This window comes from Carcharhinus amblyrhynchos, chromosome 15, assembly GCF_965287045.1.
Source record: "Carcharhinus amblyrhynchos chromosome 15, sCarAmb.v2.hapA, whole genome shotgun sequence".
NCBI lineage: Eukaryota > Metazoa > Chordata > Chondrichthyes > Carcharhiniformes > Carcharhinidae > Carcharhinus > Carcharhinus amblyrhynchos.
The window spans coordinates 13,304,718-13,446,253 of NC_137338.1; the positions used below are offsets into that span (position 1 = coordinate 13,304,718).

The 141,536-nt window shown below is 45.3% G+C and overlaps 1 protein-coding gene across 1 annotated transcript; it reads right to left on the reverse strand.

Annotated features, from left to right (window-relative positions):
* Window positions 1–45,249: 45,249 nt before the first annotated feature.
* On the reverse strand, window positions 45,250–121,691 carry LOC145352911 (immunoglobulin superfamily member 5-like). The gene is made up of 9 exons (XM_080203211.1): window positions 121,526–121,691; window positions 112,615–112,690; window positions 106,166–106,471; window positions 95,402–95,713; window positions 89,289–89,423; window positions 84,884–84,908; window positions 82,153–82,265; window positions 71,488–71,546; window positions 45,250–46,868 (listed from the first exon to the last, which is right to left on the reverse strand). Exons 2-9 carry the CDS (start codon window positions 112,658–112,660, stop codon window positions 46,761–46,763), a joined length of 1,104 nt encoding a protein of 367 aa, XP_080059337.1. The 5' UTR covers window positions 112,661–112,690; window positions 121,526–121,691; the 3' UTR covers window positions 45,250–46,760.
* Between the last annotated feature and the right edge of the window lie 19,845 nt (window positions 121,692–141,536).

Sequence of the window (141,536 nt, forward strand, 5' to 3'; positions counted from 1 at the left end):
CTTAGCAAGCCATTCAGTTCAAGGGGCAATTAGATTTCGGCAATAAATACTGGCCCAGCGACACCCACGTCTCGTGATCGATGGAAAAACATTTAGCTTTTCCTAACGATCATTCCTTGTGAGGCAGAGTTCCGTACAGTCTCTAGATGAAGACATTACTCTTAGATTTATTGGTGTTGGGCTTTACAGGGGCATAAAGTACAAAAGCAAGGAAATTATGTTCAACTTGCATGGAACACTGGTTGGGGTCTGTCACGCCCAGTTCTGGCACCACACTTTAGGAAGAATGTGAAGGCGTTAGAGAAGGTGCAGACAAGATAGAACAGAGTGATTCCAGGGATGAGAAAGTTGAGTTACGGAGATAGATTGAAGATGTTGAGACTTGCAGAAGGGAAGGTTAAGAGGAGTTTTGAAAAAGGTAATCAAAATTATGAGGGGTCTGGACAGGGTAGGTGGGGAGAAAAGGTTCCCATTGGTAGAAGGATCGAGTTCCAGAGGATTTTTTTTTTATTCATCTGTGAGACATGGGCATCACTGGCTGGCCAGCATTTATTGCCCATCTGTAATTGCACAAGAGCAGTTGAGAGTTAACCACATTGTTGTGGCTCTGGAATCGCATGTGGGCCAGACCAATAAGGATGACAGATTTCCTTTCCTATAGGACAATAGTGAACCAAATGGGTTTTTCAGACAATCGACAATGGTTTCAAGGTCATCAGGAGATTCTTAATTCTGGATTTTTTTATTGAATTCAAATTCCACTATCTGCTGTGGTGGGATTCGAACATGGATCCCCAGAGCATTAGAGGAGTTTCTGGATTAATTGTCGAGCGATAAACTACTAGGGTGCCGCCTCCTGGTTGGATTAACCTTTACAAAGGAGTGAGTGGCTAGGACCTGGAATGAACTCCCCAAGAGTATTTTTTTCCTGTATTTTTTCACGGGATGTAGGTGTCACTGACAAAGCCAGCGTTAGTTGCCCATCTCTAATTGCTCTTGAATGGTGAGACTTGTTTGGCCATTTCAGAGGGGCAGTTAAGAGTGAACCACATTGCAGTGGATCTGGCGTCACATGCAGCTCAGACCAGGTAAGAATTGCAGATTTCCTTCTCTAAAGGACGTTGGTGAAACAGATGGGTTTTTACAACAATTGGTGATAATTTCATGGCCACCATTACTGAGGCTATTGATATTACAAATTGAATCAATTGAATTTAAATCCCACCAGCTGCCGTGGTGGGATTTAAACCTGAGTCCCAAAATCATTACTAATTTGGTGACATTCTCTTTGTTTCATGTTGTTTGTCTGTATTATTGAGGGTTTGGCAATATCCTGATTTGTATCAACATTGGATCTATCATTTTGATTGGATATAACACTCTGTGTGGTGCTAAATAGTCAAATTAAACATATTCTAATCCAGTCAAAAATAAATAAATAAATAACAGGGTGTCACGATGGCACAGTGACAGTGGTTAGCACTGCTGCCTCACAATGCCAAGGATCTGGGTTTGATTCCAGCCTTGGGCAACTATCTGTGAGGCGTTTGCACTTTTTCCCCCTGTCTGTGTGGGTTGCCTCTGGGTGCTCTGGTTTTCTGCCACGTCCAAAGATGTGTAGGTTAGGTGAATTGGCCAGGGTAAATTGTCCCAGAGTGTCCAAAGGTGTGCAGTTAGTTGGATTAGCCATGGTAATTTGCCCTTCAGCGTAGAAATATTTGTAGGTTAGTTGGATTGGCCATGGTAAATTGCCCCTTAGCTTCCAACAATGTGTAGTTAGGCGGATTAACCACGGTAAATTGCCTCTCAGTGTCCAGAGAAGGGCAGGTTAGGTGAATTAACCATGGTAAATGTATGAGGTTACGGGGATAGGGCGAAAGGGAGGGTCTGAACAGGATGTTCTTTCGGAGAGTTGGTGTAGGCTTGATGGGTTGAATGGCCACTTTCTGCAATGTAGGAATTCCATGGTTTCATTAGATGCCTAATACAGATATTATCGCTACATCACCAACTCCCAGATAGTACAGTGGGGCAAGTTCAATCGAAGATTTCAAGAGGGGATTGGATTATATTTGAAGGGGTAGATTATGCCGGGCCAGGGGGAGAAAGCACGAGGTGAATTTGTCCTTCGAGGAGCTAGCATTGACATGGGAGGCCAGAAAGGCTCCTTCTGCGCTGTAACCCTGCTACCATTCTGTGGTAACTGTTTTATATTTATAACCCCTAGTTCTGGTCTCCAACACAGTTAAGAGGTGAAGGCAAGGGACTGGAGGTGCAGTGCTGAATACAGTAGTTAGTGCTGTGCATAAACAAGGGCAAGGATGCATAACGATGCAGTCAGCCAGTTAGCTGAGACACTTTTATTTGCTGCATGTCAGACTGTAGTAATGCCCATCGACAAGAGTGAAGCCTCCGGTGCGATTTGTTGGCTGGAAAACAACCCGCAAACAAATTAAAATTCAACACAAGCTGTGCAAAGCTCACCCAACAGAGCCATCAATGACTGAGGGAGCAAAGGAGCACAGTCTTTCCCAAAGCAGCCAAGAATGGATGTGTGTTGGTTAAGATGTTGTTTATGCTGAATGAAGCTCATCTGAAGATGAAAGTGGAAAGATGAGGAGCTGGTGCATTATTCTGTCCAACAACAACAACATGGTGCCAAGGCAGACCTAACCAGCCTGTTTTTAGATACTTGCAATCGTACAGCACAGAAGGATGTCATTCGGCCCATCGCGCTTGTGCTTGCTCAGTTACCCAATTAGTTCCATACCTTTCCTTCCAGATACCTCGATATTTCTTTTTTACCTTTACAAACATATAGGTCGGGATTCTCCCAAATAAATGCCAAATAAAAAAAGTACCTTTTTTTTAGCAGGGTTTTCAAACTGAATCTCCCACACTGTGCATTGCAGAGTGCCCCAGAGAAATTCACACTGAAATCCCAGGTGTGGGGCCGATTCCTGCCCGAGAGGCGGGCAGCATAGTGCTGAGCACGTCACTGCGCACACACCGACCTGTCAGAGCCCCGCACTGCTGGCCTCTGAGTACTGGCCAGCTCCATTGCTGGCCACTTGACCATTCCCCTTACCCCACCTGCCGTTCGCTGGCCTCCTGATATCCCCCCAACCTCCTGCCAGCCCCGATTTCCACGGCCCCTCCTGGCAGTCCCAATCTCCCCAAATAGCCCCGCCCCCTTGGCAGTGCCACTCTTTCCTCCCCGCAGCAGCCCCCCCAATGGCCAGCCCCGATCAGCCCATTCACTCCCTCTGCTACTGATCATGACTACAGAGTGCCAGCGGGACCCCGCACGCCCACCAATCTCTCCCCACCGTAGGCCCCATCCCCCAATAGGCCCTGCGTCCTCTGGCCCTGGCCTTTGGCACTACCCGATGCCCGGTGAGCAGTGCCAAGGTGCCACTAGGGCAGAACCCGTGGGCCAAGCTGGCACTGCCATGCTGGCAATGCCCAAGAGTCATCCCCATCTTACCCCTGACCTCCTGGGGGAGTTGGGGGGTGGGGCGGGGTGGTCCATGGCCTTCCTTCACTCCAGTGGGGTCGGGCCACCAGCTCCCTGTTAGTGAGGAGCTGTTGTAAACCCCGCAGGAGTGAGCCACTCTTGGCAGGAGCGGAGGCAGGGAGAGGTTAGCAGGCAGGAGATTTCAGTCCTGGGCCACTAATCAGATGTGGCTCATGATATCAATATTTAAATCAGCTCCGGTTTCCCGAGCGGAGAGGATGATGCTAGAAATCCTGGCCCCGGAGACATGCGGAGGTCATAGTGCCCAGCAGGGAGTCCACTAAATGGCCCCCATGGCCTGGATGTGTCCTGACCCACTCAAGCAAGGCGAATCACCCCCATAATTTCCATTTGGCAGTTACTATTTAATCTGGAGTGGCACGGTGGTTAGCGCTGCTGCCTCACAGCACCAGGAAGCTGGGCTCGATTCCCGGCTTGGGTCACTGTCCGTGTGGAGTCTGCACATTCTCCCCGTGTCTGCGTGGGTTTCCTCCAAGTGCTCTGGTTTCCTCCCACAGTCCGAAAGACATGCTGGTTTGATGCATTGGCTATGCCAAATTCTCCCTCAGTGTACCCAAACAGGCGCGGAAGTGTGGCGATTAGGAGATTTTCACAGTAACTTCATTGCAGTGTTAATGTAAGACTACTTGTGGCAATAATAAATAAACTTTAACCTGCTTCCCTTTTAGGCAAGTGTAGTGCAGTTTATCATGTCTCGGTGTATTACAAAGATCCCTTATCTCCCCTTGTTTTTTTGAGAATTATCTTAAGTCTGTACCATCTGGTTATTGAACCTCATGTCAGAGGAAGCAGTTTTTACTTATCCAGTCTATCAGAACCCTTCAGAGAGATTAAATAAACACCATTGAATTGTGTCCATGTGATCTGAAATGCTGAAATGATAGAATCAGGAAATAAATCAAATGAAATACTTTTGAATTTATATTTTAACAACTTGTTGATGATAAGTCGACAGTAGCAATCTGACACAGAACTGATTAAGGGGCAGGAAACTGATCTGATCCTTATCCAGACTCCAGGACATAGGGAAAGATCCAGTTAAGGACCAATAACTCTTTGAATTTGAGATTCAAGTGGCTTACAAAGTGAATAAAGCTACATGGTTCTACAAGTTTGGAACAAACTAAAATAAGTTTTACTGAACAAGCTCAAAAAGATAAAATATCTATATTTGATCTAACGTTCAGGATAAGCATGAGGTGCACTTGAATTGACAGGTGAACTGAACTCAAACACACTACACAGGGAAGGTCCTGGATGACAATTAATGTGGTTCCGCTATTTAAGAAGGGTTGTAGAGATAAACACAGTAAGAAGCCTCACAACACCAGGTTAAGGTCCAACAGGTTTATTTGGTAGCACAAGCCATTAGCTTTCGGAGCGCTGCTCCTTCGTCAGGTAAGTGGGACTTATGGGCACTTCCACATTTGAAGAGATAAACCAGGGAACTACAGACCACCCAGTCTCATGTCAGTGACAGGGGAAACCATTGGAGAAGATTCTGAAGGACGGCATCTATCTCCACTTGGAGAGGCAAGGCTTGATCAGGGACAGTCAGCATAGTTTCATCACAGGGAAGTCATGCCTAACAAATTTGATTCAATTTTTTGAGGATGTGGCCAGTTGTGTTGATGAGGGTAATGCGGTTGATGTTGTTTATATGGATTTCAGCAAAGCCTTTGACAAGGTTCCACATGGGAGACTTTTAAAGAAGGTGAATACACCTGGAATACAGGGTAAATTGATAAAGTGGATTCAAAATTAGCTTAGTGGTAGGAGACAGAAGGTGATGACAGAAGGTAGCTTTAATGACTGGAAGCCAATGTGCAGTGGCGATAGGATTAGGTGCAAGTTCAAGTTTTTCTCACATGCTGGTGCAGACTAGATGGGCAGAAGGGCCTCATCTGTACTATATGATTCCATGCTTCTATGATTCCATCAATAGATGACAAATGCAACCAAAACAGATTCTATGGATTTCTGAACAACCGACACAAATGTGGTAGTAAGGTCCTGTGTACATAAACGAGTACAACACGGGCAAATATGAAATTGCCCATTTTGTCAAGAAGAATAAAAAAAGAAGCTTATCATATGTTGGTCTCGCTTTATGAAAAAAAGCTGCTAGAAGCAGTTATGAGAGGTTAGAAGCAGTTCGGGAAAGATTTAAGAGACTAATACCAGGAATGGGTGGAGATGGCTTATGAGGAAAGGTTGACGAAGTTTGGAGTGTTTAGGTTTGTATCCACTAGAGTTTAGAAGAGTAAGAGGCAAATTGCTCAAAACCTTTAAGATCCTGACAGGGTGGATGTAGGGCGGATGTCTCAGCCTGTCAGAGAGTCCAGAACTCGGGGTCACTGTTTAAAATTAAGGGGTCACTCACTTAAAATGGAGATGAGAAGAAATTCTTTCTCTCAGAGGGGGAGTTTTAACAGTTACATGGGTAAGATGGGTATAGAGGGATATGGGCCAAATGCGGGCAATTGGGACTAGCTTAATGATAAAAACTGGGTGGCATGGACAAGTTGGGCTGAAAGGCCCATTTCCATGCCGTAAATCTCTATGACTCTATGACGCTATGAGAGGGCTGTAAGTCTCTGGAATGCTCCTTCTCAAAAGGCAGTGGAAGCAAAATAATTGAATATTTGGGAGGCAGGCAAGATAGATTCTAGAATAACAAGGGGGAGGGGTTGAAAGATTATCATACGAAGATTGGAAGATGGTTCTGCATTGGCCACCAGTGGCATCTGCTGGCCCAGGTGGTATCCATGGCACTTTGCAGCACAATGGCACCATGGTTAGCACTGCTGTTTCACAGCGTCAGGGACACGGATTCAATTCCCAGTTTGGGGCACTCTCTGTGCAGAGTCTGCATGTTCACCCTGTGTCTGCGTGGGTTTCCTCTGGGTGCTCCGGTTTCCTCCCACAGTCCGAACGACATGCTGGTTAGATGCATTGACCTGAACAAATGCTGAAGTGTGGCGACTAGGGGAATTTCACAGTAACTTCATTGCAGCGTTAAAATAAGCCTTACTTGTGACTAACAAATACATTAATTAAAAATAAATAGCTTGCCCATCCCGCCACTCAGGAAGCTGCTACTGGGATGAGGGAAAGGGGCACCTTCGCTGGGATGGGAAGATCCCGCCATCGGGAAGGGCCAGAAAATCCCACCCTTAGTCTCAGTAATGGTGATGGCGATGTTTGAAATTAGTTGGTTCACTAATGCCTGTGAAGGAAAGAAATCTGTCTTTATCTGGCCTGGCCTCCATGCAAATCCAGACCCATGCTAATGTGGTTTACTCTTACCTACCCTCCGAAATGGTCTAACAAAGCAATTAGTTCAAGGGCAATTAGGGATAGACGTAAAAATGCTGACCTTGGCAGTGATGGCCACATCCCAATAAATCATTTTTAAATATTGCAGGTTATAGGAAAAGTTCAAGACGTCATAAAATCCAGCATATACTATGTACCTCAGTATAAGTCCCTTGCTTAAGCTGCAATTGATCTGTTAGATCTCAGAGTAAATTGGAATTAGCAAGCCATCTTGCCTGATCTGATGCCCAGCTTTATTTAATTAAAAAAAAATGTCAGCTCACCAGGGCTTCAAAAATACAATTGCAATATGAAAACTAAAATTATGCAAAAGGAATGAATCTGTCAGTCTTCATCAATTTTTAATATCAAGAGTTGCTGCAGTAGCTAATTAAAAATCGCCATGCGATTGAGATACAAGATGATTGTTAACAGTCTGTTGAACATGCATTATTTTAACTAATGTGCATAAAATCACAGACCATGTTGGCCTCCATTCGCCCAGTGGAGAAACCGAGACACAATGAACCAGGATGGCCCAGCTATACCGCTGTGCTCTTGCTGAGTTAGCTGATCAAAGTGGGGTAGCAAAAATGCTGCATATCATTTAAAGAAAGACATGCATTTATGTAGCCTCTTATCGCAGGGAGAGGCAACGACCTAGTGGTGCTATCGCTGGGTGGCACGGCAGCATAGTGGTTGGCAGTGCTGCCTCACCGGGTTCGATTCCCGGCCTCGGGTCACTGTCGATGTAGAGGTTGCACTTTCTCCCTGTGTCTGCGTGGGTTTCCTCCGGGTGCTCCGGTTTGTTCCCACAGCCTGAAAGACGCGCTGGTGAGGTGCATTGGCCAATTTATATTCTCCCTCAGTGTACCCAAACAGGCACCAGAGTATGGCGACTTGGAGATTTTCATAGTAACTTAGAATCATAGAATCCCTACAGTGCAAAAGGAGGCCATTTAGCCCATCGAGTCTACACCGACAGCAAATCTGCCCAGGCTCCATCCCCGTAACCCCACTTATTTACCTTGTTACTCCCCTGACACTAAGCAACAAATTATGATAGCCAATCCACCTAACCTGCACATCTTTGGGGTGTAGGGGGAAACCCACGCAGACACAGGAGAATGTGCAAACTCTACACAGTCACCCAAGGCTGGAATTGAACCCAGGACCCTGGTGCTGTGAGGCAGCAGCGTTAACCACTGTGCCATCATGCCACCTGTTTTTTTGCAGAACATAGAAAACCTTAGCACAAACAGGCCCTCTGGCCCACAAGTTGCACTGATCATATCCCTACCTACTAGGCCTTCCTATAACCCTCAATCCCATTAAATCCCACGTACACATCCAGAAGTTTCTTAAAAGACCCCAACGAGTTCGCCTCCACCACCACTGATGGCAGCCGATTCCACTCACCCACCACCCTCTGAGTGAAAAACTTACCCTTGACATCTCCTCTGTACCTACTCCCCAGCACCTTAAACCTGTGTCATCTCGTAGCGACCATTTCAGCCCTTGGAAAAAGCCTCAGAGAATCCATCCTATCTATACCTCTCAACATCTTATAAACCTCTATCAGGTCACCTCTCATCCTTCGCCTCTATCAGGTCATCTCACATACTTGACAGGTCATTTGACCCATCTTAGGCTATTAATCTAGAAACTCAGCCAATGTTCTGGAGACCTGGGTTCAAAGCCTGCCACAGCAGATGGTGGAATGTTAATTCAATAAAAATATTTGGAATTAAGAATCTACCGATGACCATGAAACCGTTGTCGATTATCGGAAAAAAGACTTCTGGTTCACTAATGTCCTTTAAGGAAGGAAATCTGCCATCCTTACACAGCCTGGCCTACATGTGACTCCAGAGCCACAGCAATATGATTGACTCTCAACTGCCCTCTGAACAAGGGCAACTCGGGATGGGCAATAAATTCTGGCAAGCCAGTGACGCCCATGTCCCATGAATGATTAAAAAGAAACGTCTGTAGTATCTCAATGTGCTCCAGGGACAGTGAATAACCTTGAAGTGCAGTAGTATTGATGCTAAGTGATCTCAATGCCCCTGAAAAGGGAGCAGTAAATTAACTCCTGAGTACTGTTCAGGAACCGCCTCTGAAACATTTGGGGACATGGACAACGTGGTGTCCTCTGTGAACTGATAATGACCCCCATGATCAAAATTGGCAAGTGGAAGAGGGAGATATGAAGGTCAGAATTGTTCTACATAGAAACTAGAAGCAGGAGTAGGCCATTCAGCCCTTCGCGCCTGCTCTGCCTTTTATCTTGATCATGGCTGATCATCGAATTCAGTATTCTGATCCCACCCCCGCTTCCTCCCACATCCCTTGATCCCTTTAGCCCCAAGAGCTATATCTAATTTCTTCTTGAAATCAGACAACGTTTTGGCCTCAGCTACATCTGATGGTGGTGAATACCACACATCTCTCTTGAAAGCTGATCTTCTGAAAGATAATCTTTCAGAAGAGGAATGAGGACAGTTGAAAAAAATTGCAAAACACGGTTTCTCATGTCTAATTGGATTCCTTTTCTAAACACATTTTTTAATGAAGTGTCGAACATGCCCAGACCTCAGTGAGAAATATACATTTCTCTCCACGAGATTCTGCCAAGGCCACTTGGCTGCAGACCTCATTAAATCCTTGGCTCAAACATGGAAAAAAGAGCTCAGTTCCAGGGTAAGGTCAGAGTAGGCACATGAGAATTCTCACAACACCAGGTTTATTTGGTAGCACATTGCTCCTTCATTAGGTGAGTGCTACCAAATAAACCTGTTGCACTTTAAACTGATGTTACAAAACTTCTTATTGTGCCTACCCCAGTCTAATGCCGGCATCTCCACAACAAGGTAAGAGTGACTGAACTTGGCATCAAGGTAACACTTGACCAACCATAGGATCAAGAAGCCCCAGCATATTTGAGGTCCAAGGAGTCATAGATTCATAATGGTTTACAGCATGGAAGCAGGCCCTTTGGCCCACTTTGTCAATACTGCCCGTTTTTTTAACTACTAAGCTAATCACAATTGCCCACATTTGGTCCATATCCCTCTATACCCATCTTATCCATGTAACTGTCTAAATGCTTTTTAAAAGACAAAATTGTACCCGCCTCTAGTACGAACTCTGGCAGCTCATTGCAGACACTCACCACCCTCTGTGTGAAAAAAATTGCCCCTCTGGACCCTGTTGTATCTCTCCCCTCTCACCTTAAACTTATTCCCTCGAGTTTTACACTCCCCTACCTTTGGGAAAAGATGTTGACTATCCAGTTGATCTATGCCCCTCATTATTTTATAGACTGCTACAAGATCACCTCTAAGTCTCCTACACTCCAGGGAAGAAAGTCTAATCTATCCAGCCTCTCTTTATAACTCAAACCATCAAGTCCCGGTAGCATTCCAGTAAATCTTTTCTGCACTGTTTCTAGTTTAGTAATATCCTTTCTATAATAGGGTGACCAGAATTGTACACAATACTCCAAGTGTGGTCTTTCCAATATCTCGTACAACTTTAACAAGGTATTCAATGTTTTGACGAATGAAACTAAACATGCCAAATGCCTTCTTCACCACTCTGTGCACCTATTTCTCCACTTTCAAGGAGCTGTGAACCTATACCCCTCGATCCCTTTGTTCTATAACTAAGAATTAGAAGAAAAACTCTCCACTGGTTGGAGTCATACTTAGCATAAAGGAAGATGGTTGTAGGTGTTGGAGGACAATCATCTCAGTTTCAGAGGATCACTGCAGGAGCGCCTCAGGAGAGTGTCTAAGGCCCTGCCATATTCAGCTGCTTCAACTTGACCATTCCTTCAGTGTTCAGTATCATTCTCACCTTCTCAGTCGCTGAAGCAGTCCATGCCTCCTGACAACAAGAGATTGACGATATTTTGACTTGGACTGATAGATGGCAAGTAAAATCTGTGCTACATAAGAGAATGTCATCATTTCCTGTTGGCATTCAAGGGGCATTACCATCGCTGAAACACCCACTATCAACATCCTGGGGTTACCATTGACCAGAAACCTAGCTGAAGCAGTCATATAAATACTGTGGCCACATGGGCCAGTTTGAGGCTTGGAATTCTACCTCATGTAACTCACCTCCTGACTTCCCAAAGCCTACCCACGATTCGGTACAAGTCTGGCGTATGGTGGAATATTCTTCACTTGCCTGAGCGAGAGCAAATTAATCAACGGTCAAAAAGTTTGACACCATCCAGGACAGAGCAACCTGTTTGATCAGCGCCTTACACTTTCATTCTCTCCACCACCAGTGTGCAATGGCAGCAGTGAGTTCCATCTGCAAGATGCACTCGAGCATCCCACCAAGTCTCCTTCAACAGAACCGTCCAAACCCATGACCTCTATCACCTTGAAGGACGAGGGTCACAGGGGTGCATGGGAACACAAATGAAGATCCTTCTCCAAGTCACATACCATCTTAACTGGGAACCATATCATTGTTCCTTCAATGTTACAGTGTCAAAGACCTGGAACTCTCATCCTAATAGCATTGTGGGTGTACCTACAACATGCAGAATGTACTGGTTCAAGATAACCAGCATTTTCTCAAGGGCAGTTATAGATGGGTAAATATTCCTGGCCTTACCAGCAACCCTCATATCTCACAATCATAGAATCATAGGGCAGAATTTTCCTGTTCGCCTGGCAAGGGAATTGTAGTGGGCAGGAATGGAACATGCAAAGATCTGTTTCCCCACCCTAAAGCCACACATTTACCATGGCCAATCCACCGAACCAGCACACCTTCCAACTCAAGAATAATTATTTTAATAAAGGTTTCTGATCTCAGTGATAGCAGCAACAATAAAACCTTGCATTCGTAACATGCCTTTAACAAACTGAAAAACCCACGTTGCTTCACAGAATCATTGTCAAACACAATTTGTTACCAAGCTAAACTGCAAATGACCAAAAGCTGAGTTGGAGAAATAGGTTTTATCCAGTGTTTATATTGAGGAAAGGAAAAAGAGCTGCGGAATGGTTCAGGTAGGGAACGCCAGTGTTTGGGGCTTTGTCAACACAGCCGCCAAATTTGATGCCAGTTAAAACACAGGCAATAGGCCTTTGGATCACCTCAAGTTTAGGAAGAGTAGAATGTGGAAATACAACAGAATAGTCAAGTCTCAAGGTAACAATGGATGAGGGTTTCAGCAGTAAATGCGTTGAGGCAGGGGTGGAATTAAGCAAGGTTACAATGGTGGAAATACGTGATCTCAATGACAACAACAAAATGCTTTCAGAAGCTCATCCTGGGGTCAAATATGTCACAGTAAGAAGTCTCACAACACCAGGTTAAAGTCCAACAAGTTTATTTGATAGTAAACCCACAAGCTTTCGGGGTTTGCCCCTTCGTCAAAGAACTCGCCACTCACCTGACCAAGGGACAACCCCCGAAAGCTTGTGGGTTTACTATCAAATAAACTTGTTGGACTTTAACCTGGCGTTGTGAGACTTCTTACTGTGTTTATCCCAGTCCAATGCCGGCATCTCCATGTTAAATATGTCACCAAGGTTGCAACCTCTCTGAATCAGTCCCTGACAGTTGCCAGGCAGAGGGTTGGTGTCAAAATGGGAAAATGTGAAATTGTCCCATTTTGGCAGGAAGAATAAAAACAAAGCTTATTGTCTAAATGGTGAGATTGCAGAACTCTTAGATGCAGAGGGATCTGGGTGTCCTAGAGCATGAATCATAATAGGCTAGTAAGCAGCTACAGCAAGTAATTAGGAAAGCTAACAGAATGTTATCAATTATTACAAAGGAGCTTTGATACAATAGAAGTACGACAAGGAGGCACAATGGTTAGGGGCATGGCTTCAATTCTGGTCTTGGGTGATTGCCTGTGTAGAGTTTGCATATTCTTCTTGTGTCTGCATGGGTTTGCTCTGGGTGCCCCAGTTTCCTCCCACAGTCCAAAGATATGCAGGTTAGATTGATCAGCCGTGATAAATTGTCCCTTAGTGTTGGGGGATTAGGATTGTAAATATGTGCGGTTATGGGGACGGGGTCTGAGTGGGATTGCTGTCGGTGCAGATTCAATGGGCCAAATGGCCTCCTTCTGCACTGCAGATTCTATGATTATTCTTCAGTGATACAGGACATTGGTGAGACCACATCTGGCATATTGCATACAGCATTGGTCTCCTTATTTAAGGAAAGATGTAAATGTCTTTTGTATAGTTCAGAGAAGGCTTACAAGACTACTGCGATGAATGGATGCCTTATGAGGAAAGGTTGGAATGGTTAGGCTTGTATCTGCTGGAGTTTGGATTTGAGGTGATTTGAAGATCGTGAGGAATTTTGATGGGATGGATGTGGAGAGGATGTTTTCTTGTGACAGTATCTAGAACTAGGAGGCCACTTTTTAAAAATAAGGGGCAGATCATTTAAGACAGAGATGAGGAGAATTTCTCTGCCTACAGCTGGCTAGATGCATATCCTCCAAGAATCAATATAGATCAGCATGTCTTTCCTAAAGAAAAGGAACGGGTGGCAAAGGGAAGGAACAGCCACAGCTTCTCAAACCTTTCCTGAGCCCAGCAATGGGATGGCATTGTGGAGATCCAGTCACTGGGCTGCAGCCTGATCCCTGGACTAAGGATAATGTGGGAATGGGGAGAGACTAAGAAAAAGAATAGGAAAAAAATGCGGTTGATGAGGAAAGTAAATCTTCCACCTACTAAACAGAACAAATGTTTTCTGTAGACTACCTCATTCCTCGCCTAATATATTTCCAATCCATACTATATGACCACCAATCCCCACTTCTGTAATTGCCCACCTCATTCATTTATCCTCCCAGTACACTGTTGTAAACTGAACATTATCTGATTCTTGGTTAAGAGGCCCTCTTGCTCCAAGCCCCACCCCAACCTGCCCCTGATATTCTTTTTATCAGCTTTCACCCAGTCCAAAGATTATAGAATCATAGAATCTCTACATTGCAGAAGGAGGCCATTTGGCCCATCAAGTCTGCACTGACCACAATCCCACCCAGGCCGTATTCCCTTAACCTCATCTATTTAGCGTGGTAGTCCCCTAACATTAAGGAGAAATTTAGCATGGCTAATCCACCTAACCTGCACATTTTTGGAGTGTTGCAAGAAACCACAGCACCCAGCAGAAGCCTACAGGGACATGGGGAGAATGTGCAGACTCCACAACGTTGCCCCACAAGGCTGTGTTCTCAGTCCCCTACTATACTCCTTGTATACCTATGACTGTGTGGCCAAATTCCCCTCCAATTCGATTGTCAAAACTGCTGACGACACCACCATAGTGGGTAGGATCTCAAACAATGACAAGACAGAGGACAAGAATGAGATACAGAATCTGGTGAACTGGTGCAGCGACAATAATCTGTCCCTCAATGTCAACAAAATGAAGGAGATTGTTATCGACTTCAGCAAGCGTAAAGGAGAACATGTCCCTGTTTACCTCAAAGAGGACATAGTAGGAAGTGTCAAGAGCTTCAAGTTTTTAGGTGTCCAGATCACCAACAACCTGTCCTCGTCCGCCCCAGCCGACACTATCATTAAGAAAGCCCACCAACGCCTCTACTTTCTCAGGAGACTAAGGAAATTTGGCATGTCAGTTATGACTCTCATCAACTTTTACAGATGCACCATAGAAAGTATTCTTTCTGGTTGTATCACAGCTTGGTATGGCTCCTGCTCTGCTCAAGACCGCAAGAATCTACGAAAGGTTGTGAATGTAGCCCAATCCATCACGCAAACCAGCCTCCCATCCATTGACTCTGTCTACACTTCCCACTGCCTCGGCATAATCAAGAATCCCACGCACCCCGGGCATTCTCTCTTCCATCTTCTTCCTTTGGGAAAAAAATACAAAAGTCTGAGGTCACATACCAACCGACTCAAGAACATCTTCTTTCTTGCTGCTGTCAGACTTCTGAAAGGACTTATCGTGCATTAAGTTGATCTTTCGCTACACCCTAGCTATGACTGTAACACTACATTCTGCACTCTCTCGTTTCCTTCTCTATGAACAGTATGTTTTGTCTGTATAACGTGCAAGAAACAATACTTTTCACTGTATGTTAGTTCGTGACAATAATAAATCAAATCAAATCAAATCAAAATCACTCAGACAGTGACCCAAGGCTGGAATTGAACCCGGGTCCCTGGCGCGGTGAGGATGTGTAGGTTAGGCGGAGCAGCCGTGTTAAATTGCCCCTTAGTGTCCAGGGACGTGCAGGTTAGGTGAATTGGTCATGCTAAATTGCCCCTTGGTGTCCAGGGATGTGTAGGTTAAGTGGATTGGCCATGGTAAATGCTCGGGATTATGGGGATAGGCTGCCAGAGGTGGGTCTGGGTAAGAAGTGACTCAGTGCTGACTCGATGGGCCAGTGATCTCCTTCTGCACTGTTGGGATTCTATTGTTACTTGCAGTTTTGTCTGTGGCTTGTGGGGAGGGTGTGGGGAAGCTGGGGGAGGGTGAGGGGGGGAGGGGTGCTCGGTGGAGGAAGAATTAACCTTTAAGTCCTGGAGCCTCCGGGTTAATCCTGCTGGGTTCGCAACCCCATGTGTGCGATTGAATGATCTTTGTGCCTCTGTCACCACAGCAACAGGTAAAGGTTAAATCTCAAAGTCAATGTTTCCCACGTGTGCCTCCTTTAGGAGCCTAGTGTTCACAATTGTAGTCATTGAAAACACCTCAAGAGTCAGTTGCATTTCATCTGACAGTTATTGTGCCAATTATAACGGAATTGTAGAATTCATTTATTGAAAAAGATAAGCAAATTCAGGCTGAGATTAATTTTCATTTAATCATAAAATCATACACCCCTCAGTCATACCGAAAATATGCATATACAATGCAGCAAAAACAACTGCCAAAATCCCACAAAGAAATGTTAACATCCCTGACTTACATACCAATCGATTGTATTGTAGATGTGAATTGTGTGAGAGAAATGAGAATAGAAAGGCCATTGCCAGTAGATGGGCAAAACATTTGCTGACTTACAATAGAAATATTTATCAGAGATTCATAGAATCCTATAGTGCAGAAGGAGGCCATTTGGCCCATTGAGTCTGTACCGACCACAATTCCACCCAGCCCCTATTCTCACAACTCCATACATTTACCCTAACTAGTCCCCCTGACACTAAGGAGCAATTTAGCATGACCAATCCACATCTGCACATCTTTGGACTGTGGGGGGAAACCTGAGCACCAGGAGGAAACCTACACAGGTATGGGGGAAAATATGCAAATGCCACACAGACAGTGAGCCAAACTGGGAATTGAATCCAGGTGCCTGGTGCCGTGAGGCAGCAGTGCTAACCACTGTACTACCGTGACACCCACATCAATTCTTGTTTATCACTATGATTAAAGTATTAAGAAAACTTACATTTACATAGTACCTATCATGTCCTCAGATGTTCCAACATGCTTTGCACCCAAGTGCTTTTGCAATGTAGGGAATGCAACAGCGCAAGGCAAGATCCCACAAACTGCACCGTGATAATGATCAGATAACCCATTATGATGATGTTGGTTGAGGGATAAGCATTGGTCAGGATCTCAGAGATAATTCTTTCCTATTTCTAAAAACATTCCATGAGAATATTTACATCCACCTGGGAGGGTGTCAGCTTAACACCTCTATCATTGCAGCACTATCTCAATGCAGAAGTGGATGCTTGGGTTTTGAAATGCAACACTACTGCGTGTCTTATCTGTGGACATGTGACCTCTGTCACCAGGGAATCTCTGTAAGCTTCCATTTTAGAATCAATTCAGGAATCTCACTGAGCCAGGTACCGAAGAAGAACTGTGGTCTTCAAACACAGAACAGGAGGAGTACCAGCCTAAGTCAAACCTCTGAGGGGGTGACAAGGTGACACAGTGGTTAGCACTGCTGCCTCACAATGTCAGGGACCCAGGTTCGATTCCCAGCTTGGGTCACTGTTTGTGTGGAGTTTGCATATTCTCCCCATGTCTGTGTGGGTTTCCCCTGGTCCCACAGTCCAAAGATGTGCAGGTTAGGCGGATTGGCCATGCTAAATTGCCCCTTAGTGTCAGGGGCACTGGCTAGGATAAATGGGGTTTTGGGGATAGGGCCTGGGTGGGATTGTAGTTGGTGCAGACTCAATCTCCACTGTAGGACCATTGTAGGATTCTATGATTCCCTGGGCTAAGCCTGTGAATTCAAAACCTCTGATTCACGAATTCTCCTACCGTTCACACCAGCGGGATTCTCTAGCAGCGCATCTCCACCATGGGTTTCCAGACAGCGTGAGGTGGATTCAGTGGGAATTCCCATTGACAATGGCGGGACCAGACTACTCCAACACCAGTGAAAGGCACGCCACCTCCCACGGCCGAGAAACGCGCGGGTGGGAGGCCAAGGATTCTCACCCAGAGGCAAGAGTTCCACCAGCCGAGTCACGCTGACAGCTCGGTATTCTATTGATTGGTTTTCTAAATTTAATGAACAAAGGAATTAACTTGTCCTGAGCACTCATGGATGAGATCACTGATATTGACCGTTCTTAATTATCACTCCTCAGGTCATGGCATTCTTCAAAGAACAATCCGCCAATAACCTTTACATCACTTTCCAAATTCTTGAAGAACAGAAATGTCAAGGACAAGATTCTAACTTTTCTTTCCTTTGATCCTCACCGAGTCTATAAATTACAGTGTGTCCGCCTCCTCAGGTCGGCCCCTCAATCTGAAGACTATAGGCTGGATTTTACAGCTTCAGTTGGCATGTTTGCTAGCAAGGGGGATGCTGTAAAATGCCATGGGTACTGTGCCCACTGCCTACTCACCTGGCCCCAACAGAAGACAGAAGTCACAACTCAAGGCAATTAGCACCCCTTTGAGTGTTTAAATATCTGCTTAATAAGCTACAGGAGTGGAGGTGAGCTCACCTCTGATTATTCCAGGGAAAGGGAGTGAGGAGGTTTGCGGGTAATTGTGACTTCAGCTGGATTTAACAGGGCACTGATGTTGTTGCCCATACACCCCCTTCGCCGCCCTCCTGACCCATCTCCAACATCCACCCCCTCAGGAAAAAGTCAGGGGCCAGCTCATCTGCTCCTGTGGTTTACCCCACAGGCATCTAACACTCGGAGGATGCTTCCAGCTGACCAAACAATGCCTAGCTCTCCGGTTCCAGCTGGCCACTGCTGGGACTGTATCCAAACTTTGACCACCCGGAGCCTGAACTGGAACGAGAGATAAGTAGGACGTGGGGCTGGCACCCAGGCCAGGCTGATGGGCCACAGGAAGGAGAAGTGAGGAGGATGGGGAACCAGGCTAGACAGACCAAGGGTGGTTGGGGGGGGGCGGATTTGAGAAACTGGGGTAGACATACTGGTGGTAGAGGTGGGACATGGGCTGATATTCGGAGGGGGGGGGGGGAGGGAACTCCCCCGGTGGGGTGGGGAGGGGGGGGGTGGGGGCTATCTGACTGGCGTAGGGGGCCTGTTAAGGAGGCCTATGACCCATGAAGTTACCACAGTGAACACTGCTGGTGTTGAGCGCTGGGTATGGGCCTAACCCTTCAGTGGGAATTAATTGGCCAATTAAGGGCCACATGAGCAGGACGGTCACCTGACAACCCCACTCCCACTGCTATTAAAATGATGGCCAGATCAATGGTACATCAGGTACATGGGGAGGCATGGCAGCGTGGCATTTTACAGAGCACCCCCCCCCCGCCTCACCCACCAACACCCGCCCCCTCCCCACCCCGCCCTGCCTGTAAACACATCCCCAGACAGCTGTAAACTCCAGCCCACTTCTCTCACCTTGGAAAGGATGTTTTTGCACTGTCTGAAGCTCAACTAATACCAACAGCCAATCTCCATAGAAACAGGAGTAGGTTAATCACCCCCCCTGAAGCCTGCCCTGCCATCCAATCAGCTCATGGCTGGTCTATGCCATAACTCCAATTACCTGCCTGCTTCCACATTCCTTGTGCTCGCATCTGACAAAAAATACTATCAATGTTATTTCTTGAAATGATTCATTGAGAATAGCTCTTTGAGGAAGAGAATTCCAGATTTCCGCTCACCGTCATGTAAAGATCGCTTTAATTTGAAGGTGATGCCTCTTTGTTCTGAGCTGCACAACATTTCCAGCTCATGACTTGACTCTGATAAACTAATCACAGGCATTAAGTACAGGGCGTGGAATAGGTCCATCAATCTGCCAACAGGGCGCTCATTGATTATTGTTAAACGGTGCGGCCAGGTTCACAGTTGGACTGGGAAGAATTGGTGTTGGTAATGATGCACGTTAATCACACACAATTCGCAGCCACAGCAGCACATTAATGACCCTTCCACGGGAGGGTTATTCAGACTCGAAACGTTGGAGCCGATTTTGATCCCGCGCTCTCCACCTTGCGGGAATGGCGCTGCGTGCCCCAAATACGGAGATCACCATTCGCGCCTCCGAGCTCCCAAGTTCCGATCTTACCGGCTCCTCGCCGGGGGAGTGGTGTGAAACACGCCGCAGGATTCCAGAAAACTCATGTTACTGTATTAGCATGTCATTAGCTAGCACCCTTTCCAGGACATTCCCCCTCCCACCCTCACTGAATATTCAGCCATGATGCGGAGATGCCAGTGTTGGACTGGGGTGGGCACAGTAAGGAGTCTCACAACACCAGGTTAAAGTCCAACAGGTTTATTTGGTAGCACGAGCTTTCAGGGTGCTGCTCCTTCATCAGGTCAGCATTTGCAACAAGTTCACCTGGACATGAACCTGTCATGGGGGTTTCCCTGGGGGTATAAAGTAAGTGTAGCCCCTTGGGGAGAGGGACACAGCCAGGCAGTGGCTTGGCACTGCCGCCCCCGGCACTGCTTCTTGGCACAGGTTGGCAGTGTCAATCTGTGCCAGGGAGCAGGGCCCATTGAGAGCCTCATGAGGTAGGGAGGGAATTCATTTAGATGTGTTGCTGCCTGAGAGCAGATGCAGAAACAGGGTTGCCAGTGTTGGGGAGGGATGTGGGTGGAGGTGGGTGCCAGCACAGACTTGTGGGTGAGGACGATGAAGGGGCCAATGATTAGATGGGAAGTGGGGGGCGTCGAGGAGTGCTGACTCCGGCCAGATTTACCCAGGTTCTGATTGGGTGCTGTTTAATGATGGCGCCCTGATCTCTGAGCAGCAGGATTTTTGCTGTCATTGGAGGCCACTCCCCCTTCAATGACAGCATGAAACGTGCCCCCTTGATTTTGTTTGGCAGATTGCCATAAGACCTGGAAAAAAATCCGTGAGGTTCTCTGGAGAGAAGAAATACCCTGCCATTGTTTGGATAGATTTCACCCTTTGATTCAGTTTCTCTCTCCATGGATGCTGCCAGATCTGCTGAGTTAATCCAGCATTTTCTGTTTTTATTTCAGATTTCCAACATCTGCAGTATTTTGCTTTTATTTGCTTTCATTTACATATCAATAATATTATTATGCTACAGCACATCTGTCCCACTGTACAAAGAACAAAGAAAATTACAGCATAGGAACGGGCCCTTCAGTCCTGCAAGCCTGCACCAACCATGCTGCCCAATTGAACTAAAACCCCCTACCCTTCTGGGGACCGTATCCCTCTATTCCCATCCTATTCATGTATTTGTCCAGACGCCCCTTAAAAGTCATTATCGTGTCTGCTTCCACTACGTCTCCATAACATTTGATGCAATCTGACAGATTCCTGTCTCAGCTTATTGGTCTGCAGCTCTTGCATCGCTGAGTGTAACTTGAATGTCTTGGTAGAATCTACTACCTTAATCTCTTCGCTGCCATCAGCCCATTGTCCGTCTAATAGGCCAACGATCCCTTGGGGCAAGAACATCAGAATCGATATTTGCACTTCAACGTTCCTCAGTGCTAAAAGTAATTCTCCCAGAACAATTCCCCAGAAGCTGTGTTCATTTGACCAGCAAAACAAAGAAAATTACAGCTCAGGAACAGGCCCTTCAGCCCTCCAAGCCTGCACTGACCATGCTGCCCATCTGAACAAAAACCCCTACCCTTCCGGGGACCGTATCCCTCCATTCCCATCCTATTCATGTATTTGTCAAGATGCCCCTTAAAAGCCACTTTTGTATCTGCTTCCATTACCTCCCCCGGTAGCGAATTCCAGCTACCCTCTGACAAAAACTTGCCTCGTACGTCTCCTTTAAACCTTGTCCCCCGCACCTTAAACCTGTGCCCCCTAGTAATTGACTCTTCCACCCTGGGAATAAGCTTCTGACTATCCACTCTGTCCATGCGTCTCATAATCTTGTAGACTTCTATCAGATCACCCCTCAACCTCTGTCACTCCAGTGAGAACAAATCAAGTTTCTCCAACCTCTCCTCACAGCTAATGCCCTCCGTACCAAGCAACATCCTGGTAAATCTTTTCTCCAAAGTCACCACATCTGGAGGAGGGAACCGAGTGCAGGGTGTCGAAATTTGCTGATGACACCAAGATTGGGGGAACGGCAAATTGTGCAGAGGGTGTGGAGAGTCTGCAGAAGGATCTAGATAGGCTGGGCGAATGGGCCAGGAAATGGCAAATGGAATTTAATGTTGGCAAGTGTGAGGTGGTCCACTTTGGTAGGAAGAATGGTAGGAAGGACTATTACTTACGTGGCGAAAAACTGTAGCAGGCGACGGTGCAGAGGGACCTCGGGGTCCTTGTGCATGAGTCGCAAAAACCCAGCTTGCAGGTGCAGCAGGTGGTCAGGAAGGCAAATGGGATGCTGGCCTTCATAGCGAGGGGGATTGAATATAAAAGTAGGGAGGTCTTGCTGCAGCTGTATAGGGCATTGGTGAGGCCGCAGCTGGAGTACTGTGTGCAGTTTTGGGCGCCGCACCTGCGCAAGGATATTTTGGCCCTGGAGGGAGTGCAGAGGAGGTTTACTAGGCTGATACCGGAGTTGAGGGGATTGAGCTATGAGGAGAGGCTGAATAAACTAGGCTTGTACTCGTTAGAGTTTAGAAGAATGAGGGGAGATCTCATTGAGACGTATAAGATGATGAATGGGATGGATAGGATAGAGGTGGAGAGACTCTTCCCGCTCAAAAAAGACAGTAGGACTAGGGGGCACAGCCTCAAGATAAAGGGGAGGCGGTTTAGAACGGAGTTGAGGAGGAACTTCTTCACTCAAAGGGTGGTGAATCTCTGGAATTCTCTGCCCGTTGAAGTGGTGGAGGCTGCCTCGCTAAATATTTTTAAGAAGCGGGTTGATGGGTTCTTGATAAGAGAGGGGATTAAGGGTTATGGGGAGAGGGCGGGAAAGTGGAACTGAGCCACAACAGATCAGCCATGATCTTATTGAATGGCGGGGCAGGCTCGAAGGGCTAGATGGCCTACTCCTGCTCCTATTTCTTATGTTCTTATGTTCTTATGTTCTTATCTTCTGGTAGTGTGGGGGCCAGAATTGAACCCTATGTTACAAGTGCAGCCTAATAAGGTTTTATAAAGCTGCAAACATGACTTACCAATTTTTAAACTCAATACCCCAGTCGATGAAGGCAAGCGCGCTACATGCATTCTTGGCTTCCTTCTCCGCCTGCATTGCCACTTTCAGCAACCTGTGTACCTGTACACTCAGCTCCCTCTGCTTATCAATACTCTTAAGGGTTCTGCCATTTACTGTATATTTCCAATCTGTTTTAGACCTCCCAAATTGCACAGTGGTTAGCACTGTTGCCTCACAGCGCTAGGGACCTGGGCTTGATTCCTGGCCTGGGTCATTGTCTGTGTGGAGTCTGTATGTTTGCCCCGTATCTGCGTGGGTTTCCTCCAGACGCTCTGGTTTCCTCCCAAAGTGTGAAAGACGGGCTGGTTAGCTGCATTGGCCATGTTAAATTCTCCCTCAGTGTATCCGAACAGGTGCTATAGTGTGACAACTAGAGGATTTTCACAGTAACTTCATTGCAGTGTTAATGTAAAATCTACTTCTGACAATAATAAATAAACATTAAACATTAAATGTTACCTTACATTTCTCCCCATTAAAGTCCATCTTTAATGGGGAGAAAATAGATAAGTCCCCTGGGCCGGACGGGACATAAGAACATAAGAACATAAGAACATAAGAAATAGGAGCAGGAGTAGGCCATCTAGCCCTTCGAGCCTGCCCCGCCATTCAATAAGATCATGGCTGATCTGTCGTGGCTCAGTTCCACTTTCCCGCCCTCTCCCCATAACCCTTAATCCCCTCTCTTATCAAGAACCCATCAACCTGCTTCTTAAAAATATTTAGCGAGGCAGCCTCCACCACTTCAACGGGCAGAGAATTCCAGAGATTCACCACCCTTTGAGTGAAGAAGTTCCTCCTCAACTCCGTTCTAAACCGCCTCCCCTTTATCTTGAGGCTGTGCCCCCTAGTCCTACTGTCTTTTTTGAGCGGGAAGAGTCTCTCCACCTCTATCCTATCCATCCCATTCATCATCTTATACGTCTCAATGAGATCTCCCCTCATTCTTCTAAACTCTAACGAGTACAAGCCTAGTTTATTCAGCCTCTCCTCATAGCTCAATCCCCTCAACTCCGGTATCAGCCTAGTAAACCTCCTTTGCACTCCCTCCAGGGCCAAAATATCCTTGCGTAAGTACGGCGCCCAAAACTGCACACAGTACTCCAGCTGCGGCCTCACCAATGCCCTATACAGCTGCAGCAAGACCTCCCTACTTTTATATTCAATCCCCCTCGCTATGAAGGCCAGCATCCCATTCGCCTTCCTGACCACCTGCTGCACCTGCAAGCTGGGTTTTTGCGACTCATGCACAAGGACCCCGAGGTCCCTCTGCACCGTCGCCTGCTGCAGTTTTTCGCCACGTAAGTAATAGTCCTTCCTACCATTCTTCCTACCAAAGTGGACCACCTCACACTTGCCAACATTAAATTCCATTTGCCATTTCCTGGCCCATTCGCCCAGCCTATCTAGATCCTTCTGCAGACTCTCCACACCCTCCGCACAATTTGCCTTTCCCCCAATCTTGGTGTCATCAGCAAATTTCGACACCCTGCACTCGGTTCCCTCCTCCAGATCATCTATATAAATGGTAAATAGCTGAGGCCCCAGCACCGACCCCTGGGGCACCCCACTAGTCACCAACCGCCAATCCGAATAGCACCCATTGACCCCCACTCTCTGCCTCCTATTTGATAACCAATCCTCTATCCATGCTAACACCCTACCCCCAACTCCATGTCCCCTGACCTTCTGCAATAACCTCTTGTGAGGTACCTTGTCAAACGCCTTCTGAAAATCCAGAAAGACCACATCCACCGGCTCTCCTCTATCCACTGCCCTAGACACATCCTCATAGAACTCCAGTAAATTTGTCAGACACGACTTCCCTTTAATGAAACCGTGTTGCGTCTGCCCTATCAAGCAATTCCCTTCAAGATGCCTCGCAATTTCCTCCTTAATGACGGATTCCAACATTTTACCTACCACAGACGTTAAACTAACCGGCCTATAATTCCCTGCCTTTTGCCTGGCACCCTTCTTAAACAACGGCGTAACATTAGCCGTTTTCCAATCTTCCGGCACTTCCCCGGAATCCAGCGACGTCTGGAAAATAACCACCAAGGCATCCACTATAACCTCCGCCATTTCTTTCAGAACCCTCGGATGCATTCCATCCGGTCCTGGGGACTTGTCCACAATCAGCCCCTCCAGTCTGTCGAGCACCACCTCTCTAGTAACAGTAATGTCATTAAGACCCTCCAGTCCTACCACCTTTCCATCGCTAACACCCGGCAAATTATTCACGTCCTCCTCCGTGAAGACAGAAACAAAAAAGTTATTCAATACCTTAGCCATATCCCCATCCCCTACCACTAGGTCCCCTTTCTCATCCTCTAAAGGACCAACGTTCACCCTAGCCAGCCTCTTCCTTTTTATATATTTATAAAAACTCTTGCTATCCTTTTTTATATTAAGCGCTAGCCCAGCTTCATAGCTTCTCCTACCCTCCTTTATCAACTTCTTTGTCAATCTTTGTTGACCTTTAAACCTTTCCCAATCCTCTTCTCGCCCACTGCTCTTAGCTACTCTAAATTCCTCCGCTTTTAATTTAACACTTTCCTTCACCTCCTTTGTTATCCACGGACTTACCCTAGGATTCTCTGGGAGGCAAGTGAGGCGATTGCAGAGCCTCTGGCTCTGATCTTCAGGTCGTCGTTGGTCACAGGTATCGTGCTAGAGGATTGGAGGATAGTGAATGTTGTCCCATTGTTTAAGAAGGGGAACAGAGACTTCCCCGGGAATTATAGACCAGTGAGTCTTACTTCTGTTGTGGGTAAAGTTTTAGAAAAAATTATTAGGGATAGGATTTATAGTTATTTAGAGAGTAATGTATTGATTGGAGATAGTCAGCATGGTTTTGTGAAGGGTAGGTCGTGCCTTACTAACCTTATTGAGTTTTTTGAGAAAGTGGCCAAAGAGGTGGATGGGGGTAAGGCAGTTGACGTGGTATATATGGACTTTAGTAAGGCGTTTGATAAGGTTCACCATGGTAGGCTTCTGCAGAAAATGCAGATGTATGGGATTGGGGGTGATTTAGTTAATTGGATCAGGAATTGGCTAGCAGATAGGAGACAGAGGGTGGTGGTTGATGGAAAGTACTCGTCTTGGAGTTCGGTTACAAGTGGTGTGCCTCAGGGATCTGTTTTGGGGCCACTGCTGTTTGTAATTTTTATAAATGATCTGGATGAGGGTATAGTTGGGTGGATCAGTAAATTTGCTGATGACACCAAAGTCGGAGGAGTGGTAGATAGTGAAGAGGGGTGTCATAGTTTACAGAGAGACTTGGACAAGTTGCAGAGCTGGGCCGAGAGGTGGCAGACGGAGTTTAATGTGGAAAAGTGTGAGGTAATTCACTTTGGCAGGAATAACAGATGTGTACAGTATAGGGCTAACGTTAGGACTCTGAATAGTGTTGATGAACAGAGGGATCTAGGTGTATGTGTACATAGATCCCTGAAAGTTGGGAATCAAGTAGATAAGGTAGTTAGGAAGGCATATGGTGTCTTGGCGTTTATTGGTAGGGGGATTGAATTTAGGAGCCGCAACGTCATGTTGCAACTGTACAAAACTCTGGTGCATCCGCACTTGGAGTATTGTGTGCAGTTCTGGTCCCCGCATTATAGGAAGGATGTGGAGGCATTGGAGAGGGTGCAGAGGAGGTTTACCAGGATGTTGCCTGGTATGGAAGGAAGGTCCTATGAGGAGAGACTGAGGGATTTGGGGTTGTTTTCGTTAGAAAGAAGGTGGCTAAGAGGGGACCTTATTGAAACATATAAGATGATTAGAGGTTTAGATAGGGTAGACAGTGATAGCCTTTTTCCTCGGATGGAGAAAGCTAGCACGAGGGGGCATAGCTTTAAATTAAGGGGTGGTTGATATGGGACAGATGTCAGGGGTAGGTTCTTTACCCAGAGGGTGGTGAGGGATTAGAATGCCCTGCCTGCTGCAGTTGTAGGTGCGCCTAGTTTGGGGGCGTTTAAGAGATCCGTGGATAGGTTTATGGATGGAAAGGGATTGGTTTAGGTTAGAGGGTCATTGCTTTTTTAATTGGTCGGCGCAACATCGTGGGCCGAAGGGCCTGCTCTGCGCTGTAATGTTCTATGTTCTATCTGCCATATCTCAGTCCAAGTCCCATTTCCATATTCCCATTTTAATGGGAATATCTCCATGCTTACTGGTGTCTCCCATCGCCAGTTTAAGCTCAGACCTCCTTTCAGACTTCAATACTGATGATCCTCTTCAGAATTGCCAAAGACAGTCCTTTAACCCTCCCAGACAAGCAGTCAACTAGAATACTTCAGTTATATTATCTGCAGTTGCTAACTGGATTTTGATTGCTCCTGTTCTCTCTGTTATTATGTATGGGGAACACAGTGTCCATCCTGAATCAAAATATTAAATAACTAATGTGAATCCAAAGATACCATGCACTGGCATTGTGTATCCGCATTAATGTAAACTTTTATATTTTTTTCATCTTGCATGGTACTTTTCCTTTGAGGGGTTGGAAACTAACTTAACAGTCATCCATTTTGGTAGGAATAACAGCAAAATAGACAATTATTTAAATGGTAAAAAAATTGCAGCATGCTGCTGTGCAGAGGGACCTGGGTGTCCTTGTGCAGGAATCACAAGGAATCGGTTTGCAGGTGCAGCAGGTAATTAAGAGGGCAAATGGAATTTTGTCCTTCATTGCTAGAGGGATGGAGTTTAAAAACAGAGAGGTTATGTTGCAGCTGTACAAGGTGCTGATGAGGCCACACCTGGAGTACTGTGTACAGTTTTGGTCTCCTTACTTGAGAAAGGATATACTGGCACTGAAGGGGGTGCAGAGGAGATTCACTAGGTTGATTCCGGAGTTGAGAGGGTTGGCTTATGAGGACAGACTGAGTAGACTGGGGCTATACTCAGTGGAATTCAGAAGAATGAGGCGAGATCTTATAGAAAGATATAAGATTATGAAGGGAATAAATAAGATAGAAGCAGGGAAGTTGTTTCCACTGGCAGATGAAACTAGAACTTGGGGGCATAGCCTCAACATAAGGGGAAGCAGATTTAGGACTGAGTTGAGAAGGAACTTCTTCGCATAAAGGGTTGTGAATCTGTGGAATTCCCTGCCTAGTGAAGCAGTTGAGGTTACCTTATTGAGTGTTTTTAAGGCAAGGATAGATACATTTTTGAGCAGTAAAGGAATTAAGGGTTATGGCGAGCGGGCGGATAAGTGGAGCTGAGTCCACAAAAAGATCAGCCATGATCTTATTGAATGGCGGAGCAGGCTCGAGGGGCCAGATGGCTTGTTCTTAGTTCTTATGTTCTTAACTGGCAATACCTTAACTTGGAATTCACTAAGTTCCTTTGGTTATAGTGCTGAACAGGAATGAAACTTCCTGTTGCCGTTAACAAGGTATTAGCTTTGCTGTAGCTGGAGGATTTAAATTGTCCTAGACAAGTCCTAAGTTTAAGTTTAAATGTATTTATTAATATCACAAGTAGGCTTACATTAATACTGCAATGAGGTTACTGTGAAAATCCCCAAGTCGCCACATTCAGGCGCCTGTTCGGGTACACTAAGGCACAGCCAATGCAAGTAACCAGCACGTCTTTCAGACTGTGGGAAGAAACCGGAACACCTGGAGGAAACCCACGCAGACATGGGGAGAATGTACAAACTCCGCAGACAGTGACCCAAGCCGGCAATCGAACCTGGATCGCTGGTACTACAAGTTAGCAGTGCTAACCATTGTGCCACCGTGCTGTTTTGGGCAAGATCGCTGATACATTCTCTTCTTGTGCCTCAATTCTTTGGAAATTCCGCACAAAATCCACCAAATTCCAATAGAGTACAAATTTCACAGAGCTGCATCTGGTCTTTATTGTCACCCTCTCAAATTAAAGTCTTGAATTAATCGATTGAAGGTGACTGAATCTTCATATGTTTGTTCTTAAGTGTTAAAGATGCACAAAATGTACTCCTGCTACTTGTTGGAACCTTCAAATTAATGCATGGTTGAAGGATGCAAAACATGAATATTTATTTGTATAACTATTGCCTGTGAGGCAGTTTCCTAGACTGTTTTGAAACAAATTCTATCTGAAAGTTCTTCACTCGGCAAAACCAAATGCAGTCAATAAGCAAAAGACTCAAAGTAGGTCGATGAGTCTGGCAATCAAGTACAGATTAGGTGGATTGGCCATGCTAATTATTTTTCATTCATTTGTGGCACATGGGCATCGTTGGCTGGGTCAGCATTTATTGTCCATCCCTAGTTGCCTGAGGGCAGTTCTGAGTCAACCACGTTGCCATGGCTCTGGGGTCACATTTGAGTGAACTTTTGAATGGACCTACTATATATTAAGCTGATCTCTCTCCATACCCTTTATATCCTTTCCTTCTCCGCTATGTACTCCATGAATGGTATGTTTTGTCTGTATAGCATGCAAGAAATTATACTTTTCACTGTATACCAATACATGTGACAATAATAAATCAAATCGAATCCAGGTAAGGACAACATATTTCCTTTCTTAAAAGACATGAGTGAACCTGATGGGTTTTTCAACAATTGACAATAGTTTCATGGTCTTCAGTAGATTCTTAATTCCAGATAAATTTTTGTTGAATTCTAATGCCACCATCTGGCATGATGGGACCATCTGTCATGATGGGATTTGAACGCAGGTCCCCAGAACATTAGCTGAAGTTCAAGATCAACAGTCTAGTGATAATAGTACCATCACCTCCCCATTACCCCTTAGTCTACCAAGACGTGTAGGTTGGGGGCTTAATTGCAATAAGTAGAGGTTACAGGTGAGGGAGGGGGCGAGGGCCTGGGTACAATATTCCGTCAGAGAGTGGGTGCAAAGTCAATGGGCCAAATGGCCTGCTTCTGCATTGGCAGGATTCTATGAACATTCTATTCTACGAAGGGAGTTTATTTGCTAACAGTGCAACTATATTCACAATTTACACCGAGATGGAAGGCACCAAGGTTAGATAACAAAACATGTTTACTATGCATATTAACTTCCAACTAAAGTCACAAATTTTATTTATTAGTCACAAGTAAGGCTTACATTAACTCTGCAATGAAGTTACTGTAGTACATTCATAGTTACTGTGAAATTCCCCTCGTCACCACATCTGATGCCTGTTCAGACCAATGCACCGAGCCAGCACATCTTTCAGACTGTGGGAGGAAAGCAGAGCAGTCAGAGGAAACACAAGCAAACACGGGGAGAATGTGCAAACTCCATTCAGACAGTGACCCAAGCCAGGAATCGAACCCAAGTCCCTGGCGCTGTGAGGCAGCAGTGCTAACCGTTGCACCACTGTGCCGCCCATCATACAAAAGAGTTACGAACATTAACTTAGAAATGGCATTTCTGCAGAATTGAATGGCAGCCATTTCAACTGATGCATTAACCCAGAATCCTGGTAAAATGGCATACAGAGTTATCAGAATACTTGAATTATTTTGTATGTTAATGCCACAAATTTAATGCTTAAACTTCAGCCCATTTCTTCCAATTCTTGTCCAACTCTGGTGGGTACGTTTTGGAAAGTGAGTCATTGTTTTCTGGAATCACTTTGCTTTTCAAATTTACACTCAACGCTTGTCAGATGGAATGCAAATGTTATTTATTATTTAGCTGCCATGTCAAACTCAAACTCTGAAGCGTAACACCCATCTCATCATTGTACAGATTAAACTTGTCATTCCATTATTGTTGGTCACGCACAAAGACCAATTTCTATGAAGGCACAGTTGTTACTATATAACTAGATTCTATTAGCCAGTCTACTCTGAAAATTCCACCAGGGGTCCATTAAAATGATATGGTTAAAGGCTCCTCTGTTAATAAAGGGACTTCTGTGCGTTCAGCTTAGCTATGAAGACTCACGAGAGCTTCAGGAGGGAGTTTACACATGCTTCTGGGGTCGGCACAGTGCTTAGCACTGAACAAAAAAATAAAGAAAATTAAAGTATAGGAACAGGCCCTTTGGCCATCCAAGCCTGCACTACCCAACTTAAATAAAACTCCCTACCCTTCCAGGGACCATATCCCAAAGCTAAAGATTTACACTGAACCAGCCAGGGGTCAAACCTGCAATTTTCTGATTTGTTGTCAGAAAATCCATTGCGCCACTGGCTCACAAAATTCAAATGCTACATCTGCCGTGGCTGAATTTGAACAGGGGTCCCCTTAACATTAGCTAAGTTTCTGGATGAATGGTTTAGCAATAATACTACTAGGCCATAATTTCTCCTTGTGCCAGGGATCCAGGTTCAATTCTGGCCTTGGGTAGCTGTCTGTGTGGAGTTTGCACATTATGCTAAGAATGCTAGCTCAAATTGTTTTTTCCTATTGGGAGCTGTGTGATGGTGAGTCATGAATCCTTTACCTCTGTCATGTACGCACTCAAGAAAGTTTTCAATCAGTCTCCATTGCATCTTCATGGTTCATTCCCAGGACTGTCTGCAAAGATTCAATCTATGGAACCAGCCAACATCACCAGCGTCAAGGTCAGCCTCCCACATTGGTCAAATTGCCTGGGTGGGGAATGGTCACGTACTGGTAAGCAGAACAGAGGGGCCTCACATAAATGTTCACAGACCCCCCCCCCGAAGAGGTTGGTCTCTGTGTGCCACGTTGGCCATCAGGAGTGGGTAATGCAGGCGATAATCGTGATGCCAAGAGAGGGATGTTACAGCCACCTTTCAAGACTGGACGAAGAACCAGCATGAAAGAGGAAAGGAGGAGAATGGTAGATCTAATTGCTCGCAGCAGCAACTATAGCTTCACTGGCAACCACTGCTGGGAAATCTGCCAATCACCGATGGGCTGAACTAGCCACCAGCGAACCTGCAACCGTTAAGAAGGAAACTACAACCTTCCAAAAATCCTCATCTGCGAAGAATCCAAAAATGAGAAGGATGAAGGGTAATGAGACTAACCTCAGACTGAGTTAATGAGCTGACCTGAGCTTAGGGTCACTCCTAGTCCATAAAAGTCTTTTTTTTATTCATTCGTGAGACAAGGGCATCGCTGGCTGGCCAGAATTTATTACCCATCCCTAATTCCCCAAGGGCAGTTGAGAGTCAACCACATTGCTGTGGCTCTGGAGTGACATGTAGGCCAGACCAGGTAAGGATGGCAGATTTCCTTCCCTAAAGGACATTACTGAACCAGAAGGGTTTTTCCAACAATCAACAATGGTTTCATGGTCACCAGAAGACTCTTAATTCCAGACATTCCTTTATTGAATTCAGATTCCACCATCTGCCGTGGCAGGATTTGAACCCAGGTCCCCAGAACATTAGTTGAGCTTCTCTTTTAATAGTCTCGCAATAATACCATGAGACCATCGCTTCTCCGTAAGTGGATGGACAGGTTTCCTCTTCCAGAGAATTGTTCATTAAATCTGGCAGGAAGCCATGCAGATTGTCAGGTGATGAAAGGTTGTGATGACTGTCCCCTTCACCTCCGTATCTGAAAAACTTTCCATCACACACAATTGAAGAGAATTCACGTTGGTGAACAGGAGGCACTGGATGGCAGCTGGAATCTGCTGGCTGCCCTGGCATGAGTCAGCATCTTCCAGTGAGGATTGGAGGGGAGAACATTTGAGTTGGCATGGAAGAAATCTTGGCCTCTTGGAGTGCAATGTTATACAAAATATAAACTCATCGCGGCTAGTTACAGATACCTTCCCACGTGAGGTAGAATGCCTAAAATAGCCATTAACTGGAGTAGGTACATGCTGTGAAATCTACACCGCCTCACACAGTTGGGATGACGTGGGTTTGGAATGGAATCTGGCTGCAATCAGTTCATTCCTTTTGCTATATGACATAAGAGAAAAGGTTAAAGATCCCAGCGCTGGGATGGATTGTTAACAGGCGACTTGCTAGTTTTCTTAATGTGGTTGATTTTTTTTGAGCTTCCCTTACCTTCAGCTAAGCCGTACATCCTGTCAGACTGTGCACTTTCTGACAAGCTGTTTCATTTGCATAAGTTCACGGGGCTCTATTTAATTAAAGCGGAATTCATTCTGAAGAAATGAATGTGCCTGGCAGAGTGATATAACCGCAATAAGGAGAATAAAGAATCTCCCTGTGAGCTGCGGTGGTCTTTGGGATGAGAGGGTCTTTTATCTACAGGCGGTGTTGCAATCCCGCCTGCTGGTTTCCACATCATTGGAAACGCAGGAACGGTAGGACATTCGGCCCGTCGATCTGCTCCTTCAATACGATCATGGCTGATCTTGGGCTTCAACATTTTCCCTTCCATTCTCCATATCCCTTGATTCCCTGGCAGACCAGAAATCTGTCTATCTCAGCTTTAGATATACCCTATGATGGACTGAGTGGTCTTCTTCTGCACTCTATCATGGAGCATCCCACAACTCTCTGGGCTAAAGAATTCCAAAGGGTTCATTTCGTTTCTTTACTAGGTGTTGACTGCTGTAATGCACCGTTAATGCAGCATATTTCAAACATTGCCAGCTCCCAAGAGTACTGAAGGAACTCCTAGAAACATTATTAATGTGTTGAAAAGACAAATCACAAAAAAAAAATTCCTTTTGCACAATTGGTACCTTAGATTCACAGAATCACAGAATACTACAGTGCGAAGAGGCCCTTTGGCCCATTGAGTCCGCACCAATACATGAAAGGCCCTGACTTGCCCACCTCACCCCACTTGCCAGCACTTGGCCCATAGCCTTGAATGTAATGACATGCCAAGTACTCATCCAGGTACTTTTTAAAGGATGTGAAGCGTCCCGCCTCCACCACCCTCCCAGGCACCACATTCCAGATTGTCACCACTCTCTGGGTAAAAAAGTTTTTCAACAAATCCCTCCTAAACCTCCCATCCCTCACTTTTAACTTGTGTCCCCTCGTAACTGACCCTTCAGCTAAGGGGAACAGCTGTTCCGTATCCACCCTGTCCATGCCCCTCATAATATTGTACAACTCAATCAGGTCACCCCTCAGTCTTCTCTGCACTAGAGAGAACAACCCAAGCCTATCCAATGTCTCTTCACAACTTAAAATGTTCCATCCCAGGCAACACCCTGGTAAATCTCCTCTGCACCCCTTCCAGTGCAATCACGTCCTTCCCATAACGTGTATGAGATAACAGGAGGCAGCATACCAATAACGAGAAAGGAATAGACCGAGTAATACAGGCCAGTCAACCTAACCCCAGGGGTGGGCAAGTAGTTGGAGAAATTCCTGTGGGACAGTATGAGTTGTTACTAGAGAGGTACGGGTTAATCTAGCGCAAGTGAGAGGCTGGGAACAACAACAAAACCGACTTAGCTGTGAAGCTTCAGGCAAAATACTAGCAGCTATAGTTAAGAAAGCTGTAGATATAATAGCTAAGAAAGCCCACCAACACCTCTACTTTCTCAGAAGACTAAGGAAATTATGCATGTAGCTACAACTCTCACCAGCTTTTACAGATACACCATAGAAAACATTCTTTCTGGCTGCATCACAGCTTGGTATAGCTCCTGCTCTGCCCAAGACCACATGGCTCTACAAAAGGCTGTGAATGTGGCCCAGGCCATCACGCAAACCAACCTCCCATCCACTGACTTTTCGCGCTGCCTCGGCAAAGCAACCAGCATAATTAAGAACCCCACATACCCCGGACGTTGTCTCTTTCACCTTCTTCTTTCGGGAAAAAGAGACAAAAGTCCGAGATCACGTATCAAACAACTCAAGAACAGCTTCTTCCCTGCTGCTGTCAGACTTTTGAAAGGACTTACCTTGCATTAAGCTGATCTTTCTCTACACCCTAGCTATGACTGTAATACTACATTCTGCACTCTCATGTTTCCTTCTCGATGAACGGTATGCTTTGTCTGTATAGCGCGCAAGAAACAATACTTTTCACTGTATGTTAATACATGTGACAATAATAAATCAAATCAAATCAGCAAATGGCTATCTTGTCCCTGTGACCCCCTGCGAGGCTCTGAGTCAGCAGTGTACCAGGCCATTCACCTTCTAACCAATTAGTGTCACAGTCAATGGAAGTCAGTCACACCCAGCTCACGTTCCTGAACATGGTGCTGGGACCTGCCCAATGCCAGTAAGAGCTGTTGGGTATAGATTGGGAGGCTAAGCAGGAGTTTGTGAAACACTGCATTTGGTGGCGCGGTAGCACAGGGGTTGGCGCTGCTGCCTCACAGCACCAGGGACCCAGGTTTAATTCCAGCCTTGGGTGACTGTGTAGAGTTTACACATTCTCTCCGTTCCTGCGTGGGTTTCCTCCGGGTGCTCTGGTTTCCTCCCATACTCCAAAGATGTGCTAGTTAGATTGATTGACCATGCTAAATTGCCCCTTAGTGTCAGGGGGAATAGCAGCGTTAATAAGTGAGGTGATGTGGATATCACCTGGGTCGGATTGTGGTTGTGCAGGTTTGATGGGCTGAATGGCCTCCTTCTGCACTATAGTGATCTACATCACTATAAAATCATGTGACTGGCTCTTAAAGCAATCATGCAACCACTTAAATATATGACACGCTCCGAGAAAAAAGTTTTTTGCAGCCTTCAAGATTTAACTGCAATATTAAGTTACTCAGACATCTCATTCAGTGCTGACTAATACAGCATGCCTCCAGGTCATGCAATGATTTCCCCGAAACTCTGATATAAAAATAATAAACATTTTTTTTGCTTCCAGTTGCAGAAAGAACACTGCACCTGCCTCTCGATGTGATAAAGTAGCCCAGGATAGTGTCCCCTAGTACAACAACTCTGCCTGCCCAGGTACGTACAGGGTTCAGTTCTCTCACTGGTTGTCAAACTGGACTGAAGGGTGCGGAATGCATGGAGGACAATAGGACGATTGAGAAGGTATTGATTTTCACAATGAAATTTGCATAGCTTTTGCTCAAACGTTTATTCAGAGTATTTTGTCTGGAGTCAGTTACAAGCAGTGCAGACAATGTCTGTATTTCAGTTATGTGAGTTGGCTCTCTTTATTTCCACATTAAAATTTGCATAGATTTTGCTCAAGTTTTTATTCTGAGTGTTTTGGCTAGATGTACATGGAGATGAAACCTCCAAATTCTGCTGAATTACACTTATTCATCCACATCACCTCCATTCACATACGCACACAACGCCCAACCCCCACCCCACACACCAACACACACGCACACACCAACACACACACACACCAACACACACACACACACTCACACAGACATACACATACACGCACATGCACACACACACAGACACACACACACACTCATACACACATCAACACACACACATACACTCACAAACACTCACACACACATACGCACAGACACAGACATACACACACGCACACGCACACACACACACACACACACACAGGCACACACATACACACACACAGACACACACACATATAGGCACACACACAAATACAGGCACACACAGATACACATAGACAAACACACACACACACACACACATAAGCACAGATACAAACATGTACACACATACATACACACGCACACGTGCGCACACACACACACACACACAGACACATACACATACACACAGATACTCACACACACACACAGACACAACTAATACAAAAACACATGTGCACTAATACACAAACACACACATACAAGCACACATGCACGCACAACAAATACACAAACACGCGCATGCATACACATGTGCATGTGTGCGCACGTACATACACAAACATATATTGGAAAGACACTGAGCACCTTCACTTGAATACTGACATCAGTTGATTCTCATGAAAGTCTGTATTATATACACACATGGACAATAAATGCATCTCATGGTTGGAGCAGAAATACTGACAATAACCAGCTCGGACCTGGCCTACAGGTAGTTTCACCAGTAAAACTGACACTATTGCCTGTATCACTGGCAGTAATATCACCAGTTCTGCCCTACTGAGCTGCCTCTGTCAGACCCTCAGAGTTGGGGATGATTTGCTTCCACACTGAAAATGAGTTCTCAGGTAACTGAGGAGTCCAATGCATGACCTACAGTCTCTGTCACAGGCTGGTAGATGGTTGTTGGAGAAGAAGGTGGGTGAGGGGTCCGGTTTGCTAAGCATTCCTTTCACTGCTGACGATTGGCTTCAGCTTGCTCTCGATGATAAAACTCAAAGTGTTCAGCTCCTCCTGGATGCTTTTCTTTCACTTTGGGTGGTCTTGGGCCAGATATTCCCAGGCGTCAGTGGGAACTTTGCACTTTTCCAATGAGGCTTTGAGGGTGTCCTTGAAGCATTTCTCCTGCCTTCCTGGGGCTCGCTTGCTGTGTCAATGCTTCAAGTAGAGCCCTTGTTTCCGGAGTCTCGTGTCAGGCGTGTGGACAATGTGGCCTGCCCAGCAGAGCTGACTGAGTGTGGTCAATGCTTCGACGCTGGGATGTTGGCCTGAGTGAGAACACTGATGTTGGCGTGCCCATCCTGGGTGGCATGGTGGCACAGTGTTTAGCAGTACTGCGTCACTGCATCAGGGGCATTGGTTCGATTCCTGGCTTGGATCACTGTCGGTGTGGAGTTTACACATTCTCCCCATGTCTGCGTGGGTTTCCTCTGGGTGCTCCTATTTCCACCCACTGTCCAAAGATGTGCAGGTTAGGTGGATTGGCCATGCTAGGTTCTCCGTCAATGTATCCGAACAGATGACGGTGGCGACCAGGGGATTTTCACAGTAACTTCATTGCAGTGATAATGTACGTTTACTTGTGACTAATAATAAACTTTAATTATCCTGCCAATGGATTTGAAGGGTCTAGTGGAGGCAACACTGTTACTGTTTGTCTGGGATCTTGAGGTGCCTGTTGTATATGGTCCATATCTCTGAACCATTTAGGAAGGTGGGTATCACTGCTGCTCTGTAGACCATGGGCTTGGTGCTGGGTCTGAGATCCTGGTCTTCAAACAGTATGACTTTGATAGTTCTCCTCCTTTTTAGAATTTGTAATATCTGTGGATGGTATTCTGTATTCACAGTTTAAAATTAAGTGGTTCAGCTTTGACTTGTTGTTGGGCAATTAGCAGTCAAGATGGTTTGGGAAATGGGAAAAACATATGTTTGTGAAGAAACATTCTGGTTTCAGTGCTTTATGACAGAGCTCATTTGAGCTAAGCTGAAACTGTCTTAATGACCAAACTATCAATGGCTAAAACCGTGTGAGCTTGGGTTGGCACTGGTTAAACAAGCCATGCATGACTTAAATGGATTTTTAAGAGAGAAAACCCTTTATTCTCTAATATTATCATAAGAAGTAGTCTTTTTTGTTGATTTTAATATCTATAGTGGGAGGCTTGGGTTAGGATATGTTGACAAGAGAATATGACTTTAGTTATGGTTTATTTGCATTTGGAAGGAGATGTACATGTGTTTGTGATGGAATGTAAATTTCTGGAGTTTAGGACACGTAGGTGGTATGGTGGCACAGTGGTTAGCACTTCTACCTCACAGCGCCAGGGACCTGGGTTTGATTCCTGGCTCGGGTTACTGTCTGTGCAGAGTCTGTACGTTCTCCCAGCGTGTGTTTCCTCTGGCTGCTCTGCTTGCTTCCCACAGTCCAGAAGACAGATTGGTTAGGTGTGTTGGCCATGCTAAATTCTCTCTCGGTGTATCCGAATAGGCGGCGAAGTGTGGCGACTAGAGGACTTTCACATTAACTTCATTGCAATATTAATGTAAGCCTGCTTTTGACACTAATAAGTAAACTTAAACTTTAAAGCATAGAGCAGGGTTTGTTGCGAAAGGTAGAGTAGCTTGAGATGATTTGTGTCCTACAGCCAATAGAAGGAATGAATTTGGACCATCGCCAAGAAAGGAAGGAGAAATGAGAGACTGGGGGATAAAAGTTGAGAAATCCTGATTTTTGTTGGCACAGTGTCACCATGGCTTCTGGGGTGTGACTCTTCTGGATAAAGTTCAACATCATTTCAAAGACAGAGACAAAAAAGAGTCTGGGCTGACAACGCCAAGATTTCCTGGGATCGTGAGAGACGAGAATCTGCAATATAGTCTTCACAGCTTTTTGTTAAGTATATGTAAAATCTTGCTGAACATATTCTATTTGCTTCATTAATGCTAGTTATTCATACCTTGGGCCTAGTGTTAAAAATTAAAAATTCAGGTCTTAGAGTTTTTTTATTTGGAAGGGTTTTATACTCTAAACCCTGAACCTGACAAAACGTCCTTTTCCTCAGGCGACCCAAGGCTGCGCTGGCACACTGAACCACATCATCCATGTATCTTCTTGCTGACAGGTCGCTCCTAAGGAATGGAAAGCGGTCCACACTGTCCAAGGCCTTGTCAAGGGTTTTGGCAGTTGGTGGTTGGCAGTGCTGTTTGGTGGGAGCAGGTTAGTAGAGAACCTTTACCTTATGGGTGTTTAGTGTATGGCCTATGCTCTCCGTGAAGGTGTTGACAATGGCTTAGAGCCTCCTTGGTGCAAACACGCAAATGCAGTCTGCATCCTGTAGTTCAGTGACAGGGATTACCTTGGACCTGGCCTGGAGGAGATGGAAGTTGAACAGGTTCACTGTTCTGTAGTTTAGTTCCTATTCAGTGGGGATCTTGCTGAAGGTGAGATAGAGCATTGCAGCAAGGAAGATTGAGAAGTGTGTTGGTGCGATGATACAACCTGGCTTAACCCCAATCCGAGCGTGAATTAGGTCTGTGGTAGATCCCACATGGTAGACTGGCCAGGATCATGGCTTGAATGACACTGTGGAGCAGGTGGAGGATGATGGTGATAAACCTTTGGGGCAACTGAAATGGAGGAAAACACTTCACAATCCCTCATGGTGACAGTGTCAAGAGCCTTTGTGAGGTCTTAGAATCCCTACAGTGCAGAAGGAGGCCATTTGGTCCATCGGGTCTGGGCGGAAAATAATCTCATCTGGGCCCTATCGCCTTAACACCACATAGTTACCCCACTAATTTAAACATCTCAGGACAATAAGGGGCGATGTAGCACGGCCAATGCAACTAACCCGCACATCTTTGGAGTGTGGGAGGAAACCTGAGCACCTGGAGGAAACCCACGCAGACACAGGGAGAAAATGCAAACGCCACACAGTGACCCAAGCCGGGAATCAAACCTGGGTCCCTGGAGCTGTGAGGCAGCAGTACTAACCATTGTACCACTGTTGCCTTCTTTGCCAAGGTCAAAGAAGGTCGTGTACAAGGCTTGGTGCAGTGCCCTGCATTTCCCTTGCAGTTGCTGCTGGTGAAGTTCATGTCCAGGGGGGTGGAATGTGCATTGGGGCTAAGGGAGGATCTCTTCAGTCAACAAGAGAACGCAATTGAGGAGGACCCTTCCCTGTGATCAACAGCAAGTAAATTGTCTGTAGTTACTGCAGTTAGAATTCTCAGCTTCAAGATGCTCACAATCAGGGCATCTCGGAGATGTCCTGGCATGTTCTCCATGTAAGGAGTCTCACAACACCAGGTTTTAAGTCCAACCAGTTTATTTGATAGTAAACCCACAAGCTTTCGGAAACGGTGTTCCTTCGTCGGGTGTGTGGAAGGTTCTGATGAGAGAAAGGCATAGAAGGACACACACAGTTTACAGAATACTGATTAGAATACAACTCTTTGCAGCTAACCTACTATACAAGTCTTAAAGATGCCTTAAAGTCTTAAAGTCTTAAAGATGCATCTTTAAGACTTGAATAGTAGGTTAGCTGCAAAGACTCACATTCTAATCAGTATTCTGTAAACCGTGTGTTCCTCTCGCCTTTCTATTACCATTTTGTAACTTGAGGATATATAATATTCAGTACCCTGCAGCTTAATGAAAAATTTGTTTAATGGCAATTGAACATATGGACACGACAAATTGATAGGCCAGAAGAGACCTCCTGATCCATCAAGCCAACACCAGCATGGTGGCTGGAGCATCACAAATCGATACGTCCTCCCCTTCCCCCACTCTCCACTTCCCTTGGTGGGGGGACAGGGGAAGGGAAGGAGTTGGATGAAGCCAGATTGTGACACATTAAGGCCCTAAGCTATGTCAGGCTATATCACCCCCTTTTCCTTGCAATAATTCTTTAGAGCTACAAAAAAGTTACAGCGCAGATGGAGGTTATTCAGTGTTTTAGACCATTCTCCCTGCTCTTATAATCTAGACCTTGGGAAATAAAGGCATGGTGGCACAGTGGTTAGCACTGCTGCCTCATAGCACCAGGGACCCAGGTCCAATTCTTGACTTGGGTCACTGTCTGTACGGAGTCTGCACGTTCTCCTGTGCCTGCGCAGGTTCCCACCGAATGCTCCGGTTTCCTCCCACAGTTTGAAAGACGTGCTGATTAGGTGCATTGGCCTTGCTAAATTCTCCCTTGTTGTACCCAAACAGGCCCCATACAATAGAAATAATCCTCTGTTATTGTCCCGGAAGGTACACTAAAAATATAAATATGACAGCTTTATATTTGCACATGTACAAACGACAAAGACACAATGACAAAAAACCCATTAAAACACGTCTTACCAAATACCTGTTTGCATTACATAACACTTTCAAATTAAAATACATTGGTGATTTCTTAATTATTATATATCAAAACTTTTTATCATCACCAACAGGAAAGCTGTAATACAAATCAACAGCTTACTAAGTGATATAACCGGCAGCCTGTCTGTACATCACATGAAGTTATTCATTTAAAACATGTTTTTTTTGTGATTTTTGGAGGATAAGGTGATTGATGATGTCCTCAGGTGATAAGCAATGAAGTTTATCTCTTTTGATGTGCACAGTGCTCAGGGCAGATTGCTTTCCCAGCAACATTGGTGTCCGCAGTTCATTCTTAATGTTTTTCAGTCACGAAAATGCTCAGTCCCCTGGGCAGTTTGTTACCATTAGACTGAACGAGCCACAATGTTATCTCCCCGAGAGGGAATGCCAATTCAATCTTATCTTGTATGACAACTTGATACAGGTCCTGGTGGCCTTAATATCCTTTATTTGCATAGTTTTCCTTAATATAAGCATCAAAGCACTTCATTTCACCAATGAGGCTAACCTTCAGGATCTTTTCATCAGATCTTTTACACTTTATTTAGCACAGTGGTTAGCACTGCTGCCTCACAGCGCCAGGGACCTGGGTTCGATTTCTGGCTTGGGCCTGTTTGGAGGTCGCACATTCTCCCTGTGCCTGCGTGGGTTTCCTCCAGGTGCTCCGGTTTCCTCCCACAGTCTGAAAGCTGTGCTGGTTAGGTGCATTGACCATACTAAATGCTCCCTCGGTATACCTGAACAGGTGCCAGAGTGTGGCAACTCAGGGATTTTTCACAGTAACTTCATTGCAATGTTAATGTCAGCCTGCTTGTGACACTAATAAATAAATAAACTTTAAGTTAGGGGAGGCAGTGACATAGCGGCTTTACCACTGGGCTAGTAATCTAGAGACCCAGGGTAACTCTCTGGAGACCCGAGTTCAAATCCAACCTGGAGCAAACGGTGAAATTTGAATTCAATAAAAATCAGGAATTAAGAATCTACTGATGACTATGAAACCATTGTCGATTGTCATAAAAGCCAGTCAGTCCGTGCTGGTGTTTATGTTTCATTCAAGCTTCCGCTATTCACTTCTCCCTCGTAGGTTTGTCTAGCTTTCCCTTAAATGTATCTACAATATTCGCTTCAACCTGTCCCCGTGCTGGGGAGTTCCATATCCGCACCACTCTTTGGGTTAAGACGCTTCTCCTGAATTAAATTAATAAGTGAATCCTGGTGAGCCTGGGTGAACACTTTATCCTCTGGGATATGAGAAAATATCCCAGTTCTTTCAACAAAGAAGTAAGTTTCCCATTATTGAAGTCTCCTCCTTCCCATGTCTTATTTGTTGACTTGCCCAAATTAAGGGTGTATTTGATTCCCATCTATTCTTCTTCTCTGCTATCTTCAGGCACCTTGTCTGTCCTTTCCTGCCATCTTGGGCTATCTGCTATTGCCATCATCCTCACAATCAGTATCACCACCACATGTCCCCACATTCCCTCATCTCTGACCCAGCAACACAGGCCGTTCAGTCTCTTGCTTGCTCCTCTCCGCCATCACTGTTGTTCTGGAGTAGTACTTTCATGTTTGAAGCCAGACACTGAGAATTTATTTCCTCTTTCTCCCATTTTGCCTGATGTTTCTCTCCACTGGATTGCAACCAACTTGGATCAAATGGTACTGTTTAACTTCCCCTTAATCTCCATTTCAGATCATCACTTAGGGTGCCATCGATTTCATCTTGTTTACAAAGACCTGCATCTCTGCTGTTCCGCGTGGACTCACTCATTATCTGTGCAATTATCTTCCCATCCCTCTCCCATTTGATTTGATTTAATTTATTATTGTCACATGTATTAGCGTACAATGAAAAGTACTGTTTCTTGCATGATATACAAAGCATACTGTTCATTGAGAAGGAAACTAGAGGTTGTAGAATGTAGTGTTGTAGTTACAGCTAGGGTGTAGAGAAAGATCAACTTAATGCAAGGTAAGTCCATTCAAAAGTTTGATGGCAGCAGGGAAAAAGCTGTCCTTGAGTTGGTTGGTGCATATCTTTTTCCGGAAGGAAGAAGGCGGAAGAGAGAATGTATGGGGAACGTGGGGTCCATAGTTATGCTGGCTGCTTTGCTGAGGCAGCAGGAAGTGTAGACGGAGTCAATGGGTGGGAAGTTGGTTTGCGTGATGGATTGGACTACATTCATGACCTTTCATAGTTTCTACTTCACACCTCCCTCCTCCTTAAGACAGCATGCCCTGAGGGGGTGTTGGTGGCCATGAGCTTCCATTAGATGGGGCCATGATAATATGCCTGGCAAAGTATTGCAGCAGTTTGTTGCCTTCTGCTGTGCGGCTGATACTGCCACCAGATACACTGGGAGGATTTACAGGCTGACAGCTAATGGTTGGCTACATCATGAACCCAGATTCTGTGGCCATCAACTATTGAAATGGGATGTGAACATTGAGCTTCTGTTCAGAGACAGGGACACTAGTACTGTGTCACAAGGCATCTCTTTCTATTTCATTATTAACTCCAATTCAAGAAAAGCCAACCTTTCTCAATGAGCTCCTTACTGCATTTTTCCTGCTTCCACCTTGCCTCTTTCCTTCACATCAATTATCCTATTTCAGTTTCATCCCATGTGTTCTGTGCTTAGCATGCCTTGTACAACATTCAGGGACAAGGAAGTTGCTCCTTCTGTGACAAAACAACAACCATAAGGCCCCTTTAAAGCACGAAAAATATCCCGAGGCGCGTCACTGAGGCAAATCAATAAAAAAAGACAATCCAAAGGAGGAGATGTTGTTGGAATGACCAATAATTGTGTCGAAGAAGTGGCTCTTAAGGAAATTCCTAAAGGAGGGGAGGAAAAATGGAGAAGAGAACGGAAGCTCAAAGCAGGAGGCCTAAAGGATGGCACAGTGGTTAGTGCTGCTGCCTCACAGTGCCAGGGACCCGGGTTCGATTCCTGGCTTGGGTCACTGTCTGTGCGGAGTCTGCACGTTCTGTAGCTGTGGTGCTCCAGTTTCCTCCCACAGTCCAAAGATGTGTAGGTTAGGCTGATTCGTCATCATAAATTGCCCTTCGGTGTCAGGGAAACTAGCAGGGTAAATACACGTGGTTACGGGGATAGGGCCTGACTGGGATTGTTGTCATTAAAGGCTCATTGGGCCCAATGGCCTCCTTCTGCACTGGAGAGATTCTATGATTCTAAGGTCTTTAGGGACCATGGGAAAAGATGTTTTCCCCTGTGTTCCCAGCAATTTTCATCCCTAACTAACACAGCTGATCATGTCATAGAGTTACAGAGCAATACATTATAGAAACAGGCCTTTCAGCCCAACCGATCCATGGTGCCTTCCCAGCTAGTCCCAGTTGCCCGCATTTGGCCCATATCCCTCTAATTCTTTTCCATCCATGTACTTATCCAAATGCTTTATAAATGTTACTGTTGTACCTGCCTCAAGCACTTCCTCTGGCCATTCATTCCATATACACACACCTTCTGCATGATGAAGTTGCCCCTCAGGTCCCTTTTAAATTTTCCCCCTCTCACCTTAAAATTATGTCCTCTTGGTTCCAATTCCCCTTCCCTGGGAAAAAAACTATGGGGCGAATTTTCCCATTTCGCCCGCCACAGGAATCGTAGCGGGCAAGGGGCAGACAATGAACAGGTCTGTTGAGGTAGCTGAAGGCAAGACAATTAATGTGGTTGGTGTGGGGGAGGTTTAAGGAGGGTCATAAGACTGCAGGAGGTTTAGAGACAGAGATTTCAAAACAAGAGTGATTAGTTTGGATCTGAGATTTTGGGGGAACCACCAAGGCCAACAGAGGTGTGATAGGTGAAAGGGATCTGGTGTAGGACATGATATGGGCAGCAGAACATGGAGGAAGTGAAATGAATAAAGGGTAGAAGATAGGAGGCCGGACAGGAGAGTATTGAAGTAGTCAAATCTGGAAGTGGCAAAGGTACAAATGTGAGGGAATTTCTTTTATGCTAAAATCATTCTTGGTAAAGGGTCAGGTGGATCAGCCATCTGGCTTAGCAAGTGCTCACAATTCACCACATTAACTCAGACTGTTCATTGGAAAAAGAATCCATCAGCACACTTAACATCTTTAATAACATATAACAAATTGAACTGATCAAACTCATGCCCTATCATTGAACATTCATGGGCTTACATTTTAGCGAGTGTGTAAAAGTTGTTTGTTGGCCACGTAGTAGTTTAGCAGAAAATATAAGTGCAACAATAAGGATAAGAGTAGACTGCCTGAGAGTTTTTCTCTATTCATTCGTGGAACATGGGTGTTACTGGCTGGGCCATCATTTATTGCCCATCCCTAGTTGCCCTTGAACTGAGTGGTTTGCTAGGCCATTTCAGAGAACAGTTGAGAGTCAACCACATTGCTGTGGCTCTGGAGTCACACGTAGACCAAACCAGGTCAGGACAGCAGATTTCCTTCCCTAAAGGACATTAGCGAACCAGATGAGTTTTTCTGACAATCGACAATGGTTTCATAGTCATTGGTAGATTCTTAATTCTAAATTGTTTTATTTTGTTGAATTCAAGTTCCACCATCTGCCATGGCGGGATTCCTCAGAACATTAGTGGAGTTTCTGGATTAATTGTCTAGCAATAATACCACTAGGCCATCACCTCTCCCAGGTACCGACCACCTAAACCTTTTTAGCTGATAGAAATCTTCATCGCCACCGTCTTGAGGGACAGGGTAATTTGACGGAGCGGATCATTTATCTTTACAAGCAGGGGAGTTTCTCCCCGGTGTCTTGGCCAATATTTATTTTTCATTCAAAATCACAGAAACAGATTATCTGGTCACGAGCACATTGCTACTTGTGGAGCTTGCTGTGCACAAATTGGCAGCCACATTTCCCATACTGCCACACTTCAGAAGCACTTCATTGGTTGGAAGGCACTTTGTGCTTTGCCCTGAGATTGTGAAGGGAGCAATTATAAAAGCCTTTCCTTCTTTATAAATCTGTATTAAACAGAATAAAAAATAGGCGGATTCTCGAAAGGGATGGCTATCTGATCCTCGAGCTTGCAGCCCTGAAGGGGGCACTGAAGGAAGGTAATGTTGCAGGCGTTGGCAAGTAGGTTGGCACGGTGCTAAACACGATATCTGGATTGTGCTTTAAAACTCCACGGCAGGTTGACAGCCCCGGAGGTGGGGTTGTGTGGTTGGGGTGCCGGTGGGAGGGTGAGGAAACAGGAGCGAGATTGGCGAATCATCAAGTAAAGCGGAATAAGATGGCTTATGTCCCCCCAGTGTTCACTTGGAGCAAGGTCTAGTTCAGCCAATACCACTAGGCACTCTGATAACACAGAGGGGACTGTGGAATTGCAGGTGGGGGGTGCCGAGAGAGCAGTGGTTCGCAAAAACTGACCACAGTCCCTATTGACACAGTGGCTCAAGGGCAATTTAAATAAATAACACTCCAAAGAACACAAAGTAATATGAAACAGCTTTCCTTTCATTTGGAACAAAACGCCCGTGGGATAGAATAGAAATCCCCAACCTTGTGTTTAATTTCATTTGTATCAAATTGCCTCAGTCCACGCAGCTTTGATCAATCACATGCAGCCTGCAACTCAAACCCCTTCCTACAATCAATCTTTTTCCCATTAAGGAATGACTCTTGCTGTCAGAGACTCTTCAAATGCAGAAGGCTTGCCAGGAGTTATGATTTCTAATGCAAGGAAACCAGAGTACAGAAACTAGATGGAACCATAAAATATACAAGGTCCTCCAGGGCATACACAGTCCATCTGGTCATACAGCAGTCACGTGTCTGGTTTTCCGTGGATAAGGCGGCATGTCCACGTATTGATTGATTACTGCGTTCTGGCTTCCATGGTTGCTGGCTGGAACCGTTGGCGTCTGTTCAAAGCGGAGAAAAGACATGGGTAAATCCAAGCCAGAGCTCGCACAGACTGATCAACATTCACAGGCTAATTTTCTCAAGCACAAACCTACTTGTCCTAGAGAAGGAGCGCTGAATTAATACTGGGTTGATAGGGCTGCTTGCTGGGACAGCACAATGATTCAGCGGTTAGCACTGCTGCCTGGCTGCACCAGGGACCCAGGTTCAATTCCCAGCTTGGGTCACTGTCTGTGTGGAGTCTGCATGCTCTCCCTGTGTCTGTGTGGGTTTCCTCCGAGTGCTCCAATTTTCTTACACAATCCAAAAGATGTGCTGGTTACGTGCACTGACCATGCTAAATTTTCCCTCAATATACCCGAACAGGCGCCGGAGTGTGGCAACTAGGGGAATTTCACAGTAACTTCATTGCAGTGTTAATATAAGCCTATTGTAACTAATAAATAAACTTAAACTAAGGAAAGATTAAATAGAATGGTCCCAAATTCAGAAGGATGAAAGTTAATCCCATGGCACAGTGCACCAATCTTGGAGGGCTTGACATGGAGAATGCTGAGAGACAGTCTCCCCTGCTTGGAGAGTCTTGGGGTCAGTTTAAGGGGTTGGCCATTAAGGGTTGAGATGAGGAGAAATGTCTTCACTAAGTGGATTGTAAATCTTTAGAATCCTTGGCCCCAAAGATTTGTGGATTGAATATATTCAAAAGAGATACCAATAGATAGTATAGCAGGCTATGATAAGGAGATAAAAAGTTTACGAATGGATATTGACAGGCTAGGGGAATGGGTGGAGTTTCATGTGAATAATTGAGAGGCAATCCATTTTGGCCAGAAAAATAAAAGGGCAAATTGCTATTTAAATGGGAAACAGATTCAAAAGGTGTCTGTGCAGAGGGATCTGAGTGTTTTTCTGCATGAGTCTCAAAGTGGGTACGCAGGTGCAGAACGTTGTAAGGAAGGCAAATGGAATTTTGGTATTTATTGCAAAGGGTCTAGAGTATAAAAGTAGAGAAGCGTTTTTACAATATTACAACAAGGCATTGGTGGGATCACATCTGGAGCACCGTGTTCAATTTTGGTCACTTTCTTTGAGGGAGGATGTTGTGTCACTGGACGTTCAGAAGAGGTTCACTAGATTGATTCCAGATTTGAGGGGCTGTCATATGTTGGAGCAGTTAAGAAACCTGGGCTTGTATTCGCTGGAGCACAGAAGAATGTTGGGGGATTCGATGTAGGTAAATAAAGTACTCAACGGAATTGATAAAAGTAAATGTGAACCAAATGTTCCCCCTCCTAGAACAGTCTAAGGCAGGAGGTCATAGACTGGTCCTCAGTCAGCCCCTGCTGCGCCCTTCTAACACAGGCTTTCCCTTGCCTCCGCCAGGCTGGAAATGGAGAGAAAGGTTAATGAGGTACTGTTGTCAAATTTGGAACTGCTGCCTTCCTGGTATTTCAGGCTTGCCCGCCCGTAGGCATATGTCCTGCTCCCTTCTACCACCCCGTAAATGTCAGGGTCATCAGCGCAGTAGTTTAACAGCACAAAGGCCAACAAAGGCGTTTGATAAGGCCCCCCATGCAAGACTTCTTGAGAAAGTGAGAGGGCATGGGGTCCAGGGGGCTTTGGCCTGGTGGATCCAGAACTGGCTTGCCTGCAGAAGGTAGAGAGTGGTTGTGGATGGGTCTTTTTCTGCATGGAGGTCGGTCACCAGTGGAGTGCCCCAGGGATCTGTTCTAGGACCCTTGCTGTTTGTCATTTTCATAAATGACCTGGATGAGGAAGTGGAGGGATGGGTTAGCAAGTTCACAGACGATACGAAGGTTGGTGGTGTTGTGGATGGTCTGGAGGGATGTCAGAAGTTGCAGCGTGACATAGATAGGATGCAAGACTGGGCGGAGAAGTGGCAGATGGACTTCAACGCAGATAAATGTGTAGTGGTCCATTTTGGCAGGACCAATGGGATGAGGGAATACAATATCAAGGGTAGGAGTCTTAGCTGTGTTGAAGAGCAGAGGGATCTTCGGGTCCGGGTCCATAGGACTCTTAAATCGGCCTCGCAGGTGGAAGATGTGGTCAAGAAGGCGTATGGTGTACTGGCCTTCATTAATCGAGGGATTGAGTTTAGGAGTCGGGAGGTAATGCTGCAACTTTATAGGACCCTTGTCAGACCCCACTTGGAGTACTATGCGCAGTTCTGGTCGCCTCACTATAGGAAGGACGTGGAAGCTATTGAAAGGGTGCAGAGGAGATTTACAAGGATGTTGCCTGGATTGGGAGGCATGCCTTATGAAGATAGGTTGAGGGAGCTGGGACTCTTCTCCCTGGAGAGACGAAGGTTGAAAGGCGACCTGATAGAGGTTTATAAGATGTTGAGAGGAATAGATAGGGTGAATTCTCGGAGGCTATTTCCCAGGGCTGAAATGGTTGCTACGAGAGGACACAGATTTAAGGTGCAGGGAAGCAAGTACAGAGGAGGGGTAAGTTTTTCACTCAGAGAGTGGTGAGTGAATGGAATCGGCTGCTGTCGGTGGTGGTGGAGGCACTCTCGCTGGGGTCTTTTAAAAGACTTCTGGATGAGTATATGGGATCTAATGGGATTGGGGGTTATAGATGGGTCTATGGCTTAGTAGGTATACAAGTGATCGGCGCAACTAGTGGGCCGAAGGGCCTGTTTGTGCTGTAGTGTTCTATGTTCTATTAAAAATGCAAGAACCATTATCGACTAGTCCATATTACAGCAAGAGCTACATTTAAGGTAATTGGCAAAACACCCAAGGGTGCCATTAGGAACAATATATTACACAAAATGCTTTATGATCAGGAGTGTACTGCCCGAAAGAATGGTGGAAATGTATTTAATAATTCAAAGAATAAAGAGCAAAGTACAGCACAGGAACAGGCCCTTCAGCCCTCCAAGTTTGCACCGATCATGATGCCCTAACTAAACTAAAAATTAGTTCTGTCCTTACATGGTCCACATCTCTCTATTCCCTCTCTATTCATGTACCCATCCAAATGCCTCTTAGATGTTACTAATGTGTCGGCTTCCACCACCACCTCTGGCAGCACGTTCCAGGCACACATTTTCTGCATGAAAACCTTCCCCCGCACATTTCCCTTAAATTTCCCCCCTCTCACCTTGAACCTGTGCCCCCTTGAATTTGATACTTCCACCCTGGGAAAAAGCCTCTGACGATCCATCCTGTTTATGTCTCTCATAATTTTGTAGACCTCTATCAGGTCTCCCCTCAGTCTCCGTCTTTCCAGTGAAGACAATCCTAGTTTATTCAATCTTTCCTCATAGCCAACGCACTGAAGACCAGGTGAACCTTCTTTGCACTTTCCCCACGTCCTTCTGGTTGTGTGGTGACCAGAATTGCACGCAATACTCCAAATGCAGCCTGGGTTTATATAGCTGCAACATGGTTTGCCAACTCTTGTACTCAATGCCCCGGCTGATGAAGGCAAGTGTGATACATGTCTTCTTAATCACCTTGGCCACCTGTGTTCCCTTTCCCTTTTGAAAAGGAATAGGGTATATGTTTGAAGGTGAATAACTTGCAGGGAAGTGGGACTAATTGCCTGGATCTTTCAAAGAGCCAGCACAGGGCATGATGGTTCAAATGGCCTCCTTCTGTGCTGTATCGTCCTATGATTCCAGCAGAGGGAAACCTGGGGTTACAAATGGAATTAGCGTACACTACTCACAGTTGTGCACCATGCAGAAGATCATCATTTTGAGGCAACTACAATAGGCATGATGGACATCACTTGCTATTGCTGTTGATCGCTGTGTTAAGCAGGTAACACTCACCCACCAGACACATACACGTTATGTAGACAATTTGCTTTAGTAGCCCTAGCTCTGGCTCAGATGTAGGAATGGTGTTTCATGCGCCACATGTTCCCGACAATGAGTGAAGGTGGCATCAATAGTTGTGAGCACGAAATCCGAGACCACACGTGGGTCATAATCTCGAGAGAGAACAATGATGATGAATCGGGAGAGATCGGCAAGCTGGACAAACTTCTGCACAGGAACTTTCCGGCTGTTCACGCCAGCGGGATTCTCCAGTCCCACTGCAGTGAACGGAGATTAGGTTGAGTGCCAAATCCTCCGTCCTCGCTGGCTACGGCGATGGGGCATGATTGGCCAGAGAATTCCAGTCCTGGTCTTTAATTCTCGTCAAAAAGGTAATAAGCTTGTTGGAATTGCAAAAGGGAAATGATTGCAAGTGTGGCGAGTCAGGTCAATTTCCAGTCACTCTGACTGAAGGAAATTTGTTAATACTGCTATTTTTAGTCAGTTTTAATGGGGCCACAGACACCTATTAAAACTGTTAAAAATAGCATTGTTAAGTTTACTTTCCTGAGAAAAATATTTCCTGCAATAGTTCAAATTCATAGATATCACTAAAAATGAGGAATGACTTTTTTTCTGAATATAAATACAGTCATACAAGTTCATGTTTAGTGTCACAAGCAGGCTTACACATTAACACTGCAATGAAGTTACTGTGAAAATCCCCTAGTCGCCACACCCCGTCGCTTGTTCGGGTACACTGAGGGAGAATTTAGCCAATGCATCTAACCAGATGTCTTTCAGAGTGTGGGAGGAAACCAGAGTGCCCGGAGGAAACCCACGCACACACGGGGAGAATGTGTAGACTCCTCACAGACAGTGACCCAAGCCGGGAATTAGAACCCAGGTCATTGGTGCTGTGAGGCAGCAGCGCTAACCACTGCGCCACTGTGCCACCCTATATTAACCCTGTAATATGGATCATCCCACCCTAAGCTGTGACACAAGGAGTCAACCTGCCGCTGTGAATACCACTAAAGATTGTATGGCATGGCTAAAATGAGGTGTTTAAGAGTTTGACAAACTTCAGGATAACAGCCCATGGTGGAATGGGCAGGGCCTCTAATAAATTCTGCTTCTGAGCCTTTTAAACCAGAGATGTTCAAGCTCTTTGCCTTCATGGGGTTTATTGATGCCGAACATTGAGCCACGGGGAAAAGTATTCATGAACTACATGGGACAGAAATTAAATGAGGCCCAAAAATGGGGGTGATGATAGAAACATAAAAATGTACAAGACAGGGGCAGGAGGAGGCCATTCGGCCCTTTGAACCTGCCCCACTATTCATCACGATCATGGCTGATCTTCCAAGGCAATAGCTTAATCCTGCTTTTTCCACATAACCTTTGATCCCATTCGCCCCAAGTGCTGCATTCAGCCGCCTCTTGAATACATTCAATGTTTTGGCATCAACTACTTCCTGTGGTAATGAATTCCACACGCTCACCATTCTTTGGGTGAAGAAATGTCTCCACCCCTGCCCCCCCCCCCCCCACCCACCCCCATCCTAAATGGTCTACCCTGAATCCTCAGATTGTGACCCCTGGCTCTGGACTCACCACCATCCGGAACATTCTCCCTGCATCTACCCTGTCTAATCCTGTTAGAATTTTATAAGTCTCTAAGAGCTCCCCCCTCATTCATCTGAACTGCAGCAAAAACAATCCTAACCCAGTCACTCTCTCCTCATATACCAGTTCCCACCATTAATAATGCATGATTAAACAATGCCTGCTGCTTTTTTTTAAAATTTGTTCATAGGGTGTGAACATCACTGGCAAGAGCAACATTTATTGCACATCCTTAGCTGCTCTTGAGAAGGTGCTTGTGAGCTGAACTGCTGCAGTCCGTGTGATGTAGGTACACCTACTGTGCTATTAGGGAGGGAGGCAAATTGCGCGGAGGGTGTGGAGAGTCTGCAGAAGGATCTAGATAAGCTGGGCGAATGGGCCAGGAACTGGCAAATGGAATTTAATGTTGGCAAGTGCGAGGTGGTCCACTTTGGTAGGAATAATGGTAGGAAGGATTGTTACTTATGTGGAGAAAATCTGCAGCAGGCGACGGTGCAGAAGGACCTCGGGGTCCTTGTGCATGAGTCGCAAAAACCCAGCTTGCAGGTGCAGCAGGTGGTCAGGAAGGCAAATGGGATGCTGGCCTTCATAGCGAGGGGGATTGAATATAAAAGTAGGGAGGTCTTGCTGCGGCTGTATAGGGCATTGGTGAGACCGCAGCTGGAGTACTGTGTGCAGTTTTGGGCGCTGTACTTACGCAAGGATATTTTGGCCTTGGAGGGAGTGCAGAGGAGGTTTACTAGGCTGATGCCGGAGTTGAGGGGGTTGAGCTATGAGGAGAGGCTGAATAAACTAGGCTTGTACTTGTTAGAGTTTAGAAGAATGAGGGGAGATCTCATTGAGGCGTATAAGATGATGAATGGGATGGATAGGATAGAGGTGGAGAGGCTCTTCCCGCTCAGAAAGGACAATAGGACTAGGGGGCACAGCCTCAAGATAAAGGGGGGGGGGCGGTTTAGAACAGAGTTGAGGAGGAACTTCTTCACTCAAAGGGTGGTGAATCTCTGGAATTCTCTGCTCGTTGAGGTGGTGGAGGCTGCCTCGCTAAATATTTTTAAGACGCAGGTTGATGGGTTTTTGATAAGAGAGGGGATTAAGGGTCATGGGGAGAGGGCGAGAATGTGGAACTGAGCCACGACAGATCAGCCATGATCTTATTGAATGGCGGGGCAGGCTCGAAGGGCCAGATGGCCTACTCCTGCTCCTATTTCTTATGTTCTTATGTTCTTATGAGTTCCAGAGTTTTGACTCAGCGACAGTGAAGGAACGGCTGATGTATTTCCAAGAAAGGGATGGTGTGTGACTTGGAGGGCAACCTACAGTTGGTGATGTTCCTATGTATCTGCTGCTCTTGTCCTATGAGAAGTTTGGAGACACTGCCAAAGGAGTCACAGTGAGTTGCTGCAATGTATCTTGGATGGCAGATACTGTGCGCTATTGTTGGAGGGGTAGAACATTTAAAGTGGTGGATGGATGCCTAGCAAGCAGTCTGCCTTATCCTGGACCATGTTGAATATTGCATCACACTCCTGACTTGTGCCTTTAGATGTTGGGCAGTCTTTGGGAAGTCAGGAGGTGAGTTAATCACAGCAGAATCCCAGCTCTGGCCTGCTTTTGCGGCAAAGTTATTTATAAGGCTGGTCTAGTTCAGTTTCTGCACCAGTTGTGACTCTTCTGGCTGCCTGTTAGTTTAAATGATAGTAGTGCGCAGCTCAGTGCTAATGGCACGGCTGCACATCTCAACATGAGCCCCAAGTTCTTGCAAGGCTAGCACCATTAAGTTCAAAGATGTGTGGGTTAGGTGGATTTGCCATGCTAAACTGCCCCTGAGTGTCAGGGGGACTAGGTAGGGTAAACTGCATCCAACCTTGGTTAGACGATACTGAGTACTGCCAGAAGTTCTGGGCACCATATTACTTAAATGATATGGAAGGACTGTTGAGGATGCAGAAAGAATTTACAACAGCAGTAGCAGAAATGCCTGTTATGCATATCATGAAAGTTGGGTTCCTGCTCTTTTGAAGCACAAATATTGACTGGTGACCTATTGGAGGTATTTAAAATTATGAAAGGTTTTTAATAGAGTGCATACAGAGAGAATGCTTCAGTCATGAGGAAGAGCATAACCAGGAACCTTCAATGCAAACTAATCACCAAAAACTCCAATAGGGAATTCAGAAGAAACTTCTTTACCCAAAGGGCGGAGAGAGCGTGGAACTTGATAACACATTGAGTAGTTGAAGTGAACAGCATAGATGCAAGAGGAAACTTGACAAGCATATGAAGGAGAAGGGATAAATGATTACAAAGATAAATTTAGATGAGAGAAGGAGTTAAGGAGGTTCGATTTGCAGCATGCCAGCATGCAAATTCATCACATGAGTTTCTCTCCCTGTCGAGTGTGCATTTTAATGACAATATAAAACTCACAATGTTTCTACAAGCTCAGGCAGATCAGAAGAAATGAAGAGGCATCAGTTGAGAGTACCGAAGTATCTCTTTAAATAGCTCTGGTGATGTACTGGATAAAAGCTTTGACAAAGGGTCATCTGGACGCGAAACGTCAGCTCTTTTCTCTCCTTACAGATGCTGCCAGACCTGCTGAGATTTTCTATCCTTCCTGTATGCATATTCAACCTTGCCAGGTTAAGAGAGAACATTGGCTAGAGTAGAAAATGGCAGTCTCCTGTCAAATTAAAATGACACAAACTGACAATATGGCCAGCTAACTCTACACTTCCAGCACATATTGAAATAATTGCAATAAGGCTTTTGCCTCAACTATCCTGAGATAACATTCCTCCTCAATTCCCAAATCATTCCAACAATTACTTTAAACCTTTTTATTGATCATTAACCTCTCTGTGGGGAAATTGGTCTTTCCTATCCAATCTACCTAGACGCCTCATAATTTTAAACACCTTAATTAAACCTTCAGCAATCTCAGTTACAAGATAAACAGCGCCAGCCTTGGCATAGCAAAATTTTCAAGCCCCAGCAACAATTTTGCAAATCTCCATTGTAACATCTCACATCCTCCCTGTAATTTTCTTTATTCATTTAGACATTCTATAAAGTTATTAGCGTCACAAATAGGCTTACATTAACGCTGCCATTAAGTTACCGTGAAAATTCCTTAGTCGCCACACTCCGGCTCGGGTTACACTGAGGGAGGATTTAGCGTGGCCAATTCAAATTCCACTATCTGCCGTGGCGGGATTCGAACTTGGATCTCCAGAACATTAGCTGTGTTTCTGGATTAATCGTCTGGTGATCATACCAATAGGTCTCCCCTAATCATTCATATACTGCAACCATCCCTGCTTCTTTTGAAGCTGGCTCTATGCTATATCCAGACAGCAACATAGAACCCTATAACGCAGGAAGAGGCCCTTCAGCCCATTGAGTCTGCACCAAACACAATCCCACCCAGACCCTAGCCCCATATCCCTACATATTTTACCTACTAATCCCTCTAATCTACACCTCTCAAGATACTACTACTAAGGGGCAATTGTTTTTTTAAGGATGGCCAATCAACCTAACCCACACATCTTTGGACTATGGGAGGAAACCAGAGCACGCGGAGGAAACCCACGCAGACACAAGGAGAATGTGCAAACTCCACACAGACAGTGACCTGAGCCGGGAATCGAACCCAGGTCCCTGGAGCAGTGAATCAGCAGTGCTAACCACTGTGCTACTGTGCCGCCCTGTTGAACATTCAATAGAATTGAACTCACAAGCACTGCAAACAACAATCTGATGTACAAATGAGAATATCTTGGACTCACAGTGACATATTCCATTGGTGCGTGACTCCCTGGTTTCCCTCCCAAGTTTAAAAATGGTGAAACCTTCCAGTAAATTAGCACCAGCCCATTCACCTGCAATCACAATTCTTATGTGGGCTTTAACAGAAAAATCACACGCTGCATTGAGTGATGGATATCTTCTCATTTTAAAATGAAACTAACCACACTTCCAGATGCCCAGCGTGGAGTATTTAAGAGGAGAGCAAAGTATGGCAGATGATGCAAAGCGAAACTACAAAAAGAAAATGCTGGAAATACTCAGCAGGCCAGGCAGTATCTGTGGAGAGAGAAACAGTCAGTGCTTCCAGTCCACACTCTGCACTCGTTCTGAGGCCAGGTCACTGACCTCTGTTCCTCCATGCTTGGATGCTGCCAGGCAAATGCAGACTTTCCAGCACCTACTGTTTCTATTGGAGCAAACAATTCTCAGCAAAAAACCCAGCAACAGCTGCCCAAGGTCTAGATTGGCACAATATTAAACATGCATTCAAAAAAAATAATAATTAAGGTATTAATAAATCATAAACAACATGAAGGGCCAAAAAAATGACAAAGTAAAAAATTGACTTTTTTGTGACTAATTAATAAAAATGACCATTAAAAAGTGTCAAGCAGCAGAGCTAACTAATAAATCCCTTTTTGTTTGCCTTTTCACCCAGGGAGGAGAGCTGGAGGGAGACAGATTAGACCCCAAGTCATGGTTACAAGGAACGCAGGAGAGGACTCAGGGTTGAGCTAACACAAATCTCATGTTCGCTTCTGGTGGCACGCGCTCCGAATTGGTCTCAGCCTAGCCTGGATCTACTTCCTCTCCCGGACTCAATTGCAAAAAGTTTAAAGTTTATTTATCAGTATCACGAGCAGGCTTACATTCACACTGCAATGAAGTTACTGTCAAAATCCCCTAGTCGCCACACTCATGCACCTGATCAGGTACACAGAGAGAATTTTAGATGGCCAATGCACCTAACCAGCACATCTTTTGGACTGTGGGAGGAAACCGGAGCACCTGGAGGAAACCGACATAGACACAGGGAGAACGTGCAGACTCCACACAGACAGTGACCCGAGGCTGGAATTGAACCTGGGTCCTTGGTGCTGTGAGGCAGCAGTGCCAACCATTGTGCTATCATGCCACCCTAGCTGGGGACATTTCCAGGACCTGACTCTATTTGAGACACTGTGGCCGAAATTTTATAGTCCTTTCTGCCATGGGAATCGGAGCGGGCGAGGGATGGACAATGGGAAGGTCCGTTGACCTCAGGTGGGGGATTTTATGGTTTCAGGATGAGTGAGGCTATAGAATTCTGCCTTGTGGCTCAGAAACTATTCTACCCTGTCGAGCAATATCGAGCAACACGCTTGGAGAAGAATGTGGGTCATCTCCCAACCCTCTCCTGTAGTTTGTGCAGGAATCTGCTTAAAATTTTTTTTTTGTTTCTAATCTCAAGACATTTCCATTCCTACTTTTATGTGTGGTACTTTGTTAATATGAGTTACACACATGCTGATGATATCAGTACTGGGTGGGAATTTCCAGCCTGGGACGGGCAGGAACAGAAATTCCCTCCAAGAACAATGGACCTTTCAATGATGTTTCAAGTTGTCCATCCCTCCAGCGCTGGTTCCCACAGCAGCCGGGACTGGAAAATTTATCCCGTGAGATATAATTCAATATATTATTACAAAAGTCAATTCTAAGAATCAAGCTAAATCTTTGTAAATATCTTTTAAAATTCTTTCCTTTCCATTTCTTCCCATAATTGGAGCCTGATTAATCTATACTTTTTTTGGAAAATGAAGCTGATTTTTCTCCCTTTTAGCAAATTCGAGCTCATCAATTGTTTTCAGTTCTGTACCTCCAACAAATTGGGCTAAAAGAGGGTTTTTGTTGTTTTCTTGCAGGAGATAGAGTGTTGCTAATCACAACCTATCTGCATCCACGCAGATTGAAGTGGAGGAGACCCTGTGATCTTTATCTGTGCACTTCATCTGCCTCGTTGGCCCAACACAGTTACAATGCTGCATCCTCTTCATCAGAACCTCTAAGTGTAGACTTTGAACACAGTAGGGGAGACCTGGCCAATGCCCAGGAGGGGAAGGCTCACTTGCACAGGGTAGGTCTCCCTAGAAACAGCCAATTAGGATGCTCCTCCCTGGAGCTCCATCGGATTGGGCTTCAGTGTGATTTGTGGGTGAGGCTGTATCCCATCTAATCAGCTTGGGTCATGTAGATCAAGCCCAAGACAGGAGGTGAGAGCCCTGTCTTGAGAGCTTGGATCGGGAAGGTCCCAACTTGTTAGGACTCTGAATTGGATTTGATTTGATTGGATTGAATTGGAATAAAGTATTTAAAAAAAAGTGTTAGCATTGGTGGATGTGTGGTATATATTGTATCTGTGTATGTGTGTTATAGATGGATGTGTCTATGAATGTGTGGTATATGTGTATGCACTAGTATATGTTTTTATGTGATATATGTGAATGTGTCTGTATATCTACAGCTTATATGTATATGTTTTAGTGTGTATGTGTACGGCATATGTGATGTGGATATGCCGGCGTTGGACTGGGGTAAACACAGTAAAAAGTCTGACAACACCAGGTTTTAGTCCAACCGATTTATTTGATAGTAAACTCACCTCCGGGGTCGCGTAACTATTTAGCAAGGAGGAGTCGGTGCATGGCCGTTCTTAGTTGGTGGAGCGATTTGTCTGGTTAATTCCGATAACGAACGAGACTCCTCCCTGCTAAATAGTTACGCGACCCCGGAGGTGAGTTTACTATCAAATAAATCGGTTGGACTAAAGCCTGGCGTTGTCAGACTTTTTACAGCATATGTGTACACACCTTTGTGTATATGTATACAAATCTCTATATGTGGTATTTGCGTACACATATCTGTATGTGAGATATATGTGTATGTGTCCATGCATGTATGTGAGGTATATATGTACATGCCTGTGTATGTTTTTGAGTGGTATATGTGTTCTAGTCTGTATATGTGATTGTGTGGAATATATGCATGTATCTGAATATGTGTACATGTGGTATATGTGTATACACCATGTTTATGTGTGCTAAATGTATACCTCTCTGTATATGTCTATGTGCATGTGTGGTATCTGTGTGCCTATGTGTGTGTGGTATATGTGTATATTGAGAAATGTGTGTACATGTCTGAACATGTGTGTGTGTGGTATATGGGTGCATGCCTGTGTATGTGTGGTATATGTCGGTAAATTTGTAGTTTATATGTGCATGCATATGTATGTGTAATATATAGTGCATGTAGGTATATGTGTGGCATATGGGTGATGTATGTCTGTGTGTGGTATATGCGCATGCACCTATGTGTGGAGTATATGTTTATGGCCTGTGTTTGTGCGGAAATGGTGAGTGGCTAGAAGGTTTTAGTTTGGCTGTGAGATCATTATTCACAGATGAAATAATCTGCTCACATGAGGAATTTGTGCTTGGGTTGGGTAATGGAGAGGGAGCGGATGCTTATTGAACTGTAACCCAGCAGTAATCAGCATTTTCAGGAGAGAGTTTCTTATAAAATATTTACGTATAAATGACAGAACATTATTTACTCCCACAATACTGCACCATTTAAAAAAGAACATCTCCCGGCATCAGACTAAGCTGCAGCGTGATGGAAGAGATTTTAGAAGCTGGCACACCCCAGCCTCCCCACCCAGGCAGCATTTTAATGGCGCGACAATCAGGCAGAGTCCACAGGGAATGGGAAATCCACCCAGCAATGGAGAGGGAAAATCTACCTCTTGGCATTAGCGCCAGGGTGGGAATTTCTGCCTACTTAGCACAGGGATCAGGCTGGGAATGAAATACCTCCCAGAGACACAGACCGAGGCACTCAGACCTCTGGACAAAACCCAGGCGACAGCATTAAGTTCGGGCTGCTCTGATGTGAGCTGTAAATGATCTTGCGAGGGGCTGCAGTAAGGACAATGTTATCCAACAGTAGATTCAAGGTCACTGAGAAACTGACTTCCAGGTTCCCTTTCACTTGTGGCTGTTAATAAGCAATCAAAACCCAAAGTGTGTCATTACAGTGTCTAACTCAGAACTCAGTCCAGTCTCTAGACAGCAATTCTTTCCAAGGTAGCCTTCACACCTGATCATATTCTAGTGACCCCCATCCCATCCCTCCACCCAACCTGTGCATCCACAGCTGGGAGGTGTGCATACCTGAGCATTGGGAGGGCAGGAGCAGGCTTGGCTGGGCTGGATGTGGCATGCAGTCAAGCGTGCAGTTTGGCCCATCGAGTCCGCACCGACAACAATCCCACCCAGGCCCTATCCCCGTAACCTCCCCCTCATATTTACCCTGCTAATCCCCCTGACACTAAGGGGAAATTTAGCATGGCCAATCCATCTAACCTGCACATCTTTTGGCGTGTGGGAGGAAACCAAAGTAGACAGAGGAAATCCACGCTGACACAGGGAGAACATGTAAACTCCACTTAGTCACCCGAAGCCGGAATTGAACCCTGGTCCCTGGCGCTGTGAGGCAGGAGTACTAGAGTCACATGTAGGCCAGAACCACTTGCCACTTTGCCCCCCTCTCAGCACCCATAGTCTGGGCTCACTCCTGATTGGGAGGCATTGAAGAGAGAGCCACTGACTTGGAATCATACCCAAACATGAACCAATGCCTTCAGGGAACAAAAGGTAAACTCTTACAGCACTGACGGGATCCATTCGGCCCATTGTGGCAGTGCTGGCTCATTGAATAAACTATGAGATTAGTTGGACTCCCCTCTCTTCTCTGTTTTTAATCCTCAAATTGAGTGTTTTTAAGCATCCCCACCCTCCATCCGTAGACAGCTGTCGACGGATATATCCCAGGAAAAGTCCAAACTGCATCGTCACTATGGAAACAGTTTGCATCAGAACACTGTATAATCCAAGGTGCCAGAGTTCTTATGAGAACAGATAGAGAAGGAGGGTTTGGCACAAAAACCGGGAGAAGCCCTGTGTGACTCTTCAATATCAGTGTCACGCCAAGCGTGCAAAGAAGCCAAGGAGCTGCTTGAAGCTCATTACTTAAAAGTTTCTTTCACATTTGCATATGTGCTTGTTTCTGCTGCAATCATTATGCATCAAGTAATATCCATTTAATTGCATGCATTTATCAAATAGCTTTTTGGATTGCTACTTTGCATTTTGAATTACTATCAATTATTTACACATATTGTTGTTAATTTGCAGAGGAAGGTGGGAATGGGGGGAGGAGGAAGGAATTCTCTCCCCAAGCCTCCACCTACCGCCATTGCCTCATTGTCCGACCAAGATTTCCCTCCCCCCTGCCACCCGTGTCAAGATATGCGTGTGGTCATCATTCCCTGCCCACGGAACATAAATAACAGTGGGAGTCCCAGCGGACCTTCTTGCTTTCTGCCCATTTAGGGTCACCCCCCCCCACCACCCCCCCCAACCCCAGGACGATCATATTGAGCTAATGTTAGGCCCTGAGAAGTGGTGACATATCCCCATTAGAAGGAGCCACACCATGACTTCCCTTTCAGAGTTCAGCCCCAGCTTGGTTTGATTTGCCCCTCCTTGATCCCTTGCCAGCCAGCCTTGCCAACGTTCATTTTATGTTTTCAGGCATACAAATATTGTAATAAGTCATTAAAGTTCAACCTCTGTAAGTATTGATCCCTCGCCAACTTTCATTTGACACATTCCTTCAGGTTTGATCTTGTCATCCCTGTCAGATGATGTTCTGTCACGTGACATTTGATCACATGGCATTTACCCACTGTTTGCACATCATGTCATTTATCTTAGTTGAATTGGGCAGGCAGTGGCTTAGTGGTATTGTCACTGGACTACCAATCCATAGAGCCAGGGTAATGCTCTGGGGAGCTGAATTTGAATACTACCACAGCAGATGTTGAAATTTGAATTCAATAAAAATCTGGAATTAAAAGTCTAATGATGGCTGTAAACGATTGTGGATTGTGTTTAAAAAAAATCCGTCTGGTTCACAAATGTCCTTCAGGGTAGCAAATCAGCCATCCTTACCTGTTCTGGCCTACATGTGACTCTAACCCACGTGAATATGGTTGACACTTAACTGCCTTCGGAAATGGCCTTGCAAGCCTTTCACCGGAATTCTATTGCCTAAACCTGCCACGGAATCAGAGCGGGCAAGGGGCGGACAATGGGAAGGTTTGTTGACCTTGGGCAGGATTTTACGGTCTCGGGTCAAGCAAGGCCGTAAAATCCCATCATTCAGTTCAAGGGCAATTAAGGATGGGCAATAAATGCTGGAACTGCCAGTGACACCCATATCCCCTGAAAGAATGATAATAAAAAAGAATGTGAGTATCTACAAGCCCTGAATAAAATGTTAGTTTTTTTTAATATCACAGGATTAATAATTTATAAAACAGAGAAAGAGCAGCAAGACTTAAGGATAAGTATTGTGAAATAAAAATATTTCTGTGATATTTATTAAGCATCAATGTCTGAAGGAACATGAAATAAATACCACTGTTCAACAAAACCATCAATGCCAGTAACTTCCAAGTGAAAGTTTTCATACAGTTTGATGACTTTTTATAACACACAGTAACTTACAAGAACAATAAAATGAAAATCAAACCTAATTAATCACTGACTCCCACACGCCATCACGGCAACCCAGCATCAGGGCAGTTAGAATCAGTCCTCAGAGAGAAGATCAAAGCTGCTAGATTCCCATTAAGCACATTATAAAAGAGAGCACATCAGAGACACACAGCAGCTCTCCCTCCCTCTTTCCAGATAGCATTTCTCTCCCCCTCCTCAAACGTGTGGATGTTTTTCTTTCATTTTATCTTCCCCACTTTCCCTTCCCCTCTCACACTTTCCCTCCCCCCGTTTGCATCTGTATCATTCTCTCTCATTCTCTCCTTTCCCAGGCAAACCTCACCAGGGAATCTCGACTCTCAATACTCCACAGAGATGTCCAACAACTCCAACCACCCCCCCCCCCCCACTCGTCCCTCCCTCCATCCCTCCCCAACAACTGGGAAATCCTTCCTTCTCTATTAGCATCTCTAATGGGCACCAATAACAAGACAGAGAAGGGACAGATGCTCATGGTGGCGCAGTGGTTAGCACTGCTGCCTCACAGCGCCAGGGACCTGGTTTGATTCCCAGCTTGGGTACTTAAACTCAAGTAGGATCCCGCTCGAATATGAAGAGCGAATTACTGCAGGGGCCAATTCTGCTGCTGTTTTGATTGTAAGTGAACAAGTTTGTACCCACAGAAAGAAACATAAAAGCAAGCGTGCACGCCATGCATATTTGGAATTAAAGCACGAAGGCCAGAAATATCCCTAGTTCACATCTGGTTCACATTTTATGCGGCACGGTGGTTAGCACTGCTGCCTCACAGCACCAGAGATTCAAGTTTGATTCCCAGCTTGGGTCACTGTCTGTGTGGAGTCCGTACATTCTCCCCGTGTCTGCGTGGGTTTCCTCCCACAGTCCAAAGATGTGTGGGTTAGGCAGATTGGCAATGCTAAATTGCCCCTTAGCGTAAGGGGGACTAGCTAGGGTAAATACATGGGATTATGGGGATAGGGCCTGGGTGGGATTGTGGTTGGTGCAGACTCGATGGGCTGAATGGCCTCCTTCTGCACTGTATGACTATGATTCCTGCTCTGTGCTGAGGGAGCTGTTCTGAATATAGATATCTATAGTATAAGCCTCCACCACCACAGAGCTGGAGCAGAGAAACAATGAGCAATATTCCCAACTCCACTCCGCGTTCCGACTGGCCTTCTCCTGGAACATGTTTCCTTGCCTGGAAAGAAGTGGGCTTAGCCTCAATAGTTGTCCTTCCCACTGGTATCCTAGTCTCATTTCTCCATCTGGCCAACTGCCCAAACAGGAAAGTAGCCAAACATGGTTTGCAACTGAGGAAGAGTATGCTGGTCTCCATTTCTGAGCTTATCAGCTGAATAACAGAGGGGATAGCTATCCACAGCTGGAGCACCAGTCACTGGCAGCTTATTGTTTGTACATTTGTGTCCTAACACCTAGAATTCGAGCTATGTACTGGGCAGGAAAACCAGGTTACGCTGCCACTGTTCACGCACACGTGTTACCAGCCAGTTGGGGGAGAACTGGCAAACATCCAAACATGGTGTCACAGTGACCTCGGGAGAGGAGGGGAGAAACACAGCAGATAATATATCAAATGGCGTGATGCCTGCAATCATTTCTGAGTTGGTTTCTGACTAGTTGCAGCAGCATTGATATCACAAGCCACAATCTTTTCCTGAATATTTTAGGCAGTTTTGACTCTGTACTCAGTGTTGTGTTTGACATGTGAAACCTTGCAATCTGGACAAATGCAAAATCTATCATACAAAGATGTTCACCACGGCTCCCTGATAGCACTCTCCTTTCCGCCTCTGTCATTTCACAGATTTCCGACCTAATGCACCATCGGGTCTGAGGAAGCATGGCACTGTTGGAGGTCTTTTGAATAAGAAGTTAAATCATGGCCCGGTCTGCCCTCTGAGCTAGACGTAAAGGATCCCAGGGCAGTATTCAAAGAATGGGGGAATCAAGGGTGGGACAAGGGTGTTCTTGCTAATGTCCAAGTCTTCAGAAACAGATTATCCAATCATCATTACATTGCTGGTTCTGGGAACTTGCTGGATGTAAATTAGCTGCCATGATTGCTACATTTTTTTTTAACTTGGGTGTGAGCATTACTGGCAAGGCCAGCATTTGTTGCCCATTCTTAATGGTTTTTGAGGTGGTAATTGCTGTGAAACACTTTGATACATATGACACTTTGGTCATGAAGAAAGCTTCATAAATGCAAGTCATCTCCCTATTCCCACAAAACTGCTTACCACCTAACTTCCCTTCCAACATGCAATGTTATCTGATCATTTTAACAGTTCTCTCTTCTTAGCCACTGGTTCCCCCCACTTCAAATTAGCTGCCATCACCTCCTCCTCAAAAAATCACAACCCTTAACTTTCCCATCCTTGCAAGTATTGCCACATCTTTAACTTGCATCCCTTTCCAAAGTACTCGAACATCCAAAGATCCTTAGACAGCACCTTCCAAACCCAGATCACTTCCATCTAGAAGGACAAGGGCAGCAGATACATGGGAACATCACCACCTGGAAGTTAACCTCCAAGCCACTCACCATCCTATATTTGGAAATATATCACCGTTCCTTTGCAGGCGCTGGGTCAAAATCCTGGAATTCTCTCCCTAACGGTATTTTGGATCAACCCACACATGTAGAATGCAACGATTCAAGAGGCAGCTCACCACAGCTTTCTCAAGGGCAACTAGGGATGGGCAATAAATGCTGGCCAGCCAGCAATGCCCGTGTCCCATGAATGAATAAAAAAAACTTCCAAAATCTGTCCATCCTTCCCACAACTCAATGTTTGAGTCCTTCCTGAGCAGTTTTCCTCTTATGCCACAATGCCAAAATGGCTGTTATCAAAGTCACAAATGACACCCTAAGTGATTAAATGTAAATTATCTCTCCCCATCCTTCTGGATCTGTCTATAGCCATTGGCATGTTTGATCAATATACTTCCTCCAACACCTCTCCACCAATATCCAGCTGGCTAAGACTGTCCTCACCTAATTCAAATCTTATCTATTTGATATTAGCCATGGTATCACTTGCAATGCCTTCTCTTCCTGCTCTCACACGGTTATTGCTGGTACTCCCCCGCCAACAGGGAACTATCCTTGCTCCTCTCATATTTCTCATCTACTTGCTTCCTCTTAGAAACATCGTCAGAGAATAAGGCAGGGGGTGACAATGGCCTAGTGGTACGATCGCTTGACAATTAATCCTGAAACTCAGCAAATATTCTGGGGACCCAGGTTCGAATCCCACCTTGACAGATGGTGGAATTTGAAGTCAATTTAAAAAATATCTGGAATTAAAAATCTACTGATGACCATAAACCATTGTCAATTGTCAGAAAAAACCCATCTGATTCACTAATGTCCTTTAGGGAAGGAAATCTGCTGTCCTTACTTGGTCTGGCCTCCAAGTGAATCCAGACCCACAGCAATATGATTGACTCTCAACCAAGCGGCACAGTGGTTAGCAATGCTGCCTCACAGCGTCGGGGACCCATGTTCAATTCAGGCCTTGGGTCACTGTCTGTGTGGAGTTTGCACATTCTCCTCATGTCTGCATGGGTTTCCTATGGGTGCTCCGATTTTTCACTTGCACTCCAAAGATGTAGAGGTTACGTGGATTCGCCATGCTAAATTGCCCCTAGTGTCAAAGGGATTAAATATGTGGGGTTATGGGAATAGGACCTGGGCGGGATGTGGTCAGTGCAGGCTCGATGGACCGAATGGCCTCCTTCTGCACTGTATTGATTCTACACACTCTGAGATGGCTGAGTGAGACACTCAGTACAAGGGCAATTAGGGATGGGCAATAAATGCTGGCCAGCCAGCAACACACGTCTCACGAATGAATAAATCTGACCTACTATCTCCTTACGTGGCTGCGTAAACATTCATTTGCTACTGCTTCCTGTGAAGTGCCTTGGACCATTTTAGATTGAAAGCACTCCAAAAATGTAAGCTGCCATTGCTCAAGCTACTCTTTCCTTCTATGGAACCAATGGGTGCAGACTTGAGGACATGTTCGTTTACCATCGAGACAGCAGCAGAGTGGGCCAAAGCCAACGAGGGATGTGAGCAATCACTCTAATCGGAGTAAAATACAGCAAACTAATCCACATGTTGCTGCTGTGTCAGCAGCTGGGATCTATGCTGAGTGTCCCAAAGGAACCGTACAGTTTACAACTCAAGTCATGGACAGCAGTAGATCTGATGGATTGTTCCACAGTGAGGCTGCCCCACAACTCATGGTAATGAACTAGCACGTCAGTTTTGGGAGTACGAGTATTCATCAGGCCTCACTCTGAGTCAGGGCAATATTGCACCATTCCAGTTGTGTTAAATTTAAAGTAAAGGATTGAATTTTGTGTGTGTGTGTGTGTGTGTGTGTGTGTGTGTGTGTGTGTGTGTGTGTGTGTGTGTGTGTGTGTGTGTGTGTGTGTGTGGAACCTAAGACTTTATCTCTGGAGCTTATGTCAAAATGTAAGTCGTGACTAAAGAGCAGCACGGTGGCACAGTGGTTAGCATTGCTGCATCACAGCGCCAGGGTCCCAGGTTCAATTCTGCCTTCGGGTGACTGCCTGTGTGGAGTTTGCGCATCCTCCCTGTGTCTGCGTAGGGTTTCCGTCGGATGCTCCAGTTTCCTCCCACAGTCCAAAGAAGTGTGGGTTAGGTTGATTGGCCATGGAAAATTGCCCCTTCGTGTCAGGGAGACTAGCAGGGTGGATATGGGGGGTTACAGGGATAGGGTCTGGATAGGATTATGGTCGGTCCAGAGTCTCTGGACCAAATGGCCTCCTTCTGCACTGTAGGGATTCTATTCTAGGATTCTAAAGGGATGTAAGGTCCTGTGTGAGATGAGTGGAAACATCTCAATCTAACCCTTAATCAGGATATGTCAAGTAACAAAATGTACCCTCGATTTGGTACAAATCAGAGTTAGATTGACAAACCCATCTAGTCAGAGCAGAGAATGGGAGCACCATATTATGGCAACACCATGCCCTATCACAATAGGGTTAATATTGTTGTTCATCTAAAATCACTGCTTAAAATGATTGGGACTGACTGCGCTAGGTTTATGCAACAATCCTCCACTCACTGAATTTTGCAGAGAAACCACTCTGCTTTTGTTGGACGATGTTGCTTTTTTTAAAGTTTATTTATTAGTGTCACATTAGTGTAGGCTTACATTAACACTGCAATGAAGTTACTGTGAAAATTCCCGAGATGCTACACTCCGGCGCCTGTTCGGGTACACCGATGGAGAATTTACCATAGCCAATGCACCGAACTAGTACATCTTTGGACTGTGGGAGGAAACCCACGCAGACCCGAGGAGAATGTGCAGACTCAGTACAGACAGTCCAACTCATCTTCGATTTGGGGCATGGGGTACCTATCAGGTTTGGAGACGTGAAAGGCAGTTAGTCTATAATCCCCACTCAAAAAAACTGATTTGTTAGGCTTGGGAATAGGGACTACAGGCTCAGCCCATTCTGCAAGTTGCACGGGCCTTATTATGCCAAACTTTCAAGGCACAACTTTCCACAACCTAGTCACGGACTCAGTGATAGGTTCCCCAGGAGTTGTCGCAGCCATGTTGAAGTGATATCTCTCAAATATAACTGAGGACTTTGTGTCATAATAGCCTTTACTCAGGACTGCTACTTCATTAACAGTTTTTGAGTCAGGGACATTCGGGTCAGCCAGACTTTTTATCATGAAAGTCGGGGCTCCATATGTTGTCAACAACTTTGCCTTTTGTTTTCCACCTCCTTCAATGTTAATAGCACGGAAGAAGTAAAACATGCGCTCTGTATATTGGGCCCAGTCTTTTTCACTGGTATCGTAAGGTTTGGGTTTCCCAAGAAGAGGCATAATGGTTTTTTGGCTTTTTCTTACCAGAGGGAAGACTTACAGAGGTTGCTCAGTAGGAGAGCTGGGAAGAAAATGATTTTCTCCTTGTTGCCAATGTGGTAATTGAACCAAACGCCACTTCCCATCACAAACGCCTTTTATTTTGTACCAAAGAGAAGGGTCACATCTGCAACTTGCAGCAAGATAGCCAACACCTTGGGACTTACAACGCAGGTCCTAAATGAGCAATGGGTTAAAATCCTCTGCTGTCCACTCCTTATTGGGCGAGCCTTCACTCATTCAGTAGGGCAGCTCATCCTCCATAAAGCCCATGGGGAGATCTATCAATGATCCCCAATGGCCTTTGTGGCCATCATAACAATGACAATCCCCCATGATTATCACAACACATTTCTTACCATTACTTCTTGATTTATATTGTGTCCTATGGTGTTGCTACAGTCAGGAGGCTTATAAACCACTACAACCAGTGGGGATAGCATGGTGGCACAGTGGTTAGCACTGCTGCCTCACAGCGCCAAGGACGCGGGTTTGAATTCGGCCTCGGGTGACTGTCTGCATGGATTTTCTTTGGTCTGGTTTCCCCCCACAGTCCACAAATGTGCAGGTTAGGTGGATTGGCCATGCTAAATTGCCCCTTAGTGTCAGGGAAATTAGCAGGGTAAATACGTGGGGTTACAGGGATGGGGTCTGGGTTGGGTTGTTGTCAATGCAGGCTTGATGGGACGAATGGCCTCTTTCTTCACGGTAATGATTCTATGAACAAATGATTTATTTCCCTTGCCATTTCTTATCTCCACCCCAATTTATTCTATATTTTGATCCTGGCAGGAAGGTACAAAGGGAGGGAGTGGCGAGGACACGGAGGGGTCAGCATACCTGCAGTACATTGCACCCACAGTGTCCCAATTTGATCCAGCAAGGAAACTCATGTTATTTTAATTCTTTCTCTTTGATCACTTTAGACTTCTAGTCTCAAAAAGATTAATGTGGTTTTCAAAAAAATTAGCTTCCAGCAATTCAATTAAATGTTTACCCAATCTGTCTGCAGGTTGTAAGGTTTATAAAGTTGAAGTTTATTTACTAGTCACAAGTAAAGCTTACATTAACACTGCAATGAAATTACTGTGAAATTCCCCTAGTCACCACATTCTGGCACCTGTTTGGGTCAATGCACCTAACCAGCACACCTTTCAGAATATGGGAGGAAACCAGAGCATCCGGAGGAAACCCATGCACATGCAGGGAGAACATGCAAACTCCACACAGACTGTCACCCAAGCTGGGAATTGAACCCAGGTCCCTGGTGCTGTGAGGCAGCAGTGTTAACCACTGCACCACCCAAAAACTGTGGATCAATTTATAATGGCCAAACCACCCAACCTGCCCATCTTTGAGGTGTGGGAGGAAACCAGAGCACCCAGAGAAAACCCACGCATACACAGGAAGAATGTGCAGACTCCACAGAGCCAGTCACCCAAAGCTGGAATTGAACCCAGGTCCCTGGCGCTGTGAGGCAGCAGTGTTAATCACTGTGCCATATTGTCACCCTCAAAAGAGGATCCACAGAACAAGATAAAATCATTAGGCAGCAAAGGTAGAAAGTGTGAAGGACCAAGTTTGAAAAGGGATTCATATCTGTGGCTGGAGAAACGTTTCCTGTTCCCATCACTATCATTTCACCTAACATGATCCATTTCCCAATCTTCTTCTTGCATCCCTTGTACAGCAGAGCCAGATGTGGTACCAAAATTCTGGTTGGACTTCCCAGGGGAACTATTGAGTCCTGAATGCAAATTTTAACCTGAAAACGGTTTTGCGTAGTGTAACTTCTTTGACAATGCTATTCAAAAGAAAAATCAGGGACCTCTCCTTGTGTCCAGGCCAACGTTCCTCCTTCAGTTGAAACCATCTAAAGAATGCTCTTTCACCTTTTTTGCTTTTCGGGAGAATAGCACCTACATTTGCAGGCGCAATGGTGATGTAGTCATAATGTCACCGAATTAGTAACCCAGAGGCCTGGCCAAATGCTCTAGAGACATGGGTTCAACTCCCATCACAGCAGTTGGTGGAAATTGAATTCCATCAATAAATCTGCAATCAAATCTTGTTTATGGCAAGCAGGACAAATATAATTTTAGTCTGTTGTCAAACCCATTCTAGCTAACTAATGCCCTATTGGGAAAGATACCAAATTGGCTGTGACTCTAGACTTGCAGCAATATGGTTGATTCTTAACTACCTTCTGAAATAGCCTAGTGAGGTACTCAGTTCAAGGACAATTAGGGATGGGCAACAAACACTGACCTGGAATGCTGATCTTGCCAATGACGCCCATGTCCTATGAAAGAACTATTTAAAAAAACTTAACTCTCAACTATGTGGGATTCGCTGTGTCAAGACCTGTTAGCCCACATTTCTAAATAAAAATGTCATTGTTTATTAAGTTATAATTCAATTTTTGTAGCTGAAATAGGAATACAGAACAGCACGGTGGCACATTGGTTAGCATAGCTGCCTCACAGTGCCAGGGACCTGGCTTGGGTCATTGTCTATGTGGAGTCTACACGTTCTCCCTGTGTCTGCATGGGTTTCCTTCAGGTGCTCTAGTTTCCTCCATAGTCTGAAAGATGTGCTGGTTAGGTGCAGTGACCCAAACAGGTGCTGGACTGTGGCGACTAGAGGATTTTCACAGTAACTTCATTGCAGTGTTAATGTAAGCCTTACTTGTGACTAATAAATAAACTTTAACTTTTCCTTTGGTTGAGTCTTTACACAGAAAATATTTTTTCCTTGTTTGGAATGTCAGTGTTAACCACATCTGCTGTGCTTACCTCCAAGGTACCATTGCTCTTACTCCAAGACCATTTGTCTACCTGGTGAGGTGAAGGGCCTGTCAAAGAAAGAGTATCATGAGTGATATAAAATTAGCTAGCAGTACTACATATTCAAACACAATTTTAATAAACAGCACGCTTTTTCACTCTGTAGTTCAGTTCAGAGATAAACTTTGAGGATCACTGACTATGACACTGCTACAACACTTGCATTTCCATTGTAAATATACAATAGTTTTGTTATTTACCAATTTTTTTTATTTCTTTAAACTGTTTCTATGCAGCATTCTGTAATGTTGTTGCGAGTGCAGGAAGACAAATCACTCCTAATCTTGTGCCAAGTAGAGTTTTGACAGCAGTCTGTTTTGTGTGTGTGTGACCAAGTTCCCATAAAATTGAAGGCAATCTTGGAATCATAGAATAGTACAACACAGAAAGAGGCCACTCGTCCCATTCAGTCTGTGCCAGCTCTTTCAAAGAGGAATCCAGTTAAGTTTAAGTTTTTTTAAAGTTTATTTATTAGTTACTCCCACTATCCTACTCTTTCTCCAAATCCCTGTATCTTTTCCTCCTTCAAATGTTTATCTAATTCTGTTTTGAATGCTAATATTGGAATGTGTGTGCACATCCCACCAGAGAGTGCATTCCAAATCCTAATCAATCCTTGCATCAAAACGATTTCCCTTATGTCTCCTTGAATCAGTTCCTTTGTTATCAAACCTTCAACTATTGCAGACAGTTTGGTTGGAAACCTCTGACCTTGTCCATGGCTGGGATTCACCACTCCCCCTACAGTGAATGGAATTTTGGCTGACAGTGGGGCAGAATCATAGAGGTTTGCAGCATGAGTTGTGCATGAGTCATGCATGAGTCGCAAAAACCCAGTCTGCAGGTGCAGCAGGTGATCAAGAAGGCAAATGGGACGCTGGCCTTTATAGCAAGGGGGATAGAATATAAAAGCAGGGAGGTCTTGCTGCAACTGTACAGGGCACTGGTGAGGCTGCAGCTGGAGTACTGTGTGCAGTTTTGGTCGCTGCACTTGCGCAAGGATATATTGGCCTTGGAGGGAGTGCAGAGGAGGTTCACTAGGCTGATACCGGAGATGAGGGGGGTTAGACTATGAGGAGAGGCTAAATAGACTGAGTCTGTACTCGTTGGAGTTTAGAAGGATGAGGGGGGATCTTATAGAGACGTATAAGATAATGAAAGGGATGGATAGGGTAGAGGTAGAGAGATTCTTCCCGCTTAGAAAGGATAGCAGGACTAGAGGGCACAGCCTCAAGATAAGGGGGTGGGGCAGTTTCAATCGGAGTTGAGGAGGAACTTCTTCACTCAAAGGGTGGTGAATCTCTGGAATTCTCTGCCCGTTGAAGTGGTGGAGGCTATCTCGCTAAATATATTTAAGTCATGGGTAGATAGGTTTCTGATAGACAAGGGAATTAAGGGTTATGGGGAGAAAGTGGGAAGTGGAGCTGATCCACTTCACACCAGCCATGATCTTATTGAATAGCGGGGCAGGCTCAAAGGGCTAGATGGCCTACTCCTGCTCCTATTTCTTATGTTCTTATTAACAGGCCTTTCGGCCCAACTTGCCCATGCCACCCAGTTTCTACCAAGCTAACTTACTCCCAATTGCCTGCATTTGGCCTATATCTCTTTACATCCACCTTACCCATGTAACTATCTAACTGCTTTTTAAAAGGCAAAATTGTACCCATCTCTGGCAGCTTGTTTCAGACAATCACCACCCTCTGAGTATGGAAAAGATTGGAGAATGCTGCCCCTTTTCCTTATTTAACTTATCTTCATAATTTTAACCACCTACATCAAATCTCTTTTTGGCCTTCTCTGCTCTAAAGAGAACCACCACAAATTTGTTCATCTATCCCTGAAAAGGTTCAAGTAAGTCTCTTCTGTACTCTTTAGAAAGCATCTGTATTCCTCATTTGTGGTGCTCAATAATAGTCTCCACATTAACTGAGGGCAAACTAGACTTCTACATTGTATGCCATTATTCAGAAAGTCCATTATGCTGTGTTAGTTGCCTTGTTGCCTGTTCTGTCATCCTCAAAGACTTGTACACAAACCCACCTGCACCCCTTTTAAAATTGTCCCACTTATTAGAATCTGGAATCCTTACAGTGCAGAAATAAAGTCATTTGGCCCATCAAGTCTGTACCAACAACAATCCCACCCAGGCCTTATCCCCGTAACCCCACATATTTACACCGCTAATCCCCCGACACTATGGGTCAATTTAGCATGGCCAATCCACCTAACCCACACATCCCTGGACTGTGGGAGGAAACCGGAGCACCTGGAGGAAGCCCACGCAGGCACAAGGAGAATGGGCAAACTCCATTAGTCACCCAAGGCCAGAATTGAACCCGGGTCCCTGGTGCTGTAAGGCAGCAGTGCTGACCATTATTATCTGTCCGCATTCTTTCTACCGTCATACTTTGTGGGATTGAATCTCATCTACCATGCATCCACCCATTCCACTAGCCCGCCAATATCCTCTTGAAGTCTGTTATTATCTACCTCAATCTTTACCACACTTCCAAGCTTTGTTGCACATTTTGGAATTGTATTCTGGGTCTAACTCATTAATATCCCTGAAGATTGGAAATGGACCCAGCACTGAAGGTTGAAGCATTCTATATGCCACCCTCCAGTTCAAAACACTGCCTTCACCACAGTTCTCTGTTTTGTGTCTCATAGACATAAGCTGCTACTCCCTTTTTTGTCCCATGGGTTCAATTTTGCCATGATGTGGAGATGCCAGCAATGGACTGGGGTAAACACAGTAAGAAGTCTCACAACACCAGGTTCAAGTCCAATAGGTTTATTAGGTAGCAAAAGCCACTAGCGTTTGGAGCGCTTGCTGCCCCTTTGTCAGGTGAGTGGGAGTTCTATTCACAAACAGGGCATATAAAGACAAAACTCAATTCACAAAATAATGATTTGTGTCTTTATATGTCCTGTTTGTGAATAGAACTCCCACTCACCTGACAAAGGCGCAGCAAGCGCTCCAAAAGCTTGTGGGTTTTGCTACCAAATTAACCTGTCGGACTTTAACCTGAGGCTTCTTACGGTATTCAATTTTGCCAACAAGCCCAGTGTGTTGTACTTTATCAAACAAATTACAAAAGACTATGTACATACAATGCCAGCACTGTCATCACCCCACGTCACTGTTACCTCATCAGTAGACTCAGTCAGGAATTATTTTGTCCTTGAGGAATGTGCTGCTGGCTCTGGTTTATTAAGCGAGGCTTGTCCAAGTGGCTGGTAACTTTCTCCTCAATGATTCTTTCCATTTTCCAGCTCAGATGTTAAACACTCTTTGATTTGATTTATTATTGTCATATTTATTAGTGTACAATGAAAAGTATTGTTTCTTGCATACTATACAGACAGTGCATACCATTCATAGAGAACGAAAGGAGAGATGCCAAATGTAGTGTTACAGTCATAGCTAGAGTGCAGAGAAAGATCAACTTAATGCCAGGTAGGTCCACTTAAGTGTCTGATGGAAGAAGCTGTTCTTGTGTTTGTTGTTACATGACCTCAGGCTTTTGTTTCATTTCCCTGAGGGAAGAAGGTGGAAGAGAGAATGTCTGGGGTGCGTGGCATCCTTAGTTATGCTGGCTGCTTTGCTGAGGCAGCGGGAAGTGTAGACTTCCAGATTTTTCCAGATTTCCACCTCACTGTTCCCTCATCAGTAGACTCAGTCAGGAATGATTTTGTCCTTGAGGAATGTGTTGCTGCCTCTCATTTATTCAGCCAGGCTTGTCCAAGTGGCTGGTAACTTTTTCCTCAATGATTGTTCCCATTTCCCAGCACTGATGTTAAACACTCTCGCCTGTGATTTCCAGATTTATGCTGTTCTCCTTTCTTGAACAAGGATGTAACATTTGCAATCCTTTGGCACCAGCCCTGCATCTCAAGAGGATCAGAAGGCTGTGGCCAGGATCTCTGCAATTTCTATTCTATTTTAATTCAGCAACCTCCATCTGGGCTTATCTACTTTAATACTTGCAACCTTCCCGGTACTTCCTCCTGTTTTTATCTCCAGTATCCCGGCAACCCAATTCCCTTATCAGCTCCATCGCTCCTCTAACAATCTTTGTACTGTTAATTTGCCTGTAGGCTACCCTTTTATAGGAGCATAAAATGATGCAGCACAAAAGGGTTCCATTTGGCCCATCCTGTCTCTGCTAGCACTTGGAAAAATTTATTCAATTAATCCCTTTGCCCTGTTCTTACTCTTCAAAGGTTATTTATTAGAGTCACAGGTAGGCTTACATTAACACTGTAATGAAGTTGCTGTGAAAATCCCCTACTCGCCACTCTCCAGTGCCTGTTCGGGTACTCCGAGGGAGAATTTAGCATGGCCAATGCACCCAACCAGTGCATCTTTTGGATAGTGGGGGGAAACCACGTAGACATGGGGAGAATGTGCAGACTCTGTACAGACATTGACCCAAGCCAGGAATTGAACCTGGGTTCCACGGCGCTGTGAGGCAGCAAAGCTAACCACTGTGCCACCATGCTGCCCTGGAACCACTTTACTAATATATCCAAGTCCCTTTATTCGCGTTATTCCTGAACCTATTTCCAAACGTTTTCATGCAGTGCATTCAGGACAATAACAACTTGCTGCATAAAAATATTCTCACTTCTGACTATTTTCTCTCCTATCAGGAGAAACAGTCTTCCCCTGTTCACTCTGTCAAATCATCTCATGGTTGTGAATACTTGTTCTGAATCTTCCTTAATGTCTCTGTTCTTCAGGAGAGCATCCCCAGTGCCTCTATCTCTCCAGATAGCTGAAGTTCAGCATTCCTAGTAACATTCCTAAGGAAGCTCCTGTGCACCTTCTCTTCTTGACATCTTTCTCAAAATATGCTCACCCAAAATTGGACACAATCCTTTAGCTGAGGCCTAATCAGTGATTTCTAAAGGCTTAACCTAACGTCATTTTGTCATCATTCCTTCTAGCTTGCAGTAAGTGGGTAAGATTCTCCGACCCTACCCCCCCCAGCCGCATGTTTCCCGCCGTAGGAGGTGGCACAGTGGAATTCTCTGGTCCCACCTGTCAATGGGAATTCCTACTGCCATGCTGGTGGGAAGCCTACGGATGGGGTCCAATGCCAGCGAGACTGGAGAATCCTGCCAGCATCAACGTCCAGAGAATTACGGCCTTTATCATTATTTCTCAAGTAGGCGATTTTCACAGTAACTTCATTACAGTGTTAATGTAAGCCTACCTGTGACACTAATAAATAACCTTTGAAGAGTAAGAACAGGGCAATGGGATTAATTGAATAGATCTTTCCAAGTGCTAGCAGAGACAGGATGGGCCAAATGGAACCCTTTCATACGGTGTCATTTTATACTTCTATAAAAGGGTAGCCTACAGGCAAATTAACAGTACAAAGATTGTTAGAGGAGTGGCAGAGTTGAAAAGGAATTGGGTTGCAGGGATACTGGAGATAAAAACAGGAGGAAGCGCTAGGAAGGCTGCAAGTATTAAAGTAGATAAGCCCAGATGCTTTGTTCATTTCATTTAAAAAATTCTTCATCTATACCTTGCAGCCATTCTGGGTTCCACTATTTTCTGCTTATTCCATCTTCTCCAACTTTTTCCGTTCTCCCAATGATCACAGTCTGTGTCAGCTCCAGGCTGGGCCATTGGATTCTTGACACTGTTCACATATTTTCGTTCCACCATTACATTGTGCAGTTGAAATTTCCCTACATTGGCAAGCATCTTCCAGGTATATCATCTTCTCTCATGATGCCAAAACCATATCTTTGTGATCACAAGTCCCGTTCAATAATGATCACCCAAAGAAAGAAGCCAAAGGCATACTGTTGTTCTGATTTTTGCGCATTTAATCTGATTGTCCATCCATCAAAGGTTGTGTTGTGAGTTAAAACAAAGGATTGGAAGGCACTGCATGGGAGGTAGAGTCATAGAATCAGAGTGCAGAAGGAGTCTGCACCGACCACAATCCCACCTAGGCCCTATCCCCATAACTCCATGTATTTACCCTAGCTAATCCCCTTGACATTAAGGAGCAATTTAGCATGGCCAATCCGCTTAACCCGCACATCTTTGGACCGTGGGAGGAAACTAGAGCATCCAGTGGAAATCCATGCAGGCACGGGGAGAACATAAAGACCCCACACAGACAGTGACACAAGCTAGGAATCGAACCCAGGTCCCTGATGCCGAGGGGCAGCAGTGCTAACCACTGTGCCATTGTCACCAATAATGGTGATCAGTTGGGAATCCAGGGAGAAAGACGGGCAAGGGAAGCAATTGGTGTTATAAGATTATTGTATGAATGCAGTTGAGGGAATGGACAGGAATCATGGGGGGATCTTTCGTGCAACCTGGAGAGATAGACGACTCATAAGAAATCTGTACATGGGACAAACAGCAACCATGGGGAGTCAGAACCACTTGCAATCAGAAGAGGAGTTTGACAAGAGCATCATTTAGCCCCAGTCCACTTCAAAATCCATGCAAAAGAAATGATCACAGGAACGATTGAAGACAGAAAATGTTCAGATTGCTTTGGGAGGCAGTGGGTTGGGATTTTAGAGATGACGAAGAATCATAGAATCTGACAGTGCAGAAGGAGGCCATTCAGTCCATCAAGTCTGCAGTGACCAATTGCAACAGGATCTTGATCAATTGGGCCAGTGGACTGGCGAATGGCAGATGGAGTTTAATTTAGACAAATGTGAGGTGATGCATTTTGGTAGATTGAACAAGGGCAGGACTTATTCAGTTAATGGTAGGGTGTTGGGGAGAGTTACAGAACAAAGAGATCTAAGGGTACCTGTTCATAGTTCCTTGAAAGTGGAGTCACAGATGGACAGAGTGATGAAGAAGGCATTCAGCACGCTTGGTTTCATCGGTCAGAACATTGAATACAGGAGTTGGAATGTCATGTTGAAGTTGTGCAAGACATTGTTAAGGCCACACTTGAAATACTGTGTGTAATTCTGGTCACCCTACTGTAGAAAGGATATTATTAAACTAGAAAGAGTGCAAAAAAGATTTACTAGGATGCTACCAGGAATTGATGGATTGAGTTATAAGGAGACGATGGATAGATTAGGATTTTTTCTCTGGAGTGTAGAAGGTTGAGGGGTGATCTTATAGAGGTCTATAAAATAATGAGGGGCACAGATCAGCTAGATAGTCAATATCTTTTCCCAAAAGTGGCGGAGACTAAAACTAGAGGGCATAGGTTTAAGGTGAGACGGGAGAGATACAAAAGTGTCCAGAAGGCCAATTTTTACACACTAAGGGTGATGAGTGTCTAGAACAAGCTGCCAGAGACAGTAGTAGAGATGGGTACAATTTTGACTTTTAAAAAGCATTTAGGAAGTTACATGGGTACAAGGGATATGGGCCAAATGCCGGCAATTGGGATTAGCTTAGGGGTTTCAAAAAAAAAGGGCGGCATGGACAAGTTGGGCTGAAGGGCCTGTTTCCATGCTGTAAATCTCTATGATTCTATGACCACAATCCCACCCAGGCCCTTTCCCCATACACCACATATTTACCCAGTCAATCCCCCCTGACACTAAGGTCAATTTAGCATGACCAATCAACGTAACCTTTGGACTGTGGAAGGAAACTGGAGAAAACCCATGCAGCCACGAGGGAGAACGTGCAAGCTCCGCACAGACAGCGGCCCAAGCCAGGAATTAAACCTGGGTCACTGACACTGTGAGGCAGCAGTGTTAACCACTGTGCCACCGTGCTGTCCTAAAGCAAGCATAGGAGGAGGATTACAGAAAACTGGTAGATTGCTCAGTAACAGCAGACATGAACTTTGGAATGAAAGTGAACATGGACAAAAATCAAGTGATGCATATCTCAAAATCGCCAAGAAATATTTGCCACAAAGTTGTGCCGAACATGTCCCTACCTTAGAGATGTTCATAAAAGGAAAGGAACTAGGACAGCTGCAAGGATTCAAGTATTTATGCAGATACAAGTTACAACAAAGAAATATGAACAAGGATAACAATGGGAAAGGCCATCTTTGATAAGAAGCGACAGTTCTATCCAGAGAGGTGAATAAAACAACTCAAAAAATGGCCTGTAAAGAACATGATTTGGAATATTGTTTGTGAGACTTTTGCCCTACAGAAAGAGGGAACCAATGGCAGAATCAATCAAAAGATTCAAGAAAGAGATGTAAATGTTTCTGATGAAAAGTGGAATAAAAGGGCAATGGGGAGCAGGCAGGAAAGTGGAGCTGAGACCAGGATAAGATCAGCCATGATTATGTTAAATGGCAAAGCAGCATTAAAGAGCTAAATTGCCCACTTCCCCTCCTAATTCCCATGTTCCTATGTAACTTGATTAATAGCTTTGAAATGGGGGGTCTGAAGGAAAATGGAAGGGGTTGGCTGAACCGAAAAAATAACAAATGATGAAGTGCAGAGGAGAGTGAATGAACAGAGATATCTGCTGTTCACAAATCGGAAATGGCAGAGCGACTTGGGAGGCTTATTTTAAGAGGAAATGGGCTTGGAAGAGGCATTACGGAGAGAAGGTTGAAGGAAAAGAAAGAGAGGAATATCAATGGCTTGGGCATTGAAGGGAGTTATTGAAAAATTAAGAGAGTTAGTGGGGGTCACAGACAGAGAGAATTGAGAGCACTGGGCAGCCTTTGAAGGCTCTGGATGGATGCCCCCTGGGTATCTGTCTGATGCTCCTCTTTCTTTTAGGGTGCCTAAGGGCCCCTCCCTGATTCCCTGAGGCGAACCTGTACTTGGAGGGAGGTCAAGATGTGCCCTTCTGCTCTGACCAAGACACTGCAGAAGTTCACCCATAGCTAGACCAATGTTTCTCCAGCATAAACTATATGTTTCGCTTCTTCATAGCATCTGCCATCTTCCTGTAGGGACTTCAATGTGCTCGCATATCAGAGTCATAATATCGAAGAGAATGTGAACAGACTCTTCTGCCTTTGACATATCTGCCCTGTCTCTCTTTGATAACCATGATGTAGAGATGCCGGTGTTGGACGGGGATATGCACAGAAAGAAGTCTCACAACACCAGATTAAAGTCAACCAGGTTGAAGTCCTATCAGATAAACCTGTTGGACTTTAACCTGGTGCTGAGAGACTTCTTACTCTCTTTGATAACCCAGCATCTTCTCCATGACTACTTCCAGTGGTTCATCACCTAGTTCTGACTTAGCAGAGGCCTGTTCTCCAGCAGTCCGGAGTGCCAGGGACATAGGCCGTCACTGCCTCCTCCTGCTGTGGACATGTGTCCATAAAGTGACCAGAGTGTGAGCCCAAGTCTAGACAATGACCCATCGAGGTGTAGGTCTCTGGGCTGGTGGGGGTGCAGGTGAATGCTGTGATGACTGTACATGTGTAAAGTTGTTGTCTTTGTCCTCCTCCAGGCTGTCCTATGGGCTGGGGATGAGTCCAGGTGTGAGGCTTTCTCCACCCTCCTCTTGCTGGCACCTAGAATGGAGGTTGGAGAGAATAATGCTGCTTTTTGCTGGCTGAATATGGCACTCATCAATCACCTTAATTTTCCGAGGTTTTCTGGATTTTGCATGGTTTCTCAGTCGAGGTTTGGGGGAAGCTGACCTCACCATCAGCACTGACCCGGTCACTGAACCTCCCCTGCCAGCTCTAGCCTAGCCAGTGACACCCACAACCCATGACAGGAACACAAAATGAGTGGTGATGTGAGTTTGGAGAATACAAGGTACACTTACCCTTACAGCATTCCTGAGATCATTCATCCATTTCCTGCTGGGTAGGGTGGTCCTCCTCTGGACCCTGCAGATGCCAACTATCTCAGCCAACCCTTCCCCCACCAGGGTGGTCAGTCGGGTGGGCATCTGGCAGCCATCCCTGAAGAAGAGAATGTCCCACCTTTCCTGATGCTCCGGAGATGCATTGCTGAAGTGGCGAGTCGCGACTTATTGCCTTCTCCTGCTCATACTCCTTACAGAGACCTGGCACCATTCATTGAGGCCAGTCTGAGTGCCTTTTAAATATGATGCCCAGGTAAGCAGCGGGGCTTCTGGCTTTCTGTCCACCTCGCGGCAAGACATGGATGCGAACCATGCAGAAGTGTAATTAATGAGGTGGGCAACACACAACGGCGCATAAAAGCTCTCCGTATTCTACACAGGCATCATTCTGGACTTTCTGACCTTGCCACAGAATGTAAGACAGAAGGGAGCATTCCACCCTGGAAATCTTCGAGCAAAGCACACATAATTTATCTCTGTTCTGCCCATCACCCAACTTGTAGATTCTCTGCCTCTCACATGACACTTGTGAAGTGAATAGTGGCATTCCTACCTCAATAAAGTTCCATTTGCTGGGTACATAGAGAGTAACTTTTTTTTTACACACTTCATCACTCACCTTCCAGCGACCACCACTCCTGAGTGAGGAGGTGGCATCTATTTTTTGCCTCGCAAAGTGATTTGGCACATTTGCGTTTAAAGATATCCATCTAAATTGGAATTGAATGGCTATACCCATTAACAGCAATGCAAAAACGCCCAGAAACAATGTAGGAGATTGCGGAAGGACACAAAGAAATTTCTCTATGTTAACGCACACAGACATGCATTTGAACACCTACTTGGGGTACGTTGGTAATCATGCACACTTTCAGTGGACATTCCAAAGTTGTCCAGCCCGGAGATTTTCGGATCATTCCCAGTCGCCTCAAAAGATTTCCCCTTCGATATTTTTCTTCAGAGTGACAAGAAAAGGTGAAAATGGAGCAGGTTATATACAAATGAAGAATCTACATAGTGCTACACAGCTGGTCGAATGGCTGAGAGTGAATAACAGGCTTTTGTTTGTTGAGTGGTAGAAGAGATATTGTCCCCACATCAAAATTGTAGGTTGAGTGAGGAAAGCTCACTGAGTTGAAACATATTGGAAGGATTTCTGCACAATACCACAAGCATGAACAAAACAGGCACCTAATCCATCTTTTTTGCAATGAATTAATTACACAGTTATTTAGAATATGAAGCCAGAAGTGGGCCCAACTGGCCTATGCCAGTGTTTATGCTGCACATAAGCCTCCTTCCAACCTACTTCAATCTCTCCCTCAGGTGCTTATCTAGTTAAATTCAGCTCTATAATTCATCTCAACCACTGCCTGGGATAATAAGTTCCACATTTTCACCGCTCTTAATGTGAAGAAGTTTCTCCTGAATTCCCTATTTGACTTGCTCAGAATCCTACTGTGCAGAAGCAGGCCATTCAGCCCATTGGGTCTGCACCAAATCTCCAACGGAGTATCCTACCCAGACCCTAACAAAGTAGCCCTACGTAATCAACCCACTAATCCCCCTAAACTACAAATCTTAGGGTACAAAGGGACAATTTAGCACAGCCAATCCACCTAACCTGCCCATCTTTCAGACTGTGGAAGGGAACTGGAGCACCCGGAGGAAACCCACACAGACACAGAGAGAACGTGCAGTCTCCACACAGACAGTAACCCAGAATCAAGCCCGGGTCCCTGGAGTTTTGAGGCAGCAGTGTTAATCACTGGGTCACTGTGCCACCCCTGGTGACACAGTGGTTAACGTTATCTTATAATAATGACTCCTTGTTTCAACCTCCCCTAAAATTGGAAAAATTTCTCAATGCCTACATAATTTTAAAGACCTGTGTTCTTTGGTCATCCCCTTCTAGATTGAAGTGAGCCAACTGAAGAAAGCTGACACTTCTGTTCAGCCTGATGACTGCCAAGTTTTTGCTTTTTCTCACTTGCACATTTCAGCATTGATACTCCTATTACAACCTTAATTGTACGGAATTCTTTTTACTTGATTTCCAAAAACCAGAGTTCACCCAGAATGCTTGGGTGAGGCTACAACATGAGCAAATGAAAACTAACCAGCAGAAGCAATCCCATAATCAATAGACCAGCTCAAAGCTTTGTAGACCTGTCACATTCAGTTGTGAATGGTGGTGGACAATAAAGCAACTAACAAGAAGAGGGAGCTCTGTTTTGGTGGTTAATCCAGTGGAACGCAGTGACCCTATGACACCATTCGAAGGGGGACACAGTGATCTTCTGAGCCAACATTCATCCCTCAATTAATGCAACAGTAAGCAGTACGAGCTGACCATTTATCTCATTCATGTTTGTGGGACTTGATTGATATTCCATTTTCTTTCAAGACAAACATTACTCTTTCAAATAGATTTCATTGTGGAAAATGTCTTGAGATATTTAGCTACCAAAACACAGACGGTCACTTTTTTGCTGAATTGGGGCTAAGCACCCACACCAGCAGGAAAACCAAGTGTTTCCTTCTGGCGTTGGCAGTATCTAGCAGATGAGATTCTCCACTGCACCAATAGTTCACTGCCATCTGGCACCCTGGCAGAGATGCCCTGGCCTGGAGCCAAGGACCCTGAAGGGGGACCATCCTGCTAACTGTATTACAATTAGTGGGTTTGCATAATTTTTGGGGCCTACAGGGTGAGTCAGGTGAATCCCAGTTGTATTGACATCCAGTGGGAATCACAATCTTTGGTCAACACCCCATTCAGTGGGGCATTGGGATTCCCACAGACCCTCTAACGGAGCTGGAAAACCCCACTCCTCCCCCCACCCCAAGATTTTCAGCAGATTTCTGTTGAGGTTTGAAGGTAAGATTGTGTGATGTCAGGTGACAATTTCTTCTTATTTTTGGATTTATGTTGAATAGTTCCCTTTTTCCCTAATATTCTCCTCTTCTTTCCCAATAGTGTTTATTTATTCTGGGGTTCAGCGTAAAAAATAGTGGTTTCCATCCAGTAACTTTCCCAACTGCCCATTTTCATTGACCAGTCTACACAGAGTAAGTTTTAATGGGCCTCAGCTTGTATCACGGTTCAGCCTGTACCTATTCCCATTTAACATTTACTTGTGTGCCTTCCAACAAGAGTTACTGCACAGCGATGGGGAACAGGAACACTGAGTGAATTTTCTCCTCCCTTGCTGATATCAGTAGAATCATAGAATCCCTACAGTGCCTACAAGGAGGTCATTCAGCCCATCAAGTCTGCACTGACCACAATCCTACCCAGGCCCTATTCCCATAACCCATCACATTTACCCTTGCTAATCCCCCTGACACTAAGAGTCAATTTAGCATGGCCAGTGCACCTAATCTGCATACCTTTGGTAATGGGCTATCTACTGACATCCCGGCTAAGAACATCAAACTAAGTACAGAATCTGGGCCCTATTGTTTAACAAGATACTGAGCAATCAGGAAGGTGAAACATTTTTGAAGAGTTTTGACCGCTTTATGAGTAAACATACAATACTGGAAAAGAACTAATGTGTAGGTATTTACCTTAACTCATTCTGATAACTGGATTCTAGGAAGAAAAGAAAGAGTTAAATAATATTAATAATTTAATTAAAAATGAAAATCTCCTTTTGTTTTGAAGATAACATCCTAATTTATCAGTTTGCTTGTTGTTTCGTCATGTAGAATTTTCTTTCCAACACAACGTAGTATCTTAACGGTATCTGTGTCCAAGTGTAACAATTGGAGGAGTGGGAATTTATCAGGTGTTACATCTGGGTGAAGGGCCAACACAAACAGTGCAAGGGACGTTCAAAACTGGAGGGATGCAGTAAATCATGGTAAGGTGATCACAAGTTTGGGTTTGAACAATCTATACCAACTTGCCAATTGCCCAATAAGGGAGGTAAGGAGGTTGAGTGTTTTGGGAAATAACGTGTTTCAGTTGAAAACTGTATAATGAGTTTTAAAAGGCAAACTACTGTCTTAAAATAAAGCTTCCAGGACATGTAATGGACTCAGTGTTCTGCACCGACTGTATTTCAATCAATTTTGATCCATCATAGTTAACCTTATCACCAGCTTATGCTTTCCTTGACTCACAGTGGTTAGCACTGTTGGCTCACAGCACCAGGAACCTGGGCTCAATTTCCAGCTTGGGGGTCATTGGCTGTGTGGAATTTGCATATTCTCCCCGTTTCGACATGGGCTTCCTCCAAGTGCTCCAGCTTCCTCCCATATTCCAAAGATGTGTGGATTAGGTGCATTGGCCATGCTAAATTGTCCCTTAGTGTCCCAGGATGTGTAGATTAGAGGAATTCCAGGATAAATAGGTGCGATTATAGGGATAGGGCCTGGGTGGGATTGTTGTCGGTCCAGACTCAATGGGCCGAATGGCCTCCTTCTGCACTGTAGGGTTTCTATGATTTCTATGACTCTATGGTTCACTTGAATGCAAACCATGTAGTCATCCAGAACAAGGGGAGAACAGATTTAACGTACATCTGAATGCACGAATTAGGAGTTGGCCACTTAGCCCTGGGGTCTGCTCTGCCACTCAATAAGAGCAGGGCTGATCTGATTGTAACCACAACTTCACCTTCCAGCCTATAACTTTTCACCCTCTTGTTTATTCAGAGTCAATCTACCTCTGCCTTAAAGATAATGAAAGACTCTGAATCAAGTACCTTTTGAGGAAGAGAATTCCAAAGACTCACTCCACTCAGAGAAAACAAATCCATGTCTCTGCCCTAAGTGGGTGGCCTCTTATTTTTACAGTGACCCCCAAGTTCTATATTCTCCCATAAAAGACAGTAAGCATAAATCCTTTCCACAATCACCCTGTCGAGACCCCTCAGAGTCTTACATGTTTCAATCAAGTTGCCTCTTACTCTTCTAAACTCCACAGATACAAGCCTAGCCCAGTATGGCATGAACCTGATTACATCGCCGGTGAGGGGTGGCAATTATTGGAAATGGTGACCTGGCTGGTGATCTCGTAGCCAAAGAGTGTGAGCTCAAGGTCCCGCCCTTTGCATCATCCTTGCCATTTGCCTTCCCACCTGTTTTTGTGCCATCCACAAACTTCGCGACAGTACTTTCACTTCCCTTGTGTGTAGAATCATAGAAAAACTACAGCACAAACAGACCCTTTGGCCCACAAGTTGCGCCGATCATATCTCTACCTACTAGGCTTACCTACAACCCTCTATCTTATTGAGTCCCATGTACTCATCCAGAAGTCTGTTAAAAGACCCTATTGAATCCACCTCCATCACCATCGCCAGCAGCCGATTCCACTCACCCACCCTCCTCTAAATGAAAAACTTACCCCTGACATCTCCTCTGTATCTACTCCCCAGCACCCTAAACCTGCGTCCTCCTGTGCAACCATTTCAGCCCTGTAGGTCATTAATACATATTATAAATAATTGTGGCCCCAACACTGATCACTGTGGCACTCCACTAGTTAAAGATTGCCATCCTGAAAATGCACCTCTTATCCTAACACTCTATCTCCTATCAGTTAGCCAATCTTCTGTCCATGCCAATATAGTACCCCCAACACCCATGGGCTCTTATCTTATTAAGTAGCCTTTTATGTGGTATCTCATCAGATGCTTTTTGGAAATTCAAATATATTAAATCTCTTTATCTATCCTGCTTGTTACCACCTCAAATAGCTCTGATACATTTGTCAGGCATGATTTCCCCTGCATGAAACCATGCTGACTTTGCTTGATTATATCATGCATTTCTAAATACTCTGTTATTACATCCTTTATAATGGACTCTAACATTTTCCCAATGACTCAGACTTCTTTTCTCCAAGGAAACCAGTCCCGTCCTCTCCAATCTATCCTGATAATTATAGCTATTACATCTGGAACCGTTATTGTGAATCTACTCTATACTCTTTCTATTGCTTTCACATCCTTTTTCAAGTGTTCAGAACTGGATGCAGCCCTCTAGATAAGGCCTTACTAGTGTCTTATAGAAGTTTAACATGGTCTCCTTATTCTTGTGCCCCGATGAGTAAAACCTTGGATACCATTTGTTTTCATAACCATTCTCTCAACATGCCTTGCCATTTTCAATTACTTATTACTTAACCTCTGTTCCTAGTCCTCCAATCGAGTTTTCTCACTTTATTTTATATCGACTCTTTATATTCTTTCTGCCAAAATGAGTCACCCCCTAATTTTCTGCATTGAACTTCATCTGCCACTTGTCTGCCCAGCCCAATATGTTTATGTCCTTTTGAACGAAGTTCAAAACTACTCTCATCATAGTTAACAACATTTCTAATCATTGTATCATCTACAACTTTCAAAATAATGTCCTGAGAACCACAGCCGAGGTCATTAATCCATATCAGGAAGTGCATAGGTCCCAACACTGATTCCTGGGGAACTCCACTACAAACTTTCATCCAATCCGAAGAACGAGCATTTATCACTACGTCTTGTTTGCTGTCATTCAGACAGTTCCTTATCCAAGGGCCAACTTTCCTTTTCATCACATGATTTAGAATTTTGCTCACAAGTCTGTTATGTGACACTGTATCAAATGCCTTTTGAAAATCCATATACACCACTTCAACAGTGTTGGCCTTATCAATGTTAGAATCATAGAATCCCTACAGTGCAGACAGAGGCCATTTGGCCCATTGGGTCTGTATCAACAACAATTCCACCCAGGCCCTATCCTTGTAATCCCCCTGACATTAAGGGGCAATCCCACCCAAACCTGTTCCCCGTAACCCCAAGTATTTACCCCGCTAATCCCCCTAACCTGCATATCTTGGGACATTAAGGGCCAATTTAATATGGCCAATCCACCTAACCTGCACATCTTTGGAGTGTGGGAGGAAACTGGAGCACCTGGAGGAAACACACGCAGACATAGGGAGAATGTGTAAACTCCAAACAGTCAATCCCCGAAGCCAGAATCGAACCCCGGTCCTGGCGCTATGAGGCAGCAGTGCTAACCATTGTGCCACCATGCCACCTGCCATGTTCTCTGTTATCTTCTCAAAAAACTCCAGCAAGCTAGCTAAACATGACTTTTCCTGAATGAATCCATGCTGGCCTTCCTTAATTATCCTGCATTTGCCTAAGTGATAATTAATTTTATCCCGAGCTATCAGTTCCAGAAGTTTTCCTACCATTGAAGTCAAAGTGACTGATCTGCAGCTATCGGCTGCACCCTGTTCTGAGCAAGTATGGAATATTCCCAATCCTCCAGTCCTCTGGCACCACCCCTGTGTTTAAGGAAGACTGGTAAATGGGGAGACGATGGCCTAATGGTATTACCGCTCGACTGTTCATCCAGATAGTCTACTAATGTTCTGGGAACCTGGGTTCAAACCCCTCCATGGCAGATTGTGGAGTTTGAATTCAATAAAAAAAATCTGAAATTAAGAATCTACTGATGACTATGGAACCATAGATTGTTGGAAAAACCCATCTGGTTCACTAATGTCCTTTAGGGAAGGAAATCTGCCATCCTTATGTGGTCTGGCCTACGTGTGACTCCAGAACCACAGCAGTGTGGTTGACTCTCAACTGCTATCCAAGGGCAACTAGGGATGGGCAATAAATACTAGCCAGCCAGTGACGCGCATGTCCCATAAGTGAATAAGAAAAACTCACCTCATCAATTTTAAATAAAGATTGCTTTTGTACTAGTAATTGTGAGCTGTAGTACAGCAAATACTGAAACAACCATCAACTGGGGAATTTGGGGGACAAACATTTCCTTTTTGTATGAATATCACCATATGATTATACTACATCAAAGCATGCTCCAATCCACTCAGGCACATTTACCATGGAGATTGAATATTACAAATTTAAGGCAGCATGGTGCAAACAAAGAACAATAAAAAAATTACAAATAAACAAATGTGTCAGTATTTGAAGGATTAATTTACAAAACAGGTACTGACCGGAGTGTTTGTTTCGTTTTATGCAGCACATGACGATGATGACGATGAGTATCAGAAGCAGAATAAACCCAATAATAGGCACCACAATAGCAGCAATCAACCAGGTCCGATCTTGACTGGCTGCAAAGTCAAACACTTCAGGGAATTAGTCACCAGCTGATATCCCAAGCACACAACCTATTTCTGATACGCAATGTTTGGACGTGCTGATAAGGAGCTATGAGGCTTGGATTCAAGGCCGTATCCCTAAACGCCAGAGTGAAGTTCAAGTCAAGGTCAAGACATTCTCTCCTTATCTCACCTGAAAATGTTGACTGTAGCTGGGATAAGGGTTCCAAAGGCACTTTCTTTGCTCACCCTAGCGTCTAACTTTTTACGTGAACTTGTTTGACTTTGAGGTTGTAACAACTGAGACTCTGATCACCCAGTGTCTTCATCCATGCATTTGAATAAATGGTATTAGCAATTGGCTGACCATCCCGTCTTAAGGAGATTGAGATCAATCATTCGCGTCCCCTCCTCCCCTCACCCATCATTACACATCTGAACTCACCACAGACCATAATTTTAACAGCTAAAATGCCCTTGTCCTTTTTCACATTATTAACAAGAGTTCTATTACTGCAGAATCATTGTAACATATTCCTGTTTAGAGTTCATAGAATCTTACAGTGCAGAAAGAGGCCATTCGGCTCATCGAGTCTACACCAACCACAATCCCACCCAGGCCTTGTTCCCCATAACCCCATGCATTTACCCCAGCTAGTCCCCATGACAGTAAGGGGAAATTTAGCATGGCCAATCCACCTAACATGCACATCTTTGGACTCTGGGAGGAAACTGAAGAACACAGAGGAAACCCACGGAGACACAGGGAGAACATGCAAACTCCACACAGACAGTGACCCAAGCCGGGAATCGAATCCGGATCCCTGCTGCTGTGAGGCAGCAATGCCAACCACTGTGCCACCACGCTGCCATGATTTAAGAAGTAATAAAAGACATCAGAATCCTACAGATGCTAGAATCCTGTGTTCTTTACATTTTCAACATTAGAATAGTGATTACAGTTGAAAAATATTTCACCAGCTCTCCTGAAGTTGACAAAATACCATAGAAATACAAGTCTTTCCGTTGTTTTATGGTATAGTTTCACAAAATATTACACTTGACATTATTTTCTCAGCGTAATGTTCTGCAATATTTTGGTGACTTGAGGTGGTCATAATGTAAGGAGATTTGCAAGATTCCACTGACCATTGATATATCAGCACTTCTCAGTTTGTAACACTTTCATTTTTGAGTCCAAAATTTGTAGGTTCAGGTGCCACTCTAGGACTTGAACATGAGAAATGTAGGCTGATACATCAGTACAGTCCTCTTACAGGCACTGTCAATGTGTTAAATCAAGACCCATCTGCCATCTCATTGGTATGGCTCCTGCTCTGTCCAAGACCACAAGACACTACAAAGAGTTGTAAACAAAGACCAGTCCATCACGCAAAGCAGCCTCCAATCCATTGACTCCATCTACACTTCCCACTGCCTCAGGAAAACAGCCAGCATAATCAAGGACCCTACTCACCCCGGACATACTCACTTCCACCTTCTTCCGTCGAGAACAAGATACAAAAGTCTGAGATCATGAACCAACCAATTCTCTTCCATCAGGAAAAAGATACAAAAGCCTGAGGTCACATACCAACCGACTCAAAAACAGCAGCCATCAGACTTTTGAATGGACCTTCCTCGTATTAAGTTGATCTTTCTCTTCACCCTAGCTATGACTGTAACTTTACATTATGCACTCTCTCCTTTCCTTCTCTACGTATGGTATGCTTTGTCTGTATAGCACGCAAGAAACAATGATTTTGACCGTATAGTAGTACATGTGACAGTAATAAATCAAATCAAAAATAAAGTTCCCATTCTCACATTGCCCTGGCCAATATTTATCTCTCAATCAATAACACCATAAAAAAAATTAACTGGCTACTATCACACTACTATCTGTGGGAGCTTTCTGTCCACAAATTTGATGCCTTATTTCTCGTATCGCAACCAAACTAATCTTCAAAAGGTCCCTGTTTGACTGTGAAGCAATTTGGGACAGCCTGTGGTTATGAAAGGTACTTTATAAATGAAAATATTTCTTTTAAACTTTACCATATTTTTATTTACGTATCTGTCAAAGCAAATAATAGCACCGGCAATTTTTAAAAATTGTTCATTGACTTGCACCTTCTTTTCTTACATTCTCACGAATGTTGACAAGTTTTGATCAACGTGATATGATGTTGATGTTCTCACCGCCAGCCACTGCTGTTATTATTATCCACATCATGCGCAACATTGTACAGGTTCTGATAGTCCACACTGGTTACCTTCAATATTGACCCATAAGTCACCCTCGTTTTGGGAACCCAAATTTGTCAAAAGATTAGCAAAGAGTTGTTGGACACCATTAATCAGTTTGAGAAGTAGAGAATGTTTAATAAATACTAATTCTGAAAGATTGGGGTTTTCAATGTTATGAAACTCATCTGTATACCAGAAAAGAAAAATCACTGAAAAGCATCCAGTCCACTAAGTACTGAATTCACAGAGTGTTGTTTTAGCAGTGAAGAGGAACTGATTGAGGTGATAAATTCAACAGGGAGCTGGATAGATATGTGGAGGGGGATAGCTGAGAGATATCAAAAATAGAAGGGCGCATTCTAGTGTTTTAGGACTGAGGGGAGGAGAAATTGTGGAATTCACTCCTACAGAAAGTAGTTAAAGCCAAAACGTTGTGTAATTGCAAGAAGAAATTAGATATTGCTCTTGGGGCTAAAGGAATTAAAGGGATATGGGGGGTGGGGGAAGGGAGGAGGCAGGATCAGAATATTGAATTTGGTGATCAGCCATGATCAAAGTAAATAGTGGAGCAGGCTCAAAGGGCCTAATAGCCTACTCCTGCTTCTAGTTTCTAGGTTTTTATGTCTAGGTGGGCTGGGACTAGCCTTTTTCATTCTTGTATGTTCCCTTTTGCCTCAACCCTAGTGGCTTCTGGTAGTGCAGCAAAATCTAATAAGTTATAACCAAAGGTCCAAAAACATATAAGAGGAGTTCTAAACCTGGGCATTAAACATCTCAAGTCAACTAGAAACTGGAGTCTTTTTTCTATACATATGCAGCTTATTTTTCTTCATAATTCTCCTAAAAATAACCCAGACAATACTTCCCTTCAGGTCATGTGATATTATAACAGCCTGAATACTGCCCTGTCATGTGATTAAGCATCATGGCTACTCCAAAGTAGCCTATCCACTGTGAATACTCCCAAGGTTCAAATGAAGCTTCTCTAACTTCTCCTCTTAGTCCCTAAAGGCACAGACACAGGAGCTGGCTTTGGGATTGGAGAAATGCTCATCTACCTCCCCAGGAGGACTGTAATAATTCCTCAGAGGCAGAAGTCCCTTCATCAAAATCTCTTTACCTACAAGTCTGTATGCTTACAGAATACTTTCAGCTAGCAACCTACACTCAGAGTCCCAGAAGAACTGATATGCCTGGTTAAGTACAAAGCAAGAGGCTCCTTGATAGGCCCATCAATTTGGCCCTTAATCAGGGAGTTCATATCCTAACAGGCCCACCTCAATTGCCTGATTAAAGTCATTACAAGGACCATCCTCTTTTGATAGCCCTGCAGGGACTGAGGGCCAACAGGAAATTTGGCCATGGGTGGAATCGCACCTGAGATCGTACCCTGTCCTCATCTGACACGAGCAAGTACACTTCAACAGGAGTCAAAAAGAAAATTTCTCTTCCTCGGCCTGGGGGCAACCAAGACCAACAATAATGGCAATCTCACCACCATCAGTCAAATTCCTCATTTTCCAATGATAATCTGGAGATGATCCTGTTTGACATGGTTCAGTTTCACAGAACTAACATTTATCTATGATGTGGAGATGCCGGTGTTCAACTGGGGTGAACATAAGAACATAAGAAATAGGAGCAGGAGTAGGCCATCTAGCCCTTCGAGCCTGCCCCGCCATTCAATAAGATCATGGCTGATCTGTTGTGGCTCAGTTCCACTTTCCCGCCCTCTCCCCATAACCCTTAATCCCCTCTCTTATCAAGAACCCATCAACCCGCTTCTTAAAAATATTTAGCGAGGCAGCCTCCACCACTTCAACGGGCAGAGAATTCCAGAGATTCACCACCCTTTGAGTGAAGAAGTTCCTCCTCAACTCCGTTCTAAACGGCCTCCCCTTTATCTTGAGGCTGTGCCCCCTAGTCCTACTGTCTTTTTTGAGCGGGAAGAGTCTCTCCACCTCTATCCTATCCATCCCATTCATCATCTTATACGTCTCAATGAGATCTCCCCTCATTCTTCTAAACTCTAACGAGTACAAGCCTAGTTTATTCAGCCTCTCCTCATAGCTCAATCCCCTCAACTCCGGTATCAGCCTAGTAAACCTCCTCTGCACTCCCTCCAGGGCCAAAATATCCTTGCGCAGGTGCGGCGCCCAAAACTGCACACAGTACTCCAGCTGCGGCCTCACCAATGCCCTATACAGCTGCAGCAAGACCTCCCTACTTTTATATTCAATCCCCCTCGCTATGAAGGCCAGCATCCCATTTGCCTTCCTGACCACCTGCTGCACCTGCAAGCTGGGTTTTTGCGACTCATGCACAAGGACCCCGAGGTCCCTCTGCACCGTCGCCTGCTGCAGTTTTTCGCCACGTAAGTAATAGTCCTTCCTACCATTCTTCCTACCAAAGTGGACCACCTCACGCTTGCCAACATTAAATTCCATTTGCCATTTCCTGGCCCATTCGCCCAGCCTATCTAGATCCTTCTGCAGACTCTCCACACCCTCCGCACAATTTGCCTTTCCCCCAATCTTGGTGTCATCAGCAAATTTCGACACCCTGCACTCGGTTCCCTCCTCCAGATCATCTATATAAATGGTAAATAGCTGAGGCCCCAGCACCGACCCCTGGGGCACCCCACTAGTCACCAACCGCCAATCCGAATAGCACCCATTGACCCCCACTCTCTGCCTCCTATTTGACAACCAATCCTCTATCCACGCTAACACCCTACCCCCAACTCCATGTCCCCTGACCTTCTGCAATAACCTCTTGTGAGGTACCTTGTCAAACGCCTTCTGAAAATCCAGAAAGACCACATCCACCGGCTCTCCTCTATCCACTGCCCTAGACACATCCTCATAGAACTCCAGTAAATTTGTCAGACACGACTTCCCTTTAATGAAACCGTGTTGCGTCTCCCTATCAAGCAATTCCCTTCAAGATGCCTTGCAATTTCCTCCTTAATGACGGATTCTAACATTTTACCTACCACAGACGTTAAACTAACCGGCCTATAATTCCCCGCCTTTTGCCTGGCACCCTTCTTAAACAACGGCGTAACATTAGCCGTTTTCCAATCTTCCGGCACTTCCCCGGAATCCAGCGACGTCTGGAAAATAACCACCAAGGCATCCACTATAACCTCTGCCATTTCTTTCAGAACCCTCGGATGCATTCCATCCGTTCCTGGGGACTTGTCCACAATCAGCCCCTCCAGTCTGTCGAGCACCACCTCTCTAGTAACAGTAATGTCATTAAGACCCTCCAGTCCTACCACCTTTCCATCGCTAACACCCGGCAAATTATTCACGTCCTCCTCCGTGAAGACAGAAACAAAAAAGTTATTCAAGACCTTAGCCATATCCCCATCCCCTACCACTAGCTCCCCTTTCTCATCCTCTAAAGGACCAACATTCACCCTAGCCAGCCTCTTCCTTTTTATATGGGCACAGTAAGAAGTCTCACAACACCAGGTTAAAGTCCAACAGGTTTATTAGGAATCACGAGCCTTCATCAGCTGACTCAGCTGATGAGTCATCCAGCTTTGGTTGAATATATAGTTTGACATTGTGACTAATCAGCAAGCATAGAACATAGAACATTACAGCGCAGTACAGGCCCTTCGGCCCTCGATGTTGTGCCGACCAGTGGAACGAATCTAATGACCCTCTAACCTAAACTAATACAATGTTATCCATATGCCTATCCATTGACCATTTGAACGCATTAACAAGCCTAAAGTTACTTACATCCATATTTATGTGGTTTCACAGTGATGTGAAGTTCAGCAGTTCTAGGCTGAGGAAGTTCCTCTATATTGGCCAGGCATCTAACTTCCGCATCAGCACTAAGCGTAAGATTTAATGTGCTGGTGGCATTGAAGAGATGGTCGGGAGCCGGTTGAAAAATGCTGGTGTACAGTTTTGAATCCACGGCTGTTTGGTTTACTGTCCAGGTGATAGTCGGGGGAGGGTTCCACCCATTTGCCTTACAGACAATGTCTATGCTATGGTTTGTCACCACAGTTGAAATGTTGTTCTCAAAATAAACTGTTCCGGCAACTGTGGCAGAATAAAAGCAGAAGGTTAGTTTCATCAGAGGTAAAATTGACAGTTATTTTTCTGAACATTCTTTAGGTAGGAATTATTCTGAAAATAGCTGAAGTGCTTTTTTTATCCTTTGTTATCACTTCCTTTGCATCATACAAAACATCCTCCCATCCATTGACTCTGCCTACACTTCCCAAAGCCACGGAAAAGCAGCCAGCATAATCAAGGACACCGATCATCCCACACATTCTCTCTTCCAGCTCCTTCCATCGGAAAAAAGACACAAAAGTCTGAAATTACAAACCAACTGACTCAAAAACAACTTCCTCCCTGCTGCCATCAGACTTTTGAATGGACCTACCTTATATTAAGTTGATCTTTCTCTACACCCTAGTTATGACTGTAACACTACATTCCGCACCCTCTCCTTTCCTTCTCCCCTAGGTACTGTATGTACACTATGTCTGTATGGCTCGCAAGGAACAATATTTGGGCAGGCAATTGCCTAGTGGCATTATCATTAGGCTATTAATCCAGAAACTCAACTAATGTTCTGGGGACCCTGGTTCGAATTCCACCATGCAAGATGATGGAATTTGAATTCAATAAAAAATATGTGGAATTAAGTATCTATTGATGACCATGAAACCATTGTTGATTGTCGGAAAAACCCATCTGGTCCACTAATGTCCTTAAGGGAAGGAAGTTTGCCTTCCTTACCTGGACTGGCCTACATGTGACACCAGATCCACAGCAATGTGATTGATTCTCAACTGCCCTCCAAGGACAAGTAGGGATGAGCAATAAATGCTGGCCCAAATAGTGATACCCATGAGCCATGAATGAATAAAATAAATTAAAAAATACTTTTCACTGTATCTCAATACATTGTGACAATCATAAATTGAATCAAATCCTTGCAATCAAACCTATTTTTCTATCAGCCAACTTAGAGATGCAGGAGTGTATATTCTATTGTTCCTTCTCATGATGTGGGCATCACTGACAAGACTGGCTTTATTACCCATCGCCAACTATTTTGAGAAGATGGGAGACTTACGACTTGAAATGCTGGTAGCATTTGGTCTGACTGGTTGTACTTGATCACATCAGACATGGCATAAATGTTCTGGAGAAGATACTGAGGAGATTTACAGGGATGTTGCCAGGACTTGAAAATTGGAGCTATGTGGAATGATTAGATAGGCTGGGGTTGTTTTCTTTGGAATGCAGGCTGAGGGGTGACCTGATAGAGGTGTGCAAGATTATGAGGAGTCAAGATAGAGTTGTCAGGGATCCCTGATTTCCCCAAGCAGAGAGGTCAGTTAACAGGGGGCACAGATATAAGGTGATTGGTGAAAGGGTTAGAGAAGACATGAGGAAAAGCTTATTCACCCAGAGAATGGTGGGTGTTTGGAATTTGCTCCTGCGATTTGTTGGCTGAGACAGATACCTTTTAAAAGGTACTTGGGTCTGCATGTAAATTGCTGTAACCAGCAAGGCTACAGACAGGGTTCGGGAAGATGGGATTTGATTGCATAGTTAGACTTTTTTTGGCCAGTGCAGACATAATGGGCTGATTGGCCTCCTTCCATGCCATACCATTTCTAATGTTTGCTAATCAAAGTGTTAACCACCTTGATGTAGAACTGGAGTCACATGTGGAACCAGACTTGGTAAGGACAGACTATGCCCATCCCTCAAAAACACTTGTGAACCAGTTGGCTCATTACAACAATCTAACAGTTTTATACTCACTCCTAGTGATGCCAGATTTTTATTTCTTGATTTTTTTCTTAAATTGAATTGAAAGTGTTAATTTGCCATGATGACATTTGAAATCATAAGACAGAGGAGCAGAAGTGTGCAGGTTAGATGGATTAGCCATTCTAAATTGCCCCTTGGTGTCCCAAGATGTGCAAGTTAGGGGGAGGTTAGTTGGTTAAATACGTGGGGTTATGGGGATAAGATACTTTGTCAGAGGGCCGGTGCAGATTCAATAGGTTAAATGACCTTCTCCCGCACTGTAGAATTCTATTCGGCCCATCATCATGTTTTCCGGGTTATTTGTCCATTAACACAACTCTTGCATTACCTTACATTCAAGGTTCTGCCCAAACTGCTGAGAACCCAAGGGCAGATCTTACCTGCTATAAATGTTATGCTCCCACTGCCGTGAGGTCAGAGAATTTGGCTGCCAGCCAAGTTTCCGTTCACTGCAACGGGATGGGAAAATCCTTCCGGAATGAACAGTGAAAAGATTCCGACCCCAATTGAGGTCATAAGCTGTAGACGGTCAAAGCCATGGCAATGTAGTTCCATGAAAGTGCCATTGAATTGAGGCTTGCTCTTGCAGCAAGGTACTTGGCTCATATGCAAAGCCTCAATTCAACGGCACTTTCATGGAACTACATTGCCATAGATATATATGTATATATTTTATATATATACCATCCTATCAATTTTAATTCAATTCTCACTTTATTATTCATATGAAAATTAATTTTGGGCACATTGCTCATTTATTAAAAATGACCTATGAATGAACGATAACAATTCAAAGAAAGAAAATTAATTTATCATAGAGGTCTAACTTAATTAAAATGTGTAGTAAAATTTATTCCAGCATATTAAAATTACCAGTCGGTGAGTTCCAACCTCAGACATTATAATGTTATTATAAAGAACACAGGAATAGGAGCATGAGTGGACTACACTGCCTTTGAGTTTGCTCTCCACCACCCACACAACCAGGCCTGATTCTGGGCTCCAACACCATTCCCCCCCCACACCCAATATTGCTTAATTCCCTGAGACTGAGAATCTGTTTGTCCCAGCCTTAAATGGGTGAGGTTTCCTTGGAAATTGGCAAAGGCTGATGGCGGGCGGGAAATGTGGCCATGAAGCTGCTGATAGCAATGGCAGCTTTCTCTGTCATATAGTCCTGGGCATCAAGGGACAAGTACCAGGACATTGCGCTGGCGGGGCACCTCCTGCACCCACACTGCCAGCAACTTCGGCAGCTGAGGATCAGGGCGCCATTTTTAAAGGCTGCCCCAGGGTAGGGAGAGCAAAGGAGTTCACCTGGCCCAAGTCAGGAGTGTGATGGAATACTCCCCAGTCGCCTGGATGGATGCAACTCCAACAACACTCAAGCTCAACACCATCCAGGACAAAGCAGCCTGCTTGATTGGCACCACATCTATAAACATCAACTTCCTCCACCACCAAAGATCAGTAGCAGCAATTATCTACAAGATGCACTGCAGCGATTCACCAAAGATCCTTAGACAGCAGCTTCCAAACACATGACCACTTCCATCTAGAAGGACAAGGGCAGCAGTTACATGGGAACCCCACAAGTTCCACTCCAAGTCACTCACTGCCCTGATTTGGGAATATATTGCCGTTCCTTCGCAGTCGCTGGGTCAAAATCCTGGAATTCTTTCCCTAATAGCGTTGTGGGTCAACCCACAGCACATCGATTGCAGCAAAGCAAGAAGGCTGCTCACCACCACCTTCTTAAGGGCAACTAGGGATGGGCAATAAATGCTGGCCAGCCAGTGACACCCATATCCCACAAATGAATTTTAAAAATCCTCCCAGCATCCCCCTGGCACTACCTGGGCACTGGGTCCTTTGCACTACTCAGGCACTGCCTGGGCATAACCCTCTCTCGTCCTAATGCTTCACCCATCTGACCTTCCCTGGGAGCCCGGATCGCAAGGTCCATGCCTTGGGAGTCCAGTCATGACTCACACCGAGGCGGATGGATTTGCTGATGGTGTGGGGGCGTTGGGGGTGGGGGTGGGTGGGGTGGTGTTGGAGTGCGGTGGAGGAAGGATTCAGAGGAAGAGGACTGATAATTTTATACCAATATATTCAAATGATGATCCCGATGTTTAATACTGGGAAATGTATCTTTCACTGACAGGTGAGGAACCAATCGCATGACATTTACGACGGGTAAATAGATTTCTGATAGACAGGTGAATTAAGGGTTTTGGGGAGAAAGCGGGAAAGTGGAACTGATCCACTTCAGATCAGCCATGATCTTAGTAAATGGCAGGGCAGGCTCGAAGGGCTAGATGGCCTACTCTTGCTCCTATTTCTTATGTTCTTACGTTCTTATGTTTACACCAATGTAACACGCGACTTTGTAGTTCTTGCAAAGGCAAAGCAATGACCCAATGGTATTATCTTTTAGACTTTTAGACTTTCACAGCAGATGGTGGAATTTGAATTCAATAAAAAAATTATATGGCATTAAGAATCTAACGTTGATCATGAAACCATTATTGATTGTCAGAAAACCCCATCTGATTCACTAATGTCCTTTAGGGAAGGAAATCTGGTGTCTGGCCTACATGTGACTCCAGAGCCACAGCAATGTGATTTACTTTCAACTACCCTCTGAACAAGAGCAACTAGGGATGGGCAATAAATGATGGCCAGCTAGTGATGTCTGTGTCGCAAAACCCACCTAAGGGAATGGAAAATCTCAGCCAATACATTCAATGATGGAGCATCACAAACATCTGGGGCCCGATTCTCCCACTGGGTTGGGAAATGAGCTTGTCAGCCATTGCGCGGGATTCACGCATGTGTTCCTGATGCATGCGTATCTCCCATTGGCGGACCACGCTGGAAACCGGAGGGAAGAGAGGTAATTGATTTAAATCTGTTTTTAAGAACATAAGAACATAAGAAATAGGAGCAGGAGTAGGCCATCTAGCCCTTCGAGCCTGCCCCGCCATTCAATAAGATCATGGCTGATCTGTTGTGGCTCAGTTCCACTTTCCCGCCCTCTCCCCATAACCCTTAATCCCCTCTCTTATCAAAAACCCATCAACCCGCTTCTTAAAAATATTTAGCGAGGCAGCCTCCACCACTTCAACGGGCAGAGAATTCCAGAGATTCACCACCCTTTGAGTGAAGAAGTTCCTCCTCAACTCCGTTCTAAACCGCCTCCCCTTTATCTTGAGACTGTGCCCCCTAGTCCTACTGTCTTTTTTGAGCGGGAAGAGTCTCTCCACCTCTATCCTATCCATCCCATTCATCATCTTATACGTCTCAATGAGATCTCCCCTCATTCTTCTAAACTCTAACGAGTACAAGCCTAGTTTATTCAGCCTCTCCTCATAGCTCAACCCCCTCAACTCCGGTATCAGCCTAGTAAACCTCCTCTGCACTCCCTCCAGGGCCAAAATATCCTTGCACAGGTGCGGCGCCCAAAACTGCACACAGTACTCCAGCTGCGGCCTCACCAATGCCCTATACAGCTGCAGCAAGACCTCCCTACTTTTATATTCAATCCCCCTCGCTATGAAGGCCAGCATCCCATTCGCCTTCCTGACCACCTGCTGCACCTGCAAGCTGGGTTTTTGCGACTCATGCACAAGGACCCCGAGTTTTTAGTCTTACTTAAATGTGAGTATCGGCCCCGGGGCTAATTTTTCCAGGCCCGATAGCATCTCCCACCCACCAGGAGAATTTCACTCTGGCAGGGCTTAGAGTCGCTCCCCACTTGTGGAGAACTATCAGGAGACCCCGTCGGAGTGAACGGGAGGGCAATTGGGGACCCCCCCAGGGGGGTTGGGTGGTAGGGGGATGGTGCCCCCTGGGCATGGGCAACCTGGCACTGCCAAAGGGTCAAAATGCCCATGCTCGGGGGCACCTTGGCTCTGCCTACTGGGCATTGGGCAGTGCCAAGGGGGTGGGACCTTAAAGCCTGTCTCTTTCACCAAACCTTTTGCCGGCTGTCCTAAAATCTTTGTATTTGTCTGGGTGTTAGGTTTTGATTGATATTCCTCCAGGGAATTTTTCCCACGTTGTTGTTGCACAATAAAATGGAGCCAGATCTCCATCCACTCTCCTGGGCTATGGACGGTTTGTGAATAGAAGAGCAGGTGGAGAGGGAGATGAATCAAAATGGCCGACCCAGGATGAAAACGTCCTGCCAGCCCTAGGAATGTGTACAGAATTGGAAACACCACAAAATTGGAGCACACAAGATGAAGAGGATGGGCAGGATTGCCTTCACTTCTATAATTGAATAGCATGAAAAGCTCCAACAATGCATTTCCTTCAGTCTTTCCATTTATCTTTCTAATCCCCTGCCCTAACTCCCAGCCCTTTCATTTCATTCTCATCTCATGTTTGTCGTCTCTGATCTTATTAAATGAGAGAGCGGTATTCGTCAGATTCACATTTGGGCTATGTGATGGTCACAAATAAGTCAAATGAGCTATGAAACTTGAAAGAAAGCCTGTGTGCTCCACTCTCACTTTGAATCTTCCAGATACAAAGCAACCCTCAGATTCTCACCAATATCTCCATTATCAGTTACAAATTGGCTTCCAGATAGCGTAAAAATAAAGTACCCAGGATGACAACTGTAAAAAGAACTAGAGGTGTATTAGAAATCGTTAAATAAAAAAATTGGCAAATGTTGGGAATTCTCATGCTGATCAGGCAGCATCTGAAGAGAGTTAACCCTCCCCGGCTTTCCCTGTGTGTATTTAAAACCCGTTAACCTCTGCGGGTGGTGGGTTTTCCCCTATCCCCGCGTCACTGGAATAGGGCAGGCAGGGAGGGAGGATGAGGGGAGAGATCTGTAAAGGGGGCTAGTGACGGCGGAGACCCCTTCCCCTAACTGTCTGGGCTGAGGGCTGAGCGAAGTGAGCTCCCATCCATGAACATCTCCCACCAGGCATGAAAGGGAGTTTCCAGTCAATGAACTTTCGCCAGAGGGAGGGCAGAAATTTACAGATGGGCTAGAAAATGTCCAGGGTGGACATCATGCCACCTTCTCATAGGCCCTAACCTACCTCCCATTTTGCAGGGGCTGGCAAGGGCTAGGGCACATCCTTGTCGCAACGGAGATCCTTTAATTGTTAAGTAATGAGATTTTGAGGACGGCAGGAGAGGTTCACGGATGGGAGCTCACCTCATTCAGCCTGGAGAGTTAGGGGAAGGGGTCCCCTCCATCACTGGCCCTCTTTACAGATCGCCCCTTCCACCCCTCCCCCAATGCTCCCTCCTGCATGGCCTTGCCCCCCACATGTCCTGCTCCCAGTTTTTTTTTATTCATCCATGGGACTTGGATGACGCTGGCTGGGCCAGCATTTATTACCCATCCCAAATTGCCCTTCAACTGACTGGCTTGCTAGGCCATTTCAGAGGGCAGTTGAGAATCAACCACACTGCTGTGGCTCTGGAGTCACATGTAGGCCACACCGGGTAAGGATGGCAGATTCCCTTCCCTAAAGGGCATTAGTGAACCAGGTGGGTTTTTCCGACAATCGACAATGGTTTCATGGTCATCAGTAGATTCTTAATTTCAGATTTCTTTTTATTGAATTCAAATTCCACCATCTGCTGTGACGGGATTTGAACCCAGGTACCCAGAATGTGAGCTGAGACTCTGGATTAATAGTCTAGTGATGATACCACGAGGGCATTGCCTCCCCCGTGATGCAGGGATAGGGGAAAACCCACCACCTGCAGAGGTTAACAGGTCTTAAGCAAGTTCAGAGGCGGGGAAAGCTGGGGAGGGTAAAGAACAAAAGGGAAGCTCTACGATAGGGTCTGAGGCAGAAGTGGTTGAACAGTAAAAGGGATGATGCTGCAATAGAAGATGAGGTTATAATTATAGAATCATATAATTATGATTATATGATTATATGATTCTATACAGAGGAGATGTCAGGGGTAAGTTTTTCACTCAGAGGGTGGTGAGTGAGTGGAATCGGCTGCCATCGGTGGTGGTAGAGGTGAACTCGCTGGGGTCTTTTAAAAGACTTCTGGATGAGTATATGGGATTTAATGGGATTGAGAGTTGTAGATAGTTCTATGGCCTGGTAGGTATGGATATGATCGGCGCAACTTGTGGGCCGAAGGGCCTGTTTGTGCTGTAGTGTTCTATGTTCTATATCATATAATCCTGAAGGAGGCCATTCTTCCCATTGTGTCTATGCCAACTCTTTAGGAAATTAACGATTTAATCTATATCCTGTTCTTACCCTGCAAATAGTTCCTTTTCAATCAAAGGTCTTAGGGCCTTTTTGATGGGCCAAAGAGCCATATGCTATATGGCTCCATCATTGGAATTTTCCAGCCACATCGCCCCAAAACCGGAAAATCCTACCCAAGGTCAACAGACCTTTGCATGGTGCGTGTCCTGCCTCTTACAATTCCCAGACTGGAAAATTACCCCCTATGACTCTGTTCTCTTTTGAACACTATTATTGAATCTACTTATGCCAACCTTTCTGGTGGTGAATTTCAAACGAAGACAGCTCGCTGTGCGTATTAAAAAAAAATCCCTGTGTCGCCTCCTTGCCAGTAACTTAAACTACCTCAATAATTTTGCCAATTATCTTAAACGCGTGTCCTGTGATCACTGATCCTTTATAATTCGAAACACCTCAATCAGAACTCCCCTCAACGTTCTCCCAGCTTTCCTGTTCTCCCCACAGCCCCTTGGTCTTTTAATTGGAGAAATACACTGACCTTGCACAAACAAATATGCCTGCTGTTCGTCAGTCTGAATGCTGCACCGCACAGTCGCATTGTTTTTCACTGCCCGGATAATGAGTTCTGAAATAAATGTATCTGAAGTTGTATAGCTGCGTTGGCCAAACTGAGGGCCTGCGATAATTGGTCCTTGTGGCACGACAGTAAGGACAGGTGTGTCATCTATTAACCAGATAATAACAGACCAAGGATTCAACAGTGTACAGTTGAATGCAGCATCAGAGCCAAGCAAAACAGAGGCATTCTTTGGACCTTCTACGATCATTGTAGATGAACTCACATCTAAAAAAGAAACAGTTGACATTAGATGAAAGTAATATTGAGCTGAGCAACACATAAAATTCTGAGGAAAGGAGAAAGTTGGCAACAAAAAGCCTCCTTGCCTTCAGGTGCTACACATCAGTGCAGTACTCATCAACTTGTGCCGAGGGAGGATACAACATCGAAAGCCTTCAGATAGGAAGTGAGCCTATGCAGGATTGTGCCTCCTGTGCAGTGCGCTTTGTTATAGGATCAGGTTTCATACTGGGGGGGATAAAACTACTTCACTTGTATGCACATAAAGGATGAGAGATTGGGCTGGGGCCTGCTTTTGGTGTGTGTGGCTGAGGACATAGTTTGCATCCCCTCCACCTGAATGTGGAGGCCATTTGCTCTGCTGAACCTAGGGCCTCACTTCAATATTGCTGGATGAAACATCAGCAAAGATGATTCTAGCATGGTATGCTACCACCCCGCCCACCACAGAATTGAAGTGGGCGAGGGGCAGACAACAGAAGTGTCCACTGATCTTGGGAGGAAATTTCCGGTCTCGCTCGAGAAGGCCATAAAGATCCCGCCCTACGTTCGGGCTGCTGCTAAGATGTATGTTGTCAGGGATCGGGGTCTGAGTCAGGATTATGGCCTGTCAGGATTTGTCTTTACCCAGTTTGGCTTTTAGGGAATATCCGGATTACATGTGCACTCAATGTCATTTAGGAAATAGCAAGAAATAAAAACCATTGGTATATGGCTGCGTCCACATTGGTACACATTGTAGTTTGGAAAAAAAAAGACAAATGTAGATATACAGTATAGCTTTCTCCATATTTACCTAATGATCTTTTTCTTTTTAGATTCTTTTCCTGAAGGCAGATACTTGGCAATTATTTGTACTAGGAAAATGAGGAATTATAATACTGATAAACATCTTAGAACTTTTAAAAGACTTCTGGATGAGTACATGGGATTTAATAGGATTGGGAGTTACAGATAGTTCTATAGCCTGGTAAGTATGGATATGATCGGCGCAACTTGTGGGCCGAAGGGCCTGTTTGTGCTGTAGTGTTCTATGTTCTATGTTCTATATCATATAATCCTGAAGGAGGCCATTCTTCCCATTGTGTCTATGCCAACTCTTTAGGAAATTAACGATTTAATCTATATCCTGTTCTTACCCTGCAAATAGTTCCTTTTCAATCAAAGGTCTTAGGGCCTTTTTGATGGGCCAAAGAGCCATATGCTATATGGCTCCATCATTGGAATTTTCCAGCCACATCGCCCCAAAACCGGAAAATCCTACCCAAGGTCAACAGACCTTTGCATGGTGCGTGTCCTGCCTCTTACAATTCCCAGACTGGAAAATTACCCCCTATGACTCTGTTCTCTTTTGAACACTATTATTGAATCTACTTATGCCAACCTTTCTGGTGGTGAATTTCAAACGAAGACAGCTCGCTGTGCGTATTAAAAAAAAATCCCTGTGTCGCCTCCTTGCCAGTAACTTAAACTACCTCAATAATTTTGCCAATTATCTTAAACGCGTGTCCTGTGATCACTGATCCTTTATAATTCGAAACACCTCAATCAGAACTCCCCTCAACGTTCTCCCAGCTTTCCTGTTCTCCCCACAGCCCCTTGGTCTTTTAATTGGAGAAATACACTGACCTTGCACAAACAAATATGCCTGCTGACTGTCAGTCTGAATGCTGCACCGCACAGTCGCATTGTTTTTCACTGTCCGGATAATGAGTTCTGAAATAAATTTATCTGAAGTTGTATAGCTGCGTTGGCCAAACTGAGGGCCTGCGATAATTGGTCCTTGTGGCACGACAGTAAGGACAGGTGTGTCATTCATTACCCAGATAATAACAGACCAAGGATTCAACAGTGTACAGTTGAATGCAGCATCAGAGCCAAGCAAAACAGAGGCATTCTTTGGACCTTCTACGATCATTGTAGATAAACACATACCTAAAAAAGAAACAGTTGACGTTAGATGAAAGTAATATTGAGCTGAGCAACACATAAAATTCCGAGGAAAGGAGAAAGTTGGCAACAAAAAGCCTCCTTGCCTTCAGGTGCTACACATCAGTGCAGTACTCATCAACTTGTGCCGAGGGAGGATACAACATCGAAAGCCTTCAGATAGGAAGTGAGCCTATGCAGGATTGTGCCTCCTGTGCAGTGCGCTTTGTTATAGGATCAGGTTTCATACTGGGGGGGATAAAACTACTTCACTCGTACGCACATAAAGGATGAGAGATTGGGCTGGGGCCTGCTTTTGGTGTGTGTGGCTGAGAACATAGTTTGCATCCCCTCCACCTGAATGTGGAGGCCATTTGCTCTGCTGAACCTAGGGCCTCACTTCAATATTGCTGGATGAAACATCAGCAAAGATGATTCTAGCGCGGTATGCTACCACCCCGCCCACCACAGAATTGAAGTGGGCGAGGGGCAGACAACAGAAGTGTCCACTGATCTTGGGAGGAAATTTCCGGTCTCGCTCGAGAAGGCCATAAAGATCCCGCCCTACGTTCAGGCTGCTGCTAAGATGTATGTTGTCAGGGATCGGGGTCTGAGTCAGGATTATGGCCTGTCAGGATTTGTCTTTACCCAGTTTGGCTTTTAGGGAACATCCGGATTACACGTGCACTCAGTGTCATTTAGGAAATAGCAAGAAATAAAAACCATTGGTATATGGCTGCGTCCACATTGGTACACATTGTAGTTTGGAAAAAAATGACAAATGTAGATATACAGTATAGTTTTCTCCATATTTACCTAATGATCTTTTTCTTTTTAGATTCTTTTCCTGAAGGCAGATACTTGGCAATTATTTGTACTAGGAAAATGAGGAATTATAATACTGATAAACATCTTAGAACTCTGCCCATCAACCAATTTACCAGTGATATCTGTAAAAATTACAGGATTGGTGCAGGTAAACCCAATGAACTGAATGCCATCTAGGCAACAGTAGCATGTGTCACATTGTAACCTATACCCCTAGGTACGCAGCATGAGTGGATGGGATCATTCAGGTATTTGTAGATTGGTGTGCTTGTGCTCGGAAAGGGAATGTTTTGTTTTGCCCAGTTGATGTCACTGAAAATCCAGCACCAACCTTTGGGTTCACCTGGGATTGGGAAGGGCCCAGTTGCACAGTCGTGGAGACCATGGGAAAAGACTTCCCAACACATGTGGCATATAAAGGGAATCAGGAGGATTGTGTAACAAAAAATACACTGGCAATACCAGGACAAGGATCTGGACTGCCAGATTCCAGGTAGAATGCTTTGTTTTATCCCAGCTTAGCCTGTTAGACTGGGTGTGCAGGTAGTATTAATTCTTCATACTCATGGGATGACTTGAAAGTACAGCTACATGAATATGTTATCCGATTTAGGTATGACATATCCTTAATATACCATAAGATACAGGAGCAGAATTAGGCCATTTGGCCCATCAAGTCTGCTCCACCATTCAATCATGGCTGATAAGTTTCATAATTCCCAATCACCTGCCTTTTCCCCATAACCTTTGATTCCCTTACCAATCAAAAAACTCCCCTTACAATCAAGAAATTTGGTTGTTACAGAGGATTAGCACTTTCAACAAATATTTTTTATGCACTAAAGCACAAGGAAGTTAAGGTAGAAATACCAGACATTAGTGCTAGGTACTAGTGGGACATTGGTCATAGCTTTAAAATCCATCTTTGGATACAAGTTATGTCTTACGTATTGAGTGTTGTAGTCGTTTATTGTTGTATATCTGTTTTATACATTTACTTATACAAATGTAGTTGAGCGAAACAATGGGTGAAAATGTTACTGAAGGAACAGAATAAGGTTAAATGATTTGAAGTATCCAGTTACCAGCGAAATCTATAATAATGTATAATGTTTGTAGGCAACATTATACACTTAAGGGTGGATTCTGTAAGGCATTTTTAATGTCTCTTGCATTTTGGTTTGTAAGTAAAACATAACCCAGTTGTGCTATGTGGACCAGCAAATGAAGCTCACCAGGTGGCACAGTGGTTAGCACTGCTGTCTCATAGCACCAAGGACCTGGGTTCAATTCCCGGCTTAGGTCACTCTCTGTACAGAGTCTCAATATTCTCCCCGTGTCTGTGTGGGTTTCCTCCAGGTGCTCCGGTTTCATCCCACAGTCCAAAAGACATACTGGTTAGGTGCAGTGGCAGTGCTGAATTCTCCTTCAGTGTAGCTGAACAGATGCTGGAGGGTGGCAACTCGGGGATTTTCACAGTAATTTCATTGCAGTGTTAGTATAAGTTCACTTGTGATAATAATAAATAAACCTAGAGGACACTGGAATTCTGACCGAAGACATTATATTGACCTTATTAAAAAATAAAGACGGTTTTAGTTAAACCTGGAAGATACACACAAAGAACAAATAGAGATCCGATTTGAGGGATTTGTTTATACCTCAAAGCACCAGAGTCATAAAGGGATGTAAAGCCAAAGCCAGGAAAGGACATTGTTACTCCACCCTGGGGAAGCATGACTTGGTAAGATACGGAAAGTTGTGCAGAAGAATCCCGTTCAGTGGACCGACCACCCGGAAACAGGCTCCGGTTCACAGGTCTTGCTAAGCAACCAGTGTTGTAAGAATGTACTACTGCTTATTGGGCTGATAATGATTTTCCACATAAAATTTGTTCCGTGTCATTGAAACCTAGAGTATGGGGTCCAAGAACTAGGGAGAAGTTTGGATCCCTGTTAAAGAGTCTTACAGCACTCTGGAACATTATTCCTACTCATGGAGAACACCATGGGCAGCATTTTACCAGCCTTCCTACCTCAAAACCAGAAATTTCCACCCAAGGTCAATAGTCCATTAGATTGTCTGACTGCCCTCCATCCCCCTCCCCTGCCCCCCACCCCCCTCCACCCCCAACCCCCCCTCCCTCCTCCACCCCAACCTATGACAATTCTGGTACTGGGAGGAGCAGGGAAATTTGCCCCTATATATAAATATAAGTTACTTCCCCTTTCAAGAACATAAGAACTAGGAGCAGGAGTAGGCCATCTGGCCCCTCGAACCTCCTCCACCATTCAATAAGATCATGGCTGATCTTTTCGTGGACTCAGCTCTGCCTACCCACCCGTTCACCACAACCCTTAATTCCGCTACTGTTCAAAAATTTATCTATCCTTGCCATAAAAACATTCAATGAGGTAGCCTCAACTGCTTCACTGGGCAGGGAATTCCACAGATTCACAACCCTTTGTGTGAAGAAGTTCCTCCTCAACTCTGTCCTAAATCTGCTTCCCCTTATCTTGAGGCCATGTCCCCTAGTTCTAGTTCCACCCGCCAGTGGAAACAACTTCACTGCTTCTACCTTATCTATTCCCTTCATAACCTTATATGTTTCTATAAGATCTCTCCTCATTCTTCAGAATTCCATTGACTATAGCCCCAGTCTACTCAGTCTCTCCTCATAAGCCAACCCTCTCAACCTAGTGAATCTCCTCTGCACCCCCTCCAGTGCCAGTATATCCTTTCTCAAGTAAAGAAACCAAAACTGTACACAGTACTCAAGGTGTGGCCTCACCAGCACCTTATACAGCTGCAACATAACCTCGCTGTGTTTAAATTCCATCCGGCCAGCAATAAAGGACAAAGTTCCATCTTCCTTCTTAATTACCTGCTGCACCTGCAAACCAAACCCTTGTTATTCTTGCACAATATCACCCAGGTCCCTCTACACAGCAACATGCTACAATTTTTTACCATTTAAATAATAGTCCATTTTGCTGTTATTCCTACCGAAATGAATGACCTGGTATTTACCTACGTTGTACTCCATCTGCCAGACACTCTCCCACTCACTTAGACTATCTATATCCCTTTGCAGACTTTCAGCGTCCTCTGTACACTTTGCTCTACCACCCATCTTAATGTCATCTATGAAATTTGACAAACTACACTTGGTCCCCAACTCTAAATCATCTATGTAAATTGTGGTCCCAATGCTGATCTCTGAGGCACACCATTGGTTACTGATCACCAACCAGAAAAACACCCATTTGACCCCACTCTTTGCTTTCTATTAGTTAACCAATCCTTTATCCATGCTAATACATTACCCGTAACACTGTGCACCTTTATCTTATGTAGCAGTCTTTGGTGAAGCACCTTGTCAAATGCCTTTTGGAAATCCAGATATACCATATCCACAGGTTCCCCATTGTCTCCTGCACATGTAATGTTCTCAAAGAATTCCACCAAATTAGTCAAACATGACTTCTCTTCATGAACCCACACTGCATCTTACCAATGGGACAATTTATAGAACATAGAACACTACAGCACAAACAGGCCCTTTGGCCCACTAGTTGCGCTGATCACTTCTATACCTACTAAGCCATAGACCTATCTATAACCCCCAATCCCATTAGATCCCATATACTCATCCAGAAGTCTTTTAAAAGACCGCAGCGAGTTTGCCTCCACCACCACCGATGGCAGCTGATTCCATTCACTCACCACCCTCTGAGTGAAAAACTTACCCCTAATTTATATCCAGATGTCTCGCTATTTCTTCCTTGATGATAGATTCAAGCGCTTTCCCTACTACAGAAGTTAAGCTAACCGGCCTATAGTTACCTGCCTTTTGTCTACCTCCTTTTATAAACAGCGGTGTCACATTTGCTGTTTTCCAATCTGAGGGAACCACCCCAGAGTCTAGCGAATTTTGGTAAATTACCACCAGTGCATTTGTTATTTCCGCCACCACCTCTTTTAGTGCCCTGGGATGCATTCTATCAGGACCAGGAGACTTGTCTACCTTTAGCTCCATTAGCTTGTCCAACACTACCTCTTTCGTGATAATGATAGTTTCTAGATCCTCACCTGCCATAGCCTTCCTGTCATCAATTTTTGGCATGTTATTTGTGCCTTCCACTGTGAGGACACAAAATACCTGTTCAATGCCTCAGCCATTTTCTCATTTTGAGTTATTACAACCCCCTTCTCATCCTCCAAAGGGCCAATGTTTACTTTAGCCAGTCTTTTTCGTTTTATATATTTGTAGAAATTTTTGCTGTCTGTTTTTATGTTCTGAATTAGTTTACTCTCATAATCCATCTTAATTCTCTTTATAGCTTTTTTTGTGGCTTTCCCTCAGGTAGGTCCCTCCACGCTGGCGCAATAGTTAAGAAAACACACCAACGCCTCTGCTTTCTCAGGAGACTAAGGAAATTTGGCATGTCTGCTTCGACTCTCACCAATTTTTACAGATGCACCATAGAGAGCGTCCTTTCCAGATGTATCACAGCTTGGTATACCTTCTGCTCTGACCAAGACTGCAAGAAACTACAAATCAACCTCCCAGCCATTAACTTTGTCTAAAGTTTCCACTGCCTCGGAAAAGCAGCCAGTGTAATCAAGGCTCCCACGCACCTTGGACATAGTCTCTTCCACCTTCTTCCATCAGGGAAAAGATGCAAAAATCTGAGATCACATACCAATCAACTCAAGAATAGCTTCTTCACTGCTGCCATCAGACTTTTAAATGCACCTACCTCGTATTAAGTTGATCTTCCTCTGCACCCTAGCTATGACTGTAACACTACCTTCTGCACCCTCTCCTTTCCTTCTCCCCCACGTACTCTATGAATGGTGTGCTGTGTCTGTATAGTGCGCAAGAAACAAAACTTTTCACTGTATACCATCAACATACGTGACAATAATAAATCGCATCAAATCAAGGGAAACAGAAAAATCAGCCAGGGACCCCAAATCTGATGAATGTTCAATGATTTCGATTGGAATTGTACGTGTATGGACAAGATTGAACTCAAGTCCAATTCAAATGGTACACATGCAAAGGATTAAACTTGGCAGCACTGGTGCCTTCCCTTTACATAAGTTACTGACATTCAGTATCTGATGTCACTTCTGAAGAATGGCCATTTAGGAGAGTTATCAGGGGTCTGCTTTTCATATTGGAACCATGCACCAACATGACAAGAGGAAGGAGAGAGAGGATTAGATGGGGGAGCAGGAACATAAACATAGAACAGGATTTCAGTATGCTTACACCTTATAGTAAAGTGCACATTGGTATATAGTTTACTCACCCAAAGATATGCTAAATAACTTCAAAATTGTGCTGACAGTCCCCATGATGTGTAAATGTCATCTCAAATGTTGTGCCTGAAAGAGCAACAATCCAGATCATTGAAGGAAACTAATAACAATTTACAGTAACACTCAATGTTGATGCTTTTGATTGTCAGTGCTGGAGGGCTTTGTTGGTAAGGTTGCCAACTGTGATTAAATTATTCCTGGAGGTTTCACCACATGACTTGCTCCTCCCATTCCAGCCATTAATTGGCCAACACATCCATCCTTGTGACGCATTGCTTTCCTACATCAATTCCAATAGAATCCCATAGTATCCCTACCATGCAGAAGGAGGCCATTCAGCCCATTGAATCTCCGCTGACAACAATCCCACCTAGACCCTATCCCAGTAACCCTTTGACACTCAGGGGCAATTTAGCACAGCCAATTCACCTAACCTGCACATGCTTGGACTGTGCGAGGAGAATGTGCAGACTCCACACAGACAGCAAAAAAGACTCAACCAATTGGATGATCCAAATCGCCTTTGCTTCGCCCAGTTTTCAATATTTTTATATGTGGGAAAGGGAAATGTTAAACATAAGAAATAGGAGCAGGAGTAGGCCATCTAGCCCTTTGAGCCTGCCCCGCCATTCAATAAGATCATATGTTCAAAGGAGGTGACAAAAAAAAACAACAATGTATGTTTATGTCCTGATGAATTTTCCCCAGGGTCACACACAGCAGCGTCTTGGAGATTGATCTTTAATAAGAACATAAGAACATAAGAACATAAGAAATAGGAGCAGGAGTAGGCCATCCAGCCCTTCGAGCCCGCCCCGCCATTCAATAAGATCATGGCTGATCTGTCGCTGCTCAGTTCCACTTTCCCGCCCTCTCCCCATAACCCTTAATCCCCTCTCCTATCAAAAACCCATCAACCCGCTTCTTAAAAATATTTAGCGAGGCAGCCTCCACCACTTCAACGGGCAGAGAATTCCAGAGATTCACCACCCTTTGAGTGAAGAAGTTCCTCCTCAACTCCGTTCTAAACCGCCCCCCTTTTATCTTGAGGCTGTGCCCCCTAATCCTATTGTCTTTTTTGAGCTGGAAGAGTCTTTCCACCTCTATCCTATCCATCCCATTCATCATCTTATACATCTCAATTAGATCTCCCCTCATTCTTCTAAACTCTAACGAGTACAAGCCCAGTTTATTCAGCCTCTCCTCATAGCTCAACCCCCTCAACTCTGGTATCAGCCTAGTAAACCTCCTCTGCACTCCCTCCAAGGCCAAAATATCTTTGCGCAGGTGCGGCGCCCAAAAATGCACACAGTACTCCAGTTGCGGCCTCACCAATGCCCTATACAGCTGCAGCAAGACCTCCCTACTTTTATATTCAATCCCCTTCGCTATGAAGGCCAGCATCCCAATTGCCTTCCTGACCATCTGCTGCACCTGCAAGCTGGGTTTTTGCGACTCATGCACAAGGACCCCGAGGTCCCTCTGCACCGTCACCTGCTGCAGTTTTTCGCCCCGTAAGTAATAGTCCTTCCTACCATTCTTCCTACCAAAGTGGACCACCTCACACTTGCCAACATTAAATTCCATTTGCCATTTCCTGGCCCATTCGCCCAGCCTATCTAGATCCTTCTGCAGACTCTCCACACCCTCCGCACAATTTGCCGTTCCCCCAATCTTGGTGTCATCAGCAAATTTCGACACTCTACACTCGGTTCCCTCCTCCAGATCATCTATATAAATGGTAAAAAGCTGAGGCCCCAGCACCGACCCCTGGGGCACTCCACTAGTCACCATCCGCCAATCCAAATAGCACCCGTTGACCCCCACTCTCTGCCTCCTATTTGACAACCAATCCTCTATCCACGCTAACACCCTACCCCCAACTCCATGTCCCTCGACCTTCTGCAATAACCTCTTGTGAGGCACTTTGTCAAACGCCTTCTGAAAATCTAGAAAGACCACATCCACCGGCTCTCCTCTATCGACCGCCCTAGACACATCCTCATAGAACTCCAGTAAATTTGTCAGACACGACTTCCCTTTAATGAAACCGTGCTGCGTCTGCTCTATCAAGCAATTCCCTTCAAGATGCCTCGCAATTTCCTCCTTAATGACAGATTCTAACATTTTACCTACCACAGACGTTAAACTAACCGGCCTATAATTCCCCGCCTTTTGCCTGGCACCCTTCTTAAACAACGGCGTAACATTAGCTGTTTTCCAATCATCCGGCACTTCCCCGGAATCCAGCGACGTTTGGAAAATAACCACCAAGGCATCCACTATCACCTCCGCCATTTCTTTCAGAGCCCTCGGATGCATTCCATCCGGTCCTGGGGACTTGTCCACAATCAGCCCCTCCAGTCTGTCGAGCACTGCCTTTCTAGTGACAGTAATGTCATTAAGACCCTCCAGTCCTACCACCTTTCCATCGCTAACACCCGGCAAATTATTCACGTCCTCCTCCGTGAAGACAGAAACAAAAAAGTTATTCAATATCTTAGCCATATCCCCATCCCCTACCACTAGGTCCCCTTTCTCATCCTCTAAAGGACTAACATTCACCCTAGCCAGCCTCTTCCTTTTTATATATTTATAAAAACTCTTGCTATCCTTTTTTATATTAAGCGCTAGCCCAGCTTCATAGTTTCTCCTACCCTTCCTTATCAACTTCTTTGTCAATCTTTGTTGACATTTAAACCTCTCCCAATCCTCTTCTCGCCCACTACTCTTAGCTACTCTAAATTCCTCTGCTTTTAGTTTAACACTTTCCTTCACCTCCTTCGTTATCCACGGCTTATTACCTCTCCTCCCACTATCCTTTTTGACCATCGGAATAAATTTCTGTTGAGCACCAAGAAAGATCTCCTTAAAGATCCTCCACTGCTCCTCAACAGACCCTCCCTCCAACGCGCTCTCCCAGTCCACATTCGCCAATTCTTCTCTCATCCTACCGTATTCCCCTCTATTCAAACAAAGGACGCGTGTCCGGGAACCCACTTTCTCCTCTTCCATCTGCACCAGAAACTCCACCATACAATGATCACTCTCCCCAAGAGGATCCTTCACCACAAGGTCCCTAATTCTACCCGCTTCATTACATAGTACCAGATCCAAGATAGCTCGCTCCCTCGTCGGCTCCAACACACACTGTTCGAGGAAACTATCCCGGCAGCATTCCAAGAACTCTTCTTCGAGCCCCCCACGTCCAACATGGGTCGACCAATCAATATGCAGATTGAAATCCCCCATAACTACGGCCGTCCCATTCCTGCACGCCGCACTTATTTGCGCATTAACAACCCGCCCCACCTCCAGATCATTATTCGGGGGCCTATAGACGACACCCACCAGCGTCTTCCTCCCTTTGCTGTTCCTAATCTCCACCCACAACGATTCCACCCTCTGCTCCTTGGCTCCAATATCATCCCTTGCTACCACCGTGATGCTATCCTTAATCAGCAGAGCTACGCCCCCCCCCTTTCCCTCCTGCCTATCCTTCCTAAACACTTGATAGCCCTGTACATTCAGCTCCCAGTCCCTGTCACCCCGCAGCCACGTCTCTGTAATGGCCACCAGATCGTATCCATTTGTGTCGATCTGCGCCATCCGCTCATCCACTTTATTCCGAATGCTTCGTGCATTCAGATAAAGTGCTTTCATCCCAGCCTTCACCTGGACCCTATTTGCCGCAACGCCACCAACTATACTCACGCCCCCTACTCCCTCTATTATTGGGACATCCTCGGCCTCTTCCCTTACATGTACACTCTCCTTAACTTTATACCTCGTAAGGTCACCTACCCTCGCACCCTCCCCCCCCCTAATTAGTTTAAAGCCCTGTCTACAGTCCTCTTTACTCGATTCGCCAGCACTCTGGTCCCAGCACGGTTCAGACCAACCCCATCCCGCCCGAACAGGTCCCACCTACCCCAATACTGGTGCCAATGCCCCATAAATTCAAACCCATTCCTCCCACACCAATCCCTGAGCCACCCATTCACTTCCTTAATCCTGTCAACCCTACGCCCATCTGCACACGGTTCAGGCAGTAGCCCAGAGATAACCACCTTGTCGGTTCTACTTTTTAATTCCATTCCCAGCTTTTCATACTCCCTCCCCAGATCCTCAGTTCGCATTTTGCCTACGTCGTTGGCACCCACATGTACCACAACGATCGGATTCTCACCCTCCCACTCCAGGTTCCTCTGCAGCCCAGATGCGACATCCCGGACCCAAGTACCAGGCAGACAACACACCCTTCTGTGCACTTTGTCATTGTGACAAAGGACAGTGTCAATACCCTTCACCCCACTATCCCCAATCACTACTACGTTCCTTTTCCCTTTCTCTTTGCCTATGTCCTGCTGCAGCACTGTACCGTGTGCAGCTTGCTCACCAACCTCACCTGCCTCGTCCTTATCCAGCCTGGAAGCAAGAACCTCAAACCTGTTATGCAGATTAAGAGGCTGAGGCCTCCGCTCCTCACCCCCCTTCCTCCTCCCAGCAGCCCCCTCTTGTCCCTGACCCTTAGAGTTAGCCAGTCTAGGGGGGGTGGATGTCACTTGCACCCCATTGACAATGGCACCTTCTCTCCCCCTGATGAGCCTCAGTGTCTGTAGCTCAGAGGCCAGCTCATTTACCCTGAGCTGGAGCTCCTCTAGCAACCTGCACTTACTGCAGACATGGTCACTGGGATGAACCCTAGGGCCCACCAGTTCCCACATCATACAGAAACCACACATCACATGCCCCTCCATTATTCACTGTAGTAGTTTTGAAAAAAATTTTTTTTTTTTTTGTTTTTTTTGTTTTTCAAACGAACTCACCAGGCCTTTTTTCCTTCCAGCCCTTTTTGATATTAAGCCTTAGTAGCTCACTCTGCTTCCCACTCACTCCACTGCCCGCTCAGACGCTGCCCGCTGTCTACACCAGGCCTCCTTTTAAACCTGGCGCTGATTTAAAGCTGATGGCCCACAACTGCCTGCTAACCACTCCCTCAGAATTCTTAAAGCAGTAAATACAATAAATAAATGTTTTAAACAGTTCTACAAAGAACAAAGTGCTTTAAGCTTATTTTAAACAGGTTTTTAACAGGTAAAATCTTAGCTCTCTCTCTGCTCCTTCACTCGTCTGCTCCAGCAAACAATGGAAGGCTTCACCTTGTGGTCAGTTGATATTTAAATCTGATGGACCACAACTGCCTGCTAACCACTCCCTCAGAATTCTAATGCTTGGAGACTCCAGGCCAATCCTGGAAGGTTGGGAACCCTAACTGTTGGCCCTTATCCGCATGTGAGGATATGGAAGAGAAGTTCGCTGCTCCACTCCTATAGGAACAAACCTTACATTAAGAAGATGAATCACACATCTCAGAAAGGATGGTCAGTATTGAACACTGCTCACCAGAGTGGGATAGACATGATGGACTGAACGCCCTCCTTCTGAGTTAGAAATCGTTCACTATGATTCTAAATTATGCGTGTTTGTTTTCCACATTCCACAACAGAATTGTGACTTTTTCCTGGATTAGCGTTTGCTGGTGCTGAACTGCTTTTGTCTCCCTTGAACGCAGTTTTCCTACCATTGTAGGTGGTCTGGTAGGCCTACCTTTAGGGCTGGAGGAAGACAGGGAACAGCAAAGGAGATAGGAGAAAGATGGACCGGCTGGGAAAAGAGCACAGAGAAAATACCCACAATTGGGTCTTCACAGAGAATCCTCACACCTTAAATAAAGTCCGGGAATTATTCAGCAGGTGAGGGAACATCTGTAGAGAGAGAAGCAGATGTTATGACCAAGAATTAGACCCAGCGATGGGGGACTTTCCTCCCACTGTTGCGTTATTACGATGATATAATACCTTGGGCTTATTTGACACAAGGCATTAATCACTCTCCAATATCAGCAGCGCCACTTGGAGCGGTGGATGCTGCCTGCAATATTTCTAGGCCCAACCTGCGGTCTGTTGCCTGATCCCAGGACACAGATGATGAAGACCGTGGGGAGGGAATTAATGGAGACAGAGGAGGCTTCAGAAGCAAGAAATAAAAATAGAAAATGCTGGATTAACTCAGCAGGTCTGGCAGCGTCTGTGGAGAGAGAAACAGAGTTAACATTTCAGATCTAAATAAATGGTCCTTTGTCAGACCGCTCTGTGTAAGAGTCATTGAGACTCAAAATGTTAACTTTGTTTCTCTCTCCTTAGATGCTGCCGGACCTGCTGAGATTCTCAAAATTTACTGCTTTTATTTCAGATTTCCAGCATTCGCAGTATTTTGCTTTTATTTGAGGGTTGGAAGCAAAGTTGGGACAAAGATACCAGATCCCCGATTGGGCACTGAATACCTGACCACTAGTGTCCCCCACCCACACAAGGCCACAGGCAAGACCATCAGGGGTTGCTGGGCGACTTTTGTGGGGCATGGGTGGGCTATGCGAATCCCATTAAATCTCCGAACCACCATTAAATTCCAGTGAGCCCAGGGACAATGGGGGTGGCACAGTGGTTAACACTGCTGCCTCACAGCTCCGGGATCGCAGGTCCAATTCCTGGCTTGGGTCACTGTCTATGCGGAGTCTGTACGTTCTCCCCATGTCTGCATTCCTCCAACTCCGTACCCATAATCCTGCAAGTTTACTTCCCTGAGCAGCCAATCCAATTTCCTTTTGAAATTATTCATTGTCTGTTCTTCCACCACCCTCCTTGGAGCAGGGCCCAGGTCAATACTGCTTATTGTGCATTGCCCCTTCCAGCTATCAAAGGGCTTCCCAGCCACATGATTTCCATCCACCCCCCCCCCCCACCTCACTAAATCACTATGTAAAAATAGGAATCAGTCGTGGGGAGCTTACTGGAGGTGCCAAAGTAAGTATAGCCCCTGGTGGGGGGGGGAGAAGGACATACCCAGGTAGTGCACTTGCACTGCCCTCTGACACTGCCCCCAGCACAGGTTGGCACTGGCTCAGCACTGGCAGCACCATCCTGACAGAACAAATTGTGGGACCCCATGGGAGGGGGTTCCCTTTATGTGCGTTCTGATGCTTGCGAGGGAAGCCCCAGTATGCCTATGGTAGTGAGGAGGAGAGAGTCCCAGATATTTTCATTGTGGGGAGATCAACCCAATGCTTGTGGGGTGTCCCTCTGTGACCGTGGGAAAGTTGATTTTCAGCGCAGATCAGGGCATCCTTTAATCGTGGCTTTCTAATCCCTGTGGAGCTGACATTACTAGTTCCATCAGGCCCCGGCCCTTCAGAGCGACGGAGCAAACCACATCCCCAGATTCCCTGTGCAAAAATCTGGAGTGGAGACTCAGTTGTGTTCCTGGGGAGGGACACACCAGCTTCACGGTCAGAAACTGACACACTGACAAATTCTGGTAAAATTCCACCAAAAGTCTGCCAGAAACAACGGCTGGAGTTTTCCAGCCATTCCTGCCAGTGAGATTCTCCGATCCTGCTGCAGTGAACGGAGATTTGGCTGAGTGCCAAGTTTTCCGTCCTCGCTTGCAGCGATGGCAGGGTGCCTAGTGAACAAGAATAAAGAAAGGCAAAGAAAATTACAGCACAGGAACAGGCCCTTCACCCCTCCAAGCGTGCTGCCTGATTGAACTAAAACCCCCTACCCTTCCAAGGACCGCATCCCTCTATTCCCATCCTATTCATGTGTTTGTCAAGACACCCCTTAAAAGTCACTATCGTATCTGCATCCACTACCTCCCCCGGCAACGAGTTCCAGGCACCCACCACCCTCTGTGTGGAAAGTTTGCCTCGTACATCTCCTTTAAACCTTGCCCCATCGCACCTTAAACCTGTGCCCCCTAATAACTGTCTTTTCCATCCTGGGAAAAAGCTTCTGACTATCCACCCTGTCCATGCCCCTCATAATCTTGTAGACTTCTATCAGATCGCCCCTCAACCTCCATCGTTACAGTGAGAACAAACCAAGATTCTCCAATCTCTCCCCATAGCTAATGCCTTCCACAGCAGACAACATCCTGGTATATCTTTTCTGTACCCTCTCCAAAGCCTCCGCATCCTTCTGGTAGTGTGGCGACCCGAATTGAACACCACATTCCAAGTGCGGCCTAACTAAGGTTGTATAAAGCTACAACATGACTTGCCAAGTTTTAAATTCAATGCCTCGAGTAGTGAGGGGTTAGAGTGGCACGCCTCTACTATATCCCGGGAATATGCAGAAAAGGCAGATTATGACATCCACCATTACGTAACATTGATCTGATGGCAGCACTGCCATTTTAATGTACAACTTTAACCTTGGACCGTGGAATATGTGTTCAGCGAAGTCTGGAGCAGCAACACAAGAGAGTCTATGGGTTTTCTCCCTGGCTCTGCCTTCACTTTTCCCTATTTGTCAAAAATGGAGGATTGATCACTTTGATACAAACAGGCCAGTTGCCAATTTGGACAAACCAGTCTGGAGTATTTTTTGATCTAACATTTCCCTCTCTAACCAATGACATTTTCCCTTTAGGTGTGGCAACAATCCACAAAAGAGAGTTAACTGTCTCTCGGACTAGTGTGGTGACTGCTGAAGAAGTAAATTTACATCACAACTGCCCGGAAGCCTTAACAAGAAAGTAAAACTTTCATCCTGTTCAATCTTTCTCCAAGTGTCAAAGGAATGTTCCAGTGAATCGCGAGAGAACTTTCCAGTGTCGCTCCCAGCATTGCAGTGAGCAGCAGACAACCAAATGCCTTGAACGTGAGCCCACAACCAAGAGAAGCTTCCAAGCTTACAGATCAATGTGCAATAAACAAAGTCCGTTTAGCAATTGGAAATATCGCGTAAATGTAAAATAACTGAACCTTACCGAGGAAAGAAATCAATTAACAAGGCCTCTCTGAAGGAACCCAAAAAAATGAATGAAATTAATTCTTACCTCTTGTCAAACTGGCAATTCTTTTGTGACTGGGCTGAAGGTTAAAGCCTGCGGAAAACAAATCAAAGTTTAACATTTAACCAGCTTCTAGTGATTGCATTGGAGGCGTGTTCCTGCTAATAAATAGCTGAGTTTCAGCTCCTCCCCATAGTTCAACACGGTCTGTTGTTGCAATTCATATTGTTCTGAAAGATGGCCAAAACACACTGAGATTAGCAATGCATCAGAGAAATGCAGGAAGTGATCTTAATGAGACAGAAAAGGAGCCAGACTGGCACGGTGGCAAAGTAGTTAGCACTGCTGCTTACAGCTCCAGAGACCCAAGATCGATTCCTGGCTTGGGTGACTGTCTGTGTGGAGTTTACTCATTCTCCCCGTGTCTGTGTGGGTTTCCTCTGGGTGCTCCCTGATTCTTCCCACAGTCCAAAGGTGTGTGGGTTGGGTTGATTGGCAATGCTCAATTGCCCCTTAGTGTCTGGAGAACTAGCATGGGGTTGTGGGATTAGGACCTGGGTGGGATTATGGTCGGTGCAGGCTCGATGGGCTGAATGTCCTCCTTCTGAGCTGTAGGGATTCTATGAACTGAGACTGGTTATGGAAAACTGCAGCTTTAAGCAATCACTCCATAATAATCAACTTTCCCTTCTCCTTGGACAGAAAACAAACCACTTAATCATCGCCAGCATTTGGAAAGTGCGTTGAAGCAGCTGCAACATGCTTGATAATAGTTCTGGAAATGGTGCCTGTGGGAAAGGTTACGTTTCACCGTCCAGTCCCGGTTTACTCAGTTACTGAGTTTTGCATATCTCAGCTTCAGAAATACATCAATGCTGCATTATTAAAGCTGCCAGCGTCCTGTGGTCAATATGCTGAATTTCAACTTATTTCTCGCCTGAAAAAATAGTTCTTGAGGCGCTGACAACAGTTTTGTCTGCACCATTGGTGCCCACTTACCTGTCAATAGGTAGGCAAGTAGACCACCAGCCCGGAACATAGTATCATAGAATCTACAGTGCAGATGAAGGCCATCTGGCCCATCGAGTCTGCACCGACCACAATCCCACTCAGTCCCTATCCCCATAACCCTACATATTTTCCCTGCTAATTCCCCCTGACACTAGGGTTAATTTACATGGCCAATCAACCTGGCCCACATATCAACGGACAGGTGGAGGCTGTTTAATCATAGGGACCTGAGACTGTTTGAAGTAGGTAGCATGGTGGTGGCGCTCCTAACTTTGGACCAGAAGCTCTGGGTTCAAGACTCACTTCAGGACTTGATAACCACAAGAGGAGCTTGGATAACATGGCCAGACAGGCTGCTTATTAGCCTGCAAGCCCTTCCAATATGCCTGATGGCAGGTACTAAGGACGGGAGGATTTCCTGGTTAACCCTAGACAATGGCGAACCACTGCAGTACTTTACCAGCATAATCATGGCCCAATCCAATGGAAGTCCATGGTTGCCAACACCCTGCTGCCTGAACGAGGAGTATTTTATTATTCTTTCACAGAACCTGGTCATCGGAGACCAGATCAGCATTTAGAACAAAGAACAAAGAGCAACCCAGCACGGGAAACAGGCCCTTCGGCCCAATGAGCCCGCACCGCCATTTTAACAAAGCATTTTCCTACACCTACCTTGACCCATGTGTATGTGTATGGTGCCCCTATTGTAACCAGATTCAGGGGAGAATAGCTTAGGGACAATCACTGAGCTGTTGTGGTGCCTGTCTGCTGGTCCAGGTTTAAGCACACACAACGACACGAAGTACTAGGCCACTCTCAAAACATCCAAGAGCAACCCACACACGACCCACTGTGTGCATGCCCCTCGTTTGACAACAAGGTAGACCGACGCACCTGTGAATTAAAAGAGACAAAACATTAACATGTAGTATTACATTTCCAGTATCGTCCCGAGCCTCTGACCCTTTTTAAAACCGTCTTCTATAACCCTCCATCCCTGTTTCACTCATGTGCCTATCTAAGTAAACCTTAAACAAGTCCAGCGTGCCTGCCTCCACCACCTCACTTGGTAGCGCACTCCATACCCCCACGACCCTCTGCATGAAAAACCTTCCTCTAGTATCCAAATTATACTTCTTCCCCCTCACCCTTAGCTCATGACCTCTCGTGATAGTTGTCTCCAATCTAGGGAAAAGCCTGCCACTGTTGACTCTATCTATACCCTTCATTATTTTATACACCTCTATCAGATCCTCCCTTAATCTCCGTCTTTCTAAGGAATTTGTTGCCTAAGGCCTAATTGCCCTTGAATTAAGTAGCTTGCTTGGCCATTTCAGAGGGCAGTTAAGAGTCAATCACATTGCTGTGGATCTCGAGTCACATCTAGGCCAGACTGGGTAAGGTAGCCAACGAGTGCGAGGCCCACTCTGAACCATCTCCCGTTTCTGGACAGACAAGCCAACTGTTTGCCGGTTGGTGAGCTATGCAGAGAGCTTGTAATCCACAGATCCTCAGTACTGTGATAAGAGGACCTGCAGCCTCATAGCAGCACTCAAATTTTAAATGTTGACCCCCTCCATGACAATTTATTTGCTCCCAGGATACATCAGCAGAGGACAGCAGAAATATGAAATTCTGATGGTATAGTTGGCGTCATATGTACCCACCTAACTTCTTTTGGCAGCTGTGTGAACAGTATTTATTAGCAAAAAAGGAATTATGCTTCAGGACTTCACGCCAACTGTCTATGTCTTAATGGATTCACAGCCTTACTCTAGGATGACAATGGGTTGAACTTTGATTTGAGATGCTGAGCAGAAAATCTCTCCACTCCTTCTGCAAAAATATAATAAGAAAGCAGCAGAAAAGAAGGGATAGGCAAATGGTGAGGTCTGCCAGATGTTCCCAACCCAAGCCCATAATCCAATTCCCTGTCCATGATGTTATGAAGCAGAAGTTAATCCCCTTTACCTCACTTCGTCATCTGTTAAAAGTGTTTGGGAAGGTGTTAACTGTTCTACATTAATGATTAGAGGTTCATTAATGTAAAGACCTGGCACTTGCTTTGATTGAATAATTAACAAGTTATTTTTACTTAACCAATCAAAACTTTAACTAAACAAGTGACATATTAATTAAAGGAAGGTTCGACTGAAATGCTGTTCAAATAAACACAAGGACCATTCAGTACCAAAACAGTAATGACAGAATTTTAGTCACTCTCAAAAAATAAATTCAATCAAGTCTGATGGCATTTCAGAAGCTTTTGGAGTTTTTTTCTGGTGATTTCTCTGTCTTTAAAGTCTTTCTGATTTGATATCCTGCTGTTAGATAGATGGCTAATTCTCTTCAGAGATAGTTCTTTCGCTGGCAGGATAGAGAACAGCTCTAGAGATGGCCTTCTGTTCTGGCTGGCTCTCAGTTGAACTCAACTAAACTGCAATCAGGCAGTTCAGTACCTGTTTATATTCCTGATGACCTGTCCATTCCTTGTATCTGGATTGGTCTGAGGTTGATAACAACAGAAAAATTAAATTTGATCGGTTCCTGTTAGCTGTGTTTTTTTTAAAACTCATAGGCTGTCAGAGTGCAAAAACCTGCAAAGGCTGTTATCAAGGCAACCTTGATGTTTTGATCTCTGCAACAAAATGTTGCCATCTTCATACCCTGTGTGCCTCTGCATTTTAAAAATCTCAGCACTGAACACCAAACCAGTTTTTAAAGGGACCACGCAATTCTTTACATCATTACAAACTCAACTTCACAACAATGCAGACAGTCAGTGTCACAATGTGGAACAGTCAGCATTGTCCCATCCCCAGTTGGAACACTCTTGCTTGGGTTTTCTTGCTTGCTGCCACTGGACAGCTGGGGTCTCTTGGCTAAATCAGGATATCTGGCCACCTTACCCAATCTGGCCTAGATGTGACTCCAGACCTACAGCAATGCAATTAACTCTTAACTGCCCACTGAAATGGTCAAGCAAACTACAGTTAATGCCTGGAGAAACATGGGACTCCTTCTTTGTTTGGATAGTTTGATTGTAAGTAAACCTTCCATGATTAATGCTGCTTAACTGGAAAATGCAAAAAATAATAACTGGAAAGCTAAAATGCCATGATACGTCTTGGCTGACTGAGGGCAAGCAGCACTGTTGGAGGCTCCATGTTCCAGACATATCTGCTCTTGTCAGTGGATGCGGAAGATCCAATGGCACTATTTTAAGGTACAATGTAGGTTCTCCTTGGTGTCCTGGACAATATATTTCTATATAACTAGTTTTACTGAAAGATGTTCTCTGGTCACTATTTTATTGCTGTTTGTGGGATCTTGCTGTGCATAAATTAGATGGTGTGTTTCCACACATGACGACAGTGACTACACTCCAACTGACCTTCTCCTGCACTGTAGGGATTCCATGAAAAGTATTTTAACGGGCCGTAAAATAGTTTGGGACTTCCTACGGTCACGAAATTAATGCTAACCATTCTATCTGATAAAAATGAAGTTGGTTTTGTGTATTTTGTAACTCGGGTCCATGCAGAGATGACAGTCACGGGTAACAGGTTTTATTCTGCGTGTTTTGAAATGCCTCCTCCGTGCCTCAGCTCCAGCTCTCAGTTCTTTCTGCAGCTCTGTTCACTTTTCTCAATCCACATCCAGGTTTCGCTATCAAGCACGGAGGGCATCATTGGTAAACGGAATGGGGACATGGTGAGGTGTAGTGGGATTGTCACTGGGCTGGTAATCCGGGATAACAGTCTGGGAACCCAGGTTTGAATCCCACCACGGTGAAGTTATAATTCAATAAATATCTGGGATTAAAAGCCTAACGGCAACCGTGCAACTATTGTCGACTGTCGTTAAAGCCCTTCACAAGCTGACCGTTAGGGAAGGAAGTCGGTCATCCTTACCTGGTCTGGTCGACACGTGACTCCAGGCCCACAACAATGTGCTTGACTCTTAAGTTGCCCTCTGAAATGGGCTCCATTCAGGGGCAATTAGAGTTAGGCAATAAATGCTGGCCCAGCCAGCAATGCCCACATCCGCTGAATGAATTTTTAAAAATCAAACACAGAACAAGTGAACAGTGCAGGAAGGAAACACGTACACTTTGCTTCTCATTTGTACTCTCTGTAGTTGCATGCCATGTTCCTTCTACCTTGTTAGTATGACATGATGTATTCCTAATGGAACAAGTACGGAGGCTTTCTGAGAGACTTGCTGAAGAGGTGCTCGTATCAGCTAACATGATGATCGTGTTGTAGATCGATACAGTTTGAAGGAAAAAGATGTGGATGGAAAAAGAGTTTTGGATCAAACAGAAAGTAATGCAGGTGAAAAGGTGAAAGAGACAAATAGAACTATTGTCAGAGGAAAGAACAGGAGGTCTTCGGAGTGGGTCCATTGGTCCTTGGAAACACTGAGGGGCAGATACCATTACGACGAGAAACAGCCAGCTTTATTGGTCTGTGGGGTCATGCTTGGTTTTCAAGATTTCTACTGTAGTAGGGACATTATCAGGGCGGCACAGTGGCACAGTGGTTAGCACTATTGCCTCACAGCGCAAGGGACCCAGGTTCGATTCCTGGCTTGGGTCACTTTCTGTGTGGAATACATATGTTTTCCCTGTATGCGTTTCCTGCGGGTGCTCCAGTTTCCTCTTACAGTCTGAAAGACGTGCTGTTGAGGTGCGTTGGCCATGCTAAATTCGCCCTCAGTGTACCCAAACAATCCCCGGTGACTAGGGGATTTTCGCAGTAACTTCATTGCAGTGTTAATGTAAGCCTACCTATGACACTAATAAATAAATTTTAAAAATAGTTGCAGCAGAATCTCCAGTGTCCATCTGAACGTGACCACGATTTCGCGTTTCCGCTGAGCATCAGCGCCCTCCATTTTGCTGCACTCCCTCAGCACTGCACTGAATGACAATCCAGGTAATGTGCTGACTCCCTTGGGTGAGTTTTGAGGACACAGTGCTCTGACTGAAAGACCCGGGTCCCACCAACTGAGTCCCACTGTTACCCTAATGGGGTAGGGACAATGTTTATTAATAAAACTGACTTTGCTAAGCTTTGCTGAGAGGCTTGGAACATTGCAGCTCACAACTCACCTCCTGACTCACAGAGTCGTACAGGTTTACAGCATGGAAACAGGCCCTTCAGCCCAACTTGTCCATGCCGCCCCTTTTTTCAACCACTAAGCGAGTCCCAATTGCCCACGTTTGGCCCATATTTCTCTATACCCATTTTATCCATGGAACAGTCTAAATGCTTTTTAAAAGACAAAATTGTACCCGCCTCTACTACTACCTCTGGCAGCTTGTTCCAGGCAGTCACCACCCTCTGTGTGAAAGAATTGCCCATTTGGACCCTTTTGTATCTTTCTCCCCTCACTGCATAAAGCCTGTCCACCATTTACAAGGCACAAGTCAAGAGTGTGATAAAAAGCTCCCCACTTGCTTGGATGGGTGCAGCTCCAACAACACTTAAGAAGCTTGACACTATTCAGGGCAAAGCTTGATTGGCACCATATCCACAAACATCCACTCCCTCCATCACCGATGCTCAGTAGCAGCAGTAGGAACTATCTACAAGATGCACTGCAGCAATTCACCAAAGAGCCTTAGACAGCTCCTTCCAAACCCATGACCATTTCCATCTAGAAGGACAAGAGCAGCAGATACATGGGAACACTACCACCAGCAAGCTAACCTCCAAGACACCCACCATCCTGACTTGGAAATAAATCGCCGTTCCTTTGCAGTCGCTGGGGTAAAATCTTGGAATTCCCTCCCTGACGGCATTGTGGATCAATCCACAGCACATCAGCTGCAGCGATTCAAGAAGGCAGCTCACCACCACCTTCTCAAGGGCAACTAGGAGTGGGCAATAAATGCTGGCCAGCCAGCGACACCCATGTCCCACAACTGAATTTAAAAAATTGAATCTATTCATTACTGCTGACCTTTGCAGTCGAGTATTAGCTACAAAAAGGTAGTGGGGCAAAGGGGAAATACCCAGAAGGGTCAGGATCCATGTCAGAACCAATAATTCAGGGAAGAGAAGGGTGAAGGTGCTGGAATTTATGGGGCCGCTGGTGTATCTGTTTATATAGCACCAGACTGCCGTCTTGGAAATCAATATTAAATCACTGGAGCAAACATTTTTGTTTGACGTGCGATGGGAGTCTGAATTTACTGAAGGATGCACAAAAGTTCAAAGTCAGCTGTGTCCTATTAAAAAAAGAGTCCAAGTGTGCGCCCACCACACATCCATGGTTTAGAACCTCAGGCATAGAGAAAACTAGAAAAACGATTGCCTTTCTGAGCGATAAAATGGAGTCAGGGAATGCAATCCCATTGCAAGCAAAAGCGATTAAAGTGAGAGTCTGTTCCCTGCTGCACTAATTAGTAAAGCTGGAGTTAGTCTAGGAGACCTGGACTAGGCTGAGCCTCAGTGCAGAGATTTCAGAATAAGCTTTGCAAGTTACAGTATTAGCAACAGATGAGTTAATCCTATTGCATTATCAGACACACCAGAACCCATTCTTCTGTCCATTATTTTAACCAATGCCTTAACCAGATTTGATTTATAAAAGATAAGGCCTCTATTCAAATAGCAAATAGAAGAATTTCATACGTACAAGCCAATCTATCAGTTATTAATACCACACACTGCGATTTCAACACACAAGTTTCAAACAAATTGGCAATTTAAACATTATTCCAAAGCTTATTTTATCTTCACACTAAGCTCTTGCAGTTGAAGGATTTCCAAGTCCCAAATCCCTGCCAGAGTAAACTATCCAATGAATGCTCACGTCACATATTTTTGCACTACACGAACCTTTCACATTTGTCAGAGTTGAAATTCATTTATTTTCTTCATTCCTGGGACACGGCCATCGCTGGCTTGACAGCATTTATTGCCCATCCCTAGTTGACCGAGGGCAGTCGAGAGTCAACCACATTGCTGTGGCTCTGAAGTCATATATAGGCCAGACCAGGTAAGGATAGCAGATTTCCTTCCCTAAAGGACATTAGTGAACCAGATGGGTTTTTCCGATAATCGTCAATGGTTTCATGGTCATCAGTGGATTCTTAATTCCAGATATTTCCTTTTTACTGAATTCAAATTCCACCATCTGCTGAATCCACCATTCCCCCAAAACATTAGCTGAGTCTCTGGATTAATAGTCTAGTGATAATACAAGGCCATCGCCTTCCCATTATTGATGCTATCTCAGTTGTTTGGCTTATCTAAATGTATTTACAATCGCAGAACCACACAGTGGTATAAAGACAGATAAAGGCAGAATAGTTTTCATAACAGGGAGAAGAAAGCCATTCAGCCCATCACACTGATTCAACCTCTTTGAAAGAACAATCTAATTCCTTCCACTCATGTTTCTTTCTCTATAGTCCTGTCGAATATTTCCCCTTTGAATAATTTCCCAACATTATTCAGTGTATGTGGGGTTTGATTGCTTGTAGGGCACCAGTCAGAAGTGTGATGAAATATCTCGCCAACTTTCCTGGATGAGTGAAGTTCCAGCAGCACGCAAGACGCCTGTCACCATCCAAGATAAAGCAGCCCACTCCCTCCACCACCAACGCTCAGTAGCAGCAGTGTGTACAATCTACAAGATGCACTGCAGAAATTCACCAAAGATCCTTAGACAGCGCCTTCCAAATCCACGATCACCTCCATTTTATTTATTAGTATCACAAGTAGGCTTACATTAACACTGCAATGAAGTTACTGTGAAAATCCCCCAGTCGCCACATTCCAGCCCCCATTTGGGTACACTGAGGGAGAATTTAGCACGACCAATGCACCTAACCAGCACACCTTTCAGACTGTGGGAGGAAACTAGAGCACCTGGAGGAAACCCACACAGACACAGGGAGAATGTCTGTGTGGAGTTTGTATGTTCTCCCCATGTCTGCATGTGTTCCTCCGGGTGCTCCGGTTTCCTCCCACAGCCCAAAGAAGCGCAGGTTAGGTGGATTGGCCAAGCTAAATTGCCCCCTACTGTCAGGGGACTAGCTAGGGTAATTGCATGTGGTAATGGGGATAGGGTCTGGGTGGGATTGTGGTTATTGCAGACTTGATGGGCCAAATGGCCTCCTCCTGCACTGTAGGATTCTATGATTCTATGAATGTGCAGAATCCACACAGACAGTGACCTAAACCTGGAATCGAATCCAGGTCCTTGGCACTGTGAGGCAGCACTGTTAATCACTGTGCCACCAGGTCCTTCCAGATAGCAGGACAAGGGCAACAGATACCTGGGAACACCACCATCTGCAAGTTCCCCTCCAAGCCACTCACCAACCTAACTTGGAAATATATCGCCGTTCCTTCAGAGTCGCAGTGTCAAAATCCTGGGATTCCCTCCCTAACGGCATTGTGGGTCAACCCACAGCACATGCACTGCAGCAGTTTAAGAAGGCCACTACTTTTCAAGGGCAATGAGCGATGGGCAGTAAGTGCTGGCCAGCCAGCAACCCCGGTGTCCTACGATTAAATTTTTAAGAAGTGTGTGCACAAAGTTTCCACAGCTCATGAACTGAGCAGTTGCTTTAGCCCAATGGTGCCCTCTAGTGACCACCTGTCATTTTCTGGGTCAGTGGATTACAATGTCTCATGGTATACAGAAAGTTGACACTCCGTTTTCCCTCAGTGACCAGATGTTACAGCACATAGGGTGGTCTGTAATGTGGGCAACCGGGGTCTCGCCCACTGACTAAAGGGCTGGTAATAACCCTGCTGTCGGCTCCTTTGGAGAACATGCACCATAAAGAAGAGCTCTCAGGCATGTGAGTGGACAATGGTGGGCTTCTCCTGGATTAAGGCCCCCCTGGGGTAGCAGGGAAGGGTGTGGCAAATCCTGTCCCCGCCCCCACCACCAAAAGCCAGTTAATAGCTGGCAGCTATCAATTGTAGGCAATGCCAATAGGAATGATGGCAGCTGCCAGCAATGCACCCAAGGTGAGGCCTAGGATCATCACCAAGATGCCATGCAGCAACTCACCATGGTTCCATAGATGCACGGTAGCACAATGGTTAGCACTGTTGCCTCACAACACCAGGGACCCCGGTTCGATTCTCAGGTTGGTCACTGTCTGTGCAGAGTCCGCACAGTCTCCCCATGCCTGCGTGGGTTCCTTCTGGGGGCTCCAGTTTCCTCCCACAGTCCGAAAAACATGCTGGTTAGATGCATTGGTCATGCTGAATTCCCCCTCAGTGTACCTGAACAGGTGCTGGAATGTGGAGACCAGGAGATTTTCATAGTAACTTAATTGCAAGTTGATTCCGGAGTTCAGAGGGTTGGCTTATGAAGAGAGATTGAGTAGACTGGAGCTATACTCATTGGAATTCAGAAGAATGAGGGGAGGTCTTATAAAAACATATAAGATTATGAAGATAAGATAGAAGCAGGGAAGTTGTTTCCACAGGCGGGTGAAACTAGAACTAGGGGGCATGGCCTCAAAATAGAGGAAAGCAGATTTAAGACTGAATTAAGGAGGAACTTCTTCACACAAAATGTGAATCTGTGGAATTCCCTGCCACAGTGAAGCAGTTGAAACTACCTCATTGAATGTTTTTAAGGCAAAGATAGATAAATGTTTGAACAGTAAAGGAATTAAGGGTTATGGTGAGCAGACGGGTAAGTGGAGCTGAGTCCACAAAAAGAACAGCCATGATCTTATTGAATGGCGGAGCAGGCTCAAGGGGCCAGATGGTCTACTCCGGCTCCTAGTTCTTAAGTTCTTATTAACGTAAACCTACTTGTTACACTAATATATAAACTTTACTTTACTTTTTACTTTAGGCAGTCCTTTCCAAAGCCATGACCTCTACTGCCTAGAAGGGAAGGGCAGCAGAGACATGGGAACACCACCACCTGGAGGTTCCCTTCCAAGCTTCGCACCATCCTGCATCCTGGCTATCACTGGGTCAAAATCCTGGAACTGCTATGGTGTACCTGCACCACATGGACTGCAGTGGTTCAAGAATACCATAAAACTATAAGAGACAGGAACAGATTTAGACCATTCGGCCCATTGAGTCTGCTCCACCATTCAATCATGGCTGATAAATTTGTCAACTCTATTCTCCCGCTTTTTCCCTGTAATCTTTGATCCCTTTACCAATCAAGAACCTATCTAACTCTGTCTTAAATATACTCAATGATCTGGCCTCCACAGTCTTCTGTGGTAATGAATTCCACAGATTCACCACCCTCTAGCTGAAGAAATTCCTCCTCATCTCGGTTCTAAAGAGCCATCCCTTTCCTCTGAGGCTGTGCCCTCGGGTCCTCGTCTCAGCTCATCACCACCTTCTCAAGGGCACTTAGCACTGAATCAGATTAGCTGTAATCTGCTCAGTGACGGGCGGTTTGGGTTTCACCAGAATCACTCTGTTCCTGACCTCATTACAGCCTCGGTTCAAACATTGACAAAATCCAGAGGTGTGGTGAGAATGACTGCCTTTGACATCAAGGCAGTCATTTGGCTGAGTATGGCATCAAGGCACCTGAGAAAAACTGGGAATGGGAATCAGGAGGAAAACTCTCTGCTGATTATACTCATACCTGGCACAGTGATAAACGCTTGTAATGGTTAGAGGTCAATCATCTCAGCTCTCAGGGTAATGTCCTCAGCCCCAAACATCTCCAACTGCTTCATCAATGGCCTTCCTTCCATCATGAAGTCAGAATTGGGGATGTTTGCTGATGACTGCACAATGTTCAGTGCCATTCACAACTCCTCAGATACTGAAGCAGTGCATATCCAAATGCATCAAGACCTGGGTAAGATCCAGGCTTGGAATAACAAGTGGCAAATAACATTTGCACCATACAAGTATGAGGCAATGACCATCTCTAACAAGAGAAGGTCTATCCATCACCCTTCGCATTCAATGGCATTATCATCGCTGAATCCCTACTATCACCACCCTGACGATTACCATTGACCAGAAACTGAACTGGACTAGCCGTATAAATACTACAAGAGCAGGTCAGAAGCTAGGAATCCTGTGGTGAGTAACTCACCTCCTGAACTACCAAAGCCTGTCCACATTCTAAAGGGCACAAGTCAGGAGTGTGATGGAATACTTTCCAATTGCCTGGACCAAGAACATTTAAGAAGTTCAATGCCATCTAGGACAAAGCAGCCTGCTTGATTGGCTCCCCATGCACAAACATGCACTCCAACCACCAATGCACAGTGGCAGCCGTGTGTATCATCAACAGAATGCACTGCAGGAAGTCACCAAGGCTCCTTAGGCAGGATCTTCCAAACCCATGACAGCTACTTCCTAGAAGGACAAGGGCAGCAGATACCTGGAAACACCACCAGCTGGAAGTTCCCCTCCAAGTCACTCACCAGCCTGACTTGGAAATATATCAACTTTGTTCAGTGTCGCTGGGTCAAAATCCTGGAGCTCCCTCCCTAACAGCACTGTGGGTGTACCTACACTGTCTGCAGTGGCTCAAGAAGGCAGCTCACCCAACACCTTCTCAAGGCAAAAAGAGATGAGTAATAAATGCTGGATGAGCCAGCACTGCCCATATCCCATCACTGAGTAACAAAAAAATGATGTACAGTGAGGGAGAAGGGTGGCTAAGGGGTTTGGATGAGTGACGGCTGAAGCGGGTGAGGTAAGTGGCTGGGATGGGTGTAGGAGTAAGATGGTTGAGGAGTAGGGTGGGTAAGCTAAGTGGGAAAGGGGGAAGGTGAGTGAGAGGTTGGGGTGGGTGAGGTAAGTGAGTGTGGTAGATATGGGGTAAGGGTGATTGAGGGAATGGGTGGGTAAGGTAAGTGGACAAGGGGGGAGGGTGAGTGAGGGGTGAACTTGATACGGGGGTAGGGTAGCAGGTGGGTGTGGGGTAGGTGGATCAGGGCTAGCCAGGTTGGGTCAGGAAAGGCTGTCAGGTCGTCTGGAACGTTGGTGGGAGTAAGATGTTGGGGTTGAGTCGGGTTAGGTTAGGAGGTACATGCCTTTTCCTAAACAGACATAAGCCAAAAACACTCATCTAAAAGCTGGACACCTAGCATTTCAATTAGCATTATCATACCATCTCTACAGTGCAGAAAGAGGCCACTCGGCCCATCAAGACTGCACTGACAACCATCTTACCCAGGCCCCATCCCTACAAGCCCACATATTTACTCTATTAATCCCCCTGACATTAATGGACAATTTAGCATGGTCAATCCACCTAACTAGCACATCTTTGGACTGTAGTAGGAAACTATAGGCAGACATGGGAAGAATGTGAACACTCCTGACAGATAGTAACCCAAGCCGGGAACCGACTTCGGGTCCCTGGTACTGTGAGGCAGCAGTACTAACCACTGTGACACCGTGCCGTCCTTCAGGTTCCCTCAAGCTGCTAAAGCACATGTTGAGGGTTGAGTCAATAACACAGGAATCCAGTCACACTGTGCGATCGAGATGATGAAATGTGCATTGCATCTGCTGATCTGCGGACACATCCAGTGCACACTTTCATGATAATGCCCTTCTCAGCAGGGGGCACTGCCCCAGTCATTCCAGAAATGGCTGCAAGCCTGGCTCACCTCAGTGTTTGTCATCGGGGAAGGGGGCTGGTACGAATTAGTCTGATTTTCACAGCCTTTATACTTGTCATGTAAGATACATGCTCCAAAACACTAAATACTACAGCGTCATGCCATTCTAATTGAATCATTTCCAATTTTAAGCTGTGTAAGGAAGCTACGTATAAGAAATGAGATTATGATTATGAATAGGATTATGTTTGTGATTTTTATAAATGACCTGGATGAGGAAGTGGAGGGGTAGGTTGGTAAGTTTGCCATTGACACGAAGGTCAGAGGTATTGTGGATAGTTTGGAGGGATGTCAGAAGTTGCAGCGTGACATAGATAGGATGCAAGATTGGGCGGAGAAGTGGCAGATGGAGTTCAACCCGGATAAATGTATAGTGGTCCATTTTGGCAGGTCAAATGGGATGAAGGAATATAATATTAAGGGTAAGACTCTTAGCAGTGTGGAAGATCAGTAGGATCTTGGGGTCCGGGTTCATAGGACTCTCAAATTGGCTTCGCAGGTAGAGGATGTGGTTAAGAAGGCGTATGGTGTACTGGCCCTCATCAATCAAGGAATTGAGTTTAGGAGTCAGGAGATAATGCTGTAGCTGTATAAGACCCTGGTCAGACCCCACTTGGAGTACTGTGCTCAGTTCTGGTTGCCTCATTACAGGAAGGATGTGGAAGCCATTGAAAGGGTGCAGAGGAGACTTACAAGGATGTTACCTGTATTGGGGGGCATGCCTTATGAGAATAGGTAGAGAGAGCTAGATCTTTTCTTCTTAGAGAGACGAAGGATGAGAGGGGACCTGATAGAGGTGTATAAGATGTTGAGAGGTATTGATCAGGCAGACTCTCAGAGGCTTTTCCCCAGGGGTGAAATGGCTGCCACAAGAGGACACAGGTTTAAGGTGCTGGGGAGTAGGTACAGAGGAGATGTCAGGGGTAGGTTTTTCACTCAGAGGGTGGTGGGTGAGTGGAATCGGCTGCTGTCAGTGGTGGTGGAGGCAAATTCATTAGCGTCTTCTAAAAGACTTCTGGATGAGTACATGGGACTCAATGGGATTGAGGGTTATAGGTAAGCCTTAGGTAGAGATAAGATCAGCACAACTTGTGGGCCGAAGGGCCTGTTTGTGCTGTAGTTTTTCTGTGATTCTATGAAATCTCATATCCAGCGAGGTGCCTTCCCTACCAGAAGCACAGATTGGGAACTCAAATTGATGCCAATTTTCCACCCATTAGCATGGAGAAAACAGTGTATTTGAATTTGCTGCTTCCAGGAACAGAATTCCATCAAATTACCTCGGGAATAACACAGGTTGGGTGCAAAGTAAAACTATTGCTGTAACTTGGAAAGGTCGCCCTCTGCTGTATCAATGTGAATGTCACCACAACCATCTCTGAATTAAAAAGAGTCCATTCACCAGCGCCATTCTCACAGTGGAAATAGTCGCTCAAAAGTCATTGAAAGTGCTTTGAAGTTTTTGTATTCCGGCCTTCTGTCCCTATGCTTGCTTCCCAACATAGTTCACCATTTGAAATGTGGGTCACTCCTTATCTTCAGATATTCTGTTGGCACTCAGGGTCGATATGTTCCTCTGTTGTTTGTGCTTTCATGATTGGCAGTGCTCACCTCAGCACGGTGGCACAATGATTAGCATCGCTGCCTTCCAGCACCAGGGACCCAGGTTCGATTCCTGGCTTGGGTCACTATCTGTGTGAAGTTTGCACGTTCTCCCCGTGTCTGCGTGGGTTTCCTCCGGGTGCCCTGCTTTCCTCCCACAGTCTGAAAGACATGCTGGTTAGGTGCATTGACCCGAACAGGCGCCGGAGCGTGGTGACTTAAGGGAATTTCACAGTAACTTCATTGCACTGTTAATGTAAGCCTTACTTGTGACTAATAAAATAAACTTTTAAAACTTTAACTTTAAACTCACAGCGCCAGGGACCTCTCAGGTCACTTTCTGTGTGGAGTCTGCACATTCTCCTCGCGTCTGTGTGGATTTCCTCCGCGTGCTCCGGCTTCCTCCCACAGTCCAAATATGTACAAGTTAGATGGATTGGCTATGCTAAATTGTGCCTTAGTGTCAGGGGGACTAGCTAGGCTAAATGTACAGGGTTATAAGGATAGGAGCTGGATGGGATAGTGATCGGTGCAGACACGATGGGCAGAATGGCCTCCTTCTGCACTGTAGGATTCTATGTATCTATATAGGGAGCAGCCGAAATGGAAAATGGTCACACTTTCCCCAGTTCTCAATGAGAAGATCGAGAGCAGGTAAGTGGCTGTTGTTGTTCTACAAACTAACCACAGGAGGCTCAGGGACAGGTTTAATCGCACACAGTGAGAGTTCTATCTCAGAGAGACCCCTTAACGAAACTCTGCCAAGTCACAGATTTCCACGATATTTATACACTGTTGGGTTACTTGCACAGAACATTGTTTAAATGTGAATCTAGTCTGCATATATGTTAGCAACAAATCTTTCAGCCGGGGCTGGACTCGTTAGTCAGTTACCTTCCGGTCCGAATCCCGGCAATATGGGAGTCCGGACGCACGGACATGCACGCTGAAAGTACACCAAGTTGAAATCTCTGATTCTGCGTGTTAAAGCTGTCAGTATTGAGGTGCTGAGCTGCAGTCTCTCCCTAATGATGGGTGACTTACACTCATTTATTTGCACATTTTGGGCCCGGTTTCACCATTATCATTCCAAGTGCCGAACCTGAGCGCAATTCAGATCCGACTTGGAAACCTGTTCACGGGAGCCCCGTTACGCAATTAGCCTGAAAAAATAATCGTGAGTCTGAATCGCGTTGTGGATGGGGCTTATCGCGCCCGAAACGCTGCAGCTCTGATCGGAACTTTGAACTGCGCACGCGCAGTGAGAAAAAAATTTGAAAAAAACGCGCTCCCGTCGCATCGCTCCTGGGACGCAAAAAGCAGATAAAGCGGCCCGGGGCAAAAAGCAGGAGCGATGGCCCCCACAGATAGCGCCCCACCCCCACAACATAACTGTCCCTCTTATCCACTCAATCCCACTCGCTACCCAGGCCGATTGCGACCCTCTGCCCCCCCATCCCCCGCCCCCCCCACCGATCACCCACAGAGTGGCAGCAGGCCACCCTCCCCACCCCCCCCCCCCCCCCACCAGAGATCCATCTGTCCTTCCCCCCCTACCAGAAAATGATTGGGCCTCCCTCCTCCCTCTCCACCCCCCTCATCAACCAGAGCGCGATCTGGCCTCCCTCTATCCTTCCCCCCCATCCACCAGACAACCATCTAGCGCCCCCCCCCACCATCCCTACCCCAAACAGACACTGATCTGGCCTCACTCCCCCTCCCCCACAACAATCAGACAACGATCTGGCGCCCCCCCACCCCTACATCTGGCCCGCCTCCTCCTCCCCCCCTACAACGCCCACCACCGATCTGAGTCAGCGAGCCATTGGAAGCTCTGAACTTACCTCTTCAGAAGCTGGAGCGCCCGAAACAGACCTTTGCCGAGCATGTCTGTTTCGCGCCAAATCTGGACGCGCAAACGCCATGATGAAGGGGGAAATGCGGGTAAAGTTGGGCGGACAGTTCATTAATCCAATTTAAATGCATGTAAATGCATTCAAATCACCACTGCGCCCGTTTCGGGGGCGAATCGGATCGCGACCATTTTCAGGCCTTGGTAAAGCGGGCATCTGCGCAGACGCGGATCACGTTAATGGCCTCACACCGACTTTACCACATTTTCGTGCCTGAAAACGGGTGCGATGCAATGGTAAAATCGGGCCCTTTGTCTCTGGTCTAGCTGCAGTAAGCAGAGGCAGCAGACATTCTTTCAGTGGGTTATTCTGTTTTGTCAATGATGTTTTTTTAAAAGATGTTTAAAATTTATGCAATGCACAGAAAGTGAAAGAAAGACTTTTTAAAATTTTATAACTTTGCCATAACATAATTCCAGTAAAAATTTCAGACATAATAATGCGGATTTGTAGTGCAATTAGTTTCAGCTAAAGTCCATTTGGATTTTGCTATATATTTTAAGCAGTGTGTTATTTATCTCAATTTTAAGCGTCTCCCTGATGCAGTGTCGATCCTCCGAAGCCTCTTAAGATATCGGGTGAAATGAGTTCTATATTTACGGTGGAAATATGCAACTTAGCCATTTCAAAAGCTTTAGGAAAGTGTATTCCTTAAGGTGGCATATTCGAGCCTGCTGTAAGCTGGTGTGAACCATCTCTCTGATAGGCATTGTAGAATCCAGTACAGATTGAAAATCTGGAGTCATGTTCCACCACTACTGCAACATCACACTTTTAGCTTCGCTTCTTAAAATCACTGTCGTTCTTTTGAAGCTTCAACGTAGGCGCGGAGATCATCTCCCACAGCCGGGAAACAGTTAGAGGCCAGATCACACTGGAAACCACGGGAAGGCAGGTAAGTTATTTGAATCTTTTTAAAATGTGTTCTAAATTTAATTTAATTGTAATTATCGGGAACTTAGCAGTCCCAATTGAATCTCCCACCCCGCCAGGCGGGGTTCAGACTATCTCCACTTGTTCAGAGAACAAGCAGGAGACCCCGCCGGAATGAAGTGGGGTGGGGGGGGGGGGGGGGTGCAGCTGGGTTCCCCATGAAGTCGGGCAGTGGGGAATGGTGCCCCCTGGGCATGGGCACTCTGGCAGTACCAACCTGTGCCCCTGGCACTGCCCAAGGGGCAAAGTGCCCATGCCCAGGGAGCACATTGGCACTGCCTACCAGGCATCAGGCAGTGCCAAGGAGTCAGGGCTTATTGTGAGCAAGGCCTAGGGGCAATCAGTGGGGGTTGGGGGGGGGGGGGATCCCGCTGCCACTCTGCATGGGGATCAATCTTGGATGGAGGGAGAGCAGCGGTTGGGGGGGTGGTCTGCTGGGGGGGGAGGGGCGGGGGGGGCGTCCTATTGGGGGTCTAACCCCAAAGGGATCAACGGAGGGGGAAGGGTGAGGGTGGATACGGGGATTGCCACTGCTGGGGGGTGTGTGGTGGGCTGGACATCGGAGCGCTCCAGGTCAGGGGGAAGTCAGGGCTGGCCCGGGAATTACTGTGGGGGCCATGATTGAGCCGTGGGGGGGCGGGGTGCAGTACTGTAGGGGTCCCTGGCTGGCCAGCGATCGAGAATGCGCAGAGTTCCAGAACTGTCAAACTGAATAGGCCTCCCCCCCCCCCCCCCGCCCCGTCGTGACTGGGACCTCTGCCATGCAAAGAGTGCGGAGATTCAGATGAGAAGTTGAACTGACGAAACAGTCGTGATCTAGAACAGTTTTCCCGCCAATTCAGCACTTTTGGGAAAATGGCCCCCAATATGTCCAAACCCTCCCCTCCCACTCCCCTCCTGCTCCTCCTCCCCTCCACCTCCCCTCCCCCTCCCCCTCCCCTCCACCTCCCGTCCCCCTCCACCTCCCCCTCCCCTCCACCCCCTCCCCCTCCATCTCCCCTTCCCCTCCCCTCCTTACCCCTCCTCACATCCTTCCCTCTCTCTCCCTCCCTTACCTCCTCGTTTGCAGAGACAACAGAACTGTTGTGTTAATGCATAAGAATATTCTATTGAGTGTTGTGACAGAGAGAAAAGCATATATCTTATTGCAAAAGATTTGAAGAGATGAAACAATTGAACGAAATGTCATGTGTGCGGCTGCTGAAATAAAATGTTTAGTTAAATGTTAACGTGGCGTCAAAGTTTTGTATTTAAAACTTTTTTTTGTTAATTAATGTTTTCCAAAAATGTAAATGTTTTACAAAATTAGCTAATGCTTTACTGAAACATTAAAACAAAACATTGCATCTGAAATGATACAAATGCTTTCTTGAAACATCAGAACACAACAGTTAACTATGAGAATTATAAATGAAGTAAGCAGAGCAGAAGAATACTAATGATAAACTCATCTAGATAAGGTGGACTCTCCTTTGCTCAGTCTCATGCAACAAGGCATCCAAATCATGGCCCGAGACAGTCCGGCCTCTCTTCTTCCCAATTCCATTTTCAGCTTCCGTATTCTAAATTAAAATATTCAAACATTTATAAGCATGCCACATGTAAAGTTATATAATAATACAATGCAGATTTAAATAGGAGTTTCACAGATTTAAAACAACCCGAGTTGTTCCTCTGGGTGCTCCTGTTTCCTGTCACAGTCCAAAGGGCATGCTGGTTAGGTGAATTGACCATGCGGAATTCTCCCTCAGCGCACCCAAACAGGCGCCAGAGTGTGGCGACGAGAGGATTTTCACAATAACTTCATTGCTGTGTTAACGTAAGCCGACCCAGGCCCCATCCCCGTGACCCCATGGATTTACCCTGCTAATCCCCCTGACATTAAGGGCAATTTAGCATACCCAATGCATCTATCCCACACATCTTTGGACTGTGGGAGGAAACCAGAGCACCTGGAATAAACCCACGCAGACACTGAGAGAAT

Bases quoted from the DNA above. Each gene is read 5' to 3' on its own strand.
- LOC145352911 (XM_080203211.1), bottom strand. From the start codon at position 112,660: ATGGGGACTGTCAGCACAATTTTGAAGTTATTTAGCATATCTTTGG. The intron at 106,472-112,614 runs GTGAGTAAACTA...TTTCTTTTTTAG, and splicing joins GTTATTTAGCATATCTTTGG to GTATGTGTTTATCTACAATG. The intron at 84,909-89,288 runs GTCAGTACCTGT...TTTTCTTCCTAG, and splicing joins AAAACGAAACAAACACTCCG to AATCCAGTTATCAGAATGAG.